Genomic DNA, 144,179 nt, shown 5'->3' on the forward strand with positions numbered 1-144,179 from the left:
TTATTCTCATGTATGTATAGAAAGGGTAATTAAAGAAAAATGCCATTTATAAGCAATTAGAATGTAAGAACAAGGGCTAAAATTGGTTTCAATCATTGCTTTTTAATAGTGATTTGGGAAGGTTGAGGAGATGGAGGGGAGAGATGAGCCACTCAAATAGTCTGCCTTCTTGCTGCTACCTCCTCATGAATCTGAGAAATGTGTCTGATGACAGGGTGGATCAGATTTTCCACTAGGCACTCTACTCCTGCATTGTCAACAGGATTCACTGCACTGCCAGCAATGACAGTGAGGAGGCAGATTTAAAGTTGGGCTCTAGTGGAGCTCTGTTGGCTGGTGGCACTGCCTCAAGACACTTTCTAGCCCTGCCCTTCTGGGCTGGCTGTGGCCACTTTTGGAACCAGGCCAGCCAGCCCTGCATCCCCTGGCAGAGCAGAGTGAGTGGATGATTTGATCTTGCATCACTGCTTCTGGCAGACCTACCACCTCCAGAGAACAACAAGGAAGGGACAGAATCTGGCCCCAGATCATTTAACTCTGCATTGAATGCCAGCAATGGAGAGGGCTCCAGATGATCCACCACTTTCAAACTGAAAAACTTGGCTGTATTGATTCATAAATCAGAGCTGCCTAACTTCCCAACCTTTGAGATGTCACTGTATTTACATGTGTCTTCTACAACTCCCAATCCTTTTGCTGTATTTTATACTGGCTCTCTCTCTCTCTTGCCTTTCTGACCTTCTCTTGTGTTTTCTGCTCTTTGGGAATGTCAGGTTTGTCTCTTTCCTCTTTCATCTGGCATTTATATGTCACTTTGCTCTCCAGTCTACACAGCACCCTAAACTCAAAACAAGGTAAGCAGTGTGTAGCCAGACAGACCAACACCCCATCTCATCCATCTTATTTGCCTCTCTGAAGCATACAGGGCAGAGAAGGAGCAGTAAATTCAGCATAGTCTATGCTGGCTCATCTGATCCTGAGAAGCTAAAAAAAAACCCAGATATGTGGAGAGAGCGAGCGATTAAGGCATTCAGCATAGCCATCAAGCTTTGATCTGCTTTAATGAAAGATCAGGATATGCGAGTGTGCCCGGCTGGCACCTATGTTGATACGAACACACAGTCCCTGGGAGAGGAATCCCCCACTGAGAAAAGAATGCCCAGTACTTCCAATTTAATCATCTCAATTCTCTCTTACAAGTGTAAATTAAGTTCACAATTCCCTTGTAAGAACTGGTCTCACAAAAGACAGACCAGCCCCATTTGGCATGACAGACAAGAAAGAGAAATACGTGACCCCATGAGTATAAAAGATAGGTCCAGCACACACTCACTTTGAGTGTCATTCTACCCTCTACCTGCTGGTCGGGTTAGGTGTTTGACCTCCCGAGGTTTGATGGGGACGCCCACCTCGTATTTTCGTCTTTCCTAGGAATTGAGGGACCGGCCCTGGCCTGACATGCTGGAGTCGAGAGGCACAGAAGGGGGTAAAAATTGTACCTGGATGTGGTCCTCTGTCTTAAGTGTACACATAGAAAGAGTAAGCTGTTACTTGGTACCATTACTTCTATTTTTCTATCTTTATCTTCTTTGTAACCATTTTTAAGATCTATATTTTGCTAGTAGTTAAGAAATAGAGCAATAGCCATTGCAACCACATGATTTATAAGCTTCCTCAAATAAACCTGTAACTGTTTAAGCTTTAACCTGACTCCTTCAGTTGCTGTAACAGAACCAAGCACAATTTAAAAGAACTTCAGCCAGTCTTAGGGACAGATATAGGGAGAGCTTGGGCGTTTGGATTTGTGTCACACCCAGGTGGCACAATTCATTGGGGCACTCGGCAACCTCCTCCAGGTTGCCCGCTGCAAGGGACCCCGGTCTCAGCAGTTAAAGTCTCGAGTGTATAGTATACACACACACACCACTTACTGCCCTGACCATCGGTTGGCAGAACTGGGGCACTCGTCAACCTCCTCCAGGTTGCCCGCTGCAAGGGACCCCGGTCTCAGCAGTTGAAGTCTTGGGTGTATAGCACACACACACACACACACGCACACACTGCCCTGACTGTCGGCTGACACAGTGTGCTCTACACAAATTGCATATCTTATTTCGAATCTAATTCAAAAGCTTATTTCAAAATTTGGTGCGTCTACACAGCGCCAAATTTCGAATAATACACTATTCGAGCCATCCCTGGGGTAGCGAAATAGTGCACCTGTTATTTCTAAAATTATTTCAAAATAACAGGTGGCTTGTGCAGACATCGGGTGGCTATTTTGAGATACTTCCGCTATCCCAAAATAGCTGTGCAGTGTAGACATACCCTTTCTCTTTTTTAGCCTGGCAATTACTTGAATAGAAGTTTGGTAAACAAAGATCTTGTCTATTCTAGGCTTTTAATAAGACCAGTGCAGCTCCTCCAGTATTAGCAGCATCCACAGTGCTAAAGTAAATGGGCCACTGGCAACTATTGTCATTTAAGCAATCTCACAGAACTGCTTCCAAGTGTGGCAACCAACCACTACATTAAAGTGGCTGGGATAGCTATTGTTCAGGTATTGTTTGAAGGACAGGAAATCCCAGGCACTCCAAACAGTGGATTCACTCTCTGGCCATGTCTATACTAGGAAAGTATTTCAAAATTACTAAATTCGACTTAACTCCTAATTTAACAAATTAGAGCTAGTGTGCCCACAATATGGGGAAGCCTCAACATTAGTCCAAGTCAGACTCCATTAATGTGGACATGCTTTCTCGAACTTAGAGCTCCAGGAGGCACTGCAGAGGGATTAGTCTGAATTACTGTGGGGAGTAATTATTTTGAAATGGTAGCACTGATGGGGTGTGTCTAGACTATAGGGTTTTTTCGAAAAAAGTGGCCTTTATTTGAAAAAACTTCCCCTTCAAAAGTGCTCTTTTGAAAAAAGATGCTATGTAATGCAAACTGATTTTTTTTTTCAAAAGAAAGCATCCAGACTGACTACAGCTGGCCCCGCGGCAGCTCTATGCGGGGAGATGGTAGTGGCGTGCCGGACCTGCGCTGCCTGCTCTGGAGGGGCTGCGGCGCCCAGCGGAGGAGCCGAAGTCACCTGAGGTGACTCAGGGTGGCCAAGAGGTGGATGCAGAGGCTGGACAGAACAGAGGAAGTGACCCAGGACTGAGCAGTGGAGCCAGGAGGTAGCTTGAAGGTTGGTGAGTTACGGTTCACCCCACCAACTGGGCAGGGAAGCGTGTTCCTGTCCTTAGGGTCCTGGGTTGGGATCTGGATCAAGGGCGGGCCCAGGTCCCCCTCCCCTCCGTCTGTTGTTTAGGCGAACGAAGCCCGACCTGGGCAAACGCTGGGTGGTCTTCAACATAAGGAATGCTAGCAGCTTGAGACTCGAAGGGACTAAGAGACATCCTAGACTGGGACCCCAGGAAGGGAGGAGGGCGGTCCGGAAGCAAGGTGCGACCGGAATGGCCACCTCTCCCCGATGATGATGCCTGGAATTCTGAGGGGAAGCGTGACCATGACACTGCTTGCTTTTTTGAAAGGACCGGTTGTAGTCCAGATGCTCTTTTTCGAAAGAGGCTTTTTCGAAAGTATCTTTCGAAAAAGCCACTTTCGAAAGAGGCTTGCAGTCTCGACATAGCCGAGCATCCACACCACTATTATTTCAAAATAACGATTTCAGAATTGGCATTATTCCTGATGAAAAGTAGGAGTACAGATTTTGAATTCTGGAGCCCGTTATTTAGAAATAACGAACTTGGTAGTGTGGACTCTCCGCTTATAAATTCAACTTTGGGGGGTTATTTCAAAATAATGTCCTAGTGTAGACCAGGGCTATGTTAGGGCCTGTTTCCTCTCCTTAAATAGCAATAATTGATGCTGTTGTAAGACAGCATCAAGGGAGAGACAAAGGAGAGAATTGCCATGGTGACTGAACTCCCCAGGACTTTATGAGGATAAAAATGAGGCTCTGGTTTATAGGCAAGGTGCAAGGAAGTGGTCTGATAGCAATTGATGAGAGTTTAGGTACCAAGCTTAGAAAGACAATGAGATCAGCATTTAGAGGATACACCATATCACCCTCTGCAATGACGGCCTGGCTACTGCTTCAAGTAGCACCAACTAGTCTGTAGTCTTTTTTTTCTAGATGGGAGCATTGACATGCCATGGAGCCTTTGGGGAGGTTGGATGGAAATAAAGTGGGTCAAATAAGGGGCAGTTGCCTGGGAAAAATCCCTAAAAAGAATGAATACCAGTGACTGAGAAAAAACACATTGTCAACTTTTCTCTGATATTTGTACCACAATGAAGCTAAGTGCCAGAACTGACATCCAGTGCAGTAGTTGAGGTGCCTTTTGCCTCACAAACTGTCATCAAAAAGTGGTTATGGAATTTTAAAAATAAGATGAGGATTGGAGAGGTTTTGATTTGGGACTGTGTTCAAGTAAATGGAGAAAAGAAACAGAGAAGTTTTATTTACTCCTTCTCATAACAGAACTAGGAGTCACCAAATAAAATTAATAGGCAGAAGGTATAAAACAAATAAAAGGAAGTATTTCTTCACACAATGCAGTCAACTTGTGGAACTCCTTGCCAGAGGATGTTCTGAAGGGCAAGATTATAACAGTGTTCAAAAAAGAACAAGGCTATGTCTATACTACAGGGTTTTATCAGAAAAAGGTACACAAACTGTGCTCCACAATTTGCATACCTTTTTCCGATTGTTTTGTTGGAAGAGGCTTTTCCAAAATTTGGTCCAGTGTAGACAGGTTTCTTCTTCATGGGAGGAGGAAGACAGGGCTTCTGAAAGAGCATATCTGTTCTTCCGCAAAAAAAAGACCCCTGTAGTCTAGACGTAGCCCTAGATATTCATGATGGATAGGCCCATCAATGGCTATTAGTCAGGATGGGCAGGAATAGTGTCCGTAGCCTCTATTTGACAGAAACTGGGAATGGGTGACAGGGGATGATTATTTGTTCTATTCATTCTCTCTGGGGCACCTGCCATTGACCACTGTCAGTAGACAGGATACTTGCCTAGATGGACCTTTGGTTTGATTCAGTGTGGCCATTCTTATGTTTTTCTTCCTCTGCTATGTACAATGGAGACTGGGTACAGTGGAAGCTTAGAGTTGGTGTGTCCTTGATCATAGGCCAATCGGGGGTAGGGAATTTGAATTTTAGCGTAGTTTAGAGCAGTTTCAGGGCTTCTTAAAATTACACCCTACCAGGAATGGCCTGCAATCTCCCAGGCAGGGGTTGCCAGAATGCAGCATATTCCTACCACACCCTGTCCCATGCATAAATCTCCCACAAAATCTCCCTGATAGTGTGGAATGATAGAGGGTCAGCTGCTCCAGCTTCATTCCCCTCTTTCTATCAGCACAATGGCCTCTTTTTGCTGACACAGCAGAGCTCAGGGTTAAGCACTTTGAGTGCTATGGGAAAGAAGCAGGAAAAAGGAAGATGCTTGTTTCTATAAGAAATTAGAGAATTTTTAGTTCAAAGACTTTAAAATCCCTAATACCAGTTGTGAATTTGGAGGTCATTTACTAGTTCTAATTTCTGTAAAGAGCACAGCTTTCTTTTGAAGAAAGAAAATCATTCCATTTTAATGAGTTCACAAAGTCATGGGGAATTTCAATCTTTCATTTTTGTATTGGAGGTTAGTGTTAAATTATAGTTTTAAATTATAGTGTCATCTGCCCCTGTTTTGTCTTATCTCTAACAGGCTGAGGTTAGTTATTTTAAGGGAAATTAACTAGTTTGGAATGAAAAAATATTGTTTATGCAAAGAGTTTTATAAACTTGTGGCTTTATATTAGTCATAGATACAAAAGATAGTAACTAACTATTATAACTCATGAAATACTGGGGTTTTCCATACGGTCAGTGAAAGGAATGCATTGGATCATATGCTTGTGTGCTCCATGTAAAAAGCTATGAAAGTTTAGCTAGTCTGTCTTTCAAGTGAAAAAATTAGAAAGGTAAGAATGAAAATGCAACCTAAGCTTTGTCCCAATGGGCATGTACATTAAGATACAATCTTTAATTATGTGTTCACAAACTATTTCATAAATAAATGTACAGTATAATATAGTTGCTGTCAGAAACTATCTGTAAATTCTTTGGAGATCTTTCCTCAAAACTGGAGCGTGTTGGTGAGGATCCATTGGGGGGGGGAAAAAAAGGCATATCCTGGCAAAAGACCAGAAAACAGAGGTATGCTTGGCCTTAAAGCAGCCTTACAAAATCCTGCACTCCTAGGGTGAATATGCAGCTTTCCTGAATAAACAGGCCATCCATTTCTGTGGAATCTAAGTTTCACTTACAAGAGAAAAATGTCTTTAGTCCTTATGGTGAAAGAGAAAAACCTTTAAAAAATGCATCTACTGGGCCATACAAGAGCAGCTTCTGTTATTACTTTGTTGAACCTACAGAGGGCAATCTGGTCATTCAGCCTCCCTTCACCTGCAGAGTGACTAGAGAAGCTGCAACTAATGCTTCTGAATCCTCCAGGCACTATGGCTCATAGGTAGGAGGAGTGATGATCAGTAGTAGCTCCTCTACCCTAGGCCAGCTCTATTTCTTCTTCACCACTGTCCTTCTGAGACCAATTCCAGAGCATTCCTGCTCAGCTGCCTTGTGGCACTTTCTTTCGTCCTACCCATCTCCAGCCATTCCCTCCCCAAACTAACAGAGAGGGACCAACGATCCCAGAAAATCCAGCAACCTCCTCCTTTAATGTGAGACATCAGAATCCCAGCCCATCTTGGGGTCTGGAGAAGTGGAGTACCCAGGTCCAGAGATGATGTGTCTCCCATAAGGAGACGACTTGAGATCACTACAGTTAGACAAACACAGAACCAAGGAGAAAATAATTGAGTGACAGAAGTAACAGTAGAGGGAACTGAAAATTCTGGCTGAGGTTTTGCTGTGATGCAGGGCTGAGGAGAAACAGCACACAAATTCTATACTGGGATTGGGGGGTGGAAAATTTTTGTTTCCTGATATATGTGCTACCCAAATAATCCTGTAAGAAATGAGTAATTGGCTTTGTGCTGTGGCAGCATATGATACTGCTGAGCAGATGACCTATGTTTTAGGAATAATCACTGGACTCTAGCATCCCTTGGGTTGGTAGAGATGGTGTATTAGAAAGCTGCGGGCAGTTGGGTGTTGGGGCTTGCTATTGTGGTGTATAGGAAATGGATTAAAAATTGTAAGTGATCACGAAGTGTGTGGGATTCCTGATCCTGCTTGCAGCTTAGAGATCTCCGAGAGAAACCATGTGCTCTGGGTCATTTGAGATAGTTAGCAGTCAGTCTGGAGAGAGCCAGCTTAAAGCAAAGTGGGGTGAGCAGTGGCTAGAAACCTAAGGAAGCAGCCTGTTTTCTTGCTGTTTTGGGGTTCTTGTGTGTTATTATTCTGAATCATAAGAAATAAAGTAGTGTTACTTTGCAACCTTCCCACAAGAGTATTTGTAATATTATCTAACTTCTTTGTGTTTATCCTGTGAACATAACAGGTATAATCCCCCTACGTTCACTCACTGACTCATCCTTGGGGAACTATTGTAGGTAGCCTCAGAGGGAGTGTCATGCTTTCATCCTACAAGCTGAACGGGAATCATAATATTGGTGGCTGTCACTGTGGAGGGTATATCACGAAAAACAAGTTAATAATTGACCTGTGCCATTTGTTTTTCATACTCACTGATATACATATCAAAGTGATACCATCTCTTTTAAAAATTTTTTTTACAATAAGTAGTGTGACTTTTACATCTTGTGTTCAAAACAACAACAAACTTGTAGATCAGGGAATGGTGGTTTGCCATCTATCATAATAATGGAGATTGCCTATCTCCTAGAACTGGAAGAGACCTTGCAAGGTCATCAAGTCCAGTCTGCTGCCTTCACAGCAGGACCAAGTACCATCCCTGATGAATTTTTGCTCCAAAGCCCTAAATGGTCTCTTCAAGGATTGAACTCACAACGCTGGGTTTAGCAGGCTAATGCTCAAACCACTGAGCTATCCCTCCCTATCTATTTTTAATGAACGTTCTCTAAAGGAGGCAATGATAGATATTATCAGACAAGATTGTGCAGCATTGAGAAAACTTGGTGACTCCCCCACCATAGAGTAAGTCTGCCATTTTTTGTACCACTTCCCAAGTTCACACAAAGGTTACAAGGCTATCAAGTTGAAAAGAACTTGTCTGTTTGTGCTGTAGCTTTTTCCCTTTCTTAAAAAAAGTGTATTGTGATAAATCAAACACAAGTATGTACTTTTCACTGAACATTATATAAAAATATGAATATAAACAGGGAGGAGGATATTGTGTAGGAGAAAGGAGAATAATAAGAAGGCACAAGACAGCTATTAAACATAAATTATTGTCCGGTGGGCCCTGGTCTCCCAGTCTCTGGTTTATGCCATTCAGCAGATCAATAGCTAATGAGGTCACTTCCATCTCTGATGTAACCATGGATGAGCTCCTGATTCTATTATGAGATCTGATTGGATGGTTCACTCGGCCTAGTGCTGATGTTGCTGTTTCCTGCAGGGTACCTCATTTTTTTACATTAGACCTAAAGTGCAGCAGGTGTTATGCTTTAAAAGGTAATTGGAATGTGCCCATCTAGCCTGGTGTGCAAGTGAACAAACCCATGGGTGAAGCTAGGCCCTAGCCCCTCCCCTCTGCATGAAGCCCTACCCCTTCTGCCCCCCCTCCATCCCTGAAGTTTCATAATGAACAATGTGTCCAGAGCGTGGCACAGGCAGTGTGGTCCCAGGGCCTGGAGGATGGGCAGTGAAGCGTAGTCCCAGGCCTCAGGGTCTTGTGCACACAACAGCTGCCAGCCCACCTGCCCAACCTCTAGCGCAAAGAGAACAACAGTCAGGAGAGGGTCTGTGGGTGGAGCATCAGGCTGTTTGAAGGCAGAGCCTTCATGTGCCTACAATAGCCACCCCCCAGGGACATACGGATGATGAATTTTGTATGGTGGCTCAGGGTCTCCTGGCCTGCACAGTAACCATATTCTGTGGTTTCCAGAATTAGTAATGCTCTGGATATTGGGCCAGATCTTCAGTTGCACCAGCCTAATCCGAACTAGCTAGTCCGTGCCGCATGTAGCCGCGCGGCACGGAGTCCGAACTAGCCGGCATTTAAAAATGGCGCCGGCTGGCTTAATGGAAATGAAGCCCGGGAAATTCAAATCTCGGGCTGCATTTGCAAGTGCGGATGACTACATTACCCCAGCTAGTTCAAACTACCGGGGTAGTGTAGACATACCCTAGGGGTGTGTCTAGACTACAGGATTTTTTCGAAAAAAAGTAGCCTTTTTTCGAAAAAACTTCCCTTGTGTCTAGACTGCTGCCGTGTTCTTTCAAAAGTAAATCAAAAGAACGTGGCTGTTTTTTTTTTACTGCGGAAAACCTCGTTTTATGAGGAAGAATGCCTTTTTTCGAAAGTGCTCTTTCAAAAAAAGGTGCTATGTAATGCAAACTGAGCTTTTTCAAAAGAGAGCATGCAGACTGCCTGGGTACTCTCTTTCAAAAAAGCAGCTTGCTTTTTCGAAAGAAGGGGTTGCAGTCTAGATGCTCTTTTTCGAAAAAGCTTCTTTCGAAAGAGGCTTGTAGTCTAGGTAGTGACATGTCAAGATGTAGGAAGACTGTGACAATAGACTGGAAGCTCTTTGGGAAAGGCCTCTCTTTTCACTAGCTGTGTAGGAGTGCATAGTGCAGTGAGTACTCGGTCAGGACCCTTAGGAACTGATGTAATTGAAACAGATAAATAATGCCATGATGGACATTCTTAGTGTTACTTTCCAATTAGCATATCACACATTTCTAGGATTTTGAGCATCTACTAAAACATTTGAACATATTGCCGTTAATCATGCCCAAACTGTATTTCTGGTCCAATTACCACTCTTCATTTAGCTTTACTAGGAGTATTGAAGCTAAGGTGTCAGATAATTTTCACAGGAACTGTAACAAATTCATTTGCATGTGTAGTATCATCTATTACTGCATAGGGTGCTAAGTTTAATGGCTTAAGCCATAATGATAAGAAAGCAATAATGTAACAAGGGGTGGATTAACTGCAAAAACAGTACACCCTGAGTACATTGTAGCGGCGCCAAGACAAAGTCCGAGTGTTTTCAACACCCATGTAGTAGCATTATTACAGCAATTCTTTATATTTAATCGTTAATTCTTTAAATGTTCCATTGCTGTTTAACTGAAATTGCTTGCATTACCGTTAAGAGCTAATTGCTTCCACCTATGGTGAAGAAACCAGGAAGTGAAAATCAGGTAATTCCCCTGGGGACTGTGGCACATTTCCATCTCCTCGCGGGCTTCACCTCACTTTGCATGCTGGATTTAATCTTTGGGAAAATTCCTGGAATAAATGATACATTTTATTGCACACAGTACATAATCCTTGAAGTCACTTTGCATGGCAAATGGCCTTGTGCCTAGTTTGTGGGGTTTTATTTTAGTCTGATTATGTTATCTACCTGGAAACAACTGAGGGACAAACCTCAATACATTTGAGTTTCAAGTTCTATTCTTACAAGTACCCAAATGTTTGAAGGCAAAATCTTGGCCCCATTAAAATCAGTGGCAAAAACTATTCACTATTTCACCGGAATGGTTATTTAAGGTTTTATTTGAAGTTTATCCAGATTAACAGTCTGAGATTTTCAAAAAGGTCTAAAGTACATCTATAAATATGCCTTCAGAAAAGAACAATAACAGAGATTTGATTTTATCTCAATATTGGTAACTTTTTATATGCTTTCTTTCTTTATCATCCTGTCTACTAACTTATCTGGCATTTTCCGTCTCTCAACATGACTGCTCTTTTCTTCCTAAATTACTTATACTGCTGTTAAACAAAGAGTTTTGTTTAAAACAACAAAGGTGAAATATATATTTATGCTGTACTCCATGAATTCATGTATTTGACCTTGGTTGATATGGCTAAGGTTAATGAGCCAATTAATTGTATACAGGACACCTGGCACGTACACTGTTTCACTTTACTGTGTAAACAGTGTTACCAGTAACACTCTATTGCTCTTTGCACCCTTAAACTAGTTGAATCAGAATTCAATGCAAGCAACATTCTCAGACTAGAAAAAAATGGATTTGTTTGTCATGTGTGTAATAGTCTCCCTTTAGGCACTTTTTCCATGTAGAGTGCACCCCCCCCTTTGTTTATGAGGTGTTAAAATTGAGATTTTAATCCCACACATCAGTTAGTTTCCATAGCAACTGTAACTCAGTCAGCTTTGCCTGTAGTATTCTTTATTCTAGTGCATAGTACTAAATGTACCAGCTTAAGCTATATGGATATGTTAATTTAGTATGTAGAAGGTTCTAGAATTACAGTTGCTGAGGAAACCTTTTCAAACAGAGGCTCACACAGGTTGCAAAGACCAGTTTTTATAGGTAATTGTGCCCTGGTCAGCATAGTGCCCTCCAGATGATGCTCAAACACATAAAATGTTTGTTTATTAAAAAAGGCTCCAAGTTAAGTGAATTCCCTCCTTTGAGTCTATTCAGTGAGTCTTTTCACTTCTGTGCCTCTGAGAGGCACCGTTCACACAATGTGATGTATGGAACAGGGGACTGCGTGCACGCACAGAGATCTGCATCACATTGCAGGACTGGGCCTTGGGATTTTATAGTCTCTTGGGCAGAGCACGCCTTATATTTGCATCATGCTGAATTGTTTGTAGGTGCGTATGCCATTTCACAGGCTGATAGATATGGCAAGCCCCTTGTGACGGGGCATTCCCACCCCGCACGATGCCTCCCGCCGAGCAGGCACTGCTCGGCGCCGAAGGGGGAGCAGTCCGGAGGTGCGCAGCATGCTCCGGGGCTGCGCCGTGGAGAGCTGAGCCGGCCGGTGCACGGGCGGCAGTCGGGGAGTGGCGGGGCGAGCGCGGGGGCAGCGCGGAAAGGTTCCGCCCTCCCCCGGACATCCGGCGTGCTGGGGATCGGCGGCGGGACGTTTTAAAACGCAGCCGCCATAGTCGGGGGGGGTGGGAGAGAAGGAAGGAGGAAGGCTCAGAGAGAGGAGCTCCCCGCAGATGGCCGAGCTGGGAGGGCCGTTGCAGGACTGGGGATTGCGGCGCGCTATTCCTCTGGCCGGAGGTGAGCCCGTCGGCAGTCTGTCCACGAAAGGGAAGGTGAGCCTCCTCGCGGCGGGACACTGGGGCGGGGTAAAGGAAGCAGCCCAGGGCAGAACCCTCGCGGGTTGGTGGGCTGACGAGTTACGGCAGGAAGCCCCGTCAGTCGGGGCGGGTCTCAACCGACCTGTACCCTTAGGGCCCTGGGCTGGGGCCCGTGAGTGAGGGCAGGTCTGGGCCCCCGTTTCCCGCGCCCTGCCGCCTTGACGGGGGAATCCTGGGGGTGGTTGGGTAACTGGTCGCAATAGAACTTTCGCTGTGTCAGAGCGGGGGTCTGTATAGCCGCCAGAACGGCCCGCGATTAGGAACTTAGAGGACATGGGTGTAGGGTGGTGACTTTGGGGCAGGCAACCCTGATGATGATGGGGCTGTAACCCTGAGGGGGAGCCCGAACCATGACACCCCTATACAAAGAGATTGACAATTTAAGCTAGACAAAATTCAAACAAAAAAGGGTTGGGCGATAAGGTCTATGGAGAGAGATATTATCAAACATTCCTACTGCTATATTGAGATCTTGTTATGCATGCTTTCAAGGTTTTGTGTGTGATTTCATATATTAAAATTTGAGGGCAGGAATGGGATGGAAATCAACTCATGAAAGTTATCAAAAGGAAGCAAATTTACCTTCTCTTTTGTTTGACTCTAATGCACCATGAACATTTATGGTTTCACATAAATAATCATCATCATTAACCCATCTTTTCATACCTATGACCTTATAATTCTTGCTTGAAAGTTATAAGGAATTCTATTGTTGAGGGATTTGGATTTAACAACTGATTCACTGCTTGCCCCAAGCAATTTATAGGGAAAAAGCAGACATTTGGTTGTGGAGGAAACAAATTAAAAAATACTCCTTCAAGAGCCTGCACCAAAAATGCTTCGTATAATCTAGAAAGAGCCATGCAAGTGTAGCTCCCCTTTTTCCTCTCCGGGTTACTGGGGAGCAGGTCACACTCATAGGTGTGCCTGGGCGCCTGGTGTTTAGCTGGGGAAAGCCCTATCCACCCTCTTGCTGCAGTCCCTTGCTGGCAATGAATGTAAAGTGGCGGTGCCTCCACCTGGCTGGCCTTGTACACACACTGGTGCCTTGAGAGCCTCCAGGAATATACTCATTCCAACATAAAGCTGGATCTAATTCCAGAACAACTACAAATCATATACATCTAATAGAATACTTGAAAATAAACCATCTTTACTTAACTAAACAGGGATTAACAGATTAGCAAGGAATAGCATTAACAAAACACATAACAACAACTGAAGCTTATATAGCTAGACAACAGTTACTCCACCCCAGAGTGTGCACACCCTTAGACTCAGTCCCAGACACACGCTTGCGTTGGCACGCTGATGTTGCAGCTGTAGTGAGGATTTGGTCCAGGCTAAACAGCAGCTCTGTCCCAGGCAGCACTCTTCCAGCAAGGCCCAAACTTACTGCCTCATGCTGTGCCTGTAGGAAGCAGCCTGCTAACTCCCAGTTCCAATAGGCATGTAGTAGCTGCACTCCAAAAGCCCCTGCACTGGGTCAATGTCCTTGGCACCAGCCTGGCTCCCCCTTTGGTTCCAAACTGCAAGGCAGAGTCCCAGACTGCTAGGCCTCTTCTTCAAGCAAATGGAGAGAGCATCTTCTCTCTCACAAGAGTCCCTCCTACCTCTTTTGTTCCAAGGGCTCATGGGAATTGTAGTCTGGATTGTAGCACACAGGGTCTTTTTAGAATAAAACAGAGGCCCCTTTAGTAAGGGGACTACACAAGTATTGGACATGCATCCATAGCTTGTAAAAGGTAAAGCAGTGCAGGCATGTTCCAATCCATAAGGCTAGACTGCTCTCTCTGGGTATGTTTACACTATAGCATTATTTCGAAATATCTTAATTCAATTCAAAATAAGTTATTTAGAAATAACGCATCTATACAAAAAATGCAATTCGAAATAGCTTTTGCTAAATCAAAATAGTGCGTCCACACTGATTGGATGCTGAATTGCATTTAAGGGCAGCTGAAACCAGTTCTGGCAGGGCATCAGGTCAGTAGGGGTATGTCTACACTACCACCCTAGTTCGAACTAGGGTGGTTAATGTAGGCAACCGAAGTTGCAAATGAAGCCCGGGATTTGAATTTCCCGGGCTTCATTTGCATCTTGCCAGACGCCGCCATTTTTAAATGTCTGCTAGTTCGGACTCCGTGCCCGCGGCTACACGCGGCACGGACTAGGTAGTTCGGATTAGGCTTCCTATTCTGAACTACCGGTACACCTCGTTCCACGAGGAGTAACGGTAGTTTGGAATAGGAAGCCTAATCCGAACTACCTAGTCCGTGCCACGTGTAGCCGCGGGCACAGAGTCCGAACTAGCGGACATTTAAAAATGGCGGTGCCCGGCAAGTTGCAAATGAAGCCCAGGAAATTCAAATCCCGGGCTTCATTTGCAACTTCGGTTGCCTACATTAACCACCCTAGTTCGAACTAGGGTGGTAGTGTAGACATACCCTAGTTGCTTTGTGTGGCTGCTGTCTGAGGCTATCTGAGGCTCATGCTTAAAGGGACCCCTCTGGACAGCCGGTTCACTTTGCTGAGGAAAAGCAAAGCATTTTTCTTTCTGCTTGCATGGTTGCCCTCACTCGGGACACCACAGCACTCAGCACCATGGAGCCACCCCTGGGCACTCTGGTGCTTCTTTTGGATCTTTTGCTGCAAGCCTGGCAGCAAGTGCTGGAGACTGCCTGGCAACTTCTGCGGCAGTCCATCCCTCAGGTCCTCTTCCAGACCTCCCTGGGGACCGTGGAGGAGAAGCGGCTGGATGCCAGCATGCCCCGCCACATCTGGTGTCTGGACACCAGCAGTGACTGGTGGGACCACATTGTCCTGGAGCGCTGGGGAGACCAACAGTGGACCCAGAACTTCAGGATGAAGAGGGACACCTTCCTCAAGCTCTGTGAGTAGCTCGCCCCTGCTCTGCAGCGACAGGACACGCACATGAGGCCCACCATTCCCCTCCACAAGCATGTGGCTATCGCCCTATGGAAACTCTCCACGCCGGATAGTTACCGATCCATCGGCAACCAGTTCGGTGTGGGGAGATCCACAGTCGGAGCAGTGCTCATGCAGGTATAGCAGTCTCCAGCCACTGTGCCAGGGGAAGGGGGGGGCAAGAAATGGATGGGCTGCCTCAGGGAAAAGGGGGGAAGGGGGTTCAAGTCCCTTCCATGGGAGGGTTTGTTCTGTTCCAGCCGCACTTTAGACTGCCTGCGGTGGCCAGGATTGGGGGGGGGGAGGGGCGCGGGGCAGTGGTGGGGAAGGAACACTCTCTGCCACCCTGACACCCCAGTGATTCTTGGTTTTGTGTGTCTCTCTGCAGGTGGTCAAGGCCATCAATAGAGTGCTGCTCTGCAGAGTTGTACACCTCACGGATTTGGACGCAGTCATCGAGGGGTTTGGCACCCTGGGCTTCCCCAACTGCGGGGGGAGCAATCAACGGGACACACATCCCTATCCGTGCCCCGGAACACCAGGCCTCCCTGTACATTAACTGGAAGGGGTACTTCTCAGTCATCCTGCAGGCTGTGTCTGACCACCGGGGCCGCTTCCTGGACATCAACGTGGGCTGGTCCGGCAAAGCACACGATGCGCGGGTGTATCGCAACTCCTCTATGTGCCAGAGGCTGCATGCCTGGACCATCTTCCCTGACCACCACATCAGGGTCGGGGACGTGGACATACCTGTCTGCCTGGTGGGGGATGCGGCCTACCCTCTACAACACTGGCTCATGAAGCCCTATACAGGACACCTCAACCCCTCCCAGTAGGCCTTTAATGCTAGGCTCAGCAGGGCCCGCATCGTGGTGGATGGGGCCGTTGGCCGGCTGAAGGCCCGATATAGATGCCTCCTCACTCGCCTTGACCTCTCCGAGAGGAATATTTCACACGTGGTGGCGGCGTGCTGTGTGCTGCACAATTTGTGTGAGCGGAAGGGGGAGGCTTTCCTGCCAGCCTGGATGGCAGAGGCAGACCACTTGGCTGGCCTGTATGCGCAGCCCCGCATGGCTGCCAGCTGGGAGGCCCATTGGGGGGGCTGTCCGTATCCAGGAGGCCCTGAGAGAGAGCTTCCACATGGAACAGGACTGAAGTCTCCCTGGCGTGCCCCACTGGGGTCTTGTGCCTTATTCCACCCTCACATCCTTCCATTCACCCCTCCCTAGCCCCCTTTCCGGATGTCAAATAAAATACTCATATTTTAAAAAATATCAACTCTGTTTATTTAACAAAACTGGGGGTGGAGGTATGAAACTCTGGGGAGACTGGGGAAAGGAGAGAGGGGAGGGGGAAAACTGGGAGGAGGGAGCTGGAAGGGGGAAGCAAGGGGAAGAAGGGGGAGGGGAAGCTCAGGGCTCAGGGGTGGGGGTCTCACCGGGTCAACTGTTTCCCAGCATGGTGGGTGTACTGTGTATAGTGTGGCCGAGGTGGGGGGGGGGGTGAGAAGTCCTATTGCTCTGTGTAGAGGGAGCTTGTGAAGGGAGAGCGTCCTGCTGTGTCCCACCCGGGGTCAGGAGCATGTCAGGTCTCTTCACACATGCGTTTGGCTATCAGGCCACGGCCCCCGTGTGGCAGGCAGTTGGAGCCACCTGCCCAGGGATGGCACTCACATGGTGTGGCCTCCCCGGATGACCCTGGTGACTCCGCTGCTGGGACAGCTCGGGGTCCGGCTGGCATAGCACCCTCCGTGGCACTCTTCGTGGTTGCTCCCCCTCCGTGCCCTGGTCAGGGCCCTCTGCTCCTGGCTCGCTGCCCCCTGGGCTGGCACGGACCATCCCACCCCCCCAGGATGCAGTCCAGGGCCTCAAAAAGGGGCAGGTATGTGCCCCTGTTGGGAAGCTGCCCCGTGTGGCCCTGGCATATCCCTGCCTCAGTTCTTTAATTTTTATGTGCACCTGTTCTTGGGTGCACATGTGGCCTTTAGTGGCCATGGTGGCAGCTATGCAGCTGTAGACGGCCGCATTCCTCCATCTAGTGCGGAGATCATGGATGGTGAAGGCCTTCCCCCAAACCTCAATGAGGTCCATGATCTCTGCACTAGTCCAGGATGGTGTCTGCCTTCTCTGGCCCCTGGCTGGCTCTTGGGAGCTGGGGGTCTGGGCAGTGGAAGGCTGGCTGGATCTGGCTGCCTGGTTCATCTTGGGGCCACTGTGTCAGGGTCAGTGACTGCTGGCTCTGTGCTTGCAGGCCTATAGCTGGCACATTCAGTGTGGCCAGAGTCTACCCCTTTAAGGGCTCCGGGGCAGGGAGAGAGGAGAGGAGTTTTCCTGGTTTGGCCCAGAGTGGCCACCTGGTAAGGGCTGGAGGCCCCCTATTTTGAAATAAGCATCTACACAGTGCTTATTTTGAATTAACTATTTCAAATTTGGCCTTATTCCTCATAGAATGAGGTTTAACTAATTCCAATTAAGCGCCCCGCTATTTCGATTTAATTTCAAAATAGCAGTGTGCCTGTATAAGCGCTATTAACATTAATTCAAAATAATGGCTGTTATTTCAAATTAACTTTGATGTGCAGACATACCCTCTGGCACCTGGCCATTGGGTCTTCAGGAGGAGCTTAATATTGACTCTTTCTATTCTTGCCAGATTCCAGCAATAACTTGCAGATCTTGACTTGAGTTTTTTCTACCACTAATGTGAGGATTTTGCAATCCCTGAACTTTTGAGCAATTGAAGAGAAAGAAGGGTTATTGTCTGAGCATGAGGGTGCTAACTGAGCAGGGCTTACTTTTCAGAGTGCCCCATATGTGACAGCTGAATGAGCCATAACTATGATCAGTTTCAATCTCACCAGGCACACAGCAATATAGCACACTTAGATCAGTTGCATTTAGCACACTTAGATCAGTTGGGAAAGTTAGGGTGTATCTACACAGCAGGGCTTATCTCGAAATAAGCTACGCAAATTGAGCTACGTCAATTGCATAGCTTATTTTGAAATTGGGAGTATCTACACAGCACTTATTTTGAAATAGAGCACTCTTCCTCCGACTTCCCTTACTCCTCGTACAATGAGGGTTACAGGAGTTGGAATAAGAAGTTCTCCAGCTTATTATTTCGACATTATTTTGAAATAACTGCCTGCTGTGTAGATGTGGACTAAGTTATTTTGAAATAACACTAGTTATTTTGAAATAATGTTGCTGTGTAAGAAGTATCGGTAGGGGCCACATGCCCCTTATTGGTCCTGACTCTTTGTACCACTCTGGCAGTACAAAGAGTCAAGAGCTTGCTGGGTCAGCCGACCTAACAATTCCTCCAGTGAATGGGAGTCTCCCAGGGTATGTCTACACTACCACCCTAGTTCGAACTAGGGTGGTAATGTAGGCATACCGCACTTGCAAATGAAGCCCGGGATTTGAATTTCCCGGGCTTCATTTGCATAAGCCGGCCGGCGCCATTTTTAAATGCCGGCTTGTTCGAACCCTGTGCCGCGCGGCTACAAGCGGCACGGGCTAGATAGTTCGAACTAGCAAGCCATTCCGCACTATCTGTACGCCTCATGGAACGAGGTGTACAGATAGTGTAGAATGGCTTGCTAGTTCGAACTATCTATCCCGTGCCGCATGTAGCCGCGCGGCACGGGGTTCGAACAAGCCGGCATTTAAAAATGGCGCCGGCCGGCTTATGCAAATGAAGCCCGGGAAATTCAAATCCCGGGCTTCATTTGCAAGTGCGGTATGCCTACATTACCCCGCTAGTTCGAACTAGCGGGGTAGTGTAGACATACTCCCACTAGTTAAGAGCAGTGAAGATAACTCCTGTACCACTTGTCCTGTTGCTCTTGGTGCGTGGGGCATGTTGGGGACAATGGGAGTATGGCAAGAGTGTGACTGTGTACCAGGAAGCCTTTTGTAGAGAGCAATTCGTGCACATGCATTAGAGCAGCCTGTAGGCTGCTCTAATGCATGCTGACACTGAGAATATCCCCTATGCTGACACTGAGGGTAGTGTAAAATCAGAATCTAGGCGCTGCAACTTTCACCTCTGCAGCCCCAGAGAACACCGGGGGTAATAAAAGACATGGCTTATATGTTTGAGTCATACAGCAAGCAATGAAAGCAAAATATGGGAGTCACTACATAGTACTGCTACCATAGCCTTATAGGTTCTTTTTCTGAGCATGTAAGCTGTGCCCAGTCTTTGAAGGAATGTTGCATTGTTGTTAGTTTTGTAACACACACCTTTTGGGGAAACTGTTGCCCTCTGTTCAGGATACTTTATACGTATGAGTCTCTTAGTATAGAGAATGTCAAGAAGTAGTCTTTTAGTATAGGAAATGTCAAAAAATAAGACACTCTTCAGTTGCATTAATGTTTTCTCCCTTTGGTGGGTCTAGCAGCATGCTCATTTTCCCCACTCTCAAATCAGTTTTGGATACATTCTGAGAATTCAAGCCATGACTGTGGGGATGAATTGTTTGTTATCTCAATTATTCTTGTGTTCTTGGTCTTCTATGAGTTTATTCATTATTGGTGGCAGTACAGTATGGGACTGGCTGAGACTATCATAGGGTATGTCTACACTTGCCCCCTAGATCGGACTAGGGAGGCAAATGAAGCATACTGGAGTTGCTAATGAAGCTTGGGATTTAAATATCCCGCACTTGATGAGCATATTCGTGGCCTGTCGCCATTTTAAAATGCCGGTCGCTCGATTTAACTTGCTGCGTGTAGATGCAGTAGTCCGATCCAAAACCCTTCTGTCGCGGGGTGCCCCCACCCTGCACTGCTCGGCCCTGGTGTCGGGCAGTACACTCCCAGGCCCAGTGGCCTAGTTCAGCCCAGCCGCAGGCCCTGAAGCCTAGTCCAAGTTCAAAGCAGGCCCTGCGGCCTAGTCCAGCACAAACACAGGCCCTAAGGCCTAGGCCATGCTCTGGGTGGATGGGGTAGGGGGGTCCGGGCCCTCCCTCTCCACTGGACCCCAACCCAGGGCCCTATTAGTGGTGGGTGGTTCCCAGCACTGGCTTGGCGGGGAGTTCTCCCCGAAATGCACCGAGCCCACCGGGGTGTTCCCTGTCCCTTGCCCTGGGTTGCTTCCTACCCCAGCCCCATGGCCAAGAGAGACCCCACCTGGAGATGCTGGGCTGGCGGTGGCCGTGACATTGGCAGGTCTGGCGTCTGGGGCAGCAGCGAAGGGGTTGTCCACCGCGGCGGGGCGGGCGGGCGGCCCCCTCTGGTCAGTGTTGCAGGCGTGCTCGGCCCAGGGCCGGTAGTGGCAACAGGGGCAGGCCCGGCGGCTTTTGCTCCGGCGGCAGGTCCGGCTGTGGCTCTGGAGGTTGGGCAGGAGCTCCTCCCTCCCTGAAGGCCAGCCCTAACTAAGCTGTTTCTCTGGCCTTTATACCTGGCCTGCAGTTGGAGCATGCCCAGCACTGCTGCGGGGCCGGGGCTAGTACAGCCCAGCCTGCCAGCTGGCTCCCCCCTTGGCCAGTGTGGGGCTGGACCGCCCTGTCACACCTTCCCTTGAATTAACTGTTATTCCTCACTGTTGAGGATCAAACAGGTCCCAAAGTCATTCAAACTGCTTGGTTTTATACTGAAATGATTTAAAATGGCGTTTTGCACAGTATTAATGAGCAAACCTATATAACCTCAGGTTCACTCATAACTCAACTCAATTGGCTTGAAAGGTTTGTCAAGCTTAGTGAATGTTTTAATGAGCCAGGGATTAGGCATGAGTTCGTAATGAAACCTTAAACCAGGTAGTTTAAGGCCATGATCCTGCAAACTCTATGTACTTAACTTTAACCATTGGATTCAGTGGGTCTGCTCAAATGCTTAGAGTTGATCATTTGCTGGATTATTTTAACATTTCCTACAACCCAGATCATTTCAGACCAACACTTGTCATCTCAAGATGAGACTACACCTGCCAGTTTCTGTAACGCCAGGGGGACTGTTTATGGCAAAAGGATCACAACTGTTTACTACCACCCCGTGACCTCTTAATGAAAATTAAGAAATCATATTTCTATGCCAGAATCACCACTAGCATTTATGAACAACTGAAAACCTAACCATAAAAAAAATAATTAAAACAGGAATTCAGCTTAACTTGATACTCTCTCTAGGCAATGGTCTCATTAGTGAGGCCACTGTTTGAAATGATGGTAGAATGATTCAGTATGAGCACTCATGTAGACATTGATAGCTTATTAATTATCCACATACAGGGCCAAATTCATTCCTTATGTAACTCCAGTGAAGTCAAATCATACCAGACATGAAATTGGTCCACATGATTTTAGACACAATTTTAATTACTATCAACTGAAAATCCTGCAAAGGCCCATAATATCTTAACTGATTTTACATGATCTCAGAAAAAATATGAGATGAAAAGTAAAAATTTCCCCATACTCCAGCTGCTATAAATTACTGCACGCACAGGTGTAGAATCACTGACAATCATTCAAGGACAGTATGTGACTCTGTTTTCATTTGCTATATCCATTAGTTTAGTTGTTACTCAAGTATCAATAAACTAGGAAATGCAACTGAAATGGAGCTACTATAATGTGGGTGCATAAGTGACTGGACAGCCATTCCCAGAGAGTAGTTATTAATGGTTCACAATCATGCTGGAAGGGCATAACAAATGGGGTTTTGCAGGGGTTCGTTTTGGGACCGATGCTGTTCAATATCTTCATCAATGATCTAGATGATGGCATAGGGAATACGATTATTAAGTTTGCAGATGATACCAAGCTGGGTGGGGTTGCCAGTGCTTTGGATGATAGAGTCAAAATTCAAAATGATCTGGACAAACTAGAGAAATGGTATGAGATAAATATGATGAAGTTTAATAAGGAAGGAACAATCAGTTTCACACATACAGAATGGGAAGTGATTGTCTAGAAGGAGTACCACTGGAAGAAATTTAGGAGTCATAGAGGGTGACAAGTTAAACATGAGCCAACAGTGTAACAGTTGCAAAAAAAGCACACATGATTCAGGGATGTATTAACAGGAGTGTTGTGAGCAAGACACAAGAAGTAATTCTTTCGCTCTATTGTGCACTGATTAGGCCTCAATTGGAGTATTGCATCCAGTTCTGGGTGCCACATTTCAAGAAGGATGTGGAAAAATTGAAGAAGGTCCACAGAAGAGCAACAAAAAAGATTAAAGGCCTAGAAAACATGAGCGATGAGGGAAGACTAAAAGAATAGGGCTTGTTTAGTTTAGAAAAGCAAAGACTGAGGGGGCCATGATAGCAGTTTTCAAGTATCTAAAAGGGTGTTAGAATGAGGAGTGAGAAAAATTGTTCTCCTTGGCATCTGAGGATAAGACAAGAAGAAATTGGCTTAAATTGCAGCAAGGGAGGTTTAGGTTGGAGATTAGGAAAAACTTCCTAACTGCTGGGTAGTTAAGCACTGGAATAAATTGCTTAAGGAGATTGTGGAATCTCCATCACTGGAGATATTTAAGAGCAGGCTAGATAGACACCTGTCAGGATGACAGTGCTTGATCCTGCTGTGAGGGCAGGGGACTGGACTTGATGACCTCTCGAGGTCCCTTCCAGTTCTAGTGTTCTATGATTCTATGATACTCTAAGCGAAAACTAAAAGCAGCTTTTTAAACATTACCTAATCTATAATGTGGTTGTTATGATGCCAATATACTCTGATCCTTTCCACAGATTTGGCCTGTACCCGACTATGTAGTTAGGAGAATGATGTGCTAGGGCCATGGGTGAATAAGGTGAGTAGGGGCATGGCTGAATGATCTCTCACAGTCTGGTAGGTGACATCACTGAGGAAATCTAGCCGATAAAAATAAACCATATCTAGCTGAAGAGGAATATGCAAATCTAATTTTACCAGGATTTTATAGTTGGAATAAATTCATTTTCTCCCTGCCCATTAGGGGACTATTACTCTACTGTAGAGCTTTAATGATATATCTGCATGAATCAATGTTTTACACAGGATTGCTTTGACTTTCACAAGTATCTGGAGAGTGCCTAGCTGATTGTCAGACTCCTTAAGTAGCATTGATTCTACCACTGCAATATTCAGATGATGAGATAATGGCATCTTCTCAGCTTATTGTAAAAATCTTGTTAAAGAAGTCAGTGGTCATGGACTCCTCTCAATTCTTCACTTCTTTTTTATTTGGTTTTGCTATGTCTGAGTTCTGTGAGATGTGGTGCAGGCAATTAAAAAAGTAGACAATTTTCCAACAGAAATCACAAGGTTATCTCATTTCCTCCAACCCCCCCCCCCCATTTTCTGTATAAGAGAATGTAATTGGGCCTCTGTTGACAAATGCTGACTTTTTAATGGTGGCCACTGTCCTAAGAAGAGATGGGGTGAGCTGAAGGTGCCTTGGGGGATGAGGGTCCATAGGCTCATGTGGTGGTGGTTACATTCCCTACATGAGGTATTTAGGCCAATGCCATTGTAAAAGCACAGTAGTGGAAGCTCTGGGAATGACACTGCAGTGTCAGACTGTGAATTGCCTGGTAGTGTGACACAGTGCTATCTTCTGGTGGTGGTACTGACAGGAATGCTCTGAAACATGTAATTGCCCTGATTGATTCAGGGAATTCACAGGCTTTTCCTGGTGTCCTGGGTCCTGTAGGGAATCAACAAGAACCTTGCCTAATGTGAACAATGCTGTGGCTTCTTGAGAACCTGTGTTATCTATGTGCATTTCTGAATTGCCCTGGCAACCACGGATCGATCACCAGCTGCCAGAAGCTTTAATCTGATTAGAGGCAGTGAAACTGGTCTCTATCTCTGGCGCCTGACTCAGGTTTCAGAGCAAGGGAAAAACTATGACATCACTCCTGCTTGCATCTGTGTTGGATAGCTAATGACATTACATGATGGGATTGAAGACCATTACAGTCAATGTTGATCCTTATTATTATTAAGAGCACTTCAAATTTACTGCACCACAGGGCAGGCTTGAAAGCATCATTTTTCAAAGGTGTGCATGTTGCATTGGACTGCAGGGAAGAGCTCTGCTGGCTAGAGAGTATGCCGGCAGGACACAATGAATTCAGAAATTCATTGGATACAAGTACGTGTCGTCCTTGTACTCTAGGGATATTCACATTCTATCATTTTGTGATAATCAGCCATGAGGGTGACCTTGGGATAAAAAGCCTCCTAGGTGGGACGTGCTCCTCTTTCCAGCAGACATGTTACTCATGTGCATACATTATAGGTGGTTTGTGCTGGATTTCCCAAGTGCTGGCACATGGTGCATGGGTTGGAGGCCTGTCTAGTGTGGATGAGTCTCACCCATCATGGAGAGTTCACTCTGTTATGAGGTTTGGGACTTTTTTTCAGAACTGTCATTGGTCTTTTAGGAAAGAATCTGAGATCCTTTTGTTTAATTTCAGTGAAAGTCTGTACAGACCAGTCATTCCTATATAGATTGAAATCCCAGATCAGCTGAGCTGTGGTAACTATTGTACTACAGGCTGGACTATATCCATGGGGAATTCCCAGGAGAGTATGGCTCTGATTGCAGAAGACCTTTCAATATTTGGCTTACTTGTGTGTTAGATGCTGAATTGGAAATTATATAAAGTCATTCACACCTGGTATAAACATCTGGAAAGTCACTTCATTGTTCCTCTTCAGATCTGTTCTTAAAACTCTCCTATGCCATGATGCCCTCAAATACTAGACAATGATTGGTAGTGTGCAGAGACCACAGTTTATCATACTGCTCCATATCATCCCATTGTTTCCTTGTACTCCCTCATCTGTCTGTCTGTTATCTGCTGTCTTTAGTTTTAGACTTAGATTGTAAGCTGTTTGGAGCAGAGACCATCGTTGTGGCTATACAGTGCCTAATGCAGTGAGATCTTAGCCCCTTACTGGGCTTCTAGGTGCTGTGGTAATACAAGTAAATAAATACTCCTCAATTATGATAGCCACTGAGGAGTGTGGTCTTGCCCCTTGTTATTCTAGAATCAGATAGGGTATGTCTACACTACCCCCCTAGTTCGAACTACGGGGGGCTAATGTAGTCATACGGAGTTGCAAATGAAGCCTGGGTTTGAATTTCCCGGGCTTCATTTGCATGATCCCGGCTGGCGCCATTTTTAAATGCCGGCTAGTTCGGACTGCGTGCCGCGCAGCTACACGCGGCACGAACTAGCTAGTTCGGATTAGGCTTCCTGTTTTCGACATGCAGTCCGAACTAGCCGGCATTTAAAAATGGCGCCAGCCGGGATCATGCAAATGAAGCCCGGGAAATTCAAATCCCGGGCTTCATTTGCAACTCTGTATGACTACATTAACCCCCCTAGTTCGAACTAGGGGGGTAGTGTAGACATACCCATAGTTAGTCAGATTTCTGTTACTTTGGATGATGGGTAGCCCAAGTGGATGCATGAGCTCAGAAGGTGCTGCTAATATTGTTTCACAGGGACTGGGTGCTCCACTCACTCTATCTATCTGTGTTTCCATAGCTGGGGTACAAGAATGCCGTGTAAGTCTTGAACTCTGATTTCTTGGATAAATAGCAAAACAGCTAGATGTTGGGACACTTTATGGCTGGAAACTCTGTTTTTAAAAACTGTTAAAGAGCCCCAAATAAAAAAGGTACAGCTTAATTCCTGAGGGTATGTCTACACTACCCTCCTAGTTCGAACTACCTAGTTCATGCCCCGTGTAGCCGCGCTGCACGGGGTTCGAACCAGCGGGGTTTTAAAAATGGCGGCTCTCCGCTTATGCAAATGAAGCCCGGGAAATTCAAATCCCGGGCTTCATTTGCAAGTGCGGTATGCCTACATTACCCCGCTAGTTCGAACTAGCGGGGTAGTGTAGATATACCCTGAGGTACTATGTATATGCATTCACATTCCCTACTAGTGGCTCTAGTGGCTCTTGGTGTTGTACAAATTTAAAGAAATGTCCTTTGTGAATACACGTGAAAACAGGAACGCCTTATGTTGTTGGCAGTGCAGCAGAAGCATGGGGCTCAAGTGTCTTGTGGAGAAGACTTTGCTCGAAGACAGATCAGGTTCTCAGATGAGTATTTCTGAACATCATATGGGCTGTTGACAAAATGTTATAACAACATTGAAGACCAATTAAATGACACCCATGCTTTAAAATCAGCCTTGCAAAAGGGACTTAACACTGTCTTTACGCATTTCTTGGCCTAGATCAAGAGTCTCAAACTTCATTTCATCCTGTCCCAGTTCTGACAACGAAAATTACTACTTAGTCCCGGACTGGGAGACTGCAGCCTGAGGTCCTTCTACCCCCAGCAAGGGGAGCCAAAGCTAAAGCTAAAGCCTAGTGGGGCAAAGCCAAAGCTTGAGGGCTCAGGCTTTGACTTCCACCTGGACAGTGAGACTCAGGCATTTGGCTTAATCCCCAGACAGTATAACCCCAGCCCTGGTGGACCCGTTAAAACAAAGCTATGACACACTTTGAGGTCCCAACCCACAGCTGGAGAACTGCTGGCCTAGAGGATTGATCAGCTGGCTATTACAGCAGTTCCTGCCTCACCTCCCACCTGTAGTAGCTGCTCCAGAAAAGACTAGAGGTATGTCTGGCAATCCTAGCTGGTGGAACAATTTTTATGAATTGTCATCTGCTAGTGCATGACAGAGCATCAGCAGGGCTACTCTAACTTGAGGATGAGGCAGTTTGGCCCTGAGCAGAGCTCAGGATCAGGGGTGGAATGGTGGCAGAAAATCCCCTATGCCCCTGCTAAATTGCATACACCAAGGGCTTCTCTTGAGCACCTGGGAATTTGGCTCACAACATATAACTTGAAACACAGAAACTTTAAACAGTTCTAGAAGGCTGGATCCAGCTGTCTCAAACTGGTGGTCTTTCTTCTGTATTCCCAGACAGCTACCTCATGGACAGTAACCACAAACAGTATATGGCTCCCAAATTGGCCTACTGAGACATGTTCAGGAATGACAATCTGCCAGTCACCAGCTCACCACTAGTATTCAAGGGCACATGAATGTGTGGTATTTATAACTGAAACTCTATCTTTGCCAAATCCTACTGCTCATTGTGGGAGTTGAAACTCCTACACCTGGAATTCCCCGTTCCGCCTCTGTAACACATTCCTAAGGAATTTTTCAAATTAACAGCTTGGCCTCCCCAGAGGAATCTTATTTTATTTTGTGCTAGGAGCCATATTTATTTCTTTAGTCTGATGTTACTCTGCCCTTCCAAAGCTGGCTATAAGGCCGTTGTTTTAGTAGTCTAATATATAAGAAACAGTTGATAGCACAGCATATTTCCTAGTATGGGTAACACAACTCAGGTTTCCAAAGAGAGGGGGCAATGTGATCAGAATGGAAGTGTGTCCTTCTAACTCATTTTAAACTTTCTACACATGAAATCTTAGCTTTGTTTCAAAGACATACAGGGACAGCCTCCACCTGGCAGAGTTATGTTAATTATTACCGTGGATATACAGAATTGTAAGTCAACAACAAAGACAGAAACCATACCAAGATGGAATGGTGAATATACAGACCACAGTCTGGATGAAATTAAGCATGGATAGGATCTGGTCTGTGGGTTAAAGGTTCCCCACCTATGCACTAAGGCTATGTCTTCACTACGGAGTTTTTCTGGGATACCAGAGGCATCCCAGAAAAACTCTGCCACGTCCAGAGAACGTGTCTGCTCTTCCGAATTTTTTTCAGAAGAGCAGACGCGCTCTTTCAGAAGCCCCGTATTCCTCATTTTATGAGGAATAAGGGCTCTTCTGAAAGAAAGTTTTTCCCACATTTGGCCCCGTGTAGCTGGGCCAAATGTCGGAAAAGCCTCTTCTGAAAAAAGAATCGGAAAAAGGTATGCAAATTGTGGTTCGCAAATTGTGTTCCTTTTTCTGAAAAAAAAACCAAACAAACCCCAACAGTGTAGACATAGCCTAAGTGAAAAAGGAGAGTTTTCAGTCAACAGGTGATTCTTAGTCATTACCAATGATTCCATCTCTCATGCTGTTAAGTGCTTTCCTGAGGACATCTTAAATCACTTTACAATCATTAAAGTCAAACTAAAGGAAAAACATAGAAACAAGGCATATTGCTCCTCCAGACCTTCTGTTGCTATATAATTTCTAGTGGTATTTTCAAAACATTGGGATTAAGTGTGTGCTTGTTTATTTTAAATTTTCTCACCAGTTATGTGACACCTCCCTGCCTGGGAGCTCAGTCCCTGACACAGCTAGACACAAGTTCTAAAATAGTCAGACAAGTCAAAATTAGTGAGCCATGCAGTCCTGGCTATGAGCCATATATATATATTAATGCTGGAATTCCACTATAGGGACATTAAACACTACAACGGCAGTAATATTAGAACCAATGTCCTGAAAATGAGAAATTCCAGTGAAATGATGTACTATACAACATATTTTCTACCCTTTGCACCAGCAGTGAAGCTTTGCATATATTTTGCTCCTTCATTTTCATATAGATTATATTGCCCATCAGCGTGCTGTAGCATGTTGTAGAACAGTGAGATCTGGTGACACATTACTTTGCTATGGAGATCAATCCACAAATGGTTCCTCTAGCAGTTAGCAACAAAACACCGCAGAATTAACAAATACCGGTAACTCCTTTAACAGAGCTTACCCCATGGGTAAAAATAGTATTATGTACTACAGCAGTGAATCTGGACATGTAATTCTTAAAACAGGTTGAGAGGTTTGGGGGGGGGGGGGGGGTAGGGTGAATAAACAGGCCCCAATTACTGATAGTAATAAGGTGACAACGTGCGGAAAGTTTTTTTTACGTTTTCTGAATAAAAATTCAAGAAACAGGAACACTAAAATAAGACAGTGTTGTTAGTCTTTTAGTCATATTTCTTAACAAAATCATGTAGTGGGCTTTGTCATTTATAGTATATCAATTTTGATTTAGTACTCAGAAAAGGGGACTGACTCTGATCTCGTAGTCATGTAAATCAGGAATAACTCCCTTTGAAGTTGCAATATTACCTCTGCTCAAAATTGCTTGAAGGTTAGGACCAGGCCCAGAAAGTTAATATAGTTTTTACAAAACCAACAAGGAGTCCAGTGGCATTTTAAAGACTAACAAAGGGTATGTCTACACTACCCCACTAGTGCGAACTAGCGGGGTAATGTATGCATACCGAACGTGCAAATGAAGCCCGGGATTTGAATTTCCCGGGCTTTATTTGCATAAGCCGGCCGGCGCCATTTTTAAATGCCGGCTTGTTCGAACCCTGTGCCGCGTGTAGCATTCAAACGACGAAGGTTGAAAAGTGACCCATCAAGCTTATACTTTATTTAGACTCCATGGTCAAGGTCCCTGACTGCGTGGCTGAGGACACATTTAAAAAAGAGATTGAATAGCACTTGGGCCAGCACACACACTTCATGCCATTGGATATCTCAAATGGATCTGAAAACTCACCATTTGAAAAAACGAAGCCAGTCATGTCATCATGGAACAGGTTGACAAATCTTCTCGGGCAGCCAAATTTTAACAGGATAATCCACAGGGCTTCTCCGTTGATGGTGTCAAACACCTTGGTCAGGTCTATAAAGATGGCATATAGATCAAAGTTCTGCTCTATTCACTTTTCCTGGACCTGTCGAACAGCAAAGATCATGTCAATGGTGCTGCGGCCTGGACAGAAACCACCCGGTGCCTCTGGTAGGTTCTCCTCTGAGATGCTGGTGATCAGATGGTTAAGGATGACTCGAGCCAAGATCTTCACACTAGTAGAGAGAAGGGAGATGCCTCAGTAATTTCCAGTCAGCTTTATTGCCCTTGATCTTAAAGAGCGAGATGATTGTGGCATCCCTAAAGTCTTTAGGCATGTCTTCTTCTTCCCAGATGCTGGTCAAAATGCTGTGAAAGGCTTCAAGTGACACTGGTCCTGATGCCTTGAAAATTTCAGCAGGAATACTGTCCATCCCAGGGACTTTGCCAGAGGTAGTCTGGCTGATTGCCTTTTTGACCTCATTCATTGTAGGGGGCAGGTCAAGACTGTCTATCATTGGTTTCTGAGGGATCTGATCTAGGCCCGCAGAGTCGACAATGGAGGGCCTATTGAGAAGGTTGCTGAAGTGCTCTCTCCACCTATCATTGATGCTGCTCTTCTCCCTCAGGAGGGTCATGCCATCTGCAGACAGGAGTGGTACAGTACTTGGCTTTGAAGGTCCATATACAGCTTTGATAGCACTGAAGAACATCTTGGAGTTCTTGGTATCAGTATAAGGTTGGACTTCATCAGCTTTTCTCTCCCACCACTCATCTTGCATTTTGTGAAGTGCAGTCTGTGCCTGACACTGAAAGTGCTTGAAATGGTCATGCTTGGAGATTGAGGACTGGTCGTTTTGCCATACCAAAAATGCGTTCTGTTTTTCCTCTAAAATCTTCATGATGGTCTCATCATTTTCATCAAACCAGTCTTGGTGAACTCTCTTTTTTAGTCCTACTGTCGACTTAGCTGACTCCGTCACCAGGGTTTTGAACTGATCCCATTTTTGTGTTGGGGCTCTAGTCAAGGATCCATGGGACGTTAGTACATCATCAAGGCAGGCTGCAAATTGCTCACGATGACCAATATGCTGCAGCTTCCCGATGTTGAAGGAAAGTCTGACAACCTCGAGCTTCTTGTGGTACAGTGGTGTGATGTGCAGCATAATGATAGATCTGATGAGTCTATGATCAGTCCAGCACTCAGCTCCCCGCACAGCCCTAGTGATCTTAACATCATGCATGTCCTTCCTGCGACTGATGACATAGTCAATCAGGTGTCACTGTTTTGATCTCGGGTGCATCCATGTGGCCTCATATTTATCGGCCTGCCTGAAGAGAGTGTTGGTAACCGTCAGGTCATTTTCTGCACACAAGCTCAGCAAAAGGAGGCCATTGGCATTCTTATTACCAATGCCGTGATGCCCCAGCACCCCTTTCCAGTTCCTACAGAAAGTCACCCAACAGGAGAAGCTTGTAACTAGGAGGAGTTGCTTTCACAAGATGATCAAGGTCCTCGCAGAAACTCTCTTTTGCTTCATCGCTGCTGGTCAGAGTGGGGGCATAAGTGCTGATGACTGACGTGATGAAAGGGATTGAGGGGAAAGTGGAATTTGATCAGATGCTCACTGATGTAAGTTGGTAAGTCAGGAAGCTGGCACAATAGTGATGTCTTCATGGCAAGTGATGCATCTGACGAAGTGGGTCTTTGCCCACGAAAGCTTATGCTCCTACACTTCAGTTAGTTTATAAGGTGCCGCAGGACTCCTCGTCGCTTTTGCAGATTCAGACTAACACGGCTACCCCTCTGATTCATGGCAAGTAACACTCTATGGATTCTGTCTTCATTTTCTGGCCTGCCTTTCCAGAAGAAGGTGTAACCTCCTTTCAGTTCGCAGATGGATCCTTCCTCTGCAAGTCTGGTCTCGCTCAAGGCGGCTATGTCAATGTTATAGCGTGCCAGTTTTCTTTCTATGAGGGCCGTTCTTCTCTCAGGCCTCGTAGTATTCTCCCTCTCCAAGAGGGTGCGAATGTTTCATGCTCCAAATATCATCTTTCTTTTCACTGTTTTTCGACTGCTGTGAGGGTAAAACTGCCAGCTGAGGCATGCTGGCCAGTTTGGTTGAGACAAGACATTTTTGGGACACCTTTTCTAGTCCCCTCCCTCATTTGAGGGTGAACAGTGCTACTCCTAAAAAGGCCTGCTCAGTCGCCTGGGATGTTGCCGAACTCCTCGGTTGTCCCGGGATCACAGTCGAGCAACCAAAGTCCATAGGCCGCCTAAGTGCAGGTTTGGGACTACAACTCCCAGTGGTCAGCTCCACCTGTCGCTTCTTCCCTCCCCCATCGCCGCAGGACTTTGAAGTAATTTTTTGTAAACTGAACTACTTTCAGAAGTTGAGAGTATCTGAATGGGAAATTACCTATTGTAATGCGAGAATCACTCCATGGCAGTGTCTACACTGGGCCACTTATTCAGGAAAATCAGCCGCTTTTCCGGAATAAGCTGCGAGCTGTCTACACTGGCCCTTGAATTTCCGGAAAAGCAACGATGCTCTACTGTACAAAATCAGCCGCTATTCCAGAAAAACTATTCTGCTCCCGCTCGGGCATAAGTCCTTATTCCGGAACACTGTTCCGGAAAAGGGCCAGTGTAGACAGCCCAGTAGTCTTTTCCGGAAAAAAGCCCCGATCGCGAAAATGACGCTCAGGGCTCTTTTCCGGAAAAGTGCGTCTACATTGGCCACAGATGCTTTTCTGGGAAAAGGGCTTTTCCAGAAAAGCAGCCTGCCAATGTAGACGCTCCTTTTCCGGAAAAACTGAAAATGGAATAGTATTCCGTTTTAAGCAGTTCCGGAAATTTATGCCAGTGTAGACACAGCCCACGTGTTTCTTTAGACCTTGGGTCAGGGTGTCAAATTTGCATATGAATTCCAGCTCAGCAGTTTCTCTCTGCAGTCTGTTTTGAAGTTTTTCTATCTGAAAATGGCAACTTGTAAGTTGGAAACTGTGTATGCAGGGAGGTTAAAATGCTTCCTCACTGGCTTTGGGATGTTGCCATTCTTAATGTCCGATTTGTGTCCATTTATTCTTTTGTGCAGAGACAGTTAAACAAACACGTGGGTAAGGGAGGGCTGGCAGGGCCTCACCCCTTCCCCGGCCTGGGGTTGGGAGGTATCAGTGGGAGCTCTCTCTCTCCCTCCTGACCTCTCCGAGGATGGAGGAGGCAACGAGGGCTCTCTCTCTCTCCCCCGACCCTTCCCAGGGCAGGAGGCTCTTTCCCTCCACCTGTGACTCCTCCTGGGGTGGGCGCTATTTACTGGGCAGGATGGGCCCCACTTACCTAGGCTGGTGGCAAGAAAGATGGCAGAGCCCCATCCCTGCTGGTCTCTCTGGTGGTGGTATGGCTGCTCCCCAGTGGTCACTCTGCAATGTACCTTTCCCCTGTGGGTTTGCTGCCTCCAGTGTCCACTGTGAGTATAGCATCTCCTCAAACAGCCTCCCCATGGCCATGTTATGGAAAGTAGTCCCATTCCGGGCACTTCCAGTCTACCTGGCACAACCAAATCAAGGAGAAGAGGTAGCTGCATACCAAATTTGGTGGTCCTCGCTCATACCATTTAGGAGGTGTTCTTGAACAAAAAGACTTACAAACAGATGAACATTTATAAAATACATAGATAGATACAGCAACCTATTAACTGAGGGGGAAGGCAGGCAGGGAAGCTACATCTAGACTACAGGAGGTTTTTTTTTAAGTGGCCTTTTTTCGAAAAAACTTCACTTGTGTCTAGACTGCCGCTGTGTTCTTTCAAAATTAAATCGAAAGAACGTGGCAGTTTTTTTTGACAGCGGTAAACCTCATTTTATGAGGAAGAACACCTTTTTTTGAAAGAGCTCTTTTGAAAAAAGACATTCTTAACTGCAAACAAGGGTTTTTTTGAAAGAGAACATCCAGATTGCCTGGGTGCTCTCTTTCAAAAAAGTGGATCGCTTTTTCGAAAAAGTTGTGGCAGTCTAAATGATCTCTTTTGAAAGAAGCTTTTTCGAAAGAAGTGTAAAATCTAGACATACCCAGAAAGAGAAAGGACTCTATTTTCTCATCAGGATAACATCTATTTTTCTCATCAGGGAAGGAAAAGTAAAATATATGAAGACAGGCTTCTGAACTGAGGAAGTGAGATTCTAAAATATGACAGTCTTAGTTTCTGATTCTAAGCTCAGTTAAATTAGGAGTATATGCACTGAAGTCAGTGTAAAATCATTGCAAGACCAGAATTGGGACCCAGGTCCTGGAGTGAGGATTTGTGTAAGCAAGTGACTTCTATGGGGCAGATTTTGCTTTCATTTCCATGAGAATGACTCTGGAGCAACTTAATCAGAAGTATTATTCTGGATTTATACCAGTGTAACTGAGATCAGAATATGGCCCCTGGAATGCCATTTGTATTAAAATTTCATGGCCTAAAATTCTCTGAGGAACATAGATTTAAACTAAAGATTACCCACCAGTCCAAATTTGCTTTAATTAAATTGTTGCAGGTATAGACTTCTCTTCTCTTTGCTAGATGCAAAAAATGTGATCACCAAGAGATGTATATATCTCAAGATTGCTCAAGAAGCCAAGACAAGGATTTCTAGCAACTATTATACATACCAGACTTCATAGGAAGCCGAACTTTAGCACTGACAATTAAGTACCACTCCGATTAACTCAAAAGTGAATATGCTGGGTCTAAGTCTCCTCTCACTTTCCTCCGTTTTATATTGATGCAGCTCCATTGATATCAGTGGGATTATTGCTGATTCAAAACAATGAAGCCCATCATTTTTAAAAGGTGATTGTAGACATTGCAACATGGACAGATAGGGTCAGATTTTGAAGGATCATTGTCTGAAGTGACTGTGTATGAAATGTCAGCTGCACAGCTATCTTTGTTTCATGGTTTTGCTTTCTTTCTTTTTCCATATAAGACCTGATTTTCAGAAGGCCTTGAACACCCCAAACTCCAGATGACTTCAGAGGAATAGTTTGTGTTCAGCACCTTGGAAAATCAGGCCAACAGAGACAACTATGGTGGAACTCAATTGTCTGAGTGTGATGCAGACCTGCTCATGTTGTGTGTGTAGAAGACAAAAATCTTATAACAATCTGTGTCTACTGTGCCAAGTTCATTAAGAGAAACTCTTCCATCAGAGAAATCAAATTTCCTGGACAAAATTTATGCTGAAAAGAAACACACTTCTGCTATTAATTTATATGGTGCCCAGAGGGTACCTCTGTTTGTGTTATAGAGTAGCTCATAAAAAGTTCTGGTTCAGGATGCAGGACTCAAAAACAATGCTGCTCTCCAGATGAATGGTGAATGAGACACCTTATAAAACAAACAACAAAGTAACCTCAGGGTACTATGCAGAGTTATTATAAAATATTAAAATGCAGAATGACAAAATATGAGAAACATGACAAATAACAAAACACTGCTTATTTTAATAACCTTTGCTAAACTTTATTTCCCTTGATGTAACTTTAAAATGGAACAGTCGCTACAATTACAGTGGAACAGTTTGTTTCCACAGCATGAAGCATCTTCTGCCTTCAGTTGCAGGGACAGGAATATTTAGCCAGCCCAGATACATGTTTATCCTGGAGCACTTAAAAAGCAACCAGACAAATAACAGAACATGCCCTGGACAGCCATCTTCTCCATTTCAAAAGATGATTTCCAGCCATCACAGGTTATAATTATGATTGGAAAAGGGCTGTAGCAAAGATTCTGAATTGTATGTCTTTTCGGGTATGTCTACACAGCAACATTATTTCAAAATAACTAGCGTTATTTTGAAATAACTTAGTCCATGTGTAAACAGCAGGCAGTTATTTTGAAATAATGTTGAAATACTGTCAAGCTGGAGGACTTCTTACTCCAACTCCTGTAACCCTCATTGTATGAGGAGGAAGGGAAGTGGGAGGAAGAGTGCTCTAGTTCAAAATAAGTGCTGTGTAGACACTCCCTATTTCGATATAAGCTATTTCAAAATAAGCTATGCAATTGATGTAGCTCATTTTGCATAGCTTATTTCAAGTTAAGCCCTGCTGTGTAGATATACTCTTCCATTGCTGACCTTTAGGAGACTCTTAGGTCCAGTGCATCATGGTCCCAGCCTTGGACACCTGTCAGCATGGACCCAGCCCTGGCAGGGTTGAATCCCAGACTGCCCTTGGGGAGATGCATTAAAGAAGGGTGGTGGCTGGGGGCAGAGGCTGGGCAGCCTGGCAAGGCATTGCCTTCCCCCATCTCTTATACCACCACCCATGCAGAGCAAAAGAGGGAGGGCGAGATGTGGTCTATGTGTTTGGGAACAGGGAGCCACATAATCTTTCCCAAAACCCAGCAGATATGATGCCAGGGAATTAAAGCAGCATGTAGTTCTCTTTGTATTGAAGGTATCTCAATGACTTGTCTCAATGACTTGATTACCTGCATCCTGCTTCAAAGACCTTTTCACAGCAGACTTGAAAGAGAATCCTCTGAACTGTCATTCATGCTTAAATTCGACACTTTACATCGTGGTCTAAACAAAGACAGTAATTATCTTACCCATTACACAGATAGCTTCCCCAATTATCACCTCTAATATCATTAGCTCACAGATATTTACCTCCCCCCCATCCCCCTTCTGTTCTGAAATTTGATTTGTCCTTTTCATATGTGTTCATTTTTTTGATTGTATCCTTTGGTATATATGGTTGTGCCAATTTTCTTCTACTATTTGATCTGAGGAAGTGGGTCTGGCCCACGAAAACTCATCACCTAATAAACCATCTTGTTAGTCTTTAAAGTGCTACATAGTCCTGTTCTTTAAATAAGGAGAGTCCTCAGTTGACTACACATGCCAATTTAAGGTTTAGTATGCCCATATGGAGCAACACAAAGCAGCACTAGCGGCTCTGAGACTGAGCCCAGAATTCATACTTCTCTTATCTTGTTTACCCCACACAAGTGAGCACTAATAATACATAACGAATAATACATAACAATAATAGTGGTTTGTGGTTGGGGAGCAAATAGGAGCAGAGGGGAAATGAAAGACTAATGGTGAAGGTGATGGAATGCATGTGGTGGAGGAGACAGCTGAATGAGAACTAAAAAGGGGAAGAGGAAAGGGGAGAAGACAGAATTTTCACAAGGAGGTGGGTGTTAGCCCTTTCTCAGATGTGCTCACCAAGTCACAGAGAGATGAATCCCAACATGTATACATGTCTGTATAAATGTAAGCTCCTATACACCCTTGCAGTTAGGTGTCTCAGCTGAGACTACCAGTTTTAAATTTGTGGCCCATGTGACTTGACAAAGGCTTGCTCAGTCTACTAGGCTGTGCTGCTTTTTGAACACAAAAGTTGAGAATCTCTTTTACATCCCTTATGAGCCAAATGAGGGGTGCCCAGTGCTGTAGGCTTTGTGGGATGGGAAAAAGGAGCTCTGTGTGCCTGTCTGCCATTGTAATTACTGAGAGAGGTTGGAACCTCTTCTGTGCTGAGGTTGATTTTCTCAACTACGCCATTCTCCCACAATGGAGCCCAATCAGGCAGCAACAAACTATGTCTGATCACCAGCTTATCAGAAACAAGGTCATAAAAATGACTGACTTACACCACACATGCCTGTTCACGTGTTTGCTTCTTCAGAACACTTGTCATCCAGCTTGTGGTTATGTTGGCTCAGCATTCAAATAAGAGATGAGCATATGACAGCTGTAGAAAGTCTAGACAGAGAAGTATCCTTGTTCTCTCAGGAGCATTCAGCTTCTTTTTTTAAAAGAGTCTTTCCCCCCTTTCTCCCTCGCCAGAAGCATTAGGCAGTTCTTTGTTTTGCAGCAGTTTGAAATCCCTAGCACTTTCCCTCTTTGAATTCAAAGAGCCTCATCTGAAGTATAAAATAATTGGTTAGCTAACCCAATTATCTATTGAAAAAGGATTATTTTCCTTTTGATTATGGGAATGACCTTATGCAGGATGTTTGAGAGGTTAACTTATTGTCTGCCTGCAAACACCCTCTCAAAATGCAATCAGGGTTTATCTGGTTAGGCACAAGAGGTGATTTTTTTCTTTACTTGCCAGCTAAGAAAATGCACTGGAAGGATTTTAGAACCATAGAATCATAGAATACTAGGACTGGAAGGGACCTCGAGAAGACATCGAGTCCAGTCCCCTGCCCTTGTGCCAGTACCAAATACTGTCTAGACCATCCCTGATAAGACATTTATCTAACCTACTCTTAAATATCCCCAGAGATGGAGATTCCACAACCTCCCTGGGCAATTTATTCTAGTGTTTGACTACCCTGACAGAAACTTTTTTCTAATGTCCAACCTAAACCCCCCTTGCTGCAGTTTAAGCCCGTCACTTCTTGTTCTATCCTAAGAGGCCAAGATGAACAAGTTTTCTCCCTCCTCCTTATGACACCCTTTTAGATACCTGAAAACGGCTATCATGTCCCCCCTCAATCTTCTCTTTTCTAAACTAAACAAACCCAATTCTTTCAGCCTTCCTTCATAGGTCATGTTCTCTAGACCTTTAAACATTCTTGTTGCTCTTTTCTGGACCCTCTCCAATTTCTCCACATCTTTCTTGAAATGCGGTGCCCAGAACTGGACACAATACTCCAACTGAGGCCTAACCAGCGCAGAATAGAGCGGAAGAATGACTTTTCGTGTCTTGCTCACAACACACCTGTTAATGCATCCCAGAATCGTGTTTGCTTTTTTTGCAACAGCATCACACTGCTGACTCATATTCAGCTTGTGGTCCACTATAACCCCTTGATCCCTTTCTGCTGTACTCATTCCTAGACAGTCACTTCCCATTCTGTAGGTGTGAAACTGATTATTCCTTCCTAAGTGGAGCACTTTGCATTTGTCTTTATTAAACTTCATCCTGTTTACCTCAGACCATTTCTCCAATTTGTCTAGATCATTTTGAATTATGACCCTATCCTCCAGAGCAGTTGCAACCCCTTCCAGGGATTGATTCTTAGGACCTGATTCTCCTTTAGGTGTGGTCTGAAAGTAATCCATAGAAACTTGGAGGATTGTATTGAAATGTCCTCTGTGTTTAGGATGGACAAGGAGGAAGTTATTAACGGAAGGTGCCAGAAAAAAAGGCCAAGAAATTTCTTCGTGTGCGGCAGTGTCCTGCATGGACACTGAGGCTACGTCTACACTGCAGGCTTTTGTCAGCAGAGAGTATGCTAACGAAGCACCCATTAGTATTTGTCATGCTGTCATTTGCCTATCTCCTTTTTTGAGGCAGAAGGGATCTTGTGCAAAAGGTTTTTTTTTTGCGCAAATACTGCTTGTTTTTGTGCAAAAACCTCTTGCGCAAAAAGCATCAGCAGAGATATGCAAACGAAAATGTGACAAATTCTAATGAACTCTTAATTAGCATACTCTCTGCTGGAAAAAGCCTGCAGTGTAGACATAGCTTGAAGGTGCATCTAGCCAACACCCTTATTTCGAAATAGCTTATTTTGAAATTTGATGATCTCTACACAGCACCAAATTTCAAAATAAGGCGCTATTCTGAAATGTCCCTTAACCGTTGTTCAATGAGCTTTACAGGGATGTCAGAATAGTGGGCCCATTATATTTCGATATTACGGGCATGTTCTTAAGATGTGGAATAGCTATTTCGGGATACTGAAGGTATCCCAAAATAGCTCCACTATGTAGACGTAGCGGGAGTTAGTTTCTTATTTCATTTATTCCAGACTTATATCCAGAGAACACTGACTTCCTTTGAATTTATGCCAGTGTAAATGAGAATCAATGAGTAAAACTGAGGAAGCTGCCCTCAAGGGATTAGTATAAAATTGATGTGTTAAGCCTGTCACAGTGGAAGATGGCTGTGACGGCGCGTTGGGGGTTCCCCGTCTCCTGCACCCCAAAATGGCACAAACAGACTGCACCAGCCAGTGGAATTGAGGGTGGTTTATTGCTCCTCCAGCACAGCGCAGCACAGATGTAATCTGGTTACAGGAACTGGGGCTAAGAGGCCTCAGTGCCCCCCTTGAGATAGGGGAGTCCCAGCCCCCTCCCCAGCTCCTACTTCCCTGCCTTCCAGCCAGGAACTAACTAACCCTCTTCCAGCCCTGCCCCCCAGCCAGGGCAGCATTCCACCTTCCTTTGTTCCTCTCCATGGGGGGTGTCTGGCCACTGGTTCAACAAGTTTGGCATTACCTTTGCATAGTGAGGCTTTCCCTGCTGGGTCTTGCTCCAGACAGCAGGGGTCACCACAGCCCAGCAAGTACCCCCACTACGTCACAATGGCAAAGTAGGACAATTTCCAGATCAGGTGAAGCCCTAGAAAGGAGGAGTGGTAGGTGGGAGGGAATAACAAACAGCTGTGGCCAGATTGTCCCTTTGATATCACTGCTCTACAGCCAAAATGCTTCTGAAATAAATGTAGTCAAACTTTACTAATTCTGGGTCACTGAGAATGAAAATGATGCTTAAAATTGTTGATTGGCTTTATTTTCAAGATATGCTATTGGGTCAGTATATACGCCCTTTGACTTGCGAATGGCGGAGGATAAGTGAGTTATAAAGGGAATGGATCTCAATTTAAACCAGAAATGACTAAAATCCATCTTTGACTGCATCTATGAATAAATCTATGACTGGGTTTGGACAGTACTTGCTTTTTAGGCAAAACAATGAATGATGCAATCTGAAGCTGGTATTGCGTCATACATGATATGAATTGCATCATGTTATTCCTAGAAGTCATGGATGTTTTGCTGCACAATGGCAATGTTTTGCCATCCATTCCAGTTGGTCATGCAGTCCATATGAAGGAAACCTATGACAACATGAAACAACTTTTGAGGTGCATAAACTATGACCAACATCAGTGGCAGCTTTGTGGCAATTTGAAGGTTGTTGCTCTCTTGCTTGGTCTGCAGATTGGATACACAAAGTACTGTTGTTTTCTCTGCGAATGGGATAGTCGTGCAAGAGATTCCCACTACATCAAGATAGATTGGCCACTCCGACAGTCATTGCAGCCTGGGAGGAAAAGTATCAGAGGGGTAGCCGTGTTAGTCTGAATCTGCAAAAGTGGCGAGGAGTCCCGTGGCACCTTATAGACTAACTGAAGTGTTAGTCTATAAGGTGCCACAGGACTCCTCGCCGCTTTGGGAGGAAAAGTGTTCGGCATCCACCACTTGTTGAATCAAGGAAGATTTTGTTACCACCCTTACACATCAAGCTGGGTCTGATGAAGAACTTTGTCAAGGCCATGGACAAAACACAAGCAGCTTTCAAGTACCTCCATGGAAAATTTCCAAGGTTAAGTGAAGCTAAGATAAAGGAAGGTGTCTTTGTTGGTCCTCAGATTCGTGAACTTCTTCGAGATGATGCATTTGACCATGCACTGCGTGGCAAGGAAAAGATGGCATGGAAAGCCTTCCAGTTAGTGGCAATAAATTTTCTCGGAAACAAGAAGGCAGACAACTACAGGTTGTTGGTGGAAAACCTCCTCAAGGCATACAAAAGCCTTGGTTGCAACATGTCACTAAAGATACATTTTTTGCACTCTCATCTAGATTTTTTTCCACCGAACTGCGGAGCAGTGAGCGACGAGCACGGCGAGCGATTTCACCAGGACATTGCAACAATGGAGAAATGCTATCAGGGCAAATGGAGCCCATCAATGCTTGCAGACTATTGCTGGACAGTGACAAGAGATGCTCCATTTAATGAATACAAGAGACAAGCCAAGAAGCGCCAAGTAGACACTGAATAGGACTAAACTATGTACATAATAGTTTTTTGCCTTTTGTTTCATAATAAATTGTATTTATATAACCCTTTTGCTGATTTTTAAAGTGTTACATAAACAGGACAGGTGAAATATCATGTAAAGCAACCATAAACACACGAAAAGACCTAGGTTTACAATTTATGATTAAAACTCTACTATCTACACAATATACATAGACGTAAAATGTAAAAACTTAAATATTTTGGAAACAGTAGCCAATCAGTTGTTTTAATTGTCATATTTGAATTCAGCACATCAAAATACATATTAAATAGCACATTTTATCTCTGAAGTAGACGACTTCTAAAAAATTGTAGACCAGTGTATCCAGTGATGTTAGCTTTGGGCAAGATTCTTTGAATTCAAAGGGGAAAAGACACCAGGCATTTTAAACTGCTATAAAACAAAGATGAGGAAAGAAAGCTGCATGAAGACTTCCTGTTTGTCCCAAGTCTTGCAGCCAAGGCAGGACCATCTCTGCCCATGTACTGGATCCATTCCCTGGCAACTCTTCGTGGTTCCTTGGTAACATGGCTCCATGGGAGTTATCCTATGAGCCAGAGAGGCCAGCAGGACAGCTGAGCTATGTCTACATTGCATACTGATTTGAAATAACAGAATGCACGTCTACACAGCAAGCCCGTTATCTCAAAATTATTTTGAAATAATGGGCTTCTTACTGCGACCAATAACCCTCATTTCATGAGGAGTAAGGGAAGTCAGAAGAAGAGTGTCCTTCTTCAACTTCCTGCCGTGTAGATAGTGCCAGAAGCTGAGTTAAGGTACTTCAACTTCAGCTACGCAGTTAACGTAGCTGAAGGTTGTGTATCTTAACTCATCTTTAGCCTGCAGTATAGATGTACTCCTAGAGTGAGAGAAGAGGCTCTGCAGAAACGATATTAAGTTTTGGCCCTGTGTCATCTTCTCTGGTTAAGCTGTATGGGGCCAGAGAGAGGAAGAGTGCATCTTCTCTACGCAGAGCCTGCCCTGCCTTCTCTCAGTTGGGACCCAATCCTGCACCAGTGAAGTCAATGAGAATGACTTGAGAAGAAGAAACAGGCCAGTGGAGTCTAGATATGTGGAGATGGCTCAGCTGAGTCAGCAGGGGAATTGTGACAGCTGAGCCCCCATTTCCACCTGGAATTGTATATATATATCCTTGTGTATGGGAGGTTGGAGGGGTGGGAGGGAAGAGAAGACAGGGCTTAAAATTGGCCCTCAGTAAGGAGGAAGATAATTGTCATAATAAAAGAGACCATCCATCTACATTATCTACCATCTACCATCATGACTCTGAAAGGTCCAAAAAATGTTACAGATCATTAAATGATTTGTAGATTTAAAACCTAACTGGTTTCCTCTGAAAGAGTCTTTCTGACAAAGCCAACCACAGGAAACAAAAGGAAAACTATGTAGCACTTTAAAGACTAACAAGATGGTTTAATAGGCAATGAGCTCATCACCTATTAAACCGTCTTGTTAGTCTTTAAAGTGCTACATAGTTTTTCCTTTTGCTTTTGCAAGATCAGACTAATACGGCTACCTCTCTATTACTATTCTACAGGAAACAAAACACTGTATTTTTGTTAAAACAATTAGTCAGCCATAGGCACATTTAGGGTTTGTCTACACAGCAGAGTGTAGGCCTGAAGCAAGGCCTAGGCTACCAAACTCCTGTACTAACTGTGTTTATTTGCTGCACTGCCCTGACCTAAGGCGGGGGCTCCCTGACTGTGTTTATTTGTTGCCCCACCCTGCACCAGGGCCAAGGCTTCTGAACTGGTTGCTTGTCGTCCACTCTGAAGCAAGGCTGGGCTCTGAACTGTTTGCCTCTTGCCCTTCCCAAGGCTGGAGTTATACGACTACTGATTGGCCTCTCTTGGTTGTCGCTGCCTGAGAACTGGGCCTGGACTATTGAACTGGGGTTTGGTTTTAGTCCCCGCTGCAGTGGAGCGGAGTGGCCACCCACTGAATCCCTCCAGAAAGCCTGAAATAATGTTATGTGCTGCTACACAAGAGGCCCTTTATTTCAAAATAAATTTGAAATAATGGGCTTCTTACTCCGACTTCCTGAAAACCTCGTTGTACGAGGATTAAGGAAGTCAGCGGCATAACGATTTATTTTGAAATAAGTGCTGTGTAGGCAGCATCAAATTTGCATAGCTCCAATTGTGTAGCTTATTTCATGGTACGTGCTACTGTGTAGAGGTACCCTCAGAGTATTGTCAGTAGGTTTCAGAGTCAAACCTCCTGGGGGAAGAGTGTGGCATTTCTCACATGCAGACAGAGGAAAACAGCATTGAATTGGTTCCTGTTTGAAAGATTGATTCTGTAGCTATGTGGCAAGTAATAGGAACATCATTTTGTAAACTGCAAAGTTAAATCCTGCAGAAAATGCTGCAAATACCAGTATGAACTGACACACCCTAAATCTACCCTAGTCTGGTCAATATCTTTACCCAGACCGCAGTACACATTTCCAGTGTCTTAGTCATAGCTGTGCCTGCCATGGCTACAGATTCCTGCATTGCCAGTATCAAACTGTGCAAAGCACTTTGATACCTTAAGCATAACACATGCTATAAAAATCTAATTGTATTCTATAGCTGATGTTAATATAATATTCTTCCTGCTAATGGAGAACTTCATGGTGCACATTTAATTTCTTTAATGTTAACTTTCTAGACAAATGTAGATATGGTAGAAGGGTTTTATGGAAGAGGATTTTTCCTTGTAGTTTCTTTTCTGTTCTCACTTTGCATCTGAAGTTCTCGGATGTTTGTGTTGCACATCACACTTACTGGTTGTGGTTGGCATTGACAAACATATATGGAAACTAGAAATGCGTTCTGAGCCAGGGGCTGCATAGTGCCCTTTAAAATGATACAGCTGGGGGGGGGGGGGTATGCAGGTTGTGTGACAGAGGAGAAGAAGGTGTGCAGGTGGAGCTCTCCCCCATGATGTCCTGCCCCCCCTTCCTGGTTCTAGTGCTGCAAGGTTGCCTACCCTGAGCTGAGCTGTGATGAAACAAAGTGGTCTGGCTGTGACCAAGGGCTCTGGTCTATGATACCCCCTCCTCCTTTGGTTCCCCCCAAAATAACTTATTGTAAGTCCTGGAAAGTGCACGACTTTCATAGATTTGTATATTTTGAGGCAGGAAGAGATCATTAGAGATCATCTAATCTGACCTCCAACTTAATTGTGGCTTTAGAGAAAAAGCAGTTTTCTTCTTGAATAATCTAATGTCAAGCAGAAACTCAGAGGCTCTTTACAGCTTAATATTTTAAATGTATTTACCCTCCTTTAAAATTTGTTATAGTAGTTAACCAACAAGAGTTTGCTTAAATTGTCTTGGCCTTTTGAGGGCAGTCTCACCTAATACTTGGCGGATCTGATATATTTGGCCATTCACTTAACAGGACAATCAATTTAGCAAAAGGGAGTACAAAGTCTACAAGATACAAGGTTTCTATGTAAAGAGGCTTAATACAAAGTTTCTATGTTCTATAAAACTATATGAAGTTTCTATAAAAGGACTTAATACAACAAACTAAAGACTTATTACAATGCTAAAAGGACTTGATCTAAAGCTAAAATAAAAAAATTAAATGAGAAAATGATTAATACAGAGATTAATGAGATTTACCAACAGTTGCATTGGTATGGAGGGGGCTGGGGTGCCTGCTCTGGGGAAGGAGTGGTTATATTGGAATGGGGGGTGCCTGGCTCTGGGGCAGGGGTGAGTGCATTGGGATTGAGGGCACTGGGGGACCTGGCTGAAGGGGAGGGGTGAGTGCATTGGGGTTACTTATAATTTTTTTTTAAATAAAAGTTACTTTATAACAAAAGGAAAACTTAAAAAACAATAGTCTGGTAGCACTATTTTTTTTTCTGCTAACTTAGAAATAATAACAGATCCACAGTAACAAATGATGGGGGGGGGGCCCACAAATTTGGCCTTTGCCCCCAGGTGCATAATACCCTCGCTATGCCTCTGCTACATCCACCCCCTCCAAGGAGTCTCAAGCCCCCAAAGAGAATCCTACTTCTGTGCCCTCCCAAATGTCCCTGCCTCCTCTACCCCATTCCTTACCTTATCCCTCCCCCCACTTCCTGGCTTGTTCCTAGAGTTAAGAGGAGCTGTCATGGTTTAAATAGTTTCCAGGTTAAGGCCTGGCATGATATATGCCCCCCCATGCAGTGAAGGTCCCAGGAGCTGGCTATGTTGTGCTCACAGCCATGTTGTGCATAGCAGCCAGTTAGAAGATCGCTGCACACATGGCCACTCATGTGCACAGCAAACCGGTTACATTTATTGATCAGCAACCAGATTAGCTCTGCAGCCTATGATGTAAAAGATTAACTGGGCCTTCAGCTCTGCCTGAGCCTCCTTTTATATCTCTCCTCACTTTCCTCCAGCACAGTAGTTTCTTCCCTTTCTGTCCCTTTTCCCACCAACCCTATTTTGGGTTGGGTTTTCCTATTACAGTAGAATTGCAGTTAACATTTTGCCACAAACCCTGGAGGACATCAGGCTCAGAATTTTTTCTTCTCAGAAGTAGTGTTGGCTCAGAAAACTGAAGAGATTTTAACCTCATTACCTCAAGTAATGATCCACATCAGTCATAAAAATGAGGAGGTTGAAGCCAACTAGAAGTGATACTGTCTCCACTGCAGAATTACAACACATAAATACATACATACATACATACGTACATAAATATCAAATGTTTTTTCTGAAGGACAAGTTGAGCCTTCATAGACAGGGTTGTCCAACTATCTGGAGTAAACATGCTATTTGTTGGGCGAACCAGTGGGGTACTGTATTACTTAGCTAGAGTTTGACACTACCTTTTGGATTTACTCTGTTTTTAAGTTCCTTCTGTTGTCTGGAAGAGATATAGAAAAAATCAGGAGGGATGTAATAGGCAGAGGTAATTAGCATTAGAAATAGCAGTCTCTGAGTTGGCCTTGAAGTGGAATGGAAACACAGCTCATAGTTTTGTGTAAGTTACAAAGATTTTGATACACAAAACTGCCAATGGCATAAAATTGCTTGCCTTGATTATGGAAACAGGCTGTTTCCTCCATGCTACATGGAGCAAGCTGGTTTACCATGTTCTTTCTTAATTTTTCAATTTACAGCAACTATTGGCACAAAAATTTTATGGGAATTTTATGGGTCTAGAGAACAGGGTTAGACTGATGTAAGGCACATGTTGACCAACGCTGCAAGCCTCTATACTAAAATGTAGCTTCAACCAATGCAGGTCACCTGCTACATCGAATTAATTCCACCTCCAAGTGAGTCATTGTGCTTAGGTTGATGTATTTAGGTCGATACAGTGTCAGTGCAGACACTGCATTGCTTACAGCAACTACTGCTGTCTTTCAGAAGCTGCCTCACAATGCCCCACACTGGCAATAAATCAGTGCAATTGCTTCAGTTGAGAGGTATACCACCAACACAAGAAGCATAGTGTGGACAGGCAAAAGTGATTTAATTACTGTGGTAGCTGTACATTAACATAACTTAGATTAGCTTAATTTTGTTGTGTAGGATTCCCCATAGCTTTAATACTATTAAAGAAGCTTGTTAATGCTTAGGAGGAAAACTTCTGGCTCTGCTAGTGCCAGAATAAATGTTCAACACAGCAAAATAATCTTGTTTTTGTAAATCTATAACTGCTTTTCAATATTTCTTTTACCTTTGTTTTTACTGCAGGTTATAGAAGTGATCATTCTCCCAGCAGTATCTGTAGCAATGGCATCCCGCTCTTGAGTCTCTACTCCACATCTCTACACCATTGATATACCAAATGTACTGTGGTTCAGGGGATAATTTTAAACATTTGAATTTCTATTTGACTTCCCATTTTCAGTCAGACAATACAGAGCAATATAGGATTTGATACTGGATCTGACTATGGTTCACATAATCCAGCATTTTACATATGACATCAGTTAATATCTAACACTGCAGAGATGAAAATCCATGGATACTGGGAAACGCATCCTTTGGGAGGTGGGAAACTCCTCCCATTTTGGTCCTTAATCAATCTACTTAAGATCTGAAGAAAGACATTTGATAACCAGGAATTATAGATGATAGTTACTTAGCTGGAAAGTTATTTGAGGAATCAGCCCACAGTAAATAAATGTTGTTGTTTTTCATTCTTCAGAATTGCTATCTTCATTTTCACAGCAAATGGTGACACTCTTGATAGAGTAATCAGTTCTGGCTGGATTACAATAACTAGAGGCTCCATCAAGCACAAAACAAAAAATGAAAGGTAATGCTCAGTTCAGAAAAAACTACTTCGTAAATATTTGCAAGCAAGGTAGTGTGTGCATGTTGATTATTGGTAAAAGTATATTAGAAAATCAGTGTCAGGCCAGGCCTACACTAAAGGGGAAGGCTGAATTAACATACACCACTCCAACTACATTAATCATGTAGCTGGAGTCGACATACCTTAATTTGCATTTCTGCGCTGTCCCCAATGTGAGGCCAATGGAAGCAAATGCTCCTGTTGACTTCCCTTACTACTCACTAGAGCAGGAGTACCAGTCACCAGTGGGAGTGCCCGCTGAGTTTGATTTAGCAGGTTTTTATTAGACCTGCTAAATCGAACTCTGGAAGATCAATTGTGGCAATGTCAATCTTTCTCCCAAGTGAAGACATAGCCTCATCCTTGGGACCTCTTCTTGGACTCAAACATATAAGAAATTCACTCTTTACTCAGCATGCCCTGAAGTAAGTATCTCAGCATAGGTGACAATATAATAAACTTTAAAGGATACAATGGAGTGTCTGTCAAGTATGCAATAGTGATGTTAGGGTGAAATAAAGAAGCAATACAATATAAAAAAAAATCAACAGAGTTAATTGGGATCAAGTCACAGGGTTTTCTTTCTTGGAAAACAAATGGTTACTTCTCTTCAACTTGGCAGAAGAGCTGAGTGCATAAGAGCAAAACCCATTTGAGACTGGTACAAGCCAATATGGCACCAAGTGAGATAAATGCTCATCTCATAATCATTAAGTCCTGGCATAGCTAGAGTCTTGCACTGCAATAAAGTCAGGAGATGAAGAGGAATAGTATTTGCCAAAAATAATTCTAAGGAACAAATAAGACAAGTATTGTTGCACCAGTACTTGGCTGTGACTGCTCTAATTTTTGTAGTAAATTCTCAGGTTCTCAGACAGGTGGATCATATCAAAACCAGCTGCATACAATACTTCAATGCATCTTCAATAACTATACTAAACAGGAGTCAGGTAACCTAGTACCATTATAGAATAAATACCGTTGGTGCCCTTAAAGAGCTTGTTTTTGTCTTTTGTACAGTAGGTAAAAATTGCTCAGAGCCATTTTTCATCATATGTCGTATGGGGAATGGTGCTAGTAATGTTGATACTTTGCTGAATGTTGGAAAGTTAAAAGGAAATGTTTTAAGGGCATGCACTGTGTGCTGTTATTACACTGTAAAAGGAAATTTGAACATTAAGCACCTGCCTTGTGAAAGAAGCCTATAATAGGTGCAGTCACAAACTCCTGCATTGCACTCACAATATGGCTAACATAGGTATACAGCACTGAGTACGCAGGTTTGGCCCAGCATGCACAAAGAAGCCTTTGCCATTTCACTTTCCCCTCTGGCCTTCTTCAGGGATTCAATGTGCAAATTGAGATTATCCAGCTAACAGGTTAGCAGTTAGTTAATTGCATTGTTTATTAACTATTTCCTGGCTGCTACCACACCCAATCCATCCTGACCATTACCACCATCAATGAATAGACACAGGAATCTCTTACTCACTTATGACAGATCTACAGATACTCTTAAATCTTTTCTTCTCTGTATAATGAAGAGAGGTGAGTAACTAGAATTCCATTTATCAAAGTCAACAAACTCAAGTCTGATTAATTTGTAAACGTCTGTCTACACTAACAAAATTATGCTGACCTAAGTTAGGTTGATGTACAGCCATCTCACCTTGCTCCTGCATGGCCCCGTTACACTCCTTGTTTTGGTGAGGCCTGTCCTCCCCAGGAGCACTTGCACCAATTGAATGTCAGCAGGGGGCATTATGGGATGATTTCCGATAGCCAGCAACAAGCAACATAAGCAACATAGTCTTTGTCTACACTACTATATTTTCTTGACTAAACTCATATTGACACCCCAAAGTCGATTTAATAAAAACTGGAAAAGATTGTTCACACTAGCCCCCTCTTGCAACAGATCATGTCCACATTGGGAGGCACCATCATCAACAATGTACTCAATACACTGTAGGTATGTATCCTACAGGGCAGGACAACAACTTTTGTCGCTAAATATTGTGGGAAGGCAGAATGGATTGTGGCATATCTTGGCACCATGCTAAATGTCCCACCATGCATTGCTTTCTGTCCCAGCCCTCCATTGGCTTCCAGCTTTCTTTGAGCTATTTTTTCCATGGCCATTCTTAGCTGTGCACCCCAGCATCTGTAGTGAGAAAGGAGGCATCCTGCACTTCTCTCCTATGCTCTGTCAAGTGCCATGAGGATATTGTGCCTAATGGTGCAGGTAATTGTTAAGTTACTGACAGAGGAAGACATTTTTGCGGAAATACTATGCTGCTCCCGTTCGGGCAAAAGTCCCTTTTGCGCAAAACTTTTGCGCAAAAGGGCCAGTGTAGACAGCTGAGATTTGTTTTCCGCAAAAAAGCCCCGATTGTGAAAATGGCTTTCACAAAAGTTCTTGTGCAGAAAAGCATCCATGCCAATCTAGATGCTCTGTTCCGAAAATGCTTTTAACGGAAAACTTTTCCATTAAAAGCATTTCCGGAAAATCATGCCAATCTAGACACAGCTTGGGTGTTTCACAGACGTCAGCATGGGTTGGTCTGAAAAGATGCATCACACACACATCTTCAGGAACACCAGCTTTTACAAAAAGCTGCAAGTGGGGACTTACTTTCCAGACTACAAGATTACAGTAGGGATATGGAAATGCCCATAGTGATCCTAGGAGACCTGGCTTGCCCCTTATAGCCTTGGTTCATTAAACCTTACACAGGACACTTGGCATTTAACATCCCTTGACTTGAGCATCTCTGTTTATTCCTCCTAATTTTATTATCCACTCAGTGGCTTCCAAGCAAATGCTTAATTCTCTTTTCTATCCTGCTTTTTGGCATCCCAATACTGCTTTTGCGACAAGTAGTCCTGTGGCACTTTATAGACTAACAGATTTATTGGAGCATAAGCCTTTGTTGGCAAAGACCCACTTCGTCAGATGCACCACGAAAGCTTATGCTCCAATAAAACTGTTAGACTATACGGTACCACAGGTCTCCTTGTTGCTTTCGCAGATCCAGACTAACACGGTTACCCCTAAGTGGAGAACAGTTCCTGGTTGCCTGCTCCACCAGGAGACACTGCCAGTACTCCACATCCTCATCTAGCTCAACTTCATCAGTAACTTTGTCCTCCAGATTACATCCTGTTTTTTCTGCTTCTGAGCCCTCTGAAGTATCCCCAGGGCTCTTGGATAGAGGTGGGTGTCACCACTGAGGATAGTGTCCAGTTCCTCATAGAAATGACAGGTCTTAGGTGCAGCACCAGAGCCCTTTTTGCACATGCCTCAGGAAATGTGTCTATAAGTATCCTAATTCCTATGGGTCAGGTACAGCTGGCACTGCACAGACTCCTCCCCCCATGTACTGATCAGATCCAACAGTTTGGCAGTGGTCCAAACGGGAGGGAGCATTTCGTGAGGTAGCCAGTCAAGGTCTCCTGGCAGACACCATGAGTCCTCTCCATGCTGAACCAGCAAACAGACAATGGAATTTAAAATTTCTGGGGCTTGCAAGAGGGGTGGGTGGGTTGTTTTTACTTGGCTGCAGGGCAGTAGAATTCAAACTGCTGACCAGAGAGGTCAGAATTGGCATTGTGGGACACTTTCTAGAGGCCAAATAAAAGGATTAAAACACTGATGTTGTCTACAATGGCTTGTTTTCATAATAAGGAAAAGGGAAAGAAAAGACTTTCATAGGGGTAGAAGTATTTTGTTGCTGAAACTGGACCTTATTCCCAACAAAATTCACATCACTGTGTGTACGCACTCACTATTTTGTTGCCAAAGGCAGTTTTTGGTGACAAAACTTGATAGTGTAAACAAAGCCATAGTGCCTACAGTCACTTAACTACATTGACCAAAGTGCTATGCCTCTCACAGAGGTACAGTTATTAAGCTGGCAAAGCAGGCAAGTTACAGGTCAGGAGTGAGATTTTAATGTAGATGCTTAGAGATTTAGGTCAGTGTAAGCTGCCTTGTGCCATCCCAACTCTGTAGTGCAGGCCAGGCCTGGATGTCCCAGGTAAACACCATCTGAACTAGCTAGAGAACTTGCCTGTACATCCCTTGAATTAATTCAGCATGTCATTTGAGACAGTCATTACTAATTCACCATCTGGTGTTCTAGGCTTATTGGTAATAGATATTATTCACTTCTTTGAGAAACCATCAGTGATCTGGACTGGCTTGCCCTTTCCCATCTTCACCACTGAAGACCCTGAGAATAGCCACATCAGAAGCTAACATTCGAGCCAGGAAGATTGACTAGTTTTTCTAGCTCAGTGGTCTCCAACCTTTTTAAGCAAAAGATCACTTTTTGAATTCAAGTGCAGTCCAAGATCTACCTCAAATATAAATACCCTTGCCCTGCCTCCTTCCCTCCCCTTCTCCAAGGCCCTGCCTCTGCTCACTCCATCCTCCCTCTCTTGCTCATCCTCACAAACTTTCATCAGGCTGGGGCAGAGGATTGGGGTGCAGGCTTTTGGGGAAGGCATTTGGGATGTAAGAGGGGGTTCTAGGTGTAGGCTCTGGGACAGCATTTGGATGCAAGGATGCTCCGGGCTTGGGGTGCAGCAGGGGGTTCATGATTGGGGTAGGAGTTCGTGATGTGGGCTCCAGCAGGGCACTGCATACCACCGGTGGCTCCTGGGTGGTGGTGCACTGGGGCTAAGGCAGGCTAACCCCTACCCTGGCCCTGGACCACTCCCATAAGCAGCCAGCAAACTCTATCCCAAGTCCTGTTGTGCCCCTTTTCTGCTTTGTAGAGAAAGAATACAGAGTGGAAGAGGAGGCACCTTGACATCATTGCCCTCCTCTTCCTCCTTTGCCCTGCACAGAAAGCAGGAGGCTGCCCAAGGGGAAAGGCAGCTGCAAGGCAAAGGGCAGGAGATGAGCAGCAGTGGGGGGAGGGGCAGCTGAAGTGCTGGCACTTGACAGCCTCTTCTTGGCCAAACCAGTCAGGATCACCTGTCAGAGGCTCCAAGATCTACTGGAATGAGTTGGTGACCACTGCTCTAGCTAGTTACAAAGGTGCCAATCCTGCAACTTGCATTTCTGCAGAAGGAGCCCGAGCTCATGCAGAGACTCATTAGCTTCCATGGGGAGTCAACTCATGTGGGTGCAGATGCTGAACTGGGGTCCAAATCTGTAGTAAGTGCATACCCTACAAACCTGTGTGGCGCACTGGGAACTGTAAATAACAACTAACTGTAATAGAATAGAGAATGGCCAGAGGCTAAAGGCATGTTTCTTAGGCCTTGTTACTCTTGTGACTAAATCCAGCTGCATTGCTTTGAAAATGTGGAAGTTAAAATGTATTTCCTGTGCATGAGTGTAAGACTGAGGAGTGGGTCACAATGAAGTAGCTAATGGCATAATTATTTCCCAAATCCTGCCCCATCTGTGAGTCACTCTGAACATATGGATCATGCCAATGTCTTTTCATTAATTTTAGAAGCAGACTACTGCAATGCGTTACTTCCAGAAATCACATCCCCCCTCATCAGCAGTTCATGGACAAGTTGTAGAATTAATGGAAAATGTACTTGCAGGCAGGTTGCATTTAAAGAATATGATTAATAATAGTTACACTGTAACAAACCGATGGCCATTGAGAACTTAACCATCGTCACTATGCTACACATTATAGCCCTTCTGAACCTGATGAAGCTAATATAGTTAGTACTCATCATATATGCCTGTTCTCAAACACAGGAACCTACCTCCTGAGCTACATGAGAATCTTCATTAACAAATAGCAGAATAAGGCCAAATAATGAGACATAGTTGAACAGCTCTGGTTCCAGCCATACTGCCTTTTATTCTGGAGGTCACTAAGGCTATGTCTACACAGCAACATTATTTCGAAAAATCATAGTCCACGTCTACACAGCTGGCAGTTATTTCAAAATAATGTCAAAATATTGTCAAGCTGGAGGACTTCTTACTCTGATTCCTGTAACCTTCATTGTACGAGGAGTAAGGGTACATCTACACTAGCCCCCTAGTTTGAATTAGGGAGGCTAATGAGGGCAACTGAAAATGCTAATGAAGCACGGGATTTAAATATCCCGCGCTTGATTAGCATATTCCCTTCCGGTCGCCATTTTGGAAACTGACTAGCCCAAAGTAACTGTCCGTGTCTACACGCGGCAGAGAAGTGGGATTCCGAGATACTCCTCATGGAATGAGGGGTTTAACAGTTAAATCGAACTAAGGGGTTGATCTTGGAATCCCGCTTCTCTGCCACATGTAGAGGCGGGCAGTTACTTTGGGCTAGTCAGTTTCCAAAATGGCGACCGGATGGGACTATGCTAATCAAGCGTGGGACATTTAAATCCCGCGCTTCATTAGCAATTTCGGTCGCCCTCATTAGCCTCCCAAGTTCGAACTAGGGGGCTAGTGTAGACGTACCCTAAGGGAAGTCAGAGGAAGAGTGCTCTTTTTTGAAATAAGTGCTGTGTAGATGCTCCCAATTAGGAAGTAAGCTATCTTGAAATAAGCTGCGCAATTGATGTAGCTCAATTTGCATAGCTTATTTTGAGTTAAGCCCTGCTGTGTAGATGTGCCCTAAAGGGCCTAACCTTATGGGTCTTAAGCAGAGAATTCCATAGCTAGAAGGCAGGAGATTCCTGTAATTTGTGCTATTGACATTTCTCCTGAGAATCTAACATACATAATATCCAGATATGAAACTGTCGGAGAGAACAAAGAGGTCAGTGGGAAATGTTATCTGAAGAATTAGCCCAGAAAGTACATTCAGCATCCTAGGTGTTACATCTGCAGTCTAATTAATGAAACATTAGCAAGGTCACATAAAAGACGTATCAACAAATTAGGTCAAACTCCAATATGTCTGCATTGCTGTGAATAAAGTGAGCAGTTACACCCCCAAGCAGAACGTCTGTAGGATTGAATTTACTTCCTGAAATGATTAAGCTTTTATCAACAAGTCAGCTAAATAAGGGTAAACTTATGTCCCTTGTCATAAATGAACTCCACTGCAGGGAAGTGGGGTCAGATTTTTCAAAAGACCCCAGCACCCACTAGCTTTCACTTCGACACCTAAATGAAATAAGCAGGTTTTCAAAACTGGGATCAGAATGCAGCAGCTCCCATTTTAATAATGGTTACTTATCTTTTTAGGTCCTTTGTGATGGCTATCACCAATGAACCAGATGTGGGTGAGTGAAAAAATAATCAAATAACTGAGGAGGCATCTGGCAGAGCTGCACATTTTTTTTATGTCAGTGGACTAGATACTGCTTCCACTCTAAGATCCTAAATTGGTTCCATTAAATCTTTGTTTACAGATTCACAGATTATCAAATCAGAAGACACCATTGCGGTAATCTAGTCTGACTTCTTTTAGAACACATAGGTCAGAGGATTTCCATGAATTCCTATTTGAACTAGAGTATATGTTTTACAAAAACATCAAACCTTGATCAAATTGCTAGTGAACAATCTACTACTACCTTTCATAAATTGTTCCAATGTGTAATTACCCTTACATTTAAAATTTGCACCCTATTTGCAGTCAGAATTTGTCAAACTTGAGGAGGCATTCATTCTCCCTTTGTACTAAGGCTCCAACATATCAAATAAATAGTGAAATTTCTTCTATACAAAGGAGAATTTTGTATCCTAAGTCTCTGTTATTAGTGAGAAAGTTATAAAAATTCTTAATATCACCAGGGAGATAGTTCAAAGGAGATGCCATTAATTCTTCAGGTGATGAAGGGAGAGGAACAGGATCCAAGAGGATGTGTGGATAAGTACAGTTAAGCTGCTGAAAGAACCAGTTATAGGCAAATAACCTGTATTTTTCTGTATTACTGTAGGCTTTTCCACAATCAAAGCTTTTATGCTGGGTCAAGATTTTTCCTCTGAAATATGAAATGCACAGAGGCCCCAATGAGTGTGGGATGAAATTGTCTTTGCTTCTAAAGTCTGTCCTTTACACTTCTCTCAGGGTGTGTCTAGACTACATGCCTCCTTCGACGGAGGCATGTAGATTAGCCAGATCGGAAGAGGGAAATGAAGCCGCGATTAAAATAATCGCGGCTTCATTTAAATTTAAATGGCTGCCCCGATCTGCCGATCAGCTGTTTGTCGGCAGATCGGGGGAGTCTGGACGCGATGCCCCGACAAAGAAGCCTTTCTTCATCGACACAGGTAAGCCTCGTGAAACCAGGCTTACCTGTGTCGATGAAGAAAGGCTTCTTTGTCGGGGCATCGCGTCCAGACTCCCCCGATCTGCCGACAAACAGCTGATCGGCAGATCGGGGCAGCCATTTAAATTTAAATGAAGCCGCGATTATTTTAATCGCGGCTTCATTTCCCTCTTCCGATCTGGCTAATCTACATGCCTCCGTCGAAGGAGGCATGTAGTCTAGACACACCCTCAGAGAAGAGGTCATGGCTAGCTGCGTGCACTTTGCACAGTAGAAGGGGCCTGAGATTAAGTGTATTGGCCAAATTCCTGTTTGGGGAACTGCATTTTGCCGGCCTAAATCCTCCTTCGGTTTCACTTCCTCTCCCAACTCACAGTTCAGGCCCATCTCTACAGCAAATCAGCTTCCGTGTGCTGTTGTGAGGAAATGCTTTGTGCAGTTTGCGAGCAGCTCTTTTATGTGACCTTAAACATCTCTCTGAAAAAAAACATGACTTTCATAAAAAATCTGCAGCTGCTCTGAGCAAGTGAAAGAGAGAAGGGTAAGAGGACTGGGGGAGGAGCAGAGACAGCTACATTACCAGATGCAAGCGGAACTGCAGGAGAATGGAAGCAGCTCTTCAATATGAAAGCATTTTTATTTGCTATTAAGCAGAAAGGATCAGGAGGAAGAGGTGTTTTTTTTAGAGCTTTTCTCATGAATTTACAAGAAAATTCGCTCCGCACAATGGCACTTTAAGAAAGACACTTCCTTGGCATTCATGGTACACCTGCATGCATCTTGTTCCTGTAGTGTCAGTACTGAGACCAGAGTACATCACACAGACGTCCTGACGCCAGAGTCAAGGGCTAAAATCACCCTGACTGTATATAATGAACTACATTCATATTCTAGTGGGTAGCTGTTGTCATTGTTAAGGTTCTGTTTAAATGTGGTTTAATCAACCTGTTAGAAAAGGACTAAATCTAAATCAAAGTCTGTGCATACTTTGCTGTAAATTCCAGATTACCGTGTACATTGGCAATGCCCCATGGCATGACTTGCTACAACGAGCCCTTTTTGTTAACAAGCAGCAGGAATTTGGTGGGTTTTCACCCCAGGGAGCCTTTCTGAGCTGACTGTAAGCTTCTGCTTAACTGCTCCTTATCAACCCAACTTGACAACCATCCAGGAGCCACTTTTAATGAATTCTTAAACCCTTTGCATTAATCATCTTCATGTGTCCACAGCTTGGCAGTCGCCTGCCCTAACTTTATTTTCTGTGTGAACTAAGTGCTTCTAAAAGGCGCTTGGCTGACAGCTCTGGAGTCTGAAGTCCTCTATCTATAGCATCGCGTGGTGCAAGTTTACACATGCCGCTCTGCTGTGCCCAGCACCTGCACGGGTGCCAGGGTAGTTCAGTTCCTATCTAAGCCTAGGGCAGATAGTCTCCATTCTCATTTGGTCTGCAGCTGAGGCTGTCAGGGTGCCAGTTTCCATACAGAATTTCAGGAGGTAATTGAAGCAGCACCAGCTCCTGTGGAACCACTGCTCTATGGCTGCGGAAGATCAGCTGCTTGGCGGCGCAGTTGGTGGGAGCACAGCTCTGCTGGAGTCCCCAGGCGCCTCTCACTGTGAGGGGAGCTGTGGAACCGTCTGGCTCCCTACTGAAGGTTCTGGTGAAGAAGGGTGATTGACGTGTACCTGTGTATAAATCATACGTGCCATTATGATGGCACTTACCACAGGGCAAGTGCACCTTAAACCACAGTTGTGAGCATAGATGACCAGTTAGTGGTTTAGTTAACTGTTTTGTGTTCAGATGTATGCATGCACATTATATATGTACAAATGGGTCAGCCATCACACACCAACAGTTCTCAAAAATGATGCCCTGGAACTCTGGCAGCAAAGGGATTAAGTATATTACAGTTTTCAGACAAGCAGAGGCCAGATTCAGATGCACAGACATTATGAGCTGGGTCAGTTAACCACAAAGGTATCTCAAACTCCTTCACACCTAGAGCTATGAGATATCTGATAAGCTATATCGAGTTACTCCATTTGAACTCTGCCCTCTAGTTGGCTGTCTCGTCCCTACTGCCTGACAGATGAGGATAGCAGCATCCTGCTGGTAATCACAGATATAAACATGGATGAAACTGACCTTTTTGACTCATGATTTTGCTTAATATCATAGGGAACTCTGTGCAGGATTAAGTAAAAAAGTCAGCTTTTTGGTAAAAGAGAGGAATTGCTGTGGAAGAAAACTAGTGCATTTATAAGGAACCACGATATTTTTGCAGAAAGCTGAAAAAAACCCTTGCACTTTCCAGAACATTTTTGCAAATACTTTAGCAAAAATATGAATTAAAATCCAGAGTCGAGAGTCGAGAGTCTCTGCTGCAGTCTGCACTTTTCACACACATTTTAAAATTATTTCTCCCCTCTCTTTATCACACAGCTTGACTCTCCTTCCTAATCCTTACTGTCCTGTAAAACTAATCTTATACATGTGCAGATAACTATGAGAAACACTGAACTTATGATATCATAAAGACACAGAAAAATAACAAACGATCGTTTTACTTCTGGAGGGCTTCTTTTATCTGTAGCTGATAAAATGGTTCTAATTACTACATAGTCTTTATGGTATTAATCTTCCCTTGGCAAGTTTTAATGGCCCTGTGGAAGTTATTACTCATCAGACTGAATTTCTTAATCAGTTCCCTCCTTTAAAATAGTTTTGATACTTTAGAGCTGGAGACATTAATAAGAAGGTGGATTCCCTCCAAACCTACCACAGAACACTGGGAAACTTACTGGCAGTGCTGCTATGGTTGAGAGAAATGTATTGGCTTACTGGATCAATACCCCAAATCTGGACAGGGTAGAAATTTCTCTATTCAGTGGATCAATACGCAGATTATTCACAGGACAGAAATGCATATGGTCACTGAATCAATACCTAAAATAAGAGGAGATGCAGCAATTCTTTAGAAAATGCTTTTATATATTAAAAACAAAACAAAGCAAACAATTCCCTGGAACAGATTCTCAGCTTTTGTAGATTGTCATAGTTCCATTACCTTCAATGGTGACTTGAATGCTTACCTTAGCTGAGGATCTGTCCTCATGTGTTCATGCTCAGAATGGAAGGTATTTATCTATTTATTCAATGGTACAAAGTTCAGTAGAATAACTGTTCTCACTAATTGCTAATGGGTGAAATTGCTGGCGCTTACATGGAGACATTCTGGTAACAGATAATTAAGCATCTAAGTAGTTGAAAATGTCAAGAGAGAAAAATGATCTCTTCACCTCACTGAGTTCATTTTTAAAACTGTGTCAGTTCAGCTCATGTTGCTCCTCACACAGCCGGCCTCTCAGTCCTGTCAATGAGCTATAATAAAGTCACTGAGCAGAGTGAAACTAAAGACAAAAGCAAAAATGTGGGTAAAAGGATTCCCTTCCCCCTCTTTTTTTCTCTTACTTTAGAACTTCACTTCTACTGGCTGAGGGCGGGAAAGGATGTCCTTCACAACCTGCCAACACCACGTCTTTCCAACATGTATGACCTCACAGTTTGCAGAACCCTATGCAGTAAAGCCACTCTCTTCCTCACTCCTATGGCTAGATGTGAAGTTCAGCCTAATTAATGAATTGCTGTAGCTTTCAATCAACACAGGAAATCCCCAAATGGGAGCTCCGCACAGTTACTTGTGTTGATAGTTACAGCCAGGTCCTGGACCCCAGTTAAAGTGGCAAAGGTTCCTGGAGATCTTGATAAGTACCACCATCCAGGTCTCTATGTTGCTTTTACACCTGTTGCAGGCTCTCTATCTGCTCAGTGGGGTGTGTGTAGATGTGTTACTTCTGCTGGTGCTGATGACGCGCATCAGGACAAGGATACTGACCAGCTAAAAGTAAGAAAGGGAGGAGAAGCTGGGAGCAGGAGGGAGGACAAATTAAATTTTTGGAGTTGCAGATAGAGACAGAAGAGGCTCCAGACAATGGACAAGGAGGTTTTTTCATGAAATGCTGGCTGCCTGCCTGGCTTAATATTGGGCTGGAGTAGTATCTGAGTCTGAACATGTGGCAATGCTGTGTAATTGTTTCCATACAATTCAAAGATTGCCCCCATGTCTTTATTCTATTCCTTTTCAGAACCCTTCATTGTATAAAACTACAATTCTATGTGAGTCACTGTAGCTCAGGAGAGGAAAAGTGTGGACCATTTACTTGCTGCTCAGGATGTATTCTGCTACTGACTTTGAGTGGCTTTCTCTCCCCATATATTTCTGATGAAATGCAATGCAATGCATGCTTTGCACAGACCTTGTCTCACCAGGGCACATGAGGTGACTCCTCATCTGTCACATAACATTTCCTCCTTCCCTTGTATGCATGCTGGTGCAATATGGAGCACACATCAGTTTGCAAATCACCATTACATGGAAATATAATATGAAGTGTATCTTTTACCTACTACATAGTTATTGCGATATTAGCATACTCTTCTTCAAACTCTCATATTGCACTGGGTAAAAAAAAAAGTACTATTCTAACACCTCATCTCAGAGTCAGAGATCATGGGTTTAAATTTCAGTCTGGGCTGATGCTTGGGATGCAAGGATCCTTGGGAGTGACAATCTACACGGCCTTTGAGTTACAAAACTACAAACAGAGCAACAAATGCAGCTGCAGTTTGAACCTCTCTAGTCCAGCACCTGACAGGCACCAAACCAGGGAATTTGCCAGACTACAGGAGGTCAATATTGTAGTGAGTGGTCTTTTTAATTTTATTTTGCCAGAGTGAATAAACAGAACGATGTTTACAATACTGCTTAATAATGTATGACTGTACTTACGTACCCTACATAAGCCCATGCCTAGCCAAGGCTTCTCAGCTGTCTTCATAACAAAGGATTAGTGTTTTTACACAATTTTACTGTATTTGAACAAGGAAATAAGTAGATACATAAAAAAAGCCTATGGTTAGCATCATTTCTAGCATTTCCACAGCTTGCTGAGCTCTGAGAACACATTTAAGAGAAAGTTAGAGCTAAATAACAGCACAGAACATTGAGAGCCAGGACTGACAGCTGTAAACAAACTTTATGGGACAGAGGAAAACTTGGCCACACCCACAATAAATTGACATTTGGGTAATTCAAATCATGCAAGACCATTGATGTTGCCAGATCAGAGAGCACCACACTAGTGTACAAATGGTCCTTTTTTCTCTTTTTGCTCATGTATAATCAGTTCAAAAGCATCTTTGTTTGAAAATCAAGATGCCTGGCAGGTAATCATGCCATCTCAGTTGAATTATTGCAGGTATTTTTTCTAAAAAAACTCCAACCTCATTTAAGCAGCTGAGAGCCCACTATTCAACAAAGTTATGGTCCAAAGCCTGCTGAAGTCAATGGAAGGACTTCTATTGTCTGCAATTAGTTTTGGCTCAGTCCAAAATGAGCTAATGTTTTCTTTTGAGCACAGGACAGTATTTTTCTATAAATGGTCATCAGTGACTTTACACAACTTTCACAATAGGCAAGAATGACACAGTGGACTGGATTTATTTTGTAAATAGCATTCTTTTCAAATAAATTAATGAGTAAATATTGAAACCCAGAAACCAGAGCAACTTCAAAGGCGTTACTCAACTTGAACAGGGCAAATCACACATTTCAAAAATGGCCTCAATCCCGATTTGCCCAACAGACCAGAACGGCTCTGCATTTAGAGAAGATTCTACCCAATTACCTGCCAACTGAAAGCTATTAGCATGTTGGTTTCTTGGGCTTCCAGATCGTGGCTGAGGTACAGAATGTACAAAGGTTGTAGCTATGCTGCACAAAGGGATTTCAGACTCCTTAGCTGCCAGTTTAGCACCTTTCATGAACATTGGGTTCACACACATATCAAAAGGGTCTTGATTTACAACTGTGTTACTCCAGTTTTACATCTGTGTAAGCGTGGCTGCCACTATCTAGACACTGGAGATTGAAGTCAGGACCTCTGGAGTTAAAGTTATGAGTTGCTACATCATGAACTAAAACTCTTGTCTGGAGCTGCAACAGACTCATTTCCTCAGTGGATTTGTAATATACCTTCTCCACTAGGCTGAGTAAGTCAATAGAAAATGAAATCAAAGGAGTTCCACTTGTAAAACCAGCATAATGCAGTGGTGAATCAAGCCTAGGGTTTATAATTTTACATTGTTAACAAATTACAGCTTTAAAACAATTAAAGACAAAAATAAATCCTTGTTTAAATAATGTGTGAAGTGTCTGACTGTGAATGACAAATGATAATTGACAGTTGCCCTGGGTTCTTAACTGATGCTGCTGTGACTGTAGCACAGGGCTTTGGCAACATTAACCCTCTAGTGGTTGAAGGGAAAGATTTAGACAGAGTATATGTCCAGGAAGTGGGTGTGGTGTAGAACTGAGGTCCTCAGGAAGTGAGATATTGCTATAGTAGAATGTATACAAAGTACCAGGCTGTGTAATGGGAAGAACTCACAGCTAGCACCTATTAGCTGGGAGGTGGATCATGGCTAGAGATCATGGGTCAGTATACTTGCCCAAGCAGGATTATACTTGGAGAGGTCAGCAGTTTCAATGGAATTTGTGTGGGGTATTTGTTGGGAAGGGACAGGAGTGTGACGGGGGCCAGAACAAGTGCCGGTAGTGAGAGTAGAATACTCTGTTTTATCAGCTGTCTTGTGTATTGTACGGCTGCAAGGAAAAAACAGTATTGCCCTTGCCATCTTCCATCTGGCCCCTTGGAGCTGGCAGCTGGAATTATTTACATACACTTCCCATGCAGCCAGTGCATTAAACTTTCCTACACTGCTTGGTAAAGCTGCATTTGTGATGGGTGTGGAACACTTTGAGGTCAGGGTTGCTGATTTTGGTTAGACATATTCCCGGAGAAACTACGAGGAATCCTGTGGCACCTTAGAAACTAACAGATTTGTTTGGGCACATTATCTTATACCCTAATAAATCTGTTAGCCTCTAAGGTGCCATGGGACTCCTCGTTTTTGCAGATACAAACTATCACGGCTTTCCCCTCTGAGATATTCATGGAGTTTTCATTACATGAAAAAAATCTTTAATTAAAGATGTATTATTAATTCCTGGGGACTGCAGGATAATCCCAGAGGGTTGGCACCCCTAAGAGGTGTGTGCCAAAGCTGTGATTGTGAGATGAGGAAATGTATGTTTTGCACCCTCCAGCGTGTGTGAGCAAACGGAAGAGTTGCACATGCACCTTCAGGATCCAGTATGGATCAGTTCAGTGCAGAGTTGTGTGTGCTCTATAATTAGCAGGGAACAGGGATTTACTACAAAGGGTAATGTCAGTGGTGACCTGGGCTATGACAACAGTCTATTATTAACACGCACTCCTTGCAAAGTGAGTATGATGAGTGTCAGGTGTAGCAATACTAAATGATTAAGACATCAGTTAGCTGTGCTTGCTAAAGGCCCAGATCATTTCCATGTGGACAACTCACCAGAGTCCAGTAGATCACAACTTGTTAAGTCACCAAGAAGTTGCTGCAGAATGGACACAACATGATGACTATGCAGGCCTCTCTCCACCCAAATCAGCCATTAGCCTGCAATCCCCATGTCCTGGTTCCCTTCATGCTCTCCTGCAAATTTCTGCAACTGTGTGAGGCAAGAATATCCCAGAATCTACATGTTGGCAACCCAGGCAGGGCACATATTGATCTTCCTTGAACAGTCAACTTACTTGCAAACCACCAGGTTCTGTCTTTGGAAACGCCACATTAATCTGCTGTGAGATCAGAAAGTAGCCCCTTGCTCCCGCCCCCCACTCTCAACCAACCAATCCAAGGTTTGTCTATCATGTGTCCTCATTACTGACACCTCCTGAGACACCCCCGCTCTCCCTGTGCTTGCTCTTCCCCTCTCTTCCCCATCCCTGTTCCTGCCTCTTCCCACTCACACAAAGTCCTCTGACTCCTCTCCACCCAATACAACAGAAAATGTGGTCAGACTGCTGACTGTTCTGTTGTGTTCACAGTATACCCCCGCACATAAAATAAAGGCAGATTATATCTCTAAGAGAGACAATTTGTTGGAAGCAACATGAGATCTTAAATCTTTATTGCACAGGTGTACAAAGGTTCAGACTAGAGACGTCAGTGGTGGGTTGTTTGCTGGGACAATGATGTTGGCACATTCACTTGTACTTCTTCAGCAAACCTAACATGGCTGCACAGAAATCCTCTCTGGGTTTTTTCTGTATTGGCCCATGCACACTACTTCCAGACTGCATGATTATACACGCAAAAAAATAAACATATTCTTAAGTACCATTTTCAATCTGGGTCCCCCAAAAACTTAATGGGCGACATGAACTATCATGGATAAAAAATGACTGGTTAGGACGATTTTGACTTGCATCACAGCAATAGTTGGATTCCCAACTCTGTTAGCCGAAAACCTACCTAGAAACGTTTAGAAAAGTTGCCATTTTTTTTCAGGTCCATTCTCTGTACCTGGTCACTGCCCACTCCTGAGACTGGTACATGGATAGGGTGCAGTGAGAGGGGCTCAGTCACCACCCAGAAGGACAAGCCCTTAACATCCTAGCTCATGTAAGGGGGGCAGGGAAGGAGGCAAGAGCTCCCCAGATAAGGGGCACATCCATGAGAAGACAGTATATGGGGCTGACAGGTACTACCCCTTTTCTTCCCCAGTTTTCCTACCACTTGCCTCCACATCCACCTTCCCCCCACACCTTCATCACTGAACCACCAACCTCTCTCTCTTCCCCTATTACCCAGCCCCCATTGTTCCCAGTCCCATATTCCCTCTCCTCTCACTGCAGCCTCAGACCTCTCTCCCACTATTTCCCCAATCCTCTGTCCTCTAATGTCCCTCTCCTCTCCAGGGGCATTCACATGGCTATTCTTCCTGCAAGTATCTTGGTTATATTCCCTCCCCCCAATAAAACTGCTACTCATGACTCACAATTTATGGCAAGCTGTGGACATGCAGTCCAAAACACCTTTAGTCTCAGGTGAGAAATTGTGATTGATTTATCTGTAATCACAGCCATCAGTCTCTGCAAGCTCTGAGATTCATCCAGCCTTTATTACCTCTCATCTTAACAGTATTAAGCAGGAGAAGGAAATGACTTTTTTGGGGGGAGAGTCTGTAGATCAGTAACCTCTTGATCAAATGACCCCACATTTAAATCCCTGATGCTACCCTGTGTCCTCCTGCGACATGCCAAATTTCAAAGGAATTTGACTAAATATGTTGATGTTAGAGGATTTAGAAACATCAGCTTTTGAACAGAAGTTACGAAACACCCCTTAATAATAGTGGTGCTACCCATTGACTACATGGACCAAATTCTGCTGTCATTTAAACCAGCATAAATATGGCATAGTTTCAGCATCAGTCACTGGAGTTAATTCAGATTTATGCTGTCTCGAGAGTAGAGTTTGGCCTTTTGCATGCCACCACAATGGCAGTTTTACCAGTTCTAAGTGTTGAGAGTTAACGTGTTTGGATTTATTTGTTCTGAATGTTCAGTACATTTAAGAACTCAAGAATATAAGAATGGCCGTACTGGGCCACCTAGCCCAGTAGCCTGTCTGCCGACAGTGGCCAATGCCAGGTGCCCGGAGGGGTGGACCCAAGACAATGATCAAACAATTTGTCTCGTGCTATCCGTCAAGCCTCTGACAAACAGAGACCAGGGACACCATTCCTACCCCTGGCTAATAGCCTTTTATGGACCTAACCTCAATGAACATAGCTAGCTTCTCTTTAAACTCTGTTATAGTTCTAGCCTTCACAGCCTCCTCCGGCAAGGAGTTCCACAGGTTGACTATGTACTGTGTGAAGAAGAACTTTCTTTTATTAGTTTTAAACCTGCTACCCATTAATTTCATTTGGTGTCCTCTAGTCCTTATATTATGGGAACTAATGAATAACTTTTCTTTATTCACCCTCTCCACACCACTCATGATTTTAAATACCTCTATCATATCCCCCCTCAGTTTCCTCTTTTCCAAACTGAAAAGTCTGAAATTTCACTGTGATATCTTAACTAAAAGATCTTTAAAATGTGGTATTCTAAAATACATGCTCCCATATCAATGAATCGTAACGTCTGTACACTTTGTGACTTTTTGAACTAGACCTGGGCAAATAATTGGTTATTCAATTTGTTGATAATTAAAAAAAAATAGTTTTTTGTAAACCCAACAATGATTTAAAAAAATTCAAAGGGTTAAAAAATGAATTTGATTCAAACTGAAATATTTTAAGCATTTAAAAATATGTAATGTTTAAAACTAAAATTGAGATACATTTCGAAATGAAAAAGTAATTTTAAATACAAATATTTCAATTATTTCAAAATTTGTGTTTTGTTTTTTGAGCAAGACAATTTGGCAAATTTGAAAAAATGTTTCAGCATCGTAAAAATTGTATTCCGCCCTTCCCCCCCCACATATTTTGGCTGAAAAAATTTCATTCAGCTATATCTAGGTAGCAATATAAAGTAACAGGTTCTCATTCCTGGGGCACTATCAGCTATAAATGTAGTGTTCTTCCTCAACCCTTTGGAGAGCCAGTTTGTTAATTATTTCTCAATATGTAGTCTCTGTGTTAGTCTTACAACTAGGTGATTATTCACAGGCTTATTCTGATATACATCCATTTAATTTGGATGAAGTACTGGAGCTTTTCATAATATTTCTGTCAAAACAAGACATGTCTTTGTGAAAACATTTGTGAATGTTTTTTTTTTTTTCCTGTTTGTTGACCAGATGTGTTGTCATATATGCTGGACTCCTCATTAGTTCATAATACGCTACTAAAAGGTAAAGTCTGCCTTTCAGTAGCATGTGAAGATCTAATGAGGAGTTACCCAAAAATTCCTAGCAGCTCTATAAAGCACAGCATGAACTCAGAAAATAGCTTTCCTTGTATATCCCAAAAGGATCATGCTGTTAGTAAGCATTAAAAGTAGCTTAGCCCCAAATCATAAAACTTCTGCTGCCTGGGCGAGTGTGACTAGAGCCAGGATAAAAAACAGGACTATGTAGCACTTTAAAGACTAACAAGATGGTTTATTAGATGATGAGCTTTCGTGGGCCAGACCCACTTCCTCAGATCAAATAGTGGAAGAAAATAGTAAAAACCATCTTGTTAGTCTTTAAAGTGCTACATAGTCCTGTTTTTTGTTTCAGCTACCCCAGACTAACATGGCTACATTTCTATCACTAGAGCCAGAATGTGACTGTACCAATGGAGCAGTAGAAGAGAAGGTCAAATATGTGTGAATGTTTTGCTTTATTATTCAGAGTGTGATTTGAAAGGGAGTGGTTCAAATCATAAAGGGAAATTTCAAGCCAAAATGGGAAAGATATTCCTGCAAAGCATACATGACACCTGCTCCCTTCCTCCATTCTGATTATTAAGGTGCCCATTACTTTGAATGTCACTCCTAACCTTTCTAGAAAAGCAATATGTTTTCTGTAGCAAACTGCCTTAAAGTACTACTAAATCTGACAAATCAGCGAAACACACAATCTCAATAAAACTAGAGCAGAGAGGGGGGAAATGCCCTCCCATGAATAGCATTAGTCAGTTTATAATAAGAGGGGGACTTGTAATTTAGTCACGGTTGAATGTATTCCATTTCCTCTCTATATTCACAGCCTCTTTTTATAATTATGCCTTTGTGAAGAGAGAGGTATTGGGATTCTCTGGGGTTTTGGGAATATCCTTGCTGTATCCTGAAAACACCTGCCTATTCCCTCCATGGCACGGTTTCTAATCCTGCTCTGAATGCAGTGAGACAAAATGGGCTTCTAATTTCATGGTTGAAATGAGAAGAGATAATATCTGCTTAGCTCCCTGCATAAAAATTGCTGTCTAGTATAAACCTTTCAGAATTTTTGCCTTTGTGTCCTCAAATGAATCAGGATGTACATGTATGATCTCTATAAACCTCTGAAAATGAAATATAATAATTGTTTGAGTCTACATTAATAATTTTAGAAATAGGCAGGTCATGCACAGCTTCCTATTGCCATCCCCCTTTTCATTTGTAACATATTTTCTCTACATTTCTGAGTACCATACATGGTTAGTATATGTAAGTACAATTTAACTCACGTCGACATCTTGTAAAGATCTGTGTGGTGTAACACTGGCAATTGCAGCTAGGGTCCTGAGCAAAAATGCTGTACTGTGGTCCCTTCAATGCAGATTGTTAAAGATTACCACATTTGTTCGGCATTCATAGACTTTAAAATCAAGCTCCAATAAGAAGCTGAGTCAGGAGAGGGTTAAAGAAATCAGTGGTGCCCGATGTTAACTTCTTTGCTCTTTTTCAGCTTTGTAAAAGATAAATGTTTCAGATTTCAATCTGTGGTTCCCAGCAGTACTTTGGGAACACTGCAGCAGGCCCACAAAAATCGCTAATGCTGATCCAACCCTAGATAATGCGTCTCAGCAGGAATGACATAATGCCCTAAAAGAAGACTATGATGTAATGCATATCTCAAAAATCAGAGCCAATTTCCGATACAAAGCCTTGAAGTCTAGCTGAAGGTAATGAACTAGCATTAATAGTGCAACAAGAAAAACTTTGGGGGTTTATGATCTTTTTAAAAAAAGACAAATGATTTCTTGAGGCTTAATGGGCTCATACAGAATGTATCAATTTCTAAAAAAAGCTTCTTTTCTCTCACCACTTTCTTGTAAGCCGAGTGCTTGTGAAGGCCATTAAGCATTTTGCCTTGGTCAGGATGCCCACACTACATTAATATGAATGGTGTAATTTATACTGTTAGTAGTGTTGTTTTCGCAGGTGAAGTATAAAGTGTATATAATATATTACAGTAAATCCTATAAAATTAATACATTAGGGAAAGGTTTATTAAAATCACTAATGTCTGGGGGGAAAAATTAAATGTGCTAAATGCAGCACTGATGTTGCATCATTCTGTTTAGAAACAATATTGTCTATTTTATGTGGGGTTTTTGGTTGCATTGCTAAATATTTTGGCAGAAAAATGGGGCCCAACTGAAAGTTTTCAGCTCCAGCTGTTTATTCCTTATTAGGGCCTGATGCTGGAAGGGGCTGAGCCCCTGGAATGTTCACTAGCTGCAATGGAAGTTCATCACTCTGGTTCTCAGTGTCTCTGTTTACCCTCAAGTCATCTGTTTCTTTAGACTGTAAGCTCTATGGGTTTTTAACATGCCTAGCACAATGGATCCTGATTTCAAATGGGGCCCAAGGCACAAGTGTAATACAAATAATTATTAATATGGTGCTGAGTATCTCTCAGGATCAGACCCTTCTGTGTCTTAGGGCCCAGTCTTGCACTTGTTATGTAGGTAAATCTCCCACTGTTTTCAGAGCTGTGCTTCCTGTATGAAGACCATGGGATCAGGATATAATTGGTGAGGTGTCACAGGAACTCATCTTCTCCATTCAGATTTGAAATTATTCGCTTCTTTCTGGAAAGCCTGGTTCTTGCTTCAAAGCTGCTCTCTATAAATGGACAAAATACAGAGAAAAAATTATTTGCAAACGTTTTGACAGCTTTTAAATGGAATGGAGCTCCATTGCTGTCCTTAGCTCTGCCTAATAACTGTTTCGAACATTCATCTTGCTGCTATAAAAGTTTGCAGAGCAAAGTCCAGGCCCAGGGCTGAGATCCTTTTAACAGCAAACAGACAAATACACACAGAATAATCATTTAGTGATTAAACTAAATGTGTACTGAGTGGAAAGAAAACAGTCTATAAATGTTAGGTCACCTAACCAGAGAAGAGAAATAATACCATGTGATTCAGATGACCAAGCAGCAGCTCAAATATCAAACTGAGTACTTGAAGTAATACTTTCAGTGAAGCATTTGCATTTCAGCTACAAGTTGAAGTTTATTACACAAAACATCTGTCAAACAACTTCAAATAGTGAATTCATTTGTACAAATTGGAGTCTGTTCAAGAACAGTTAACAAAGAGAAGGGACTAAATTTGCCATTATGAATTGTCCACCTGATTCAATTAGCACCAATCTTTGGTAATCATTCAGTACCTCTCAAACCAGAAGACAGCCCTCTCTCTCCAAGTGTGCTTGGAATTTGGGACAGAGACAATTCAAACCACCTGCCATCTTGTATTACATTACTTAGAAAGTATTTTTTCCTGCTGTGCTTTTAAAGGCTCTTATTTCTTCAGAATGAATCTTGATCCTATTCTTGTACCAGTCCAGGGAAAAAAAAATCAGGGCAATTTGCATGGTAGCCTTTGACACAAGTTGTCAGTAAGGGTCTCAAAAATGCATGTTGTAAATAAGAATATTGAAAAGATGGTCTCTCATCTGAAACCTCCAGCTTTTTAGTAATCTCTGTAGAGATACTTCTTTTGTGCCATGGAGTCTTACTCAATTAATTTCAACCTGCTTCTCAAGATTCAGTTCTTCACAGCCAGTGTGATATTTAGTGTGAGGATTTCTTTGCTACAGGGAACTCCCTGGCTGCCCTGTGGCTCTAATGCTTGTTAATCAAGTCATCTGAAGCAATTGAGATACTAATGTATAACAATATTTTGACCTTTTAAATCTGAGGTATATATTCATGCTTCTTCAAGAAGCACCTGGAGTGCCAGAAGCTGAAGTCTTGTGTTTACTTACATGCCAAATATGCTGCAGCTAACTTAGGGCTTGTCTATAATTAAAATGCTACACTGCTGTAGCACTTCAGTGTAGACACTGCTGTTGGTGTAAGTAACTGACCTCTCTGAGAGGCAGTAGTTAGACTGATGGAAGAATTCTTCTGTCAACCTAATGCAGTCTCTGTAAACCACCTTAACTATACTGCTTAGGTGTATTGTTTTTTTCACTCTCCTGACTGCTGTTGTTAAACGGACCTAATTTTCTTCAAGTTGCACCTCTGTAAACTGGAACTCTCTGGTCTGGCAACATCTGTGGTCCAGCTGGTCAGAGATCCCCAAAGGCCAGGAGTCAGGCAGCAGGAGGGCTGGCAGTTGGGAGCCCTGCTGCACTAGGAGCCAGGGCTGGGGCTGCATGGTAGCCTGCGAGGGGGTCAGAGCTGTGGCTGCACAAAAGCCTGGCAGGGGAGCTGGGGTCATGCGACAGCCTGGCAGGGAGGACTGGGCTGCATGAGCTGGGGAGTGGGATCCAAATCTGGAGCTGTGTGGCAGCCTGGCAGGGAAGCTGGAGCTGGGGCTGTGACAGTGTGGCAGAGGGACCAGGCTGGGGCAGCCCAGTGAGAGTGGGCGGCTAGGCAGAGGAACTGGGCTGGGGCTGCGTGGTAGGCCACTGAGTCAGGAATATTGGCAGGCAGCCCAGCTGGGGCCATTGGCAGGGTGATCTGCTGGGGCCAGAAGTGGAGTCAGTGATGGATTACGAAGCTGGCAGCAGGGGACCTGCCCTGGTCTGGCAAATTCCCTCATTCAGGACCAGTTAGGTCCTGATGGCACCGGACCAGGGATGTCCAACCTGTAACATACATCAGGCCTTAATTTCTTCAGACAAGTAAATCAGTGACCTTGCTTGTCCAATTAATAGACCACTGTGATTACCTCAAACAGAGGAGGAGGCTCACATTTATTTGTGTTAGCTCAAGTTCTTTGTTCAGACTGGAAGGACTGCAGCTGGAGGCTGGCTGTGCTTTGTGTTACAGACCTCTTTTGAAAAGAGACTGATCTGGGATGCATGGCATCATTAAATTTAGAACAATGCTGGCCAAGCACTATAGTCACACGCGTGAAAGGTCAGCAGCTGCTTCAAATTGTCTTTAAGAACTCACCTTAGTTAATAAATACCATGCTGCGCTAAGTGCGCTGCCTGAGTAAAAGAAGATAGCCCGAAGGAGAGCTTAATTATCTTGCTACTCCAACAAAGTATAAGGAGGTGAGGAAGACTTATCAATAAAGAGACAATGGAAGCTAATGGACTGATCTTGGCACTCAGAAGCAAGAAGCCAGGTTTTCTAGTCTTGGCTTTGCTACCGACTGGTGTGATTTTTGGGAAAGTCACTTAACCTTATATGTAAAATGGGGAGTGCAATTCTTGCCAGAACGAGGAGTCGTGTGGCACCTTAAAGAACAAACAGAAGCAAACATAAGAATGGTCATACTGGGTCAGACCAAAGGTCCATCTAGCCCAGTATCCTGTTTGCCAACAGTGGCCAATACCAGATGTCCCAGAGGGAGGGAACACAACAGGTAATCATCACATGATCCCTCTCTTGTCATCCATCTCCAGACAAACAGAAGCTAGGGACACCATTCCTACCCATTCTGGCTAATAGCCATTGATGGACCTAACCTCCATGAATCTAGACCCACTTCGTCAAATGCATCTGATGAGGTATTTTTTGCCTATGAAAGCTTATGCCCAAATAAATGTTAGTCTTTAAGGTGCCACAGGACTCCTTGTTGTTTTTGCAGACACAGACTAACACAGCTAAACTCTGATTCATGCCAGATTGATTTAACAGGAATATTGCAAAGATGAATATATAGAGCTTTGAATATGTAAAGCAAGTTAAGTGTTAAGAATTATTATAAGACCTTCCATATGTTATCTTTATTTATATATAGCTATTATACTGAACCACTTCTACTTGAGTTTAACACAAGAAGAGTTTTGTTGGGGAAAGGACACATCACATAATAGATGAATGATTTCACTGTTACATCCAAGCCCCATCTAACTAGGAAATGGATCATTTTGGCAACAGTTGTTCTCAGCTTATGCAGAAAACAGTTTATCTGCCAGAACACATAGGGCAAAGCCATTTTGAACAATGTTACAAGAAGCAGAGCTAGACAGGAAATAATTCTGCCATCCTGTGTCCATTTTCAATATTTCAAATCATTTTCCTGTGCTGTGTTGAGGTGAACCCAAGACATTTTGATTTTTGTGTGTGAAAAACTAGAAAAAATGTCATCTTAGAATAGCGAAGAGCCGAACAATGAGAGCTCTCATTTGGTGCTCAAAGTTCAAATCTCTCATCTCCTTCAGCTCTCTCTGGACAGAAAGTCCATCCTAGATCTGAGAAACCTTTCCAAAAGAAAGTTTCTTTGAAACCAATGTATTTCCATGAAAAGTCTCACTTTCAATGAATCAGCGTTTTCCAATAAAAAATGGATCTGCTGCACTTGTCGCTTATGTTTGGTGGCAGTAATGTTGGAACAGGGAGTTTGGGTTGTGTGTCTTTATTGTATCATCTTCTTATAGCTGCACCTGCTTTTGCATCATTTGTTTCACAGAACTCCCATTTGCCTTTTCTGTGATGGAATGTCCTCTAGTTAGAGATCCAGCTGTGAGCTATGATCTTCCTGTGCCTGGCTCTTGACTGCCTACATGGCATTGTCTTAGTTTGTACTATTGTTGAATGAAGAGCGAGGTGTTTGCACTGGTCTAATCACTATGTTATCCAAGCATTTACCACTTCTGTGGTGCTTTTTATCTGTACCTCTGAAATGCAAGTGGGTGGTTTTATTATTCCCATTATACAGCTGGGCAGAGTGAGGAACAAAGGGTATGTCTAAGGAGCCTATGGCAGTTAGCTTCCCAGCCTGGGTCAAAAGACTTCAGCAAGCAGTACTGGTGCTAGTGCTTTAAAAATAGACCCAATGTGATCAGCACTTTGGAGCTGTGGCTTAGGCTGGAGCTTGGGCTCTGAGGAAGGAGGAGGACTGGGCTGTTTGTCCCAAGTTAGGAGAACCCTTGCTGCTTGTGCTGCACAGTACCCAGCCAGTGCAGGAGATTAACCCAAGATCACAGTGAGTCTGCAAAAGAGCCAGAACAGAACCTGATTTCTATGCTGGGTCCATATCCCCTGAACCATACTGCTCGACCAGGGTGGTTTCTGTTAGAAACATGCTACCCATTTTTTGACCAACTTGTGCCAGCGTTTAATTTACAGCACATTAGGCTGACTCCTTAGCCGTGCTGACCTCCCCCTGACAGAGCTGGGAGAGGGGGAAAAGCAGCTCTAAGTCGCCTTTTTGGATTCCTAGTGTTGGGACAAGCTGTAGGTCTAAATATCCTTCAGCATGATTTAAAACATCTTAGTGGCTGCTCTACATCACACCAGATGCAATGGGCTGATAGACATCAAATGCTGGCTGAGGATCATCCAAAGTGTTGTGCGCTCTGATTTGCGTCTACCTCTTCCAGCCTCTGACATGCTCCGTAGAGCTGGCTGAGTTAGCTTTACACCATGGGAGGATTTCTTTCCACTGGGGGACTCCTCAGATAGCCTCTCTTCAGATGCTTTGCCCTTCTCAGGCACCCAGAATATATAAATGGCTATCGGACAGGCCCACGAAGCTATGCAAAGGACACAGCCCAGCACGTCAGGAGATTCACAACTTTACCATTTTTGTAATTAGAAAAGGGATATTTGTCTCTCGACTTACTGCTATCTTTTCTCCCAATGGCTTAACGTTATCCCTTGCTTCTTGAAGGAAAGAAACATAGTTTGAATATTCTATATAGTGTAGGATGGGATGCCTAAAACCTTCCAAAAGATACTGTATATATGGCTGCTTATTCTACTGAGTCTTCCAAGGAGAGCTTCACTGAAACCAGTGGGAACACTTCCAACATCTCCTGGTTATACGAAGAGCAGTATCTGGTCTCTCTCCCATTTTAAACTAATGTGTACAGTGACTGGCCCTCCCTTTGTGCTGTAGAAATACTAAAGCGCAGTAACAACTACAGAATACAAAGAGAAGGGCAGCACTGTTAATGATAAATCCAGAACTGAGCCAAATGAAAACAAGCATAGTAGGGGGCATGGCCTGGCACCTGGGTGGGAAGACATGCCTTTCAGGTTCACTTTAATTTAGCAAAACAAATCCCTTTTTAAGTCCTAGAGCGCCATTTTAATGAGCTAAAATCCCATTTTTGTTTTTTGTTGGGAGGGTGTAACTTTTTCAGCCCCTAGGATGCTGCAAAACAAACAGCTGCACTTAAAACAACAGACGCTTCACTACAGGCTTTCAACATCTAAAAGGGACTTGCATCAGAAGCTGCTGCTTTTGCAAGGCCCTGGCACAGACATGAGCCTCTAGCTGTATGCTTGCTCATGGTAATGAATTCATGGTTTGGTTCTCTACAGCACAGTCAGTAACTTCACTGAAGTGACATTTAGGTGACATTTGGGTGTGCAGTTGCTGATCATTTCCTCTCAGATATTGGCTGAAATGAATGATTTATAATTATATACAGGGCTGGTAGCACTATCTCTTATTAAACTTGCCTAAAACCCCCATCATAAAACCCCATTTCCAGATGCTATAACTGTGCCAACCTTTAACCATTTGCGCTGAAATTTTCCATGCTTGTTGCTGTTATGTTCACAGCATACAGATAGCAGAATTAAATTAGAAACAAACAAAAGTACTCTTGATGGCAGGTTGCAACATAATCCTGTTGCAAAAAAAGCAAATATGATTCTAGGTTGTATTAACAGGTGTGTTGTAAGCAAAACTCGTGAAGTCATTCTACCACTCTACTCTGCACTAGTTAGGCCTCAGCTGGAGTACTGTGTCCAGTTCTGGGCGCCACATTTCAAGAAAGATGTGGAGAAATTGGAAAGGGTACAGAGAAGAGCGACAAGAATGATTAAAGGTCTAGAGAACATGACCTATGAAGCCAGGCTTCATGAACTGGGCTTGTTTAGTTTGGAAAAAAGAAGATTAAGGGGGGACATGATAGCGGTTTTCAAATATCTAAAAGGGTGTCACAAGGAGGAAGGCGAAAATTTGTTCCTCTTGGTTTCTGAGGACGAGACAAGGAGTAATGGGCTTAAAGTGCAGCAGGGGAGGTTTAGATTGGACATTAGGAAAAAATTCCTAACTGTCAGGGTGGTCAAATATTGGAATAAATTGCCAAGGGAGGTGGTGGAATCTCCCTCTCTGGAGATATTTAAGAACAGGTTAGATAGACACCTGTCAGGGATAGTGTAGACGGAGCTTGGTCCTGCCTTGAGGACGGGGGGCTGGACTCGATGACCTCTTGAGGTCCCTTCCAGTCCTATGATTCTATGATTTCTTAGAATTCAGAATAATCACACACAATAATGCTAAACTGGAGAGAAACGAATCAGGCTGCTCCCTAAAACAGACACAACTTAACTCACCTTGCTGTAGGACAGTTGACTGTTGCAAACTGACTCAGATCACATGCTTTGGTATACAGCCTCCTAGCTTGCAAGCAGGAGGATCAGGAAAGACTTTAGGCTTTGAAGTGACCATTTGTTATTTTTACAGAGTTTTCAATGCACGATAGATGCCTGACTTGGGCTAAATGTTTTTGGAAAATGTTAGTCAAAACCATTCAGCCATTTCCAAAAGCAAGGCTTGGGAAAAACACATGTTAAAAAAAAATCCAAGTACCTTATTTTGGCAAAACTCTAGCATCCCCAAGTTGTGGAGCAGGGACTTGAAATCTGATGATGATGTGTGTCAGGGCTCTACATTTTGTCATCCCAGTGATAAAACATCTACATTTGTCCAAGCTACACATCTTTGGAAAATCACAGTTCACACATACACAGTGGAGACTTCTAGAATTTTGCAGCTAAATTCCCCATAGATTTTGAGCAGGGCTGAGCAGGATTTTCCCAGTTTGAGGTTGCTGTCAGTCTGTGCTCTCCATGCCCCAAGCTGCGTGCTAGGTGGAGGTAGCATTAAAGAAGCTACCTGATTTGAATACAGAAGGGACCAGAGTTGGAGTTGGGGTTGAGGGATGAGGAATAGACTCAGCCAGGAGGCTGACAGAGAAGGAAAGCTGGACACTGGGATAGGGAGGAAGAATGGGACTGAGAGTAGCAGGGTGGAGAAAAGAGGGTGAGGAAAAGGGAGAAAAATCTAAAAAGGAGCTGGGAAAAACAAGGGGTGTAAAATGGATGGTGCAAATACAGGCATTTCCTAATTCTAAGTGCTTGACTTTTCAACCTTGATTATATTATTTTAAGTTTTTTTCCCCCTGTGTAATTTCATATTTATTTTACAGTGTAGATGCCCTGGCAATCCACATACCTTGCTGTGGTACTGTGAATAGACCCATCACTCACTGTGGCTCACATGGGAACAGACATCTCTTCTTGCAGCGTCACTGATGCTTTTGCTTGTCCAAAGTCAACAAACTCACCTCTGTCTGCAGGGCAGTGTGGCCCAATGGCTAGAGTCAGTTCCCTTACACTGATTGGCGGGGTAGTATGGCACACTGTCCAGAGTCAATAAACTCACCCCTGTCTGCAGGGCAGTGTGGCTCAATGGCCAGAGTTAATAAGTTTGCTCCAGTTCACAGGGCAGAGTAGACGTCAGCCTGGGATACAGTAAATCTGTGCCTATGTTTTCACTGCAAATTGCCTGGAGCAGGCATTGCATGTCCTCTCCCTCTGGCCATTAGCCCCAACTGAGCTGCTCTCTTATATCTGTGCCGTTAGAGCACACCCAGTAAGGTGGAAGGGGTGTGACTTTTTCAGCCCCCAGAGCCGGGTTAACCCTCTTATGCCCAGTGCAGGGTGAGCGTACCCCAGCACAGATGGCCATACTGGCTCTTCCCAATTGTCCATCTAGCCCAATATCCAGTGTCCTGACATAATGGCCATTGCCATGTAGGCAAAACTCACTTCTTCGGATGAGATGCTCTTGAGAGGGTAATCATCAGTGATCCATCCCTTGTTACCTTGCATTGTTACCTGGCATCCTTTGCATTGTGATGCAACTGCTCACAGGGTAAAGATTTGTTTCATCTTTAAAAGGGTGTGATGTGTTGTATCTATTAGCTGACTGGAGTCTAATTAAGTAGTGTATACAAGAATGCTAAATGTTGAGAGAAAACAGGAGTCAGAAGAGAAGGAGGAGGAGAAAAGAAGATGGTTACCATATTTTTTAATTAAAGATGCAATGTAATTCTACTTGTTTACCTCTGTGAAAAGGAACAAAATCCATTGATAGTTTATTTTGCCTTTAGAGTGGCTGCACATTCTGTGTATGTAATGTGTGTATGTATGTTTCTTTGAGGCCCCCCTGAAACTTCATGGTAATACACTGATGAATATAATATTAGTCTAGTGCATAAGATATTAACCACAGAAATTGAGATGTTTTTACAGACCATTGCTCTTTGATACTAGTAACTAAAGCTTCAGACTGTAGCTTTCCTCTCAAAGGCACCTGAACTTCTTTACATGTATATAAAGTTAGCACTACTGCACAGTAGTGGGGCCTTCAACTGTAAGCTCTTTGTGACAGGGAACTTCACCTTGTTCTCTGTGTGTGTAGAATACTTAGCACCATGAGGTCCTGTTCTTATGCAGTGGGATCTCCAACAATCACACAACACAGACATAACTCCACTTTTAAAGTCCCAGATGAAAGACACTCATCCACACAGACAAACCTCACAGAATTTCATTTGTCTACTTCTAACAGTTGAAACGCTGAATCAAGACTTCTGGGATTTAAGCCCCTGGCTGTAGGTTTAGTTATAACTAACAACTTCACGCTTCAATAACACATGCTTTTTACAACATAGATTACAATGAGAAAGGAAACAACACAACATAAATACGTTCTCAGGACAAGGATTATAAACAGAAGAAGAAATGGCATATACCTACTCTCTTCTTTTACTAATTGAAGGTTTTTGCTGTCCCCTGCAGATTCCTTAAATGTTAAGCAATTGTTAGAGTTTGCAAAATCCCTATTACAATGTGGGTATTTCATTGATCTATTGCAGTTAGAAAATTATGAGAGAAAAATATCACACTCATTCTGAGGTTGGCATCACATTTATTATTACAGCAGATGAGAGCACTGATTCAGCACTCCTCAAAATGCAGGGATCCCTTAATATATGTCATTACGGATACATTGTGGTCATCGTCTGGGGCCACAGTGGAGAAAGAGCCAATGTGGATTATATATTTTCTAGAGGGAGAAAATATATAATCCACACTGAACACAGGGGAAAACACTGGTATGTGGGAACATTAATTGATGTCAGTAGATTATGCTTTTTTCCCCTATGTCCTGCAGTTCTAGCTACTGTGGGCTTTGCTTTGCTTCTGTGAGCTCTAGAAATCCCCCCTTTGGCCCAGCATACTGTTTGTGTCATGTTTTCTTTCTGTGACTCAGCATTGGAAATGTGCAGGATTCTGCAGCAGCAGTTCATCTGATAGTCATGACTGAGAATTAAAACAGTGAATTATTTAACAGCTTTTGCATTTGAAAGCTTCTTTCGAATACGGTGCCACACATCAGCAGTCCGCTGTGTCTTACAATCAGGTGTACCATACAGCAGGACAGCTGCTGGGCAACCAAGAACTAAGATTCTAAACACATTGGGCCAAATTCAGTTATTTCAATGAAATTACAACAAAAATGGGTGTGGCCCATTGAAGTCCATCTTCAGTATAATATAGGTCCTGATCATTTAAAAAAGAAAAAAACAAAAAACAAAACAACAAAAAAACCTAAAACCCCAAACCAATTGCAATCTCTGGAAATTATTCACACTACATTGTAAATTCTTTGGGAGAGAGGCCATCTTCTTGTTCTGTTAATACAGCGACTAGCACAATGTGGTCCTGGTCCATGATTAAGGGCTCTTAGGAATTATGGTATTACAAACGATAATATGTATCCTTTCCTCTCTTTCTCTCCACCAATGAATTGCTGTGCTTGACACCATCTCTCATACCCTGCTTACTAAAAATTGAATTGCAGAGAGAGCAAAGTGGCAAGATACATGAACAAGTGACCGAAGGAGGCATTGGATGTGTGTCCGGAGCAGCCAGAAGGAGGTGCACATAGCAGTGAGAGCTCCCTGGGACAAAGCGGCCTCCACGCTGCAGTCCCTTTCTTTAGCTGATTTGCGGTTGGTCAAGGAATAAGCACTCAGGTTTGGAATTACCTTTAACATTTCAATTGCAATGTGACTACTCTGACTTCTCTTTGGCTGTGTCTACATTGGCAAGATTTTGTGCAAAAACGGCCACTTTTGCGCAAAATCTTGCCACCTGTCTACACTGGCTGCAAGTATTTGCGCAAGAACACTGACGTTCTAATGTATGAAATCAGGGCTTCTTGCACAAATACTCTGATGCTACTGCTCAGGAATAAGCCCACTAGCGCAAGTATTCTTGCGCAAGAAGCCAGTGGAGACAGGCAACATTAATTTATTACGCAAGAAAGCCCGATGGCTAAAATGGCCATCGGAGCTTTCTTGTGCAAGAGAGCATCTACACTGGCACAGATGCTTTTGCGCAAAATCACATTTCTTGCGCAAAAGCACATGCCAATGTAGAAACTCTCTTGCGCAAATACTTTTAATGGAAAAACTCTTCCGTTAAAAGTATTTGCGCAAAATCATGCCAGTGTAGACGTAGCCTTTGAATTTCTTAAATGACAGTTTGGTAATTTTACTGATTACAGTTGCAAGTACATACATAAAAATTTGTGATCTTCAATAGGATTTGGATTACTTACTAACTCCAGCAAGATAGTCTGCTGAGCAAAGAAGTTTGCTATCAAAATCCTTTCCCTCAAGTTGTGAATGGGGTGTTCTTTCCACATGAGCCTTGAATGGATTAATGAAGCTGTGGAGCAAGGAGGTGTCGTTTAACTTGATAAGTCACACCTGGGGTGAATTAGTCTTGATAAACAATCCCCGACTGGGAGTTCATCTGATAAAGATAAAACCAATAAGTTGGCCGCAGAGAAGGGCTGTTGTGTGGAGGCCTACAGTCACTCTCTAGCCTTAGGAAAAACAGGAAACTAGGGGGAGAATAGAAATCCTAGTTTCAAGGAATGGGTATACCTAGAGGAGGTGAGAGTAAGGGTCTGATAGAGGCTTAGTAGGAGCAGCCTAGGGAAATAGTAGCAAGGTTTGGCATAGTGCAGTTCTTAGCTGCTAGTTGTAGGGTCTATGAGCTGGAACTTGGAGTAGTGGGTGGGCCCAGGTTCCTTTACCAGCTACTGGAGAAGTAGCACAGATCAGATAGTGGAGTGGAACACTGCATAGGTAGGAGAATCATCTAGTGAGGCTTTGGTTCCCTGGAAGGGAGAAATATGCAGTGACTTGGTCACAAGCTCAAGTCATGATGACAGAGCACATTGAGTTACAGAGAGAGAGCAAAGTGGCAAGATGCATGAACAAGTGACAGAAGGAGGCAATAGATGTATTTGGAGCTAATCCCCAGAGCAGCCAGAAGGAGGTGCACTTAGCAGTGAGTGAACCCTGTGATGCAAGTGTTCTCTTACAATGAAGTTGGGGTTTCATTTGTAAACCTGGCTACTGTGACATTAAGAACAGCCTGAGGGAAGGGGCTTCCTGATACCTGTTAATGAGTTTCAGCTGGTGTTCAAGTATGGAGTTATGTACATATACCGAAATTTATCATTTTTAAAATGTGTTTGCCAGCCATACAGGAATTACCCTACCTGAGACAGAGGAGTTTGGTTTCCTCACCTGGGAGTTATTTCCAGAGAACCTTGAAAGACAATAAGATACTTAGATATTCCAAACAGACCAATCAAGAAAACCTGGAGTGGAGGTGACCATCACAGTTGGAAGGAGATTGCCAATCATGTTTAATGTTCATTCAGTTGTAGCGGAGGGGACAGGAACTAAAAAAATTACATTTTGACATTTGTTCTCCATGATGCTTACCTCATGGATGGAAATAGGCTCTTTTATTATGGAAGTAGCCTTCAGAATAATTCATTTCAGAGATTCAATGGATTATAAAAGAGCAGGATACAAATTTCAAGTTGTCTTACACCTAAGACAAAGGTAGCTCAAATGAGCTCAAACTCCTGGTCAGCATCCGTCAGTCATCTTGATGATATCATGTGATGAGGATTTTACCTTGAACCAAGTCTAGCTTGTTAAGCGGTAGTTACTAGAAAGCATTTTATCTTTGTTTCTTTGAACTATGGCTGACTTTAATCCTTATGCTTGTATCAACTTAAAATCTTCATCTTTAGAATTAAATAAACTTGTTTTATTTTAATCTAGACCATTCTAGTGCCATGTGTGACCCAAACAGTTTGGTAATCCCCGTTACCAGTAAACTGTTGGATATTGTCTCTTTAAAGAAGCAACAAAGCAGAACATTCATCTGTTTGTTCCAGGATAGAGCTGGATATTCCAGAAGACACTTTCTAAGTGAAATTTGAATCTGGAGAAAATCTGATGTCACTTTATCGGTTGTTAACAAGGGCTGGTGGAGGCCAGTGGAATTGTGAGGTGGTATGAGCAGGTTCCTGGATCCAAAGCATCAGATCATGGCTGCTCAATACAGAGACCTAGCAGGCATGCTTATAGCTGACTGCAAGCAGCCTGGGCAGAGAGCTACACTGTCAACATGTTGAAGGCACTTAAGGGCTACAGGGTAAGAGGTGACAACTCTTCATTCATCCAGATTATCCCAGAACATGATAGCAGCCAAGACACAATATGTATTTGCCTAGTAATGCAACTTACTATAGGCAGCAAAATAACTAGGTGCCGATTATTTGGCAGGTAACCCCTCAAACTCTTCCTAGGAGTACAAACAAACCATCTCATGTGTCCTACCAGCACCCCCGTGCAGGCATTCACCTCAGCCCCTGTCCCGCTATGTGTAACAGCTTTTAGGGCAGTTGCTGAGTGATTACTGGGGGCAGAGCAGAGGGGACATGGGCAGTTGGAAACAGGGGATCCGTGGTACAGGAGCTGGCCCTATGGCAGGAGTGAGGAGCAATAGTGCTGGCTGCCCCACTGCCTGCTCAGGTTTGGCCCAGCAGTCTTCCGTGGCAGAAGGGCCAAAACTGAGTGACATTGTGTTCTGGTGCATAAGGGCTATTCAGATTTGGCACCGTAATCTCTCTTTCATGATGGAGGGTCTGCAGGGCCAAATCTGAGTGGGCAGCAGGGCAGTCAACATTGCTTCTCCTCAACTTGGCACCCTGACCAATGGTATGCGCACCGCCTGTAACATACAGCTGCTGGTGCCACTTCTGTGCAGGGACCCAGCAAAGGCGCAGTGCTGTCTTGAGCACTCCCTGCTGATCTTTGTGGGCACTAGCTCCCCAAAAGGGGAGAGGCAGTACAAAGTACACAGGTGTACATGGTGTGGCCGACAGAACTGGCAGGGCATGGAGTGGAGCAGTCCTTCTACTGCAGTCTGGAGGGCTTTGGGTGGCATACTGCCTCTCTCAGGCACACTTTGTGCCAAGGCCATGTGGGCTACCAAACACCTATTGATGGTGATTTTTTTTTTGCAACTATCTACCCTAGATTAGATTTGATCCAGTGCCCTAGAAGTAAAATGTTTTGCAGCCCAAGGGTATGTCTACACTACAAAGTTAGTTCGAACTAACGGACGTTCGTTCGAACTAACTTTAATAGGCGCTACACTAGCGCTCCGCTAGTTCAAATTTGAATCGAACTAGCGGAGCGCTTAGTTCGAACTAGGTAAACCTCATTTTACGAGGATTAAGCCTAGTTCGAACTAGCTAGTGGGAGGCTAGCCCTCCCCAGGTTTCCCTGGTGGCCACTCTGGCCAACACCAGGGAAACTCTATGCCCCCTTCCCGGCCCCGGACCCCTTAAAGGGGCACGGGCTGGCTACGGTGCCCATGCCAGGTGCAAGCCTGCCAGCACCCAGCCAGCAGACCCTGCACCTGGCACGGCTCGAGCCACCCACCCGATGTCCCCCAGCCCACCCCCTCTTCCTGGGACCAGGCTGGCGGCTCCCGGGAGCTTGCCCTGGACTGCAAGAGGCGGGCACCTTCCTGGGCTAGTGTGGACATCGTGGACCTCGTCCACGATCTCCGCACTAGGCACAGGAAAGTGGCCGTCTAGGGCAGGAGAGCTGCCAGCCTGGCCACCCAGGAGCAGGTGTGCATGAAAATCAAGGGGGTCCACTGAGACCCCCGACCCTGAGCCCTGAGCTTACAATGGCCGTCCTGGGTCAGACCAAAGGTCCATCTAGCCCAGTAGCCTGTCTGCCGACAGCGGCCAACCCTAGGGACCCTGGAGGGGATGGACCGAAGACAGTGACCAAGCCATTTGTCTCGTGCCATCCCTCTCCAGCCTTCCACAAACTTTGGGCAGGGACACCACTCCTACCCCCTGGCTAAGACTACTCCATGGACCCAACCTCCATGACTTGATCTCACTTCCCTTTAAACTCTGTTCTAGTTCTAGCCTTCACAGCCTCCTGTAGCAAGGAGTTCCGCAGGTTAACTATTTGCTTTGTGAAGAACAACTTTCTCTTACTAGTTTGAAGCCTGCTACCCATTCCTTTCCTTTGGTGTCCTCTAGTCCTTCTTTATGGGAACTCATGAAGAACTTTTCTGAATGCACCCTCTCCACCCAACCCCTGCTTTTAGAGACCTCTATCCTGTCCCCCCTCCGTCTCCTCTTTTCTAAGCTGAGAAGTCCCAGTCTCTGTAGCCTCTCTTCATCTGGGACCTGTTCCCAACCCCTGATCATGTTAGTTGCCCTCCCCTCTCCCAGCCTTTCTCTTCCCCTCTCCCACCTCCTTTTCCCAGTCTCCCCCAGTTTTGTTCAATAAAGACAGAGTCAATGTTGGAAGAAACGTTATCTTTATTTTGTACATCAATAAGAAGGGGGGCTAGGGAAGGGTAAGTGGAAGGACGTGAGGGAGGAATGGGGTACGAGCCCCCGATGGGGAGGAATGGGCTGGCTCTGCGGGCTTCTGGGGGTGGAAGCTCTCCTGCAGCCCCCCAATTACCCCTCTCCCCAGATGGCAGCCTGCGGCAAGTGCAGCCGGGCTGATGGCCGAGTGGTGTGATGTGCCCAGTGTGGGTACTCCGGGCACTCCAAGCCAGAACTTCTTTGCAAGCGGGGCATCCCTTAGAACTGTGTGTCCGGGGTGGGGGTCGGGACCCTTTAAGCGCAGCCCTCGGCTAGCCTGAGACAGCATCTCCATGCTCTAAGTCCTCCTCTTATGCCCTGCCGGCACTGCTTCCGGCCATCCTTAAGCCCTGTTCAGAGTCCACTCAATGTGGACTTGCTAGTTCGAATTAGCAAAACGCTAATTCGAACTAGTTTTTAGTTCTAGACGCGTTAGTTCGAATTAGCTTAGTTCGAATTAACTAATTCGAACTAAGTTAGTTCGAACTAGCGCTGTAGTGTAGACATACCCTAAGAAATGAGTCTCCTAAGCTGACACTATCTTGTATATCTATATGCAATAATGGCAGGAATCACCTGTCTGGCAGTTATTTTCAAATCCTTATCAAACGTGCACATGGAGCTTCGCTCCAGTATTTCCTAGCCGGTGAGTTTCTAACTCTCTGGATGCACTGCCATTGAACCTTTGGAGATAGCACAAATTCTTCTCTAGGTAAACTTTAGCCTGTCTTTCATTTAAATATTAATTTGAAATGGCACATTGTAACTTGCCATATCCCTACTCTCTGTGAGGATTAAAATGATTGAGTCTCAGAACTTGTTTTAATCATGTGTTTCAATACTGCTGAGACTTGCAGTCTGCTGCACTTCTTGCACCAGCCCGAGTCTTTCGACATGCTAACAAAATTGAAATGAGTGCCTTCATCTTAGACAAGGATAATTAATCTTCAAACACTGTTTATCTTCATCCAAAAATCCCCAGAATTCAGAACCAAATTAATTTAAAGTCTAAATCTGCTTTAACTAGTAATTGGTTAATCAATGGGCTTGATGTGTAATTATATTCTTTGTTCACACTCCTTACAGGCTTGAATAGACCATATAATTCCTATGTTGCTTTCAGTCCTATGATTAGACCACGTGACACATACATGCTGTGTATACTATGAGGCAAATTCCTCCCTGAAGTAATTTCCCTAATGTTGCTGGGCTTTTAGAAGAGGGATGAATGTGGCAACTCAGTTTTTAATTTCTAAAATGATTTCTTGTGAGTATTAGTGTTGGTTTAGATTTTTACAATTCAGCTGAAGAATGTGCTGTGGGTTTTCACCTTTAGACTTTTGCTCACACCCCATTAATGATAATCTAGAGTGGGCTTTAATTGCCTTTACTTTGACTAGACACATCCCTCACCATAAATGGATTTACTTTTTCTTGAATCCTTCCTGCCATTCCAAGGGTGAAGTGACAAGGCAAAGTCAGGACTGACATTCCTATTAGCTTCCAAACAGAACTGCCAGGAAATCGTAGCCATGAAATATATTCCCTTAGCTGGTGTATAATACCATTAAAATCAGTGGGTCCATGCTGGTTTACATCAGCTAAGGAACCTGCCCAATGTATTTATATGCCTTTGGCAGGGCTCAGTGCTCATGGCTGATACATGACTGGGTTGACTGTGGGGGAACCCTGGCTTAGATCTCATTTCAGGGTTTAGCGGAGTGGCAATGAGCTGCCTGGAGGTGCAGTTCAGACTGATGGGGTTAGAGGGTGTGAACAGTCGAGAGTAGATCTCAAGCCTTGATTCCATTCAGCTGAGCAAATGAAGTAGCAGGACTAGCCTGGGCATAATTCCAAATGCCACTTAGCATCAGACTGAGACATAATGGTAAGAGGCAATTTATGGATCACTTGTTCTCAGCATTTGCATTCTAGATGTGCTGCCCACAGGTTGCTAGGAAGCTCCTGCCAAGCAAGAACATGCTTAAATGTTCTCCAGCAGAAGCACATGATCAAGCTTAATAAGGCCACTGACAACCAGTGGCCATACATCTGTCTGTCTGTTGGTCCTTCCTTCCTTCTTTGAAGCCTCATCTTTTAAGATTAGTATCCAGAAGGTTTCCTAAGGTTATGTTTCTAATGGGAAATGTCAGCACATGCTATGAATATAGAAAGCAATTACTCTGATCATTTTATTCCATACAGCTGGGATGCTCCACACCCTCTCTCCCCTATGCACCCTTTTCCTGATCATTGCTATAATCTTAGTTTTCTTGCAATTGATGGCTGGGTTCATAGAAATCCCTGTCTTCTGCAGCAACTTCACTGACTCATAAATGCTGCCAAGCATGATAAGCCTAGTTTATTCTACTCATTACTTCCTGGTGACACCTGTAGGAAACCCAGCACTTACTCACTTCCACACTGGTGCTTACAGAAATTGGAACTAAGGCTATGTCTAGACTGCATCCCTCTGTCGACAGAGAGATGTAGATTAGCCACATCGAAATTGCTAATGAAGCAGGGATTTAAATATCCTGTGCTTCATTAGCATGAACATGGCTGCTGCTTTTTTCAAAAACTGAGTTTTTTTAAAAAAAATGGCAGTCTAGACGCTGATCTGTCGAAAATAAACCCTTTTTTGATGGATGCTGTAAACCTTGTTTTTTGAGGCATACAGGATCTGTCGAAAAAGGGTTTATTTTCAACAGATCCGCATCTAGACTGTCTTTTTTTTTTAAAAAAACCCTCTGTTTTGAAAAAAGCGGTGGCCATGTTTATGCTAATGAAGTATGGGATATTTAAATCTTGCTTCATTAGCAATTTCGATGTGGCTGATCTACATCTCTCTGTTGACAGAGGGATGCAGTCTAGACGTAGCCTCAGTGTCCTTACCAGCAGCATTCCAGTCTCATTCCTATTAAAGCAGAGCTCACACATCCATGTCCTTTCTGGGGGTGTTGGCATGCAGTGAGTCCCTCTGCTTCCCCCTGACTCTCTCGCAGCAATGTTTGGACGGAGTCATTCTGCCTTCTTTATAGCAATTCTAACCTTCCTTGTTTTCAGTTAACCTAGCATGAACATTTATCTATTTCACCAGCAAAATGTGTTTCAATAGAACCTCACCCACCTTGTCTCTCTGAGGTCTCAAGAGCTAATCACAATGCCAGACATGCTGGATGTTTCTTTAAAAAGCTAGTAGTGATATAATTAGCATTTATTTAACATTTAAATAAATTAACCATATGTTTCACAGTTAGTAATCCACCGTGAGAAAAGGGGGTTGTTCCCACCTCCCTTACATGAATTGTTTTGGGCTGTCTGCCTGCAGCTTTAGAATGGCATCACTTCATCCGTTCACATTTGGATGGAGATCTTCGTGAGAAGATGGGCCGGAAACTCATTTTTTCTTAAAAAGAAAAGTCTGCAGAAGAAATGAAGTATGGTTGTGCCCAAGCTTTCAGAAAAGCACAAGTTGGGCTTCCCCCTCTGAATTAATGAGCTTGTTTTAAATGTAGTGATATTTAAAAGATAATAAATGTGGTTTTTTTTGTTTCATTTCCACACTTGGAGCTGCCATGAGTCATATTTTCAAATTTCCTTCGTAACTCTCTCCCCCAAACATGAGGGGTTGAAAATAACTTTATTAAAAATGAAAGCTGAGACTTTTATATCATCCTCTGACCCCAGGAGCTGAGCTTTACAAATACAAAATATCATACAACTTGCAAAAACTTTGTAAGACTTGTCAATGGTGGAGATGGGGTGTGTTAATAATGTGTTTTCCAACTCATACTTGCTCCATCCAAGATTAACATTTATAATAAAGCTTCAAAGTATACCTGTTCATAATATTTAAAAACACAATTTTTTAAATATAAAATTCTTTCCATTTCACAGGATTTAAAATTAAAATTTTGTCACTTTTAAATAGACAGGTTTATAAAAAATGGCACTGAATCCTTTATGAAAAGCTATTGATATTTTTGTCTACTGGAAATCACATTTTGGTACCCCCCCCCCATACAATTCGATAACACTTTCAATAATGGCTTTGACGTACTTTAAGGCTTGTTAACATGATACTCAATGTTCATCTTAATCCCTTCCCATCATATAATAGAACAACTGATGAAGACATTTATTTCTCACCTGCCCTGTAATACTTGCCACTCTGACACTAGGTTAAAATGAACATGTAAGATTCAGTGCATTGTTTTGTTTCCAGTGCTTTTGGAAGAGAGCATGGGAGGAGAGAGTTGATAAAATAGCATATTATTTATGATTTGTGTACAAAACTGAACACGTAGAACTTATAAGGAGCTAATTCAGCTCACACTGAAATCAAAGGGAGTTCTGCAGTGTATTAGCAATAGCAGAATCAGGTTCCATTTATAAGGATTGGTAGATGGCACATGTAAATGAATTCTGCCTGCACACTGCTGTTCTGCAAAATGCCAGTTTCCTCTGAGCCACTATTGATGACTATAGTTAGCAATTCGTAGATTTCAAAAATGATTTGGAGTTCTCCAGTTTTTTATTTCAAGTCCATCATAAGAACAGATGTTCTTATAGGATTTCCAATATTTCCTGGTTTCAGCCAACCTGGATGCACAGTGAGAACAAGCTTTCTTTCAATATCTTCATGCTTTCCTTTCCCAGTTAAAAACAGGAAGTGAATAGCAACAAATTATATATACAAGTATATTAAGACATGGTTTTTGTATCTCAAAACACTGCTACCCATGACTATATTGGCCCAGGCATGACCACAGGACTCGCCGAACCACTCTGCCAAAAATTGTAGCCACATCTCCAGAATCCACTGGCTCTCCATTTGTTTAAAAATTTAGTTAAAACTTGTAGAATAGTGATAGAAATGTAGCCGTGTTAGTCTGGTGTAGCTGAAACAAAATACAGGACTAAGTAGCACTTTAAAGACTAACAAGATGGTTTATTAGATGATGAGCTTTCGTGGGCCAGACCCACTTCCTCAGATCAAATAGTGGAAGAAAATGCTGCTTCAGAAGCCTTTTAAATCTGCACTTGAAAGGGAATCCTCTGAACTGTCATTCATGCTAAAATTCGACACTCTACGTGTCGGTCTCAACAAAGACGCTAACTATCTTACCCATTACAAAGATAGCTTCCCCAATTATCATCTCTAATACCATTAGCTTTCCTCACCTCTAATACCATTAGCTCACAGACATTTACCTGCCCCCTCCCGCATCCCGCTTCTGTTCTGAAATGTGATTTGTCCTTTTCATATGTGTTCATTTTTTTAATTGTATCCTTTGGTATATATGGTTGTGACTATTTTCTTCCACTATTTGATCTGAGGAAGTGGGTCTGGCCCACGAAAGCTCATCATCTAATAAACCATCTTGTTAGTCTTTAAAGTGCTACATAGTCCTGTATTTTATTAAAACTTGTCTTCTTCTTTTAAAACCCTCCTTGGACTTGCTTTTGGCGCATGTCAGGACTCACTGGCTTCCTCTTTGTACTGTCACATAATCTCCCCACTACTGATGGAAGATCTTTCCCTGCTGCTCCTACTATCTAGAAGAGCCTTTCTGTACTTCTCTGTTTTAAGAGCAGAGGGAGATCTGATAAATCTCAAATAGAAACGTATCTCTCTCCCCCCACACACTTTGTTTCTCTCTTTCTGCTGCCACTTTTTATTTTCAACTATTTGGAGATACAGTTTATAGGAAAGATGTTAGAATAAAGTTGTATTAACAGTATAACTGCACCCTCTTGATCACAGAAGAAGATATATATAGGGAAACATATGTAACAATTGATTTCATTTAAAACAATGATTAAGTACAAAGGATTCATATTTTAAGAGCCACAGAACACCCTAAGGCGCACGTTCATAGAGGATTATTGCATTTCTTGCATGGCTGAAATCCCTTAGCCTTCAAGCCTTCTACTTCTCTTTGTGCCTGAGGCATGCAGTGATCCCCCTAGAAATGCAGTGCCCCGGAGTGGACTTATTGCTTAATTATAAAGACATTCCTTGGGAACTGTATTTCTTTTCCCTGTGAATTCAACCTCATCATAGGGCCGAATTTACAGATAGAGACAAGTACATTATCATGATAATGACTGATAGCTGAAGTTTTCTTAGGTTCAGATTGTTCCTTAATGTAGGCCATTTTTCATCATCTACAGTTGTCTGATAATGATGTCATTTCCATTGCTTGAATTTGAGGCAGCAGCCACATATCATGGAGTTAAAATGACTGTTTATAGGGCAGCTAAATTGTGTCATTATCAAGTTAAGCCAGTTTTCACTTTGCTCTGGGGACAAAATAACAATTGGACTCTTCTAAAACTCATCAAACAAGAAGAGGATGCCAAGAATCCAAATCTGCACTAGAGCTAAGCTGAAAAAAGAAGCTGTTTTCATATGAAGCCGTGATGACCATCAGATAAAAATGACAGAGTTGTGCTTGACAGAAAATAAGTCACAGTGCTGATCATTGGATAACTTTGATGTATTATTCTGCAATCATTTAACTGAGATTTTGTGGCAAGATTAACAGCAAAGATTTAAAAAAATGCATAAAAAAGAGCTTTTATTCTAAAATGCAGCTGTCAGGCTATTCTTGTCTGGCTCTTATGCTGATTGATTATGACTGGGTTTGAACTAAAACATGACCTCTAGATACAAAAGAAAATTACATAGACTTAAAGGTGAACTAACAAACTTCTGTAACTTTTGTAAATATAATTTTTAAGTGGTGTAGGATCCCAAATTGCTAAATATAAACAAACACACACACATGCACACAATATCATTAAAATACATTCCCCAACCCTGTGATATTCCATGACATTTAATGTAGTATTTCCTCTATTTAGAATTCATGTTGCAGGGCTGGGCCGTAAATGGCATATGTGCGACTCAGTGGGAGCTTGGGGGCTGGCATATGCAAAGGAAAAAATATAGTGGTTGCTCAGCACCCACTGGCAGCCCCACTGATAAGCTCCTTCCTTTCCCTCCCAATGACTCCTGCCTGCTGTCAGCCCCACTCACCTATTCTTCCTCTTCTCCCAGTGCTTCCTGCCCAGCTGTTCAGTGGCAGGCAGGAGGGATTGTGGGGAAGTGGGTGCAGAAAGAGGTAGGCTGTGGGTGGGGCATACTTGCGGGAGGGGTGGAACTGGACTAGAAGAGTGGACTGTGAGTAGAGCAGGGGAAGAGGCAGGGTGGAGGGAGTTAGGGTGGGACAGAGTGGGCTCTTGGGAAAAGTGGTAGTGTGGATAGGGCTGGGGCAGAATGGGGGTTGAGTACCCCTGTGGAAATGAGCAAGTCGCAGCTACTGGTAAATGGGACACAGCTGAATTTTACTCAAAAACTATCTTCCTTTTACAAAGTTCAGACTTGCAGCCCTCCCCAAACATTGATGGCACTCTGGGACAGGCCATGCCATTTTTATAGTAGATGGTAACTGTTTATCTGAGATGGTGAACTTCAGAAAATACTTGTAATTAATTTTAAATGAGATTGGTTGTGCCTGAGTCCCTTCACTGCTCACTTGCCCCCAGAAATCTCCTTGTCTCCAGCCATTAGTAGAAACTATAGTAAAGAATAAACTTGGCAGACACACAGATGAACATAATTTGTTGGGGGAAGTCAACATGGTTTCTGTAAAGGGAAATCATGCCTCACTAATTATTAGAGTTCTTTAAGGGGGTCAACAAACATATGGACAAGGGGGATCCAGTGGATATAGTGTGCTTAGATTTTCAGAAAACTTTTGACAAGGTCCCTCACTAAAGACTCTTAGGAAACATAAGTTCTCATGGGATAAGAGAGAAGGTCCTCTCATGGATTGATAACTGGTTAAAAGACAGAAAACAAAGGGTAGGAATAAATAGTAAGTTTTCAGAATGGAGAGAGGTAATTAGCAGTGTTCTCCAAGGGTCCGTACTGGGACCAGTCCTATTCAACCTATTTATAAATGATCTGGAGAAAAGGGTAAACAGTGAGGTGACAAAATTTGCAGATGATACCAAACTGCTCAAGATTGTTAAGACCAAAGCAGACAGTGAAGAGCTTCAAAAAGATCTCACAAAACTAAGTGATTGGGCAGTAAAATGGCAAATGGAATTTAAAATTGATAAATGTAAAGTAATGCACATTAGAAAAAATAATCCCAAATATACATACAATATGATGGGGACTAATTTAGCTACAACAACTCAAGAGAGATCTTGGAGTCATTGCGGATAGTTCTCTGAAAACATCCATTCAGTGTAGCGGCAGTCAAAAAAGCAAACTGTTAGGAATCGTTAAAAACGGGTATAGAGAATAAGAAAGAAAATATCTTATTGCCTCTATATAAAACCATGATATGCCCACATCTTGAATACTGCCTACAGATGTGGTTACCTCCTCTCAAAAAGTATATACTGGCATTGGAAAAGGTTCAGAAAAGGGCAATAAAAATGATTAGGGGTTTAGAACAGGTCCTGTACGAAGAGAGATTAAAGAGACTGGGACTTTTCATCTTAGAAAAGAGGAGACTAAGGAGGGGGGAAGTATGATAAAGGTCTATAAAATCATGACTGATGTGGAAACAGTGAATAGGAAAAATTATTGAATTGTTCCCATAATGTAAGAACTAAGAGCCACCAAATGAAATTAATAGGTAGCATGTTTAAAACGAACAACAGAAAGTTTTTCTTCATGCAGTGCACAATCAGTCTGTGGAACTCCTTGCCAGAGAATGTTGTGAAGACCCGTAATTTAACAGGGTTCAAAAAAGAACTAGATACATTTGTGGAGGTTAGGTCCATCAGTGGCTATAAGCCAGAATGGGTAGGAATGGTGTCCCTAGCCTCTGTCTGTCAGAGGCTGGAAATGGATAACAGGAGAGGGATCACATGATGATTATCTGTTGATGCCTCACTCCCCCTGGGCATCTGGCATTGGCTACTGTTGGAAGATAGAATACTGGGCTTACTGGACCTTTGGTCTGACCCAGTATGTCTGCTCATATGTTCTTAAGTCAAATGTTTCCAAGACTCAGATTTTCCTATGAAACTGAGCCCTCAAAAATCCGCCCCAACATAGTAGGTGCATTCACGTAAATCTGTAGCTTTTATTTTGTAAAATGTGTAAAGTAGGTGATTCAACATATAAATAATCAGTCAGTGAATTAATCTGTGCCCCACAGATAATTTGATTTTAAAAAACTCATCTACCCTAATTGTACCTGAGTTATTGCATGCACTGTGCTTAGCATAAACTCAAACTAAATTTAACTAACTTCAGTATTGCTGGCTGAGTCCTGAGTCCCTACGTTGAGGCAAGACCAATACTAATTTTATAGTAGCTTTTGGCAGAGTTTCAGAAGAGAGGTCAATAATAACACAAAGATGAAGAGAAACAGCATCTCACTCAAAAGATTTCTCAGTTTTCAAAAGACCTTCCTTAAAGTTTTCATAAACTAGGCTATCAAGCTAGGACCTTTGAATTTTAGCACCTCAAATACCCAACTAGCTGCCCATATTACCTAGGAGGTGGAACCAGTACTATCTTTAAGTTCTTGGTGTGTTTAAATCATTGTACAGCTAATAGTTCTCAAGGAACTCGATGATGTAGTCTCTGACTGGCGTATTGGGTCTGCTTTGTGCTGCTCTACTGGAGCAACTTCATAGCTCTGAGCATGATGGGTTTCCCTTTGTATAAGGGAATCCTTCTATAGCATAGAACTACTATCGTAGCTCCTCCACCAACCTGCCTTGGCCATTGGGATTTGGAATGTGGCTGGTGAGCCCTGGTAAACCAGGATTCTCCCATGCCAGAATGGTCCTTGGCAGCTATTTTTTCAGAATGCGGTAAACAAGGTGCAGAGTGTATGTGTTTTACCAAAGTTAGTTACTCTGCTTTGCAGCAGAGCAGAGAATAGAATCTTATCCACCATTTTCACATTGAGTAGTGCCTTAGTCCTCAAGTAACCCCACTGAAGTAACATTGAACAAGGATGGCAGAATCATGCTGTACCTTGTCCACTAGACTAGACCCTAGTACCTTAGCTATAATTTGCTTCAAATATCTGTTCTAGAGCCGTTGAATTTTTTTAAAACAAAAAATGGCTTGTTGACGTAACGGACAATTTTGCAAGAAAATTTCACATTTTTTGAAGCTTCTTGTTTTTTGTGGGAAAACAAATCTCACTTGTAGTTTTTTCCTCCCCCTTTCAATGGTAAAATGTAAGAGAAATGTAAAAGAACACAAAACTTTCTCCATTTAAGTTTTTCCATTGATGAAAGGGGGAGAGACATGAAAGTGTGTTATTTCCTTTCATTTTCTTTTTTCAAATCTTTCTCATTTTCCTATGGAAAAAGGAGAAACAAGTAGAGAGCATATGGGCTCCCCCTCCCCCCAATGAAATTCCTCAATTTAAAAAAAATGTTCAGAAAACTTTGGCCACAGAATAAAAATTTCAAATGAAATAAAAACGTTTTAATTTCTTTCAAAAAGTGCTTACCTATTCTCCACTATTTCTACCCTTTACCTGACTAGGCTAATAATGCTAATGATAAAATGTTTTGTGATCTGCAGATGAACATATATTAAGGGGATGTCTAGACCGGAGGTATCCCGAAATAGCTATTCCACGTCTTTAAACGTGCCTGCTATTTTGAAATACATTGTGGTCACTCTTACACTTGGTCCTTGAAGTGATGTTTATGATTTTTGGTTTTGACACTATTTCTAAGGCTATGGCTACACTGAGGAGCTATTCCGTGTCTATTGAAGAAGCCGATTATTTCGAACTACATTTTGAAATAACGGGCAGCTTATTCCAACGTCCTGGTAACCCTCATTCTACGAGGGTTAAGGGGGCATTTCAGAATAGTGAGACAGCTTATTTCGAAATTTGGTGCTATTTCAAAATTTATCTTCTTTCTTTTCTGCCCATGTTCGCATTAAAATATAGACATTTGTCTAGGGCTTTTCAGCATACACATGCATAAGTAGTTTCTAAGATTGGATATGAAGAGCAGAGGTGCCTTATCAATATCGGAGTTAGACACAAATTACATTAATAGTAAGGCATTACTTTGGCTATTTTGCTGTAATGTCTATCTTTTGTGCTTAATATGTTCTAGTTATTTTTGGCTAAAATCTTCACAGGAGATGTTTCCAACTCCTATTGAAATGTAGCTTATTTTAAGGAAAGGGTGCAGTGTAGACATAGCCTATGAGTCTGAGTTGATAACATTTAGTCAAAAAATTGAGACTTACTTCTTTTTATTAAAAAAAAGGTAAAGGTATTTCGACATTGTGCCTACAAACAGCAATGATCCTTATAGTTTTCTATATTAGTGTCTTTGGGTTAATCTGGAATATTGTAAAAAGTGTTGTTATAACAAGGGCAATTTTCATGGGATCTAAATGGCTTTGAGAGTCACAATAGAACAGATTCATATCCAAGTGTATTATAGCAGCTTATAACAAGGGCAAAATGCATTAATGTCATACACAAAATGTTATCTCAGTCATAGAGAAGATTGATGAGGAAAAATTATTAGGCACAGAAATTTTTGTTTATTTATCTAACCTCCTGTGAATAGATACTTTTGATGATCTCCTTTAAGCATTTCACCACCAATGTTCCAGAGAGATTATGACACAGATTGAAAGTGTGTAACATTGTCTTTATTTGTATCAGCTGTCTTTTGCTTTTGTGTACAGAACATTGCAGGAGGGGGTTCTTTTTACACTAATGGACAAAAAAGTTATTAATTAAAATGAAACATTGGTGATATTTTGGTATAAAGAACAGATCTTAATTCTATTTGACAAACAACCACATTCTAAAAATGCCACCACACTTGATGCTAATTAGAACCCTGTTTAGTAATGTGAGCATAGAGATAAATTGCAGTAGCCGGTCTAAAAGAAAATGCTGATTTGATGAACATTCTGCAAGATCTCCTGACTCCTAATTGAATGCCCTAGTCACCCTAGGCAGGCCGGATCTGTCTCACTGAGAGGCTTTTGCCAACCCCTGACTTTGGAGAATTGCTACTACACTGAACTGCAGTGATGTCTCATGCCGGAGCCAAAGCCCATTGTAGCTAATAAGAGTCTTTTTCATTGACTTCAACTGGCTTTGGATAGGACCTATAGAAAAATAATCTCAGTTTAGTCAATGACTGGATGAAATTTAAATTCACCTGAGCTGAAGCCATTAAAATCTGCATTAAAAACATGAATGTTTCTGCTTAAAGCCAGAACATTTTGCTGTTTGTCTTTTCTTGGGTAATAAGAAATGCACGTAATAGGCCAAATTTGCTTTCCATGGTAATCCCACTGAATATCATGGGGTTAGCCTGATTTAATTACATAGAAAACTTGACCCACTTAATGCTAGCAAAGCTGAGTGCTGTTAACTCTGATATAAAACTAAACGCGTTAATGTGGAAGTGATTCCTTAAATACTGAAGTATGAACAATTTTCTAGGAATCAAACTACTTGAGTTCTACACAGACATTGTCTATTAATTTGGCTGAAGCATGACTAAAGGCCATGTGCAGCAGTTTTGGTGACTGTTAAATTGTATTAAGTTGTGGTATTTGTTCTACTGTTCCATGGAACTCATTTTAATATGTGGTCTTGTGCAATCTATCATACAGGTCAACACATGGAGGGAACGTCAAGTGCTGGGGTTTGCTGTAGGAGAAAGGGAAGGAATCCTTCTTGAGCTACGGAACAATCACAAAACAGTGCTGAAACTGCAATAGCCTCTGGAGAGAGCAGTGGCCATTGGATCCATAGAATGGCAGGTCCACTGGTCCTTTCCCAAGCCTCTCCCCTCACCTGACACACTCTTGCCCTGACTCACTCCTGGTGCAACTGTACACAGGGAAACAGCGTGGAGCTATGCAGTACAATGCTGGGTGCACACTTCTGTGTGTTCTCCCCTATTTCTGCCTGCCCCTTACACTAGAACCACAGGAAATCTATGATATGTCTATACTGCAACTAAACACCCATGAGGTCAGTACTAGAGGACTCAGACTGCAGGGCTGTAAAATTGCAGTGTAGATGTTCAGGCTTGAGCTGGAGCCTGGGTTTTGGGACCTGCCCCATTCATGGGGTCCCAGAGCTCAAGTTGCAGCCTAAGCCCAAATATCTTTGCTGAAGTCTTACAGCCCTGTAGCCCAAGCCCCACCAGTCTGAGCCAGCTGACATGGACCAGCTCAGGTATCCAACTGCGGTGTACATTGTGTAACAGTTCCTCTACTTAGGCCTTGTCTAGACTACATCTCCCTGTCTAAAGAGGGATGTAAATGAGCCCGATCGAAAGTGAAAATGAAGTGCGGATTTAAATATCCCGCACTTCATTAGCATATTTGTGTCCCATCTCTGTTTCGAAAAAGGGTATTTCGAAAGTGAAACCACAGAAAACAACCTCTTTCGGAAAAAAATCCTTTTTTGAACGAATCTATACTACTAATTTTTTCAGGAGTACGGGTTCTTTCAAAAAAGGTTTTTTTTCAAAAGAACCGCGTCTAGACTGCGGTTTCACTTTCGAAATACTCTTTTTCGAAACAGAGATCGGACACAAATATGCTAATGAAGTGCGGGATATTTAAATCCGCGCTTCATTTGCGCTTTTGATCAGGTTCATTTGCTTCCCTCTTTCGACAGAGGGATGTAGTCTAGACATGCCCTTAGTCTCAGCAAAGTCAGGTGAGTGAAGTCAGCAGGAGTTAGCCTAAAGGAAAGGCAAAAATAACATGAACACTTTAAAATCAATATAGCTACTAAACAGAAAAAAATAATTGCCATGTGTAACTAATACCACTTGAACTGCAAATTTAGGTCCTGATCCTGCAAAAATTTGTGCATGTGAATAATTTCATGGCTACTCCTGTGCTTCAAATTAAGCCCGTGTGACAGTTTTCAGGACTGGGGCCTAAATGTGTATCAATCTCCTACATAGAATTCATGGGTTCTAAAAACAGCTATTGGTTTGTGTGGTATTACTAAATAGTGACTTGGCTTAGTGATGAGGAAAGGGAAAGAGAGTCAGAAAGTTTAATATGCATTCAGCTTAGAAACTTGCCACTTTTGACTTTGCTAATGATATTATTACGGTTTCCAGCAACGTTCACAGATGCAGACAATAATTGAGGCTGTAGGGGAGGTTGAAGAGATCCAACAGCCATAGTTTATATGGCTCTGCTGCCAAATCAAAGATGACAAAGGCTGGATTAATAGAAGAAGACAGGTTGACATTTATAAGGAGAAAAAGCAGAGCATTCCATTTACCTGGGCAGCCAAAATGCAGATGATGTTGACATTTAGGAGGAGATAAATGTAAACAATGTATTCCAAAATTCATTTGTAATTTGTAGCCATACCCTGCTGCAGACAATTAGAATACACTGACACTTCAAAGATATGGCAGCTGTCGTACAATGCACAAAATGGAGGACTTGTGGTTCCTATTTTTTTCTGAGACTGGGATTTGAAGATTCAATAGTGACAGCCACTCATCAGGACAGATTGCTGCATAATCACAGGCCATTTGTATTACTACCAGCAAAGAAAGGTATGATGGTTGGAATCCATGAAATACTTGGTAGCTGTTAGAATGATGAGACAAGTGATCAATTGTTGACAAAGACACAGAGAAGGGGAATCACTGACCTGCTGTAACTATATTGCATTAGAAACTGCATGGCACTGCAGATTGTTGTAATAGTATTTTGACCTTACTGGAGCTTTAACGTTCACTACTAAAAAAACAAAAGTAGCTTTTCTAGTGTTTCCTACACTTAAACACTTCATTGCACATTGATAACATTCAATGTTAAGGCAAAAAAAAAAAAAAAATTAAACTTTAATGTTAGGTGCCTAAATCCAAATAACTGGCCTGATTTTCAGAAGTCTTTATCACCTGCAACTCCCTTTGACTTCTATACTCAATAGAGTTAGGTAAATTAATATCTGTGTGATGGCCCCTATGATTGTAAAAAGGGTTCTTTGGTATTATAAAATGAGTAAGGCTCTCAGTAGTATGACCCTATCCACGAGTGCATGTTAAAGAAAGGTTCATCTTGAGGCTGTAAGAGCTATGGAATAGCTGGGTACTTTGTGAACCCACAGACTTAACTTATTTTCGTGGTTAGATTTTCTTTGTAAACATTCAGGAAGGTTATATTGAATAGAGACTTGGAAGTTCACCAAGTGGTTTGTTCATTCTCCTCTGCCCAGTCTATTACATCAAACAATCTTGTACAGAGTGGACTAATCAATTCAGTCACTCAAAGGTACATGGAGATGGTAGGATTAGAACAGAAATTCCACTGTATGTTACAAAGCATACAGGAAAACAGTTTTAAAGAACAGCATTGTGTGCGTGACATATTTTTATGTGAAACATGGCAAAAATGAAAAGAAAATTATTCTTCTATTCTTCTTCTTTAGAAATGACCTGGTTCTGGTTCCTACTTTTGCGACATGCTATGGTATCTTCAGTTGGAACATCTCTCTTACTAAAAATTTTAATGGTGAAAATGCAAGAACATGGGAAGCTCTAATTCTTATCTTGGGTTATTAAACTTCATTGGACATGGATTTCCTAGTATTAAGGAAATTAGAGAAGTAAAAAATTCAAGAGCATACTTCTGCCAATTACAAATAATTTCCTATATTATGCTGAGTACACTGTAGCCTAATTTTAGATAACTCAGGAGATGGGGCTTTCCCTAATTTACCTTTAGAAATTTTATCTGACAGTCCACCTATATTTTTATTATCCTAGTTTTATTCCCAAGTATGATCCACCATTGTCGATGGACCACTCTACATAATTCCTCCACAATGGTTACATTGTTTTATATGTAGACAGTTAACTTGTCATCCAGCACTGTTTCCATTAATCTTCATGGTCTGTAATACTCATTTGTTCAGCCTGGATATTTGCCTGTGTAACACAGCGTGGACTCACTGCCATGGCACTTCCTGTGGTCACTCAGGAATTAGCTCTTCAGCTCTGGAGCATCCCCTTCCAGCAGGTGTCACGTCTGCTGTTACCTGTTACTGACTCCACCACCTTCTGTTAGGACCTGTATCCCTCCCTGAGCATGGTGTTCTGCCCTGAGTACTGCCCTGCGGCAGTGTCCCCACAGTCCAGGGTCATGGAACCCCTAATCCTCTATGCCCACCTTGCTTCAGTGACCCACTGCCAGTCTTCATCGAGCCCCTGCCTCAGGGGCAAACTGCAGTCTGAAATGGACACTCATCATTGGCTACAGGGTGTGGACCTGCTGTCTCCCTGCAGCCCTAGTAGCTTCCGGCCTTGTTTCAGACCCTCCAGCCTGGGAGCTTGCCTGGCCAGACCTTCCACAACTATGCCTGTCTTTCCCCAGCTCTGCTCTAAATCAGGAAGCCACTAGCTTCCCTAGCAGCTAGGTCCCTCCTGCTCCATAGTTGAAGCAAGAGTGAGTCTGAGTCTCTCTGGCTCCAGAAGCCCTTATTTATATACGGTCCCAGCTGGGCCCCAATTGGCTGGCTCTACCTCAGCAGCTGGCTCCACCACTCCAGCCCTCTTTCAGGACTGGGTTTTAACCCTTAAAGGGCCAGTGCAGAGCAAACGCCTCATCACAGCCTGTTATTGGGAAAAAGGAGAGAAACTCTTTGAGGGACTACTTATCTATTCATTGATGTCAGTGGAAAATGTAATTATTCGGGTGTCTCAATGCCAGAGTACACTAAGCGGTTAAGATATTGTCTTTACAACTTTGAGGCAATTACAGTAGGTGTTTTAGCAGCAAGGTTTGGGGGTGCCAGCCCAGTAACCACCCACACACACAGCTAAGTGAAAGGGTATTTTGCTAGGGTGACAGGATTGGGGAAAACTATAACAACACTAGGTACAGAGGCTGAAATAGTTACAGCTAAAAGTTTGGGCAGTTGTGGGCAGTCTGATCAAATGTGGACCTAGTGCCTGCTCTGTTCTCTCTAATACTGACTCTCTTCAAGAAAATAGGAGCTTGTGGATTTCCAGACCATACTCAATTGGTCTGTTTCATTGGAGTCCCTCTGCACTAGTTCTCCGCCCATCTGCTGCTGCTTCCCTGTAAATCTGTCTGTCACACACCTGCAGTCAGCTATAATGGCCAGCAGCCACAGCCTGTTCTTCATGTGGCGGTGCATACAGTTCCTGGTGATTCCTCTCACCATCTGGCTTTTCTAGGGCTGCCATCTCTGATGTGTGAAAAACTGGGACATGCAAGATGATGCAGAGCCCATAGAACCGGACAGCTGGCAATGTGTATTGAGCACTCTTAAAGAATTCCCAGGACTGTGATTTGAAAAGAAAGACAACCCTGGGAAAACCTGGATTAGGCTTCTCTGAAGCTTGGGGCTTGCTTAAGGCTGCCATTTCCCTATTTTTCCCCTTACCTAGCCAGAGGAAAAGGAAGTGAAAAGGAGATAGGGGGTTGATGGGAGCTGTAATCCCCTCCCAAAAGATCCATCACAAAGGACTCACACAGATTTCAGGGGCTTTTGAATCAGTTGTTTTATTCACACACTGGTTTTATTTCTCCAAACAGCGTCAATATTGTAATCCAAATTTCCCAGTCAGTAAAACACACGTTTTGCAACCTACATGTATTGTCAGCTATGAAACTGGAGTCAGAGGGCCCATATTCCCTAGATGGGCTATTAGTGAAAAGAACACCAGTGGAACAAGGAACGTAGGGTGCTACTCTGAAAGCAACTCAGCCACATAGCCAGAGCAGTGCACAGGGTTTAATAATGTTCCTCTTGTTCAACGTAACCTTCATTTGGCTTCACGCTTTGCTAATGTAACATAGTGGCATGCAGAGAGACAGCAGCAAAGCACAGCAGGTGACCAAAGTGCCATACTTTGAGAAAACTATAGAGATGGGCCTATGGGACAATGTTTGGACTCAGACTCACACCCTTCCAAAGTTCAAGAATGTCACATACCAGATTTTGGTTCTGGGTTATTTAGAAAGAATAAGGTCATTGCATTTCCCCCCATTTTAGGAAAAAGAGACATCATTTTTTCCTAGGCGCTCACAGTGTAGTTTCCTCTCCATTTCTGTCCTAGTTGATTTTCCCAGAGCTAGCAGAAGAGATAACTAGCAATCTGTTGGGCAGATAATGCTGGTGATTTTGCATTCGAAAAGACAGTTTTGAAGAATAGGATTTAATTTATGACTATGCTTTGGTAACCATGGAAACAAAGAGGACATATGTCCAGTTTTGATTTTACTGGTACTGGCTTTACATTATTTCACACTTGTGACCAGGTGCCTGGATGGACCACGCTGTGAATGCCATACTCCAGGCATGCTGCAAGAAACAGGACAGATAATTATAGAATAAACACCAGCCTTGGGAATTAAATTCACCAAGCCAGTAACAAATAACTCCTGTGCTGTCAACTGGCTAACGAAGTGAAAACCCAGTCCCCCTTTTGACATTTCAGTCCTTGGTTTTAGACCAAGGGTGGGCAATAATTTTTGACAGGGGGCCACTCCAAGATTTTGGAAAGTGGTCAAGGGCCACGCACCTTCATGATTTTAATGATATTAATGATATTAATGGGATGAAGGTTGAGCGCAGAAGACAACTTGAGGTAAGAGAGTGGGGTGAAGAAGGGAGTTTGTGACGTAGGGCAGGGGACTGGAGTGCAGGGGTTTGGGATGTGACTTAGGGTAGGAGGGAATTGTGATCTGGGGCAGAAATTGGTATGCCAGATCCGAGAGGGTGTATGGTATGGATGCAAGAGGTGGGCAGAGGGTTTGAGTATGCTGAGTGAAGGGGCAGAGGGTTGGGGGAAAGGAGGGGCTGGGGTGCCATATGCAGGCTTTGGCCAGGAGACTTACCAGCCAGCAGCCAAACCAGCCCGCCTGCCTGGAGAGCTAATGGCTGCAGAGTTTAAAATGTTTCCCAGACAGCCAGTCTGCTTGCCTGGCCATGTGCTTGAGTGAATAACTGAGCTGAAGGTAGGGGGCATGGTTCTTATTGGCTGCTTGTTATACAAACAGGCATCTCCCATTGGCAAGTTTCTGGCCAAAAACCAGCCAATGGGATTGTGCTGGGGGCAGGGCAGCTGCTCAAGGTTTACCCACTCTCCTCCAGAATTAGTTTTGAAACAGAAACGGTGCCCGGCAGCTGTGTTTCTGTACAGTGTGTGGGGCAAGCAGGGCAGCCTGCTTGGGGCTCCCCGCTGTCTCTGTGGGCTGGATCCAATGGCATAGCGAGCCAAATCTGGCTCATGGTCTGTATTTTGCCCAGGCCTACTTTAGACTGATAAGTGAAATATACTGAAAACTCAATTTACTATATGTGAGGTTCAACACTCTCAGAGTATGTCTACACTAGCCCCCTAGTTCAATCTAGGGTGGCTAATGTAGGCATTCGAATTTGCAAATGAAGCCATTATTTCGAATTAACTTCAATAGCATCTACACAGCCAAGCTGCTATTTTGAAATAAATTTGAAATAGTGGAGCATTTATTTCGAATTTGGTAAACCTCATTCTACGAGGAATAACACAATTCAAAATAGCTAATTTGAAATAAGTGCTGTGTAGACACTTATTTCGAATTAGGGGGCCTCCAGCCCTTCCCAGTTTCCCCTGGTGGCCACTCTGGGCACAACCAGGAAAACTCTTCACCTCTCCCCCAGCCCTGGGACCCTTAAAGGGGTAGAGTCTGGCCACTGGGCACGTGCGAGAGTCAGGCCTGCCAGCAGCCGCAGCCCCTCATCCAATGGCCACACAATACCATCCAGTGGCAACCAGCTGTCCCCTGCCCAGTCCCCCAGCACCCAGAGGCCAGCCAGGGGCCGTAGACAGCACACGCCCTCGTGGACTAGTGCAGAGATCATGGACCTCATTGAGGTTTGGGGGGAGGCCCCCAATGTCCATGATATCTACACTTGGCGGAGGAATGCAGCCATCTACCTATGGCCACATAGCGGCCACCATGGCCAGGAAAGGCACCATGGCTAGGAGCAGGGTTTCAAAATTAAAGAGTTGCGGCAGGCATACACCAGGGCCACCAGGGGTGGCACCGCAGCAGGGGCTGACACCTGTCCCTACTTCCCCGCCCTCAACCAAATCCTGGGGAGCGGGGTGGTCCACCCCAGCCCGGGAGGCAACGAGCCGGGAGCTGAGGACCCTGACCCGGGTGCAGCAGAGGGGCCACCACCAGCTGTCCCGGCACCGGAGTCATCAGGGTTGTCTGGGGAGGCCATACCAGGTCCAGCACTGTACCCTACCGGGGGGGAGGAGGAGACAGGGAGGGAGACCAGGGACCGCATGCATGGGCCATGCCTCCCATGGATCACACACCACCTGTGCACGTGTGAGCACGTGCCATGCCACCCTTGGGCAGGTGGCTCCAGCTGTGTGACACCCAAGGGCCATGGCCCAATAGGCACATGTGTGTGTGAAGAGACCTGACACACTCCCGATCCCGGGGTGGGATTCAGCAGGACGTCCTCCCTTCACACGCCCCCTCTACACAGAGGCAGGGGACATCTCCCCATGCCTCGGCTGCACTATCCACGGCACAGGGGCATGGGTGTGGTCTTGGGGCAGCTCCCACTCCCGGGGAGAGCCAGACATCCCAACCATGGCCTCTGTGCAAGTGCGTCAGCTCTGACGCTGCAGGGCATGGTCATCTGCACCTCGCAGGGGGTGCAGGGCATCATCCACTGAGTCCCCAGGGAGAAATGACCAATCTCCCTTCTTTCTCCACAGCCACACCAGCTGCACGTGCAGGGCGCACCACCCCTCCTGGGACATGCTCCCGCACCCGAGGGCTCCTCCGGACCACCAGTACGCGGCAGGGGTACCAGGACCAGCACCTGGGGGCCCTGTGAGCCCTGCACCGCACCATCCAGGCCTGGGTGCAGGAGGACCTACAGCTCCGCCGGGAACAGCTTTCTTAGGACCGTGCCATGTGCTCACACCTGCAGGCCCTGCTGCAGAGTGTGCTGAGCCATGCTGCCCCAGCGCCTGCTGCCCCTCCGGCTATTGTTCCTCTTTCCACTCCTGCCCCCACTCCCACCTCTCCCTCCTCAACCTACACACCCCACACCTCAACCTCCACACCCTCCTCCCCATCCCCCCGGGGATGCACATGCCATGCTGGGAGACATGTGGTCTGACGAGAACCCCACCCCTGAGCTCTGAGCTTCCCCTCTCCCTTGTTCCCCTTACTTCCCTCTTCCAGCTCCCTCCTCCCAGTTTTCCTCCTCCCCTCTCCCACCTCCTTTCCTCAGTCTCCCCAGAGTTTTATTCCCCCTCCCCAGTTTTGTTAAATAAAGACAGTTCGTGTATATGAAAAAATATGTATTTTATTTGACATCAGGAAGAGGGGCTAGGAGGGGCAAGTGGAAGGACGTGAAGGAGGAATGGGGCATGAGCCTCCAGTGGGGAGGATCAGGGTGGCTCTGAGGGCTTCTCGGGGTGGACGCTCTCCCACAGGGCCTCCTGGATCCTGACAGCCCCCCCGATGGACCTCCCGGATGGCAGCCTGCAGCAAGTGATCCGGGCTGATGGCAATGACCCCACAAGACTCACCAGCGTGCCCAGGGACAGGTCTGGTTCCATGTTGCAGAGTGCCGTGGCGTCCCGAGTGAGGGCAAGCAGAGCACTCCGAGACACAAATGCTTTGCTGTCCCTCATCGAGGTAGACCAGCAAGCAGAGAAACCTGAAAACTGTCTGTCCGGGATGGGGTGTAGGGTCCCTTTAAGCACAGATCTCAAATAGCCTGAGGCAGCAGCCCCACACACTAAGTCCGACCCTGATGCCCTTTTGGCACTGGTTCTGGCCAGCCTTACCTTCGATTCAGAGTCCACTCAATGTGGATGCTCTATTTCAAGTTAGAAAAATGCTATTTTGAATTAGTTTTTGTGTCTAGATGCGTTATTTCAAATTAGCTTAATTCAAATTAACTATTTTGAATTAAGTTAATTCAAAATAGCGCTGTAGTGTAGACATACCCTCAAAGGACGGAAGCTTATCCCCAGGTCAATATGAGTCTAAGATCTTACCTAATTATCATGAGAATGCCAATCTTAAATAACTAATGGGTTAATAATAAAAGGAGAAAGAAAAAAGAGACTTACAATTGGTTAAAAGCTCAATATACACATGTGCAGAGGTTACTTTCCTAGCAGAGACGGTGAGGCTCATGATTTGTAAATATCTTTCTGAAAACAGGTGTAGAGACTGGTTTGAGTCCTTCCATACATTTTCCAAATATTTATTTGGAAAGTCTCCATTTTACAATTTATACTTTCCCTCTTCAAAGTTTAAGCAGATTAGAGACTGGAGCATCAGGCCTGAGACTTCTCTTTCATAGCTCTTCTACCGGTTAGACAAACCTCCTCACAGAGACTGTCATAGAAGAGCCTTTCCTCCAGGAATGCAGAGCCTCTGTGGACTGTTGTTTTGAAGCTAATTTTCTCTTTCCTATGCATAGACAGGTAAACTTGTTACATTCACTCATAGAAAGCAATTAGCTGGTCTCCCATTACAATATAGAAAATTAAGCTGAAGACAATGCAGATTGCATAATAAGTTTCCTGCAATATCTTACATCTTTGATCTTAAACTGGACACAGTCACATGCATAATTATGGCAATTAAGACACGAAAGGGAATTAGCACTTACAAGCTAATCTGGTTACATTGCTAAAGTTCTTTCAAGATATGGATAAACAGACAAATACATTTAGCATCTATCTGTTATTTCTGTTACTTCAAATGAATAAATTGATTGCAAATTTAGTACATTTCTTGAAAATTCACACACAAGTCATTTGTCTTGATTATAATTGTAATGCCTGCTATTAAGCTGTTGTGGATCATACACAGATTGGCTTGTCTGTCAGTGCCACAATGCATGTAGTTACAAGTGCTGGAGATGGGAAAGAAAGTGTACAGTAATTATAATACATTGGTAAAACTCTACAAACACGTTGAGACGCAGAGAGTTCTCACTGCCAACATGGGTGCATCCTGAGGTTGTAAGGTCAGGTAATCTCTGTGAATTTGTAATGCTGTTTTGCCGGAGGATCTGCCCCCAATCACTTGGACTCTGAAGAAGTTATTCTTAAAAAAAAAAAAAATGTATTCGGTGTACTCTCATTTGATTTGGTTACGAAGTGGTGAGATTTTGATTTAGGAGTCTTGTTCCCATGGTGCCGGTGAATTTGGCCTACAGGAGACAATAAACAATTGATAATTTGTTGGCATTATTGGAAAACAAAGGAAGAAATGGGGAGAAAAGGCTGCAGCATCTACAAACATATATTTTTTTTACCAGGCATTTTAAAAATATATATTTCTCAGAAGATTTATAGGGAATTACTTGAGAGAAAATTTCCAGTAACAGCATTCCAGCAGGGAGGATCACAATTTAGGAAAGCATTGTATCAGTTAATCCTTGAGGATGTTACTCAGAATCACAGTGAAGGTATTTAATTGTTCAACTATCTACCTAAAGCATTATATTATATTTCACACACAGGGAGTCACATGAGTATTTGGTGATAAGTTTTACATAGTAAACTATGCATGAGGAATAATTTATGGGTTAAGCATACAGTTGGTGCGAACTGGTCAGGAAATTTGTAGATTTTTACATGCCTAACCAACAAATGTAACTTTAATATTCTAAAGAAAAAAACCAAAAGTTTCCTTATTGCAGGGCAAAACTATATACTTTGGCTTTGGACTTCCCCATGATAAGGAGGACAGCCCATCCATTTCTGAAAGAAAATAACTGCACCAGCTGTTACTGGAGATGCTTCCCATGTTAATACCATAGCTCTCTATTACTTGTGCCCTAAGCACAAGTCTGACCTTTTTTCAGAAAGAAGGGTCATCTGCAGCACTTCTCTGAAGTATCTATGCTACCCTATCGCACAATGCAATGGCTCAGAAGTAACTGATGCCCGCTGGGAAATGGCAACAGCTTGGAGCAAGATCGTTTTGAACAGATTCTCATTAGGAATGGGGTTGGGCACTGGTACAGATTGTTGGTTGGATGTTTCTGTATAGGTTTATTGTTATTACTGATAATGTAACAACATAAATAGGAAGAGAGAAAGAGAGACAGAAACAGGAGCATGCATGACAGAGATATTGTTTGTCTACTATTCACAGAAACCAGCTAATGAGCTATATCAGTACCTTAATCTTTTATGATTCTGAAGACTATTCAGTCCTCAAACATAAAAAGAGATAAAGAATCAAGACAAGGCAACATTCAGGCTCTATCTCTGAAGAGACCAGACTCGGTGTGCGATATGTGATCATTTCTGGAATTAATTTGGGCCACAAATATCTGACTTAGAATTTTATTGCTATGAAAGCAAGTTGAGTCACAAATGCAAAATTTTGCAGTAGCTCCAGCTCTTAGTCAAGTCAATAGTTATTAAAAATATCAGTTGACTCTGATGAAAAATGTATAGTATGGTGGAATGACAGTGAATGAATGAAAGAAAACAATTGCAGGCTTTCTTTTATTGTGACAGAATGACATGAGCTTAGGCTATATTAACTGATAAACAGAGTGACTGTTGTTCCTGCTCTGTTGTAGATGACTGAGCTAGGAAGGATAATACAAATCATAAGGAGTTGTCAGTGTCTGTAGCAGAGGGAGCCCTGAACCAAAACTAACCAGCTCAGACAGTAGCAGGAGAAAGTGAGTTGGAAAAGACAGCAGGGGCATACAATTAAGATCAACTAGTTTGAGACAACTTGCCAATTTCATAAGCATCTAGCTCCAGTTTGTGTAAACCAGCATGGATGTATTGGCTTCAGTGGGATCATGCTGATTTACACCAGCATCTTGTCCCTAATGTTTGACCTGAATTTTAGCAACAATTTTGGTGCATATGACAAAAGCAGAGACCTTGAGTTCACAACATATATTGATATATTTTCTTCTTCAGATTGCCAATTGCCTCTAGTGCATTGTTTGTCTATGTCACTGAAGGGTTAAGCAGGGAGGAGAGATGGACGCAGCTCTGGATGCTTTGTCAAAATGAGGTAATTCTGAATGAGACGACATAGTGCTTTAAATGTCCCCTTTCTGTCAGTGCCTAAGGAACTACTGAGGTAACCGATCTCATTATAGATCAGAATGATATTGGCTTAAAATGCTCGTCCTTTCATTCAGATTTAGGAGAATCGTCATGCATTACTGCTTTCTTCTACCCCACCGCCACCATCACTGTTAGCGATAGCTCCAATTTGGCTGCACCTTCAAAGGGAGAAGGTGCAGCCTTCTTCTGGATGATAATTTATGCAAGTATGTGGAGCAACACATGTTTAAACCGTAGTCATCTCATCGTTCTTGAAACCTTTCTCTACAAATCTCCTAATGTGTGTTATTAAAGTTCAGTGTGCATGATAGAAATAGGCACAGAAGATAAAATTTAAACAACAGAAATGTTGTGAGCTGTGATGCTGGCTGACCAGGTCATGATAGATTGTAGTCAGGTCAATTCACTTGTGTACTGTATTAGATCAAGACAACTATAAATGTATAATTGTTTTGTCTGTTTAAACTTCATAATATGAATGAGATGTCACTTGTATTGTTTTTGCTTATCTATTCCTGTCATAATGTAATACCAAACATGTATATGGTAAATTACTACCTTTGCAACTAAATTGCCCATCAAATAAACCTTATGAAATGCTAATGAAGGATTTAAGGTCTTTAACAGAAAATGCTAGGGGCCATTATTTTTATGGCTGGAGGTAAAAAAGTCATCAAAGGAAAAGCTCACATGGTTAGCGAGACCATCAGCTTCTCTTCTGTGGGAAGAAGATATAAATATAGATTCAAAAAAGGTCCTTTATCTCTGGACTGTTTGGATTCGAAGAGGACAGAACAACTGAACGAGAAGTCAGAAATCCCCAGAGTTATTCTGGGTAACCCTGGAAAAGATTTTTGGAAAATTCGTGTTTATCATAAGACTACCACCATTTGGAGTTAGAGTTACAAATTGTAACTTACTAGCTATTGTATTTTAGCTACTTTAATCTCTCAATAACTGCCATTGTTTTTTCTTAGTTTACTGTAGAATTGGCTTCCAGGATTGTCTTTGGAGTGCTAAGTGATTGGAGTGAGTGACTGTTTTCTTGGGACTGGGAGAAACCTGCTGTGGTGTGATTTTAAATTTAAGAAACCATTTATCACAAAGTTCAATTTGTCTGAGGGGTAAGACAGACTCTGTGTTAAGACTGGTATAGTGATCCAGGAGTTCACATTTGTTACTGGCTTAGTGAAATCCAATGGTAGAATATACCACCAGTTTGGGGGGGGGGGAGGGTGTTTTTGTTTTCTGTCTATCTGCTCTCAGAGAGTCACTCACAGTAGAACCACTCCAGACAGAGTGACAGTAGCAAACTAGCCCCGTTCTCATGATATGCTTTGGTTCATGGATCCTTAATCTGGGATAGCAGTAACAAAGGAGTTCTGGGGAGTACTGCTGAGAGTATCTACTCAGGGTGAATTGCTTAGCAACAGGGCTGCTTACAGTCCTAGAGTGGGGGTTCTCCACTATAAGTTATACCAAACCAGTCACAAAAAGCACTTCTACTCACTTGCTAGCAAGAAGTCACACAAGCAATTCCCTCAGATACTCCAGTTCTCCTGTGCCCCAGATGAGAGGTTATGAAAACCAGTCTCATCAAATCAAAAAAGGTTCTTCTGATCCCAAAGACCAGCCACGTTCCCAGGTCAATTTATAACATGAAATCTTACCCAAAAAGCACACTGTTGCCAATCCTTTAGAATCTAAAGTCCAAAGGTTTATTTATAAAAAGAAAGTGTGAGAATTAAAATTGTTATAGGAATCAAATACATACACCAATTGCAAAGTTCTTGTAGAAGTGATAGAATAAACTGATGACTTAATTCAAGCCTCTGAAGTACCTCTATATTGAATGGGTTGTTCAGGCCTTTGTTCAAGAACTTCATCTTGTAGTAAGGATCCTCTAGAGGCGAGAAGCAAGACTGAAGGACAAAATGGAGAAATTTCTGGGGTCCTTTATATATCTTTGGCCATGTGGAGGGAATCCCATTGTTCTTCCAGTGTAAAAGTGCTGCTACAAGATGGAGTTTGTCACATGAGCAAATCAGCTGTCCATGTATAACTCATTTCTTTACAGGTAAACACTATTGCCCTCATGCTGATCTGAGTGTTCCCAGAAAAGTTCATCAGATGTGGATTTGCACCTTCCCAGAACTATTGTCAATCAAGTACTTCTATTCACTTGACCATGAGTCCTTTTACAATAGGCTGCCAAGCCTCCTTTGGTGTTCTTCAGGAACAAACATTTGAAATACAAATACATAGCCAATACTTATAACCTCATATACAAAAATGATACATGCATATAAATGGCATAAATATAATCAGTGAATCATCAGCTTTTTATAGACACCTCATTTGGCCCACTTTGCACAAGATTTGTTGCAAACATGTAACAGCAGTTGCAACAAAATGATCCATATATTCATATTACAATCTGATAATGTCACAGTAGTCACAAACAGATGTTAGTGGGCCATGACTATCCTGCCTTTCCCCATAGTTCTAAATGGGTTGTGGGTCCTGGCAAGACCTCAGCTAGATAGGAGAGGACGCCTGGTATGGAAGAGGTTAAGGATCACAGCTTTAGCTCAATCACATTTTTTTTGACTGGATGCAGGAACTACAGGATAAGGTTTGTGGCCTATTATACAGGAAGTTGGAGTAGATAAACATAATGGCCCCATGTGGCTTCAGAATTGATTACATTTACTAGGAAATTCTCTGTGTGCGCTCTCTTTTTTAGTGAATCTTTACAAAATCATTCCTCTGGTCAGTGCAATGATTTGCTGGGGACGGCAGAAAGTACAAACCCAAGACATTTCATTAAAATAACCCCCCACACTTTGAATGTTTTACTGTGACTGACCTGTGCCCTTAAATTCCCCATGACTCTGTCTGACCATCTACCCACTCTGTCTCTCTCCATCCCTTCTGGGGTAAGTGAACAATAAGCTGCCTTTTCCCAAAGTGGTATTCACCTCATACAAATAAATCAATTAGTCTATCTTATCTTGACATTTACTGCTCTCCTAACCATGGTACGTAAAGGTCTTCACCATTATAACTGCCTGCCTGCTTCACCACAGTGAGTACAAATTGGCCTCACTGGGACTGCTGACAAGCATGCTAAGGACTCAGTGGACATAGAAAAAATAATTAACTTCTCACTTGTAGAGGAGATCTTCCCACACCAGAGTTGCACGAGTGGGGTGAGAATCTACTATGACTGCTGCACTTGAAGTATTTATTTTATAAATAAATTGATGTCTTCAGTTTCTAGGGCTGTCATTTTGGTGCCTGCCATTACTCAAGTACCACACCTTAGAAGAAAGAAAATAGACCACGTGCCTTTACCCTCTTTGGCCTCATTGGCGGTAATTATACAGACTGGCATAATTTTGATGTAGGCTGAAATAAAACTGAGCAATATCATGATTAAGCAGCCAGTGTATAGTGTGTCTCAGCACAGACTGTCAAGAGGAAGGGAAGTGTGCTTTAAGGTTCAGTTCAGATGTTTGACTCAGTGCTCTGAGAGTGAAATGAACTGAAGGTGAACTCAAGTGAAACCTGGAGGGCCTAGTGCTGCCAGGAGGAGAATCACTTCTTGGCTTTGTTCCAAGCTTGAAATAAGGTCAGGCCACTCAGAATGCACTGAGGATGTGCTGGGTGTTTCGTAAAAGGAGATTCTCCAGATGTTAAAGACTTGTCTTGTACTGAGGATCTCTGTTCCAGAAAAGGCTGATTTCTATTCCTTCACTTTGTAGTTTATACAATGCTCCTTTGTCTTGTCACATGGTGAGTCCCTGTAGCGCTTATTAGCCATTTCTTCCACTAGACTCATAGAATTCTCTCATCATAAGAACATAGGAATGGCCATACTGGGTCAGACCAAAGGTCCATCTAGCCCAGTATCCTGTCTGCCGACAACGGTCAATGCTAGGTATCACCAGAGGGAATGAACAGAACAGCTAATCATTAAGTAATCCCACTCCTTTCACCCATTCCCATCCTCTGACAAACAGAGGCTAGGGATGCCATTGCTATCCATCCTGGATAATAGTGACTGATGGACTTAACTTGCATGAATTTATCTCTTTTGAACCCTGTTAAAGTCCTGGCCTTCAGAACATCTTGTGGCATTGAGTTCTACAAGCTGACTGTGCACTGCATGAAGAAAAACTTTCTTTTAAGCCTGCTACTTATTAATTTCATTTGATGATGCCTAGTTCTTGTGTTATGTGAACAAGGAAATAACTTTTCTTTATTTACTGTCTCCACACCAGTCATGACTTTATAGACCTCTATCATGTCACCTACTTAGTCTCTTCTTTTCTAAGATGAAAAGTTCCAGTCTTTTTAATCTCTCTTCATGTCAGCCATTCTAAACCCCTAATCATTTTTGTTGCCCTTCTCTGAACTTTTTTCAATGCTAAGGTTTTTTTTTTTTTAAATTTATTTTTTTTTAAGGATGAGGTGATCTGTACGCTGTATTCAAGATGTGGGCATACCATGGATTTATACAGAGACAATAAGATATTCTCGGTCTTATTCTCTATCCCTTTTAAAATGATTCCTAACACTGTTTGCTTTTTTGACTGCTGCTGCATATTGAGTGGATGATTTCAGAGAACTATGCACAATGATTCCAAGATCAATCTTGAGTGGAAATAGCTAATTTAATCCCCATCAATTTGTACATATAGTTGGGATTATGTTTTCCCGTACAGGCAGTCCCCGGGTTACGTACAAGATAGGGACTATAGGTTTGTTCTTAAGTTGAATTTGTATGTAAGTCGGAACTGGCTCCAGATTCAGCCGCTGCTGCTAAAACTGACCAGGGGCTGACTACAGAAAGCTGGAGGCAGAATTGCTCTGCCCCCAGCTTTCTGGAATCAGCCACTGATCAGTTTCAATAGCGGCTGAATCTCGAGCCTGGGACAGAACAGCTGGGCTGCGAGGTAGGTAGGTCCCTGCAGGACCAACCTGGCAGCACCCCAGCTGCTCTACCCCAGAGTCCACAACAAAAGCCTGGTCTGCTGGGGGGGGAGGGGGCGCACTAGCTGTGGCAAAGCCTCAGAGGCGCGGGACCCCGCCGCCGCTGCGGCTTTGCTCCCGGTGTCCCTGGTCTGCTGGAGACGGTCCCCAGCAGACCAGGGACACCTGGAGCAAAGCCGGGGAGGCGGAGGGGTCCCGCGCCTCTGAGGCTTTGCTGTGGCAAAGCCGGGGAGGCATGGGACCCCGCCGCCGCTGCGGCTTTGCTCCCAGTGCCTCTGGTCTGCTGGGGACCATCTCCAGCAGACCAGGGACACCGGGAGCAAAGCCGCAGCGGCGGCGGGGTCCCGCGCCTCCCCAGCTTTGCCAGAGCAAAGCCTCAGAGGCGCGGGACCCCTCCGCCTCCCCGGCTTTGCTCCAGGTGTCCCTGGTCTGCTGGAGACGGTCCCCAGCAGACCAGGGACACCCGGAGCAGCTTTTCTCGCCCCGGAGGTCGAGGTGGCGGGACTGCTGCGCTCTGGGTGGTCCTGCTGCCTGCGAGCTCCGGGGCGAGAAAGCCCCGTTCATAAGTGCGGATCCGACATAAGTCGGATCCATGTAACTCGGGGACTGCCTGTATACATTACTTTGCATTTATCAACATTAAAATTCAGTTGCCATATTGTGCCCAATTACCTAGTTTTGTGAGATACTTTTGAAACATTTCATAGTTTCTTTGGTCTTAACTATCTTGAACAGTTTAGTATCATCTGCAAATTTTTCTGCCTCAGGGTTTACCCCTCTTTCTAGATCATTTATGAACATTTTGATTTCTCTTTACAGAAACCATGTTGACTTTTCCCCAACAAATTATGTTCATCTATATGTTGAACAATTCTATACTATACTTTCAACTAATTTGCCCAGTGCTGACATTAGACTTACTGGTCTGTAATTGCCAGGATCACCTCTGGAGCCCTTTTTGTATGTGAGGTGGCATTTCTATGCATGATTGGTTTATATTTTTCTCCCCCAGTTTGGGTGCATGAGAGTCTGTATATACAAAGCAAGGAGAAGACATACAGGATAAGATCAAAGTTAATAAGACAGGTGACAACAAATGTCCTCCTATGTGCATTCAGTACAACTTACAAAGGATAGAATCCTTTGCCATAAATGGCTAAGCTGGAATCATGAGCAGCAGCAAAACACTTGCCATTTTTTAGCTTTTGCATTCATCAAATCATTAAGATGATAGCTTAAATCATCTTACAGTTATAGCAGCACCTGCTATTTGGGAACTTCCCAAGTCTTTTAAACTTCACAAACTGTATTTTAGATTATGAGCATGTCCTTAAACGTACACGTAGATATGAATTGACATCAGCTGAAGACATGCAGGCACAAGCAAGCCCACCTTCCTGAGTTAAAGTGACATTACAATGTCTATCAAACTCTTTTTCAGTTGTTCAGAACTTTCTTAGCCAAGATCTTTTCTGGGTGATTATTTTCTGCCATTGTGGCTGGGGTTACTTGTACCATCCTCTAAAGTATGTTGGCCTGGCCTTTGCTAGTGACAGGAGATCATACTAATTGGACTATTGGCTTGACCTATATGGCAATTCTTAAGTAACTATGTACTTACGAATTCAGTAGGACTGTTCACAATGCGAATAGTCACACAATTTAGTGTTGCAGGATCTATCCTATAATTATCACATTTTTGGGCTCAGTGGATACTATTGGAAATGACAAAAGACTGCTTCATGACCCAGATTATTCCTCCCCCTGCACCAAATTTTATATATCACAAGTAGGTGAAATAGGTAACTCATGTACTGGATTTTCCTTCAAATAATGTATACAATCAGCAAGTGCTGAGGTTCTAAAAGAAAGCAGGCGAGTTTGAAGGATGATAAAGAAAGCCGGTGAGTAACATGCCTTTCACTGCAATGGCAAGCCCACCACATGCCACGGCTCTCTTTCATTTTGAGTTAGCAGTTTCTATTCTGTTGTGTTCCCCCTCACATGGTACTCATGAATATGTTGTCAGCAGGACAAAAGCATGTATGTGTCTGACAGCAGGCTTTGGGAACAAGACCCATGTCCATGCAAACAATTCATTCTGTTAAACTTTTCAGTCCACACTTGCTCACTAACAAATGCAATCTACAAACAACCCCAGTTTGACAGGATTCAGATGGCCTGTGGATTGGATAGCAGTCAGTGAGGAGGCCTTTTCAGCATACTCCCTCCCATTTTGGAGCAAAGTTAACTTGCAGGAAATAATGGACATGTGCGAATGAATGGATGTTCTAGTGGTACGTGCTATCCATATTCCAGGAAGTTTGGTACCCAAAAAAGATTAGATGATTATAATCAGAGCAAGGCACAAAGAAATTGCAGCAGAGGATGGCAAACTATTTGGGGGACAAGACAAAATTGACAGGTAAAAAAACTGTGAACATAAATAGGCATAAAACCATCGGGACCAGTAATACACAGTCTTGGGTGGAAGGTGGAAGATCAAGCGGGAAGGTGAAAAATGAAAATTATTCAGGACAAGAGTCTATGTTTTCAGTATACCCCCATACTTGAAATATCCATTAAAATATTCATTTTTGACATCTAATCAACTTAGGTGCTCTTTTTAATAAAGGTGCTTAAGAGGTCTTTTTTGTCTGACATATTATAAATGTACATTGTCTCTTCAAAGGGATTTTCCTAAAGTCAGAGTTAGTTATAGGGCTGAGAGGGTAATTCACAGTGAATAATTTACTCACCACATTTTGCCTCATTTTCTGCTAAAAAATTGTCCCAACAGCCAATTGTGATTTTCTATCATTTATGCAAAATTTATTCCAGAATGTTCTGACAATATTATATTTAGTCTGGAATAATGATTATGAATTTGGTACTTGTTATTTCAGCTGTGTTGGGAAGTTGTTATTGGAGCTGGGCAGTTTATTCATAGTGAACTAGATAATTTATTTAACAAAATATAGTATTTTCTATTTACAAATTATCCAAGCTACATGTTATGATTTTTATGAATGTGCTTATTTTTCACTATATTTTATTAATAATTTTTGTGAAGCAATTTCTACCATTAGCTTTTTCATGGAATGGTGAGTATGAATCTTCAGAATTTATATTGCACAGCTAAGCTACTTGGTATTGTTCTGTTCCCTGACTGGGTGGTGAACTTTATTTATAGAAAAAAATCCGTCTTCCTCTCACAAGTTATCCACTAATATTTGTAATTGTTCCACTGATCCATTATACAATCAAAAAAAATGTGGCTTTTCAAAATAGCCTCTGGGGCCCTTCTGATGCCAATGTGCTTGCAGACATTTATTGCAGTGGTATTCACTAAGAATTTGCTTTCTGTAAACATTCTTGTGAATAAAACTCATTTATCAGAATGTTTGCAAATATATAAACAAAAGGGTTGGTGAATACCAGCAAAATGAATCATCAGGTTATATTCATAAAAATATTTGTTCATACTGTTTTGCTACCTCTCATGGTTAATGACGTGTGTTCCTTTGTTATTGGTCACACAAGTAAGATGATATTTTTTTCTGTTTCCTGGCTGGACAAGCATAATTAATTCAATCAGGGATGGTATGAAGGACAATCTAGTGGAAAGGCATTAGACAGGAAATCAAGAGACCGGAGATCTATTCTTGGCTCAGCTACAGATTTCCTGCATAACCTTGGGCAGGTCGCTTAATCTTCCCCATTCCTTAGTTCCCTGTCTGTAAAACAGCACTTGCCATCTTTTTGAGGACCATCCATTTGTGATTGAAAGGCACTTGGATACAATGGTGATGCAGCACAAGTAAGTATCTGGATAAAATTCTTCTAATCGGGCGAAGAACTTGAAGAACCCTCTAAGACTTTGAGGGACAGATTAGGAAAAAACAGATGATCAACTGGATTGAAGGACTTTAAACCCTCTCTTTTCTCTTTCACTCAAGCCCTGTTTGAGTCAGAGAATTTAAGGCCAGAAGGGACCACAATATCACGTAGTCTGACCTCCTGCATATCACAGGCCATTAATTCTCATACAGTTACCCTTGTATAGAACCTAATAACCTGGATTGGATTAAAGTATTAGAGCCCTCTGAAGACTAAATTGTTATGCAACACAGGCAGAGACTAGTAGGGTGCACCCATAGTGCATGAATGCCCAACGACCATGAAGTGACAGGAACTGCCAACTGACTTGATATGCCTGGCAAGTGACATGCATCCCATGCTACAGAGGTAGGCAAATCTCTCAAGTTCCTACCAATCTGCTCTGGGGAAAAATTCCTTCCTGACCCCAAACTTGGCAATCAGTTTGACCCAGCTGTGAGCAAGACCCATAAGTCAGGCATCTGAGAAAGCGAATTCACTGAGGAATTGATCCAAATATTACACTAGCGTAATATCTACTGACTGAGCTCAGATAACTGAATTTTCTCTTGTCATATTCACTCAAGTAATTGCATGTCCAGGTGATGTATTGTCTGGGAAAGGTGTGGTCTGACATTTGTCTGGCTTAGTCAGTTGTCTCTGTGTCAGAAACTAAAGACCCTATGCTGTCTCAAGCTGTGACCCATTCCATATAAACTGGGAGTCATCAAGCATTTGATCTCAAAATCTACTTTGTAGGAGCATTTTCCCAGGTCACTCCAGTTCAGCAACAGCCTGCAACTGATGAATTGAAAACAGAGGTGATCATAGTGTTACTGAAGAAGACTACCAAGAAATCTGACTGATTGCTATGGTGTGATTTTTGTGGTTCTATGCTGTGGAGCAGATTAGGAAGTCTTTCTTGGTTTCAGCTATCATGTATGAAAGGTAATGAGAGGTCTGATTAGGCCAGGCTGCCTTTACCTGGCATCAGAGGTACATGTTCCTGTGAGGCTGTGATGGCAAGTTGGGGTTTTCCCAATCCTGCATCCCCGTAGCAGCCAGAACAGTCTCCACCAGCCAGTAGAATAGAGAGGGGTTTATTGATTTTCCAGAATACTGCATAGCACATACGTGATGTGGCTACCGGGAGCAGGGCCAGGATGGCTCAGGCCCCTAGGGCTAGGGTCCATCTCTCCTAGCCCCCAGCTTAGGCCGTTCTCTCCATGCTTCCCAGACAGCAACTGCACCTCCCCCCGCCCGCAAGTCCTTTGTCCCTCTCTTCCCTTAACTTTTATAACCCATTTTCCTACCATTCTGGGAGCGGCAGGATACCCCCTGCTGGGCCATACTTATAGACAGCCACCAGTGGGGGTCCCCCACAGCTCACAGCCCAAGCATAGTAACCAACAAGATACTGACACTACACCACAGAGGCACCTTCCATTATATTTCATAGAAAAGGATGAACATGTCTGGGAAAAGGACTTTGGAGTTGTTGGAGCAGGGTCAAAAGCTGGAGGCAACAAATATTCCATTGGCAAAGCTGAGGTGAAAGCCCAGAATATTCAGTTACAGCAAAATCTGGCTGCTGCCCTTTAAAAAGGCCAAACTAATAAGGGCATAAAAAGGTCTGCTCCATATACTCTGAATTGACTACCAATTGGCTTCTGGATGCAATTCAGAGTGCCAGTTACTGTTTGATCATCTGGATTGAAGGATTTTAAACCTTCTCTTTTCTCTGTCACTCAGGCCTTGTTTGAGTTAGAGAATTTAAGGCCAGAAAGGACCACAAAATCTTCTGGTCTGCCCTCTTGCACTATACATCACAGATGGCTTCGGCTCAAGTCAACTCAAGATCTGTTTCTCTGCCCCCCTACCTCACATTAGGAGAGTCCACATTGGTTATCTGTCTCAAATGCCAAATAAATAGTCAAAAGGACTCTGCTAATCCTCCTGACATGGGGGGTAGACTCGGCCAATGAGGAAAACAGAACCAATACACGTGACTTAGGTGATCAATCACAACCAAGCAACCCAGCTTGACATTTTAAAGAGCAACAGAAAACATGTAGTGAAGCATTTTTAGGCTAGTGTTTACTGCCACAAACATTTCTGCTTGAAATTTCATCAAAATATATCTATTTTTTGAGAAATTGCTCATGAACATTTTTGTGAAGTTATAATAGTCTAATTGCAAAGAAAAAAAATATTCACCACCAATATTCCCTTTAATTTTTTCTATCTAGGTATGGAATAAATTTTGTTATGTTCACTGAGGCATGCAAGATGTGCACCACCAGTAGAAGCACATGCTGCTAACTGTGGGCCCTCTGCTAATCAGTGGGTGGCATTTGAATCTCTCCTGGATGGTCACCCAAGAGTTTAGCTTAGAGGGAACACTGTTCACCATGGATACTCCACCAGGTTCTAATAAAAAACTTACAATCGAATAACAATACCAGTAGTGCTCACCTCCTCCCCCACCATACTTTTTAACATTTCCCCATAAGCAGCTATGCAGTGAGGGGTGGAGTGTGGCATAATCACCTATCCCTCCACAATTTAAACACTGATGACTGGTGAGTAAAAATGGCAATGGTACAACTGAAGATATATGTAATGTAGTTGCCTATGGTGTGTGTTCACTAAGAAACCCCAGTAAATTTCCATCTATCATATTCTCAGCATATACCTTATAAAAGCAGCTGAAGGACTCAGTTTCATATGAAATCATATTACAAACTTGGGCTGGGTTTGGCATTCATAAATCAGTTGCTATTTGCCTCTCTCTTAGCTAGGTGCCTGTTCTGCATCTGAGTTCTAGTTATTGTAACTTTGCTTAGACTTTTGGCTGCAAGCGCTCTTAGTCTCATTATCACCCTCTCAAACATGAAATACTTCGCTCTCCCTTTTTATACATTCAGTATCATTTTTACCTATGCTATGTTTCTTTTCCCCCTGACAATTCTTGGCAGTTCAATTTTACAGCCTACATGGCCTGAGAACATATATAATTAATATAATTATTTCTCAAAGAAAAATGTTCTTAGTAGAACAAAAAACTTGTCTATTCAGAAATTACTACAGAAAGTCAAGCAGAACGATAAGCTAAATGAGGTTTTGATAGAAGCAGGTGCCTTGCCATAATGGCAGAGCTTTTTAATTACTTTAGCTGAAATAGTACTTCTAGTGAAGAATTAGGTCTCTTGAAATAAGTAGAAGTACAGTAATTTCAGGGCCTAACCTGTGCTTGGTGACAAAGGGATAGCTCCTCTTGTCTAGTGCACATGAATACAGCCGCAGCAAACATAAATGTAAGTGGCAGACTCTTGAAGATAGAAACTGTGTAGAGCAAACTTTCAAAGGAAAGCCCAGGTTTGATTGTCTCATTCTGTGATTGTTTTGTTTCTGATTTATTCCAGGTCAGTCAGTATCAAAATGTCAGCTGAAATCCTCTTCCCGGACACCAGAACGCAGCTCTCCAAAATGTTCAGGCTAGACAGATTGAAGTTACTCCCAGAGTTGGCTACCTGAAGTTGCCTCCCATAGATCAGCATCAGGACATTGGGGAAAAGCTAACAAAAAAGAGAGATAATTAAAGCAAGTGAGAGGTAAATGCTGAGTGTTTGCTCAGTGTGGAAGCAGGAGGGGATCTAGCCATATACCTGACAGCTGAAACAAAATGAATTTACACTGATTATTCTAACCACTCAATTCTCCATACTGGGTGAGCGGAACTTGGGGCAAGGAAGTAGTAGTAGGGGGAAATATAGTTTTGAACCTCCTACATCCTGGAAATGTTGCTGTTGCAGTTGTCCAGAACAGTCGGGGGTGAGGGGCTCTGACCACACTCCTAACTGGCCACTGGGAGTGGGATACAGGGTCATCTGGTTGACTCTGTAGCAGTAGGAAATCTTCTTTGGCTATTCCCAGGTCAGTTCCCAGTGCCTTTCCACTTGGAAGTGGACTGAGACATCATCCAAAGTTTTTTTTATTGAACTTTGGCTTTTGAACTTTGTAATGAAATATTTGGGGAGCCTTTAATATTTCTGATTTATTCCCCCAGCTCCCTTCCCCCTCCCCCAGTGTGTGGTTGCACTTGCCTCAAACCTAGATATGGGTGCTGACAATGCAGAGAAGTCAGAGGTGGTGGCAGGTAGCTGGCTTGTAAGTTGCAGCATATCCCTCTTGCTTGCAAGTAACTAGACCCCATTCCTTCCAACTACTTCAGCTCCTCATGACACAGAAATTATTCATCAAAAGCCTTTGCCTAGAGGGAAATGCAACCCTATTTCTTTAATGGTTTTAATGGTCAGAATTGTGCCAGGTCAAGACATTTAACTGCGTATTTAATTAGTCATCCGTATGCCTATAATTTAAATGTGTTCAGCTGTGCCATTTTATAAGGATTAACTAAATGGGCAGTAAATCACCCAGGTCAGCTATAAAAATATTTATAGCAGAACCTATTCTTTTTTTACTTTTACTGCCACATTGTTTGTATTGGTAGACATCTGCATAAGGATAGCTCTACCTAATTTTTTCTACAAGAAAAGCATTAAAGGGCTTTGACAGATATGCAGTAGAAATGTCCACAGGTACCACAAAATGTGCCAAAATGTAATAAGAAGGAATTATTGCCAACAGCAAGCTTGCTATGTTAATGGAAATAAAGAGACAAGGGACTTGGTCAAATGGAAGCACATAACTGCACGCTGAACTTGAGCAATATGACTAGAACTGGTATGCAGTAGCTTTCTGACTTCTATAAACTGGAACAGCATTTGGCTGCTGGGAATTCACAAGTTTGAACTGTCAAAAACTGTTTGGAATCAATACAGTTAACTTCATGGTACTGCTTTCTCTGTCAGTGAACAAGCCATCTTCTGTATAACTCAGTATCATACTGAAAATGTTGCATCGAATTATGGGGACCCTTCTTCTGCCACACAGATAAAAGTATTTTAAACATTGAAATTCTTTTACTTCTGTATCATACATACTTATTCCTGCACAGAAGCAAAATGCTAGTTTTTAATGTTTTTCAAATATCTTCCATGCTGCTTTTCACAATAAAACTCCAGAGAAAACACTGAGGCTACATCTACACTGGCAAGATTTTGTGCAAATACTTTTAACGCAAGAGTTTTTGCGTTAAAGTATTTGCGCAAGGGAGTGTCTACACTGGCATGTGCTTTTGCGCAAAAGCATCCATGCCAGTTTAGACGTTCTCTTGCGGAAGAAAGCTCCGATGGCCATTTTAGCCATAGGGCTTTCTTGCGCAAGAAATTCATGTTGCCTGTCTACACTGGCCTCTTGCGCAAGAACACTTGTGCAAGAGGGCTTTTTCCTGAGCGGGAGCATCATAGTTCTTGCCCAAGAAGCACTGATTTCACACATTAGAACATCAGTGTTCTTGTGCAAGAACTCCCCGCCAGTGTAGACAGGCAGCATGTTTTTGCGCAAAAGCAAGTGCTTTTGCGCAAAATCATGCCAATGTAGACACTGACTGACGGTTTATAAGAAGCAGTTACTTGTGAAACAGGGAAAGATAGATATTGTTAAATAGTTTGGTTCACTGTGTGTGAGGGCAGGCACATAGTCCAGATGTACATAGTACATGTTGCATTCATAACAAAACTGACGTGTACGTTTCAGTACCTTTGCACTGCATGACAAGGAACATCACAAACCATTCATTCACATGTTCTCATACCATTGGCCTGAACTAATCTGTCCATGAGATGAACATTCTTCCTCTTCTACTTGTATGTCTTACTAACAACATTGATTGCTTTTTTCTCCAAACTGTATATTTGCTGTATTTGTATGGCCCCCATTACCACTGTGCCATATATTCTTTAATATGTTTATCCTCATAACACCTCCTTGAGCTAGAGCAATGCCAGGATGCAGTGCCTAATTTGTGCCAAGTCTTCACCCCAGCACCTCTCTGCTTATCAGCTCATAGCACTGACACTGCATCACTTATGAATGCAAAAATATTGTTTGAGCCATGGCACCTTTTTTGTTATAAATTAAGCATTGACTGTATCCTTGTTATATGAATGGGAAACAGAGACACCATCACTTGCTTGAGGTGATGCTGGGAAATGGAGCTCTGCACGGTGGATTGTAGAAGCTGACTGTGTCCATTGTCTGGGCAGGTGTTGTTAGGCTTCATCCACAGCTCCATTGGCCTGCTATACACCTACTCCATTGCTAGGCCGCTCTGTGTACATCTCCACAGCATTACAACAATTGCCCCTTCCCCCCACCAAGCAGCACACATCTCAGGACCAAGTCTCAGAGCCCAAATCAACCAGCTTGGGCTCGAGCTCCATGGCTAAAAAGTGCAGTGTAGACGTTCAGACTTGGGCTGGGCTGAGACCTTTCCCTGTCTGGGTTTCAAAGCCCAAGCTCCAGCCCAACCCTGAGCATCTCCACTCCGCTCCCACAGCATGAGCCCTACAACCCAAGTCAGCTGACCCAAACTCTGAGCCTTGCTGTCACACATGCCTTTTTTTTTTTTTTGCCATTCAGTCACAACCTCTGGAGGAGTGGCTTCCATTTCCAGAAGCACTGGAGAAACATCAGCTGGAAACTAGGATGGCAATAAAACTCATTTGTAATTTCTGAGCTAAGCAGGCCTGGGAAGCAAATTTCCAGAGGTAAATGGCTGGACCAGAGGCATTTTACAGTCCTGAGAGAGAGTTAGGCACCAGTTTTTCTTTTCATTGTCCACCTAATCATCAGGTACATGGGGAGGTGCAGAAACATTTGTTCAGCTCATTATTGAGTTAGCTCTTTTGTTCTTCTGCACATCATTAAATCAGCAAGAATCGCAGCTTGTCATGTTATATAAAACACTTCAAAACTCTCGCATGCCCTAGTTACTCTAGATGCCTTTCCTGGCCTCCGTATGGAGCTCTGTCTGTTCCTATTGCACAAAGCCGCAGCAGCAATTACTGAGTGCTCCCTTTGGCAACTCCCCAGTACACTTTGTACTGAGGGTTAGTACGTATTCCTTTTTGTTAGGTTATATATTCATATATTAAGCAACTTCAGGTTTTAAGGCTCTAATCCATCCCTGCCCCCATTATTCTAATTGACCTGGCTACACGGTTCTGGTTACAAAATATTTGCATAGGACATAGCATAATGTTTTTAGCTGATGGAATCCAGGAGTTTTTCATATTAGGACTTTTCATGCTACAATTTGAATTCCTAATCATATAATTGAGCATAACATAGGAATCATAACTCTATGGCATCATTTCCAAGAATGCAGATAATGCTGGCCACAGTATCTATGGATGAAGAGTTCTATGTATGGGCTAGGCATTAATTATTATTATTATTATTATTAGAACAAACTAGGCCACCATTTAAAAATGTGGGTGCCTATGTTTAGACTGCAAAATCTCTTTATGCAAATCCTGAATTTATGCATGATAGCTTATGCAATGATGCATAAAAGCCTGTGGGTGGTTTACTGCTGGAGTGCATATGCACAAACATGAGCATAATACAGGCACCAAATTTGAAAAAATTTGGCCTTTGGAAGCAGTTGATCACTTCTCTGTGTTCCCAGTGGGCTATGATGACTGGTGGAAGGCTATTGACATGCTCAGGCATTTTGGCAGGGTTTGTCCTCAGAACAGAACACATTGCAAGTATTTTCTTAAACCTTAAAAAGCCACACTATTCTAAGTGACTAGCATTAAAAAACCCACCATGACTTTATAGCCATAGTCTCTGTTTTCATCGCAAAGACTATTAGCCTCTGAAGTACTATTTCTTAGCATTACCCAACACTGAGCTATTTCACAGAACACCTATTTATGAAGGGATAACATAGGAGTGGTTGGATTTATAATGTTATATCCCAAGTGCCAGTTTGCCGTATGGAGTCTGGACTGCCAGGGTTCTCAAAGGATTGAGATACTGCATCAGTGATAGCTAGAGCTCCCATGTATGAAGCAAAGCACATATTAAGCAATAAAGACACTAAAGAAAAAATGGCAGCAAACACACAACATACAAGCAATTCAAAGATGTTTTATTCTGACCAATATTTTTGGCTTCAACAAAAGACTATGTGAATGAAAATGATAATCAGCTTTCGTGTAGAATATATGACAAATATATTTACCTGCAAACCTGGCACTGTTAGACGGATGCTTGGATATAAATGTTTTTACACATTTCTTATAATGTAAGGGCCCCAAGGAAAACTCTGCCTCTCACAAACATTACTTGGAGAGCTGTTACACTTTCTAAAGCATTTTAGTTTTATTTAAAATACTGCTTTCATTTTCAGACTGATGTAATCCTTATTCCATATATGATATAATTTAAAGGGAAACAAAAACCAAAAGATTAGAGCAGTGTTTCCCAAATGGTGATCCACGGAACCCTGGGGTTCCGCGAAGCGAACGTAAGGGTTCCACGATAACCCGAACGCTCCCCTCCCCCCGCCCATAAAGAGACAGAGGAGCCCGGCGCACAAAGACGCTGGCTCCTTCCCCGCTCCCCTTTCAGACATCTCCCACGTCCCCCGCTGCCGCTCTGCTTTTACCACTGGAAAAAGCAGAGTGGCAGCGGGGGATGCAGGAGAGGGATCTTGGGTTGATCGGGCAGAAACGGGACAAGCAGCTGTTGCTGCTGCTAGGTCCCTTGGTAAAGGCAGCATGTGTGTGTGGGGGGGGAAGGGGGAGTACTATTAGTGAGTGGAACACTGGAACTCCTACTCACTGTGAGGATTGGAACAAATCCCCATACACACTGTGAGGACACATGGCTCCTGTGTGTGACTTTAAGTTTAAGAATTCAGTCTAATATCAAAATTCCCCATGAATCGTTAGTTAAAAGAAGGAACTTTAAAGAGAAAAGTGAGTACTTCAAACTCCAATATTTTTACTGAAACCAGCAAGGAAAATACTGAGGCAGCTCAAGTTAATTATGAAAAATTTCAGCTGACTAATAAGAAACGCAGGTATTGTGAGGACTATTTGGCATTTGGATTCACAAGCAATGGAAATGAAGATGCTCCAGGTGCCCAGTGTGTAGTGTGCAACAAAATATTAGCTAATAGTTGTTTAGTACCTGCTAAATTGAGAAGACATTTTGAAACAAATCATCCAGAATACAAAGATAAAGTCATTAGTTTTTTAAGCAAAAGCTTGAATCGCTTGAAAAAAGTAAACTCTTCATGTCAAAAATTGCCAAATCTGATAATGAAAATGCAACAGAGGCATCTTACAAAGTAAGCTATCGTATATCGCTCGCCGAAGAAGCACACACTATCGGGGAATCACTCATAAAACCATGTGCAAAAGATATTGTGATGTGTATGTTGGATCAGAAGTCTAGTAAAAAAGTTGAGGCTGTGCCACTATCAAACAATACTGTCACACGTCGTATTCACGATCTTGCTGCTGACATCGAGAAGGAGCTTATTTTTCGGCTGTATTTATGTGATGCATATGCATTACAATTAGACGAGTCCACTGACGTTGCGGGTCTTGCAGTTCTGCTTGTATTTGTCCGTTATGATTTTAATAGTTCTATTGAAGAAGACTTACTTTTATGTGAATTTTTGCAAACCAATACAACTGGTGAGAATATATTCAATTGTATCAATAACTTTATGAAAACACATCAAATAAGCTGGGAAAAATGTGTTGATGTGTGCAGTGATGGTGCCAAAGCAATGGTAGGAACAGTGGCTGGCGCTGTAACACGAATAAAAAATGTAGCACCAAACTGCACCAGCAGTCACTGCATTCTCCACAGACACGCTCTGGTAGTTAAGAATATTTCTTCCTCTCTTAAAAATGTGTTGGACGAAGCAGTACAGATTATTAATTATATAAAAACTCAACCATTACAATCAAGACTGTTCAAAATTATGTGTGAAGATATGGGTAGTCAGCACACAGTCCTGCTTCTACATACAGAAGTCAGGTGGCTATCACAAGGAAAAGTGCTGGTTAGATTATTTGAATTGCGTCGTGAGCTCTCCGCAAATCTGATGGATCACAAATTCCAACTGTCTGATCGTTTAACAGACTTTTTGTGGTTATCTAGAGTTGCATATCTTGCAGACATCTTTACAAAACTAAATGAAGTAAATCTGTCGCTGCAAGGAAAGAATGTAAATATTTTTAACGCAAAAGACAAAATTTTGTCATTGTCACGGAAGCTACAGTTTTGGATCTCATCTGTAGGACGAAATGATTTGGATTGTTTACCAATTCTGAATGATTTCCTTGAAGAAAATGGATACAAACTTGATGAAGATATTCGCAGCGACATTGCAGATCATCTCCGCAATTTATACACGAACATCATTAAGTATTTTCCAAACATCAATGACAACAATAACTGGATTCGAAATCCATTAAGTTTAACAGAAAAGCCAGTCAGTTTTTCTACACAAGATTATGAAAACCTAATTGAAATCGCTTCAGATGGCCAATTAATACAAAAATGTAAAGAAGTTTCTCTGATTAGGGGTGGGTGGGGGGCAATGGAGGGGAGATGGTGGAGGGTTCCTGTGCCTTACACCATCATACTACTGGGAGCAATCACTGGGGGAGGGGAGGTCGCCAAAGGACTTAGGCAACCCCTCTTACTTCATAATCTGTGTGTGTTTGTATGTGTCTATTTTTGCAGGTGGTGAGGGCCATCAACTCAGAGCTGCTGAATCGGATTGTCCACCTCGGAGACCTAGACACAATCATGGCTGGTTTTGCAGGGCTGGGATTCCCAAACTGCGGAGGAGCACTCGATGGAACACACATTCCCATCCGTGCACCACCCCATCGAGCCGCCCGGTATATCAACAGGAAAGGGTACTTTTCCATTGTGCTGCAGGCCCTGGTTGACCACCGTGGACTATTTACGGACCTGTGTGTGGGGTGGTCAGGCCGGGCACATGATGCTCGGATCTTCCGCAATTTACACCTGTACGAAAGGCTGCAGACAGGAACCTTCTTCCCCCAGCAAACCTCTGCTATTGAGGACGTAGAGATGCCGGTCTGCATTGTGGCCAATGCGGCGTACCCCCTCATGCCCTGGCTTATGAAGCCATACACAGGGCATCTGACCCCGAGCAAGGAAGTGTTTAATGCGCACCTGACACGTGCCCGTTTACAGGTAGAATGCGCATTTGGCCGGTTGAAGGGAAGGTTTAGGTGTCTGCTAACTCGTCTTGACATGGGGGAACACAATATCCCAGAGGTGGTGGCAGCATGTTGCATCCTCCACAACCTGGTGGAGAGCAAAGGGGAGGCCTTCCTCCCAGGTTGGGGGCCAATGGCTGAAGTGGAGGACAGGCGGTTTGCACAGTCTCGGACAGCTGCCGTACACCAAGCCCATCAGGCGGGGGTTCGCATCCGGGAGGCTCTGTGTGAGCGCTTCTCAGCTGGAGGCCTATGACTCTCCAAGGTATCCCCAATGGGGTCTGTGGGCCTTCCCCCCTCATCCCAAAACCTTCCCTCCCACAATCCATCCCTGCATCAGCCTCTGAACAGTTAAGGCGCACACACCATGTTAAACAGTAAAAATATGTTTATCAAGGAGTACCGTAAGAAATTAGGGTATGTCTACACTACCCCGCTAGTTCGAACTAGCGGGGTAATGTAGGCATACCGCACTTGCAAATGAAGCCCGGGATTTGAATTTCCCGGGCTTCATTTGCATAAGCGGGGAGCCGCCATTTTTAAAACCCCGCTGGTTCGAACCCCGGGCAGCGCGGCTACACGGGGCTCGAACTAGGTAGTTCGGACTAGGCTTCCTATTCCGAACTACCTAGTTCGAGCCCCGTGTAGCCGCGCTGCATGGGGTTCGAACCAGCGGGGTTTTAAAAATGACGGCTCCCCACTTATGCAAATGAAGCCCGGGAAATTCAAATCCCGGGCTTCATTTGCAAGTGCGGTATGCCTACATTACCCTCCTAGTTCGAACTAGGAGGGTAGTGTAGACATACCCTTAGATCTGTTATACAAAATAGAATTGTTCAACAACAGTGAAAAATAAAGTTCTTTTTTTAACTAATAACCTGTGTTTATAACTGTGGTAGGAGGGGGGATTTCAACCTGGAGGGAGGGAGGGAGAGAGGAGGGATTTCCAACATGAAGTGAGGGAGGGAGGGAGGAGGGATTTCCAACATGGAGGAAGGGAGGGAGGGAGGGCAGACACCTTAAGGGTAATAGCGGCCTCACCTGGGCCGCAAGGCTTTGCCACCCCTGGTCCGTGGACCCAGCCGTCCTCGGGCTTGAGTGAGAGCTGACAATGACTCTGCTCTAGCGGGGGGGGGGGGGGGGGCAGGGCTGGAGTGGTGGCAGGGGCTGAGGGAGAGGAAGGGGTGGCAGGGGTGGAGGGAGAAGAAGGGGGGTCAGAGGGGGCACAGGGGGAGGACGGGGGGTCAGAGGGGGCTGGAGCTGGATGGGCAGGAGGAGTCCCCAGGGAGAGAGGACCTGGCACAGCCAGGGACTCCCGGACGGTGGCACACATACTCCTCCACTCTGGGAGGAAGTCCTGCAGCAGGCGAGTATGCCACTGAGCCTCCTCCCTCGCTCTTTCTGCCATGGTCTCGTGCATGTTGGCCATGGTCCTCTCCATTTTCTCCATGGCCTCCACATGACGCTTTAGGAGGTCATTGTAGGTCCTCCAATGCCTGCGGGTGCTGTGGGACCGGGTGGGTGGTGGCACAGGGGTTGAGTGGTGGACAGCAGCAGCAGGTCCGGCTGTGGAGAAGAAGAGGGAGAACCGATCAGTGTTAGCAATTCACACACAAGTCCATACAACAAGTGATGGGAATGTTGTTACTGGTAGGTCACGTCTGGCCTTGCCAGCCGCCTCGGCTGCACAGGGGACCCTTTGTGGCTAGGACAATGTCCACCTCCACCCCCTAGATCCTCCCGCCCTCCATTATGGCTGTCCAGGCCAGATCAGTGTGCAGCCACAGTAGGACAGGGGCTGCACCTTGGGTCTCCCATGCCCCCCACCCACATACCCACCACCTGCCTGCCTGCTTGTACATGCACAGAGAGATGCAAGCTGTCCAGGAGGGAGGACCAAGATGTGAACACTGCTCTGCATCCTCTCTGCTCCCACCTCCCCTGTTCTGTGTCTGTGACCCTGCCTGCACTCACCTGATGTTCCTTCTCCAGTGTCGGACGGTGCCTGCGAGGCTTCCTCTGTCTCTGGGACAGGCTGCAGAGTCAGGGTCAGGGTGTCCTCCATCTGCTCCTCTGCCTCCTCCTCCTCCTCCTCCTCCTCCACATCTTCCCTGGGGACCTCCTGCCGGCTATGCTGCACCGGTGTGTGCAAGCCTGTCAGCACGAGCACCGGTGCAGACATTGGTTCCTGGCCTCCCAGGATGCGGTCCAGTTCCTGATAGTAGCTGCAGTGCACTGGGGCTGCACCTGAAGCCGAGCTCTGCTCTCGGGCCTTCATGTACCCCTGGCGAAGTTCTTTTACTTTTGCCCGGACTTCTTGTAGTGTCCTGGGATGGTGCCCTTTATCGGCCAGCCCCTGAGCCATGCGGCTGTAGATGCTGGCATTCCTGCGCTGGGTGTGCAGGGCCTGGACCGCTTCTTCCTCCCCCCACAGTTCTAACAGTGTCAGGACCTCTGTCCCTGAGCAGGCTAGGGCTCTCTTCTTCTCGCCTGAGAGAACTTGGGCTGGCTCCCTCAAAGCTCCTTGCGGGCCTCGTGGTGCTGGAGCTGCACACATGGCCACGTGCAGGTGAAGCTGAGAGAGCTGTGTGCTGACAGGATCTCTCTGTGGCCAGCTTCCTGTCACAATGCCTGCCAGGGATGTCTGTGCCTTTAAAACATGGCTACAGACAGGACCAAGAAGAGGTTTTTCCTAAAGAAGGAGTCTCCAGCAGGGGGCTTCCCTGGAGGTCTCCTTCTGTCGACAAAAGAAACCCCTGCGTCCAGACTGCCCTTTTTGTCGACAGAACTCTGTCGACAAAGACGTTATGCCTCGTAAAATGAGGTTTACCAGCGTCAACAAAACTGCTGAGTTCTGTCGACGTTATGTCGACAGAACTCAGCGGTAGCGTAGACGCAGGTATAGTTTTGTCGACAAAAGTCCACTTTTGTCGACAAAACTCTGTAGTCTAGACACACCCTTAGTGAAAGTAAATATGACTTAGAAATGCTGCCAGACCTGGAGTAACATGCTCTTTTCCCTTTTGAGTAGAATGGGACCTATTTGGGAAATGTATCATGCATGGAGTTGACCACAGTCTAAGACTTAATTGCACTGTTCACAGTTCAAGATCTGGCTGTGTCAACATATGCTGAACTGACTACATTTGTGCATGGCAAGATAGTTCGGCCTCTAGTTAGGAAATTCTTCGTTTAGCTCAGCATGGGATAAAAATGTAGATGAGACTGCTACAATATGAAACATGGACATACTCAGCTCATGATAATTGGGTTCAGTAACTGAATTCAGCCTGGATTATTTATGAAGGAGTGACTGGACAGTTGGCTTAGAATCACAAATGCAAACTCAAGCAAGGATCATTATTTCCTTGCTATCATTCACTATGGTAGTAAGACAGTGGTAGTGGAACTGAGGAGGAAGAGAGCACAGCCGGCATATCTTACTTCAGTAGCCCACTCACATCTTATGGCTACAATTTATTCTTTGGCTCTACAAGCAATTTTTTTTTCAGATGAGCTACTAGGCATAAGGCATGCATCCTAATTCTATTGCCTCCTATTATTCAGTCTTTAAAAATCAGAACCATCACACTCATTAAAAAGAACAATACACACAGAATACAGCTGCAGGGGAAAACGATGAAAAATCTACAATATGAACAATAGGCAATCATAAAAGCTAGGGAATGTGGGCCCTCATACTTCTATAACCTCTATAAAAATTAACCTAATGAAACAGTGAATAACTCAAATCTGAGAAGAGGACAAAGAGATTCCAGAACTGTACATCATTAAGAGAATCCTTTCTAAAGTATTTTTACAATATAATGAAAATGTTCTAGCAGTGGAAGCCTGTCTGTAAGTGCTTTTTGCTTTCAACTGCTTCTATACGGGCTTTAAAATAGCTGCATCTGGTTGAGGGCAGCCGGATAGTCATGAAAGCTTGTCTAGTTTTTCCAGTCAGTTCCCAATCATTGTAGGATGCGGAAAAGGGGGTTCTGGGTTTTTTAAATATAAGGAACAGATTCTCTACTTTGCTGAGCTCTAGCAGCAAAAAGGGTGCAGAAACAACATTCTCTAGCTGCCATAGAAATGGCATAGCTGGCTTCTACACCATCTTTTCCACCAGCCCCTGAAGCTTGCTAGAAATGGGAATCTGGGTAGATGTGTAGACACTTTGCTGTGTCCTCCCACTAGACATTCTGATAGTAGACAGTCTCACAGGTACCACTGCTGCCTAGTGTAGGTTAGAACAGTCCCTATGCTGTTCTAACCAGTACCAAGGTTCCAGGCTGGCCCAGAATTGGGGGACTATAATGGTCTTCCCAGCATCTCCTGTTTCCTACTTTGCCAAGTGTAAATGTGGCAAATCTGCTAATCAGGCAGCTAGGCCCAGATATTTTAAGATAATGCTCTGCTTAGCATTACAAGTGATTTACAAATCCCATTTTCAAAAGTGATGTAAGAGTCTAAATCTCATTGAAAGTAATGGGACTTGGCTCCTAAGTACTGTCAGTTCTGAATACAGGACTTAGACTTTGCAATGTTGAGTGGAGTAGCTCTCAAGTGCCTGTGAAAATCTGTGCCTTTTCATGCAATTGAACACACAAAATATGTATGTAACTGTGTATTCAGTTTGTTTTGCAGAGTTACTGCAGTGGCACACATAGATGCCAGAAAATACAGATATCTACGTATGTACTATACACAGTTACCTGATTTGTGCTTTTATTGTTCATTTAGACAAAGTTAAGCGTGGTATTATGGAGAGAAGCTAGTCTGCCTATAGCTAAAGTTTCAGCCAGGGCTCCATTTTAAGGCTGATTTCTCTAGAAATAAAAGTGGTAACATGCCCCAAATATTGGTAGATAGGTCAATAGAACATTTGAAAGAAATTTAGTTAAATGTTCTGTGTCATATCTGACCACTACCATGCCTGCTGCAAAACCAACTCTGAAGAGTTTTGCATGCACATTGCTGTCCTTTCTTTGCTACACCATTTCTAACAAAAATAGTGAATGCTTTGTGCAGTAAAGAACCCTGATCAAGCTTTTTTTTAAAATAGTGTGGAAAGATTCTTTACAAATTTTAAATAAAAACATTGCTGCTTCTGCACTTCTGAAAAATATAAGGTGGTTCAGCTAACATTAGCAGAGAGGAAAAAGCTGAATCAACTAAATCAACAATTAGTCATGTTTCTTTGTCCAATTGAAATGTCTCCATACGGAAGACAGGAATTGCGAATGGGCCATAAGCAATAATGACCTCATAACTCATTATATCTAAAAAATATATACTTAATTCCCTGCTGGGATAAATCTGGAATCGATTTTCCATTCATGTCTTCTATTTAACAATAGCAGCAAAGTTATTGCTTTGGGGCCATGAAAGGATTCCTTTACGGATGGTAATTTTGATTGTTGTTCTTGTTTGTAATTGGGTGGGGAGCTGCCAAACATCCATTTTCTTTTAGCAATCTATCCTGAGTCTTTTGCACACAGTCACCAAGGCAGTCAATCAGTAAACATAACTGTAACCTGGATTTTTGCTAACACTGGATAAACAGATAGTCCTCACCAGACACGTAGATAAATGGCTAGTCCTCACCAAGCACTTAGAAAAGTATGTTCAATAAATGGCATATATCACAATAAGCCTTTTCAGGAACTTCCCAGTCCTAGAGCTAATATAGAGGCAGATAAAGCAAGTGAAATTCCCAAAATGCCCACTGACTTTGGGACTATATCCATACTTATAGTAAGCATGACTTATCTAGTGTCTTTTGCAGTGATTATTTATGGGGTGGGAGGGGATTACTGGAAACCATTCATCTCATGCTACTGAAATCAGGACTTGCATTGGCTGGTCTCTGGTTTCCAGAACCCTCTGTTAGTGTTACAGTGCCCATAAACTCACAAACGCAGCATATCAAGAGTATAGATTACCTCGTAATTTGAAAACAGCACATTCACACTGGTGAATTGTGGGCTCATTCTCATGAGCCAGGTTGGAGTCAATGGGCCGTCAGCTGCTCTAAACCAGCTACTGAAAAAGGAGGCAGGATGTGACATTAACACGTTAGAACATTTTTAACAAAGCTGCCCCCATGGTGCCAACATTTGTAGCAAAATTTTAATCCCTGCACAACGTCTGGGATGTTCAGACCAGGGTCTTGGTTCAGATTATTACAGGGGATGAGACAGTCTCCACATCCAAAGGCAGAGGGGACTCTGATATCCAGATGTCTCCATTCCTGAGGCAGAAAGGGAGACTGTTCAACTCCATGGTGCTGTTGCTCCTCTGATCCAGGTTCCACCCTGGCAGAGACAAGGGAGAGGTTAGTGGGTAGGGTGATGGAAGAGTAGACAGTCCAGAGTAAAACTGGCACCCCCAGATGTACTATATTTACTACAGAACCTCCCAGGACTTTGTGATTCCCTGGGACAGCTGGAGCCAGGGGTGTCCTAGTGGCCCATTTCTATTGTGCTGTCAGAGTGGGGGCAGAGGAGCAGCTTCTGAACAGATGATTCTCCTCCCAGTGGTTCCCTTGAACCTGCATGGCCCAGTGAAAGAATTGGTGGGGAGCTCTGTGCAGAGAATATTATCCTCACCCAAAACTTCCTTCCTGTGGGTCACTGGATTCAGGTCCCCTTCTCCCCCATAATTTAGGAGCATCTGTAGCTAAGGTTTGGGCTCATGTTTTATGTTCAGAATAGTTCAAAAAAGCAGCATTTATTTAGTTGTCCCTCCTTCATATCTCTCAGGACTAATCCCTGCTATTATTACTATACATTACCATAGGGCCTTGCAGCTCTAGTTGTAGTGCAGGATCCCATTGTGCTAGGTGCTGTACAAACACAAAGATAGTCCTTGCCTCAAAGAGTCAATGGATGGAGACAAACAGGGACTATGAAAAAATAATGGGACACCATTGGTCAGCATTGCAGGTAGTGATCTCAGCTCACTAGCCACTTAGCTGTCAAGTCTTTTGCAGGCATCACAGCAAAGGAAGCATTGAGAAAGCAATGGTGACATTTAGCGGGGAGGGGCAACGTGGAAGAAATAATGAAAGTGAGTGTTTGAAAATGTAAACTGTGGGCAATGAAGGGCTGATCGGGATGGGAGCTGACATCTCACTAGTAAATAAGAGGTGAAATCTAGGGGGCAGGGCTAGGCTGTGAAGTGCCTTGAAAAAATTATATAACCCCTTAAAATTTACTCTCTAAGGCCCTGCAATTAAAATTATGTTATCCCATTGTAGGAGTGAATTCCTCCAGTTAGCATCATCAACTCCTGTTACTAGCACTCTTTTCCAAATGACCTTTGATGTGACATTAAAAGAGTGACTGAAATAACATGATGATATTTAAAAACACAGACCAAAAAAACAGATTGATTAAATACTATTTTAACAGGTAAAATCTAATAAATAGAACTTCCATGGAGATCCCAAACTGAAAGGGCAATTGAATCTTATGTATTTTGAGTAAGACTAGTCCGATATTGTGACTAATTAATTCCTGAGAGTATTAAACAAAACAAAAACAACGTATAGACACAATGGAACTTAGAAGTCAAATCTTGGCTCCACTGAAAACAATGGCAAAATTCCTTTTGACTTCAATGGGGCTAGGAGTTTACCGTAGGTCTCTTTAAAACACAAATGTGCCAAAATGTGTTGGCCTTTTTGAAGTGAGTAGTCTAAGGGTACGTCTAGACTACAGGCTTCTGTCGACAGAAGTTTTGTCGACAGATACTGTCGACAAAACTTCTGTCGACAAAGAGCGTCTAGACTACATTGAGTTCTGGCAACAAAGCAAGCTGCTTTGTCGACATGGTAGTGTAGACGCAATGGACAGTTTACATGCAATAACACCTTCTGTCGACAGAAACTCTGTAGACAGAAGGCATTATGCCTCGTAAAATGAGGTTTACCAGCGTCGACAAAACTGCTGAGTTCTGTCGACGTTATGTCAACAGAACTCAGCGGTAGTGTGGACGCAGGTATAGTTTTGTCGACAAAAGTCCACTTTTGTCGACAAAACCCTGTAGTCTGGACACAGCCTAATTGTCCTAAAGTTTGTAACAGTAGCAGTATAATATTAACTTTTATTAGATTAGTTTCTTTATGCTTGTTATTGCACAAGTAGTGCAATAAGTAGTGAGGCAGGATGTAATACTTCCCTGTACCTCTTCCAGGTACGTACTGCATATGTTGTACTCTAGTACAGTGTTTCTCAACCAGTGGTATGAGTACCCTCAGGGGTACTTGAGAGGAGTCTGGGGGGTACGTCAGCACAACTGAAATTTGGAGAAACCCGAATGTTTGTTTTAAGTTTTACAGCACTTTATTATTTCTGTACTTTTTACACCCAAAAATGTCATTGCCTGCCCGGCTATGATTAAGTTGTTTAAACAAATGTGTTGCAATGGTAGAAAAAAAATGGTGTGTCTGAAAAGTGTAGGTACTGAGGATACTTAGAATTTTTTTTTAAAAAGGTGGTACTTACAATATATTTAAAAAAAAGGATATCTTTTAAAAAAAGGTTGAGAAACACTGCTTTAGTAGCTAGAGACAATCCCAGGCAGAAACTGGGTTATGATTCCGCATGCTAAAAATAGGAATTTTTTACCATTGGAAAGGGTAGATTCTCTGCTTTTCAGTATGGCCCAGTGCTTACTTGCAGTCCTGGAAAGAATTTAGATATCAAACTTTAAAGATGTGACACTTTGATGTAATGACACAGAGTATCTGAATCATGAGAGGCTTTGAATGGCTCCTCTGCACCCAAGCATAAAAGAGTGAAATGCTTTCAAGCTGCATTCAATCTATATACAAACACCATAAAAAAAGCTCAAACTAAATGTATATTCCAAATAAAAAATGAAAAACAACAGTAAGATAGCCAAAGAAAAATCTATGGTGGCTAACCAGCAGAGTAAAAGAGGTAATATGCGGCAAAAGGATCCTTTAAAATTGGAAGTCAAAACCTACTGAGGAAAATAGAAAGGAACAGACTCTGGCAAGGCAAGTGTGAAAGTATAGTTAAGCAGGCCAAAAAAGAATTTGAAGAGCAACCAGCAAAAGACACAAAAATTATCCGCAATTTTTCCAGTGTATCAGAAACAGGAATCCTGCTAAATAGTCCATGCAGGCTCTGGATGATCAAGGAGTGTGATGGTCAGTATGTGTTGAAAGTATCTTGTAGTTAGGGGTTCAGTCCCTGCTTAATTTGGAAGGGAAGAGTAGGGGAGTCTGAAACCTCCCACTTTATAGGGTTCCAGGCCAGAGCCCTGTGAGGGTTATCAATTGGCCAGTGCCTAGGGCGACTTCCTACATCCCAATCTATTGTCCAAGTTTTGAAGTCTGTATCAGAGGCTACATCTATACTGCAGGCTTCTTTCGGAAGGAGCTTTTCCGGAAGAGATCTTCTGAAAAAGCTTCTTCCGAAAGAGAGCGTCCACGCTGCTAAAGCACATTGAAAAAGTGATCTGCTTTTTCAAAAGATAGTGTCCACACTGAATGGACGCTATCTCGCATTTAAGCTGTGATTACTATGGACGGAGTGGCCACCAGGACACCTGTGCTTTTTCTTCTTTCCTCTTCTTTTGAAAGAACTCCCTCTTCCCCATCCACACACGCCTTTTTCCGAAAGAGCCCTTTTGAAAAAAGGGTTCTTCCTCATAGAAAGAGGTTTGCCAATGTTGGAAAAACCCATCTGTTCTTTTAATTTTTGGGGGGGAAAAACGTGATTGCAGTGTGGACCTAACGCAAGTTTTTTCTGAAAAATTGCCATTTTTCAAAAAAAAAAAAAAACCCTCTGTAGTGTAGACACAGCCAAAATGGTAATAGAAAAAGGTACCAACTGCATCTTCAGTCTGTCTGGGCCCAGTAGGTAGTTTCCTTTTTTTCCCAAGAGAAGTTTCTGCAATATCTTTTTTCAGGAGCTCCCAGTGCAGGTCCCTCTCCCTGCCTGGTCACTCCGGGTACATCTACACTGCTGGCTAACGTCAAGTTAAGACACACAACTTCAGTTACATTAATTGTGTAGCTGAAGCTGAAGTACCTTAACTCGGCTTTAGGCACTGCCTACACACCAGGAAGTTGAAGGAAGAACATGCTTCCTCTGACTTCCCTTACTCCTCATGCAATGAGGGTTACAGAAGTTGGAGTAAGAAGCCCGTTATTTTGAAATTATTTTGAAATAACGGGCTAGCTGTGTAGATGCACACTCTGTTATTTCAAAAGAACATGAGTTATTTCGAAATAAGCATGCAGCGTAGACATAGCCTCCCTGTCTGAGCTATCTGCCTTCTTTTTAAACCCCACCTTCACTGGAGCATGCTCTGCAAGTGCAACTAGGTGGGGTCATCTGAACCCACAGTTGCTCTTTAACCCCTTTAACTCTGGTGCAGGGTTATACTGAAGAAACACAAGGCCACTGAGGAAAAGGTAAATCCCACACTAGACACGTTCTTTTGAGTGACAAATCTGAAGACATCCCAGACTGAGGTGTCAAAAGTAAGGTTTTGGAACAACAGGCCACCAGGACCAGAAAGTACTTACCCAAGGTATCTGAAGGAACTCAAATATGTAAATGCAGAACTACTAACGATGATATGTAACCTATCAATTAAGTCAATCTATGCACTAGATGATTTGGAATGTAACGCTAATCTTTTTAATCTGTGTAAAAGGTTCCAGAGGTGATCCTGGCAATTGTAGGCTGGTAAGCCAATCTTCTTTACCAGGAATATTGGTTGAAACTATAGTAAAGAACAGAATTCTCTGATAAATAGATGAACATAATGTGTTTGGGAAGAGTGAAAAATGGCTTTTGCAAAGGGAAGCCAGGCATCACAAATCTATTACAGTTTTTGAGCATGTCAGCTAATATATGGAGATAATATATACTTGGATTTTCAGAAGGCCTTTGATAGAGGGTATCAAAGGGTCTTACACAAAGTAGGCAGTCATGACAGAGAGAATGTCCTTTCATGGATTGGTAACTAGTTAAAAGATAATAGGGACGCCCAAGGATCTGTACTGGGATTTGTGTAGTTCAACATATTAATAAATGATCTGGAATAGAGGATGAAAAATTTGCAGATAAAAATTACTCAAGATAGTAAAAATCCAAAACTGATTGTGAAAAGTTACAAAAAGATCCAACAAAACTGGGTGACTGGGCAACAAAATAGCAGATGAAATTTAATGTTGAAAAGTGTAAAGTAATGCAAATTGGAAATCATAATCTGAACTATATGCTTGGGTGACAGGTATAAGAGGCAAGAGGAGGCAATACCTTCACTAGGTCTTAGTGCTCCACCTTTTCCCTCTATTTCTATTCTGACCCTTCAGTTTCCTACAGCAGGGTGCTGTAGCCCGGTGAGAGTCTCCCCAAGAATGGATCTTTTATCTCAAAAATGAAAAGCTTTCCAGTTTGCCAGACCTACTAGCATAACATTGAACCCATGAAAGAGCCATTAAGTTGTAATGAAGCCATTTAATAGGCACATGCCAACCAGAACCTGTGTACTGTCAGTTTCTGAACGTACTGACAAAAACAGTTGTATGTTAGTGTAATAGGTCTTCAGGACCTTATTTTAAAATTTACTTTAAATATTTCATTAGTTTGTTGCTGAAGATTATAAAATCACATCTCGAAAAATCCTTGAATAGTTTTTGAGCTGCTCAATCTGAGTGTTCAGCTTTAGCTTTAAATGCTTGGATCTTCAGACACTTGGTTTTTTTTAAAATAAATTATTCAAAAGACCACCCTTACCTAAAACACACATTTTTAATTTTAATTAATTTAGTACAAAAGCTTGCTTCCAGAGTCTCCCTGTCCTTTCTGTCCATTCCTGCTCTCCTTTCACACACGTACCCCAAGCTGAAGTGAGACTACTCTCACTATTTGATGAACTAGTTTTAAAAGAACCCTCCACCAACCAATATCAGTACCTTAGTAAGATATAAAATCCTTTGTTAGGCATAAAATAATTTGAAAACATTTTAACATAAACATATGATGAAATTTGGGCTTTTCTCTTTGAACTTCTCACATTGTGGTCCTTTGTTTGTGTTTTACAGAAAACTTCTGGCTCTGACTATGCTTTACCTTCCACTCTCTAACATGCATTCAATATTTTTTTGTAGCTTTCCCCTCTAACAGATCCATTGTCAAAAACTAGCAGTTGCTAAGCTTGAGTCTCTTTCAATGAGGTATGATTGCCACCCATCTGTGCCAAGAGCCACACTCTCATTTTCACTCTCTGTCACTTGTCCAGAAGTATGCTCCTTACATACATGACAAAGGAGATTCTATTCTCTAATCTCTGCTGCTCTAGAGGCTTCTTGTGAAGCAGTGGTAAGTGGTACAGTGTCCGATAATGTTTTCAGAAGTTTCACTGGAACATGGGCATTGACTTTCAGTGGAACTTGGGCTCCTAAGTCAGTCAGGCATTTTTGAAAATTTTATCCATCATACCCAGATGTATTTTTGCATATATTTTTCCTTAGGAATTTGTTTTTTTTTAAATCTTTGCTCCGTATGTTGTACTATGCTACTAAACTCAGATCTTAAGTTTGCCCGTAATCATTAATATTGGTGTTAACGCATATCAGGTATACATAGTTTTCTTCTCTCACAGATAGCTTGTATGATCTTGAAAATCAGAAAGAGTAAATCTTGAATAATCAATCAGGAAATTAAAAAATTTATTATGAGTCCCCCCATCTTTTTAGATAAGAAAAAAATGTGAAAGCTGCTCAAACCTCACAAACAGGAAGGGAGCAAGCCATGGCAAGTTAGGAATAAAAAGGGCAAAATAATTTGACTATTAGAAACCCAAAGATCTCAGAATAAGTAATAACTGAAAATGATTCCAATATGTTAGAAGCCAGAAGTATGTGACTTTGGTCCCTTCAGATTACCAAGGGGCAGGGCCATTTAAGAAGCAGGGTGAAGTAAGAGAGAAATAGCATTGGTCTTTACTGTGAAAGATGATAGGAAAATTCCTTTTTAAAAGGCACTTTTCTGTGAGATTGACTGGCCATTGCACCATCTGATAATGTTAAGAACAAAGCTCTGGAGCAACTTGAGAAAGGCAGTATCCCCATCGGATACTATTAATGTGGCTAGATAGAATCCAGCTAAGGAAACAGACAGAAATGAAATGGTGAAAATAGTGACAAAGAAACAAAAGATTCAAACCCTTTCTCTGTAAAGTCACAAAAGTCCAGGGTGATCCTGACAAGTATAGACTAGCAAAACTAATCTGAGCACTGGGAAATCTGATGGAGTGTCTATTTAAAGTGTCTCCACTCCCTTACACCCTATACAGTCATTCACACCTGTGCTAAGTGGGTATAAATGCTACCAAAGCAGCCTGATTTCACAAAGGAAAATCTGTTAGAGTTTAATAAAAGAAAAGATAAAGTCATCCCACTAAATACAATTTAGTCGGCTCCTCAAAAACCTTTGATAAGACCCTTCATAAAAGATATGATGATAAATATGAGAAAAGGGGCAAAGTCTTCTCGAGACTTATAATCTCGATAAGGAATAGGAAACAAAGAGTCATAGTGAATGGCTGCTCTATTTATAGTCAATAAATGGGTTTTGTTTGATTTAATTCTGTTATACTGGAGGTTGGATGGTGCCAAGGGTGTGTCTTCTTTGATCTATGGGCAGTTGCAAAACTCATTTAAATTGGTGGATAGGCCCCTTCCATTCAGACTTAACAAGGAAGGAGATAATTGCTGCTTTATTTAGTGATTGCTGGAACAGTAGAGTCCACTACCCAAATCACAGACCAGCATGACAAGTCAGAGGAGTTGAACCATATTTTTCCTGGGTTCTGAATGCACACGCAGTGACTAAGTATTATTATAGTGAAACTGTGGCTGTGTCTAGACTGGCAAGTTTTTCCGCAAAAGCATTTCCGGAAAATCATGCCAGTCTAGATGTAGCCACTGTGTGTGTCTAAGTCAGAAGCTGTCAGAATCAGCCACAGCAGTGAGAAGGCAGACAAGGAAAGTGGCAGGAAAGAGAAGGAGGCAACAAGAAAGGCACGAGTAATGTGGCCCTGAGAGTAAGCCAAGATAGAAAGCTTTTGGGAAGTGTACTATCTGGAAAGAGGCTTGGAATTGTGAGCAAATAAACTGTCTCTTGTTTGATTCCTTTTGTATTCCAGAAAACAGG

The 144,179-nt window shown here is 43.1% G+C and overlaps 1 long non-coding RNA gene across 1 annotated transcript; it reads left to right on the top strand.

Moving 5' to 3' along the window:
- The first annotated feature begins 12,065 nt into the window (after positions 1-12,065).
- LOC142829760 (uncharacterized) lies at positions 12,066-106,108 on the top strand. The gene is made up of 3 exons (XR_012904505.1): positions 12,066-12,206; positions 55,021-55,058; positions 105,542-106,108. It is a non-coding gene; the product is annotated as an uncharacterized LOC142829760 (long non-coding RNA).
- Positions 106,109-144,179: the final 38,071 nt, after the last annotated feature.

Source organism: Pelodiscus sinensis, chromosome 6 (assembly GCF_049634645.1).
Source record: "Pelodiscus sinensis isolate JC-2024 chromosome 6, ASM4963464v1, whole genome shotgun sequence".
NCBI lineage: Eukaryota > Metazoa > Chordata > Testudines > Trionychidae > Pelodiscus > Pelodiscus sinensis.